Genomic DNA, 132,615 nt, shown 5'->3' with positions numbered 1-132,615 from the left:
AAGTAAACGCATAAGACTGTCCACTTGGTTTATATATCAGGTATTGTAGCGTAACAGCTTTTATCTGTAGTGCATCAAGTCACAACTTGCTCTACATCGCCATCTACTGCAGTGGAGTTTGCAGTCCGCTGCGTCGTTATCTGTGAAAAAAAACAACAACACAATACAGGTTGGTATTATACAGTTTTATATATGTCCGTATACTCGGTCGTAGATTTCTTAATATTAACTGCAACCTTATGTCGTTTTTGATAATGTTTAAAAAGTGAGGAACAAGACAACATGATACAGTCTATATGGATGGTACATACTGTAAAATGTTCAGAAACCGTACCACAAGGTGGCGGTGTGTCGTCTTAGGTATTAAACATAGACAGGTTGCGCCTCATACCAATACCACGTGGAAATACAAACAGACAGCTTGACTGATAGGCTACTACTGACAGTGGACATGGTGTGAAACTGCGGTCTAATTTTGTACATACGGAGTTTAATAAGAGATCGGAGACCTGAAGTCATCCTCAGCATCGGTGCTCTAAATCCCATATAGAAATCTGATATATGGCAATATATGCAAATCACAATTAAACATACAAGTTCATGTTTGAATTTCACAGATATGAAGGTAAATGTCTTGATACTTGTACATATATGCATAATCTATTAAAATATAGCACAAATGGCCGTTTTTATATGTCACAAATATTTTCCCAAGTACACATATATATGACACATGCCTATAAAATGCATGTTCATGTATGCGTATTTCACAGATATGAAAATATATGTCTGATACTTGTGCAACATATATTATAAAATATAGCAAAAAGTATGCTTTTATATATATATGAACAATTATTTTCCTAAATACACATATATATGACACATATATGCCTATAAAATGCATGTTCATATATGGATATTTTACAGATATGAAAATAAATAAATGTCTGATACCTACAGTATACATATATGCAACATCTATTTTTAAAATATTGCAAAAAAGGCCGTTTTTATGTAACAAATATTTTCCCAAATACACATATATGCCTATAAAATGCATGTTCATATATGGGTAAAGGATGTTTATCTTAGTGTTTATAAAACATATATACATATATTAAATATAGGTTTCAAATATATGAACTAAATATTTAAAGACTTTTAAATTATTAGGCTACAAAAAAAAAAAGAAAAGAAAAAACCTCAAATGTTGTTCTAAAGAATTTAAGAATCCCAAAACTGAAAAAAAAACTGCACCATGGTTTCCATGAATATAAAAAGCAGCACAACTGTTTTCAACACTGATAATGACAAGAAATGTTTTTAGAGCATCAAATCAGCATATTAGAATAATTTCATGTGGCATCATGTGACACTGAATACTGGAGAGAGACCTATTTAAAAAAAAAAAAAAAACTCAAACTTTTGAACAGTAGTGTATTTTATGGAATGACACAGTAGATGCATTTAGAGCACACAGAAAATATACAAATGTTTTATTTATTACATACAATATAACTCATACAACACATTACACACACAAGAACATACATTAATGAGTGTAAACCTGCCCTTGTTTTTGTTACCCAGGTGTGAATGAAAATGGCTCAGCGAGGAGGGACTCAATGTTTCACAGATCTGACATGATGTAATGTGTTGGGACAGAGACTGTGGTAGAAACAATTTAATCTGACTCTTCTCAGAGTGAACACAATCAATGGATCTTCATCAGTTATTCTGCTCTGTGCCTCAGCAGGTGAGTGTGTATTTCTAGTGAATGCTTGATCTTACTTGACTGATTGCATAAAATCTCTCTAAAGTGCTGCACATTTCTCTTCTGTTTCAGCTGTTGTCTTCGGAAATACTATCAGTCCAGATTGAAACAGATGTTGGTGCTGATGAAGGTTAAAAGGCTACACTGTCCTGCAGTTATTCCTCCTCTTGGGGTGCAGATAATCTCTTCTGGTACCGTCAGTATGGAAAAATCAAAAACCAGAATTTCTTGTAGGCCACATACATTACTGCAAAAAAGACTGAGGTATCTGGAGTAGATTCAAGATTTTCTGTTAAAGTAACAAAAAAGGAACAAATCCATGAGATTCTGGAGATCTCTTCTGCTGCTGTATCAGACTCCACTCTTTCTGTACTACTGTGTTCTGCAGCCCACAGTGACAGGAAACACATCAACACTGTACACAAACCTTTCCTTATTTAATCCAGTTAAAACAAACAATAGACAGAGAGTCAAAGATTAAATGAATCTGAAAACTGCAGTTGTAAATAATAAGCTGAACAATAACTGAATGAAAAGAAATAAAGTAAGAAAAAAAAATAAGCTGATGAATCCAGGTGTACTTATGTAAAATAGTAGATAAAAAGATGACATATTTAAAATAAATGTGCCATAAAAATAATCAAATAAAGCATCCTAATATTGTTAATTACTTTAATCCTATATAAAATAGACTGTTGTTTACATTTTTTTTCGTCAACTGCTTACACACATTTTCAAAACTTTTGCACACACAAAATGCCTCTTATCGCTGTCAAAATGAAGCACTGCATTCAAAATATCACAAACATATCTCAAAGCAAACATTTGTCTTACGTTGCCTTACATGATACATTTGTCTTAAATAATATACATTTTTGGATGTATACACACAGTTGTTCAAAACCTAAAGCTCTTCTTTCATGAGCTCCTATATACATTACTATACAAGACTGAAACTAATTGGCAGAGATATGTTGAAAAATTTCACGGTAAACACGAAAGCAAGATTGAATCCAAAAACTTTTTTCTTTTTACTGTAAGTATTTATGGTTGTGAATACATTATTACACAGTACAAAAGAAAATAAATACATCAACCATGTGTAGTCATGTAGTTGTGTATTTACATGCCTATTCTAATGCCATGATTGGTTTGTGTTAAGTTAAGCAATGAGTCTTTGTACATGTGAGGAATTAGTGTGAGGCACAGATGATTAGTGTGCCATTTTGAACTGGATGTGATTGAAAAAGGAAATCAAGACACTTCCTGTTAGATTTCTGTGTGTTACATAAGGAATTTTTTTGCAAAAAGTGTTTTATGAAAAGGCCGAGAATTAGTGTATGGTTTTGCATTTTTTTGTGTGTGGTTCTGGTGTTTGAGTGTCAGGTTTCAGAAATTGTGTGACAAGTAAAGATAAGCAGTTGAAATAAACTGTTTCAATCCGTTATCATTTGTAACAGATTGTGTAGGTATAAATGTGCCACAAGGTGGCAGTGTTCTCAGGCATTCTCTAAGTTAGGTTTCTGAATGTCTTTATAACTGAACAGCAGAGAGCATCAGTAACACACAGTCAGAGCACAGAGAGAAATAACACACAACTGATCTGATCATATTCACCATGAACAAATACATGCTGCTGCTTTTCATTATGGCATCAGGTGCGTCATTTATGATTACTTCAGATCATATAGCTACTATATTAGACATTTTATTGATTTTCTTTCAGAACACTTGTAATTTTTACCTTTAGCGATATACAGTATTTTAAGTAAGACAAAATGAGGTTATTATTGTGCTTAATGTTTGCAGATGTGACGGCTGTGGACAAAATTGAGCCAAATAAAGGGACGAGCCTCATCGGAAACAGAAGGAGAGTCTGTAACGCTGAGCTGCTCATATGAGTCAGACAGTGAATATATATATCTGTACTGGTACAGACAATATCCTAATGGAGAACCTAAATATTTATTATATGAAGGAGCACGATCAAACCGTGCTAAGGACAGCTCTGATCCTCGATTACAGTCAAGAACTTCTCGCATATTGACTGAACTCATTATTAGTAGTGTGACTTTGTCAGATTCAGCTCTCTACTACTGCGCCTTAAGAGTTGAAGCCCAGTGATACAAAATATGAAACAAGTCATACAAAAAACTACAAGCCCATTTTTTACTTTGAAGCTATTATTATGAAAACCAAATAAAACCTCAATGAGAGATAATAACTGCAAACACCTGCGTGAGGTTGAGGGAAGAAATCTTTTATGAATATGAACAAAAGGCAAAAAAGAAACGCTTTTTAATAAGGTCAAAATGCTTAAAAGGGTTTAGGGTTGCAACTGTGTGTGCTATCAGTAATGAGCACAGGCCACTAAGAAAAATGGTTCCTTCAAAAATAAAGGCTTCTCTTTTGTCTTGAAGTATCAAAAGAGGAGGGCCTTAGATCTGACGTTATGTCTGACAGAGACTGTGGTAGAAATGATTCATTCTGACTCTTCTCAGAGTGAACACTTGTACAATGGATCTTCATTCAGTTATTCTCTTCTGTGTATCAACCGGTATATGTATAATTATTTGGTTGATTATTATTATTTTTTTATAAAAAACAAAACAAAACAAAACAAAACAAAACAAAACAAAACAAAACACTATTGAGCTACAAATATACCTCTTTTTTAGTTGCTGTCTTTGAGGATATCATTAAAACCAAACAAAAACAGATGTTTTTGCTGATGAGGGTTTCAAAGTGTTACATTTCCTGTAGTTTTTCTGCATCTGGAGGTTCAGATTATCTCCACTCCCTGCAAACATGTCCTTGAGAGGCCCATGCTGGCTTTTTGCAGGCACAGTGGGCTAGGGCCAGCCCACACCAAACCTAAACAGGCCCAGTGTGGGCTTGCCCAGGCGAGGCCCACAGCTTTGGGCTCACCACAGGCTCTATGTGAGCAGGCCACACTAGTGAACTGTCCACATTTATCCCATGATGGCCCTGTGTGGACCAGCCCGTTCAGGCCCAGAGCAGCTTTTGTATCCTTTAGGCCCATGCTGGTTTTGTGTAGCCAGCCGTGTGTAATGCAACTAAGGAGTATACAAACAACATTGACTGGCCATTATTTAGCCACTCATTTAAACTGGAATGGCTCAAACTAAAAGAGACCTTTTCAGAACCTGTTGTTTCATATAGGCCAGGGATCCTCAAATCAGGCTCACAAGATCCACTTTCCTGGGCCCGTATTCACAAAACATCTTAAGGCTAAAATTAGCTCATAACTCGCCGATTTAGGAGAAAATCTTAAAAATAATGGGCGTGTAAACCTAAATTTAGGACTCTAAATTTTTGCTCTAAGAGTATTTTTCACAAAGCGTTTTAGCTCTAAAACTAGCTCCTAAAAATGAGCTCCTAAATCTGTGAATGGTTAGGAGTAGTGAAGAGGACTCTTAAGTCACTAAAAATTAAGCCACAAACCATCCTAAAATGGCTGTTGCCGGCAATCTGCCTCTGAATATAAACATTTTAAAAAACATTTGACGATAATGAGCTTTTAAAAAGGTATCACCTTTGGTTTTAGAGTTATCCCAACTCCAAATTTTCCTTTTTGATTATATCCTTGTTTTTTTTTATTAACCAGCTGGGCAAGAAGTAACAGTTGTGCTTGTGTCCAGTTTGGTTTTCCTTTACGTTTGCATGCTATCAGCCATGATTATTGTACTCTGTTAATTAAAAAGGCTGTTTATATTCATATTCACTAATTATGAGAAGCACACATGTAAGAGGCTGACAGTTAGGTGAACATATACTTATTATTATGTAAGGAATAATTGACGACAGAGGTCACCTGCTGAACACATTGTACTGTGTCCTGGTTAGGAAATGTGTCATTTCAAGGCCAGTGTAAAGAAGGTTTTTTTGTTGTTTGTTTTTTTTCTCTGTTTTAAAAGTGTACATTGCTGATGTTTTTTGCAGAGAGGTTACATGTATGTATGGCCTATGTTTGGAATGATGTTAAGAGTTTAAGACAGTGTATTTGTATGCATTTTAGAAGGACTCTTTATTGGTGAGGTTACCACATCATGGTCCAGTTTGAATATGGATTTAAAGTTCTTGTCGACGTGAGACCATAGTCTGACTATTCTATTTTTGACTGTTCCTGGTTAGGAAGAGTCTAGTGTTTGAAAGCCGTGGTGTGTTTTCATTACAAAAGGTTGGATTCATTTGCTATCAGCCAACTTCAGCTATGGACAGTGTTTTGAGATTGATGTACTACAAATAAGACTTTTGCACACATCAGCTTTCACATGACGAAATCCTACAAACTTACAGTGCTTTGTTTGCTTTCTTTTGCTTTTTGTTCTTTTGTGTATTTACATTTTTGGCTATATGTCTAACATCGAAACGGCACTGTTTTGTTTATGCAATATTTGCAGTTAACCATAAGAGGGCAGCAGGTATTCATTATTACCTGTAAGAATCCTCATTATTATACCAAAAGCAAAACTCTCCCATTCACTTCTTTATCTTCAAGTTGTATTCAACATTGACACAGTTGTGTCAAACAGGTTGAGGAATATATTTCTCGTTACACTATTCATTCTAGGTATGAACATAATAGAACTGCATTTTCAGTTGTTTACATCGTTTTACATTTAATATTTTTTAAACCTTTATACAATATTGATCATAGGATATGATTGATCAGCCAGGCAAACATGTGACTGAAGCTGAAGGAAGATCAGTAATATATAAAACAGATTCAGAACTATAAGTTTTATTTTGGTACTTTTGAACAATCATTTGAAATGTGGTGGGAGAAAAAAAAATTATCAAACACATTTAAATGATATACAATAAATAATACAGCATATGGAAGAAGGTGAACAGCAGCAGGAAGCTCAGAGAGTAGGAAGTTCCTGTGTGTGTTTCTGACTGATCTGCAGTGACTTACAGCTGAGAGCACTGAGAGACTCAACAGAGAACTGAACTGATCTAAATGAAAATGGACAGATGCTTTATGCTGATTCTCATTATGGGAACAGGTACATTGTTATATAATTACAGCGTTTTAAATAATTACAGTTTGTTTAAAATATTTACTTTTGTAAGAAATACGGTAAAATGGGTTTGCAAAAGCATTTTTATCAACATTGCTTTCACAGTTTAAAAATCAGTTTATTTGTGCTTATTATTCACAGGTTTGGTGGCTGGAGACAGCATTGAACCAGATAAAGGGACAGAAAAAACTTCTAAAGAAGGAGAAACTGTCAAACTGAGCTGCTCATGTAGTACAAGTACCGATTATGTTTATCTTTACTGGTACAGACAGTATGCTAATGGAGGACCACAGTATTTACTATACAAAAACGCACGCTCAGCGAGTGATGCAGACACCTCTGATCGTCGGTTTCAGTCGACTGCATCACGTACATCCACTGAACTGACTATTACTGATGTATTTCTGTCAGATTCAGCTCTCTATTATTGTGCTATAAGAGTAGCAGCCCAGTGATACAAAACATGAACCACGTCGTACAAAAACCTAAAGCACTTTTCAACTTGAACTTATCTAGTAAAACCACAATCACAACCACAATCTATACAGCCCCCAATGTAATAAAAAACATGGTAACACCTGCACTGAGGCCTGTTATTAACCTTCAAAGAAAAATTAAGATATCATGTTCCACATGGCTCCTTTTTTTTGCACAAAGTCTTAAAACACCCTAACTAATTATAATGTGGAATTAATATGCAAAACAGTACAAATACAGGCAGAAAATGAATTTTGAGTTTATTGGCACAAAATGTTTGTCCTTGTCCACCACAACAAAGGTAGAAATAAAACTCTGAGCCAAGTCAGAGAGAGGAGTCAAAAGAAAGCTCTTTATATCCCTACCTTAATTATGAATTTGATCTTATAGTTTAAGATGGTAGCGCATCCTGATATCCTCATTAGAGCTAAGTAGGCCAGAGCCTGGTCAGTACACTGGTGGGAGACCCTTAGCTGCTAACTAGTTTTGGTATCAATGTCAACTTTGCATTAAAAATTACATAACTGAGCGACTGGCACTTAACATGCATAAAAAAAAAAACATCATATTCATGACGTGTCATGTCATAATTATGAAGGTGTCATGTCAGTCTTATGCACACCCCTTCAAGTAAAGTGTAACCCTAGTTTTAGTCCATCCAGCAGGGGGTGCTAATTCCCTGGCTTGAATGGGTGCAAAAGTCCTAATATAATGACGTAGACTTAAGACTGTGAAAAGGAGCATCCTTCAGATGAGGCATTAAACTGGCCTCATGACATTCTGTTTTCATGAATACCCCTCTATTAGAGCAGCTTTATTAAGGCACAGAGTACAAATGCAGCTGTTGCATGCAGTAGGCAGTGAAGGAATGGAATCCTGGAGTTATTGTGACTTTCATAAAATATATATTTGTTTCTTCTTGAATAATTATTAATCAAAGTTACATTTATGCATGTTAGACAATAAGTTGAATATGGCTTTAGTCTGCCTTTTTACTCACTAAGAAGCTGCTGTCATTGTGAGTGTGAGTAGTTAACCATATTTGATAAGATTCAGGGCAAAGCCCGGCAACCTTGAAGTACAAGTGTTCTCTGCATATGTGTGTAAGTGTCTGTCTTTGCAGCTAGATGTGGAGAGAGCCCTAAGAGGAAAACTGTCATTTGCCATCACCCTGATGTCCAAATAATCAGATATACATCTCTGGAGAGACCTATTGCATCTGACCTCTGATCACTTGTCACCAAAATAATCACTAGAAGATATGCTTTGAGTTTTACGTCCATGTATGGAGATTTTCTAAGTTTATCTTTGTTCCGACCAACATCTTGCTGACCTATGCATTGACGCAATTAGCAACCCTCTGTAAGAGTAAAATGGTGTTTCTGACATGTAAGCAGAGCGGCCTACGAACTCCATCACGAGTACTGCAGCTGACTTCTGCGAATAAAACTGCAAACTATTTGCTTCAGTTAATTTTTCTTCAATTGATTGCATCTCTGACTCCTGGTCTTCATTCAACACCTGGTCCTTGGATTTTAACTGTAAATTCCCCTACAGCAGAGTCTGGTTCTTCACTAAAGCTAAGCAGGCCAGAGCTTGGTCAGTACATTACTGTAGTGTGAGACCCATTGTGAAAAGCTTGCTTGATGCTGCGAGTAGTTTTTTCCAGCCAGCATGGGGTGCTCATTCCTTGGCCTGAATGGGTGCAAAAGTCCTAATTTAATTACTTTATACTGTGAAAAGGAGTATCCTTCAGATGAGGAATTAAACTGGCCTCATGACATTCTGTTGTCATTAAGGAGCAGAAAACAAATGCAGCTGTTGCATGCAGTAGGCAGAGTCCTGTTCCTCACTAAAGCTAAGCAGGCCAGAGCCTGGTCAGTACCTTGGTGGGAGACCATTTGTGAAAAGCTTGCTGCTGTGCAACTAGTTGTAGTCCAGCCAGCAAGAGGTGCTCATTTCCTGGACCTGAATGGGTGCAAAAGTCCTAATATAATTACTTTAGCTTGTGAAAAGGAGCATCTTTCAGATTAGGCATTAAAGTGGCCTCATGACATTCTGTTTTCATGAATTCTCAATTACAATTTTTTTTTTTTTTTTTTTTTTTTTTTTTTTTTTTTTAAAGTGGTAGCACATTCTGATGGCTTTAAGGCTGTTGTTGAAAAACCACTGTGACTTCTAAGAATAAAAATTCACTGATCTGCTACTAAGCAAAACTTTAAGACAGATATAACTGGCATTATGCAGTAGCTATAGGGAGCCAGTAGAGGGAGAGCAGTATGATCTGCTGATATATGTGGTGCTGAAATCTCACTCTGTCAGGGACTCTGACCAGGATTCACAATAAACAGCATTCAATGGTAAACAGATATGTATGTGTGATGATTGATAGGATGATTGATGAATCTGAAAACTTTTTGATACATTTATATATATATATATATATATATATATATATATATATATATATATATGTATCAAAAAGTTTTCAGATTCATCAAAGGCAATGGGAAATGAGAGACAATATGAGATGCAAGGATTTTTTTTTTTTCAGGACTTACTGGGTAAGTTACATTAACCAGTGAAATTTTCTCTTTTAACCAGGTGTGAATAAAATGGCTCAGAGAGGAGGGACTCAGTGTTCTGACATAATAATGTGTTTGACAGAGACTGTGCTTGGGATGATTCAGTCTGACTCTTCTCAGAGTAAACACATATACAATGGATCTTCATTCAGTTATTCTGTTCTATGCCTCAGCAGGTGTGTATTTCTGTTGAATGATTGATTGTATTATTTGACTGATGAGATTAAATGTCTCTTAAATGCTGCCCATTTTATATTCTGTTTCAGCTGTTGTATTTTGAAATACTATCAGTCCAGATTGAACAGATGTTGGTGCTGATGAGGGTCAAAAAGCTACACTGTCCTGCAGTTATTCCTCCTCTGGGAGGACGGATGATCTCTTCTGGTACCGTCAGTATGGAAGACCAAAACCTGAATTTCTTGTAGCCACATACAGTACTGCAAAAGAGACTGGGGTATCTGCTGCAGATTCATAATTTTCCATTAAAGTAACAAAAAAAAAAAAAGAAAGAAAGAAAGAAAAAAAGAAATGTTCTTGTGATTCTGGATATCTCCTCTGCTGCTGTATAAGACTCCACTCTGTACTACTGTGTTCCCTTTCGAAAGCTTCAGTCGATGCTGCGCTGCTCAGCGCATTGGGAAACGTCTTGTTCGTGACCAGCTGTGAATAATGTGTGTAACACGTCGATAGAATTGACCCGGTGGTAATATAGCCTCGGTTGATGACGTCATCGGAGCGCGTCCGCAACACGGGGCTATAAATAGATAAGCCACAGGTGCATCAACAGGTCTTTTGTCTTCAGATCATTCTGTGCATGTGTGCGTCAGGAAGATTCTTTTTGTCTACTACAGATCTTCGTACGATGACCCAACGAAACAGTAAGTGTTGTGTTCCTCCATGCTCTCGTCCTATGTATGAGCTGGATACGCATGATTACTGTTTTGTTTGTTTGGGGGAAGAGCACGCGGTTCTGGCTTTAGAGACGGGCGAGTGCGAGCATTGTGAACTGTTCTCAGTGAAGATGCTTCGTGCTCGTCTGAACTATTTTCAGACCGCACCCACCTTTTCGTCGGAGGGCTCTCGTGCGGGTCTGCGTGACGAGCGAGCGACGGGCCCGTCCCTTTCGCTTGCAGTGTCACCAGATCCACGCATCCTCTCTCGTGATCTCGAAGCGCGCTCCGGTGCTTCTTCGATTCACGAGGAGGATGATATATCTCTTGAGTCTTCGGGCGATGAGCAGGCCTCTGAACGCTCCTCTCGCGAGAGGAAATCGGTCGAGGAGCTGCTCGAGGTGGTTACTCGCGCGGTGGACAGGCTGCAGCTTGACTGGCCACGCGACCAAGAGACCCCCAAACGTAGTAAGCTGGAGGATAGGTTTCTGTCGGGTGGTAGGAGAGAGAGACCGCAACATCAGTCTCTCCCCTTTTTCGAGGACCCTCCATGATGAACTGTCGAAGTCATGGAGCAAACCATATACCTCCCGCATCTTTGTGCCCTCGACGTTGACTTTTTCAACTATCGTGGATGCAAAATCGCGGGGATATTCGGAGATGCCTCGGGTTGAAGAGTCGCTTGCGAGCTATCTCTCACCTGAATCTGCATCCTCGGTGAAGAAACCTACTCTCCCCACTAAACCTTGTAGAATTACATCATCGCTAGTGGGTAAAGCTTATCAAGCTGCAGGTCAGGCTGGTGCTGCGCTGCACACTATGGCGGTGTTACAGGCATATACCAGGCTGACCTATTGAAGGACTTGAGTGTGGGCAGTACAATCGACGAGGAAGCATTCGCTGAGCTTCGTCGGGCCACAGATTTGTCTCTCCGGGCGACCAAGCAGACGGCTCGTGCCATTGGCCGGTCGATGTCAGCTTTAGTCAGCACGGAGAGGCATCTGTGGCTTAATTTGACGGGCATTAAAGAGAAGGAACGTTTGTTTCTTTTAGACTCCCCTATCTCTCCATCTGGCCTGTTTGGCGATTCAGTTAATTCGGTCGTCGACAGACAGGTTTAGGGAAGTAAAGAAACATGAAGAAGCGTTCGTTCAGTTTCTTCCTCGCCGCACTCAAGGGGAGGGGCCATCAGCCACCCAGCCTCGCCCCGGTCCTTCAAAAACCAGGGAGGTTAAAAAGCAGAGCGTGACAGACCGTGCTCCCCCCTCGTAGGGATTTGGGGACAGGTTCGCCGTGCTCAGCAACCTCCCAAGCCAGACCTCAGGACTTTTATTAATAGGAATAAGAAGTCCTGACGCCATGGCACCCGTGCTGGTGGGGGTAGTCCCTCACGGGGTGGGGCCGCGCTCGAGAGCTTTTCGCCCCGCCCCGTTACCCTCACAAAACCCCTACATCCCCGCCGCTTCTGGTGTCTCGGGGGGCGGGGGTTTCCAGCAAGATTTTAGATGTTCCAGTGCTTCCTGCCATCATTCTGGACACGGAACATCTAACATCCCCTCAAAAGGAAGTATTGAAATTGGTACCACTCTCAGAGAGTCTGGCAGCGTGGAAACTTCTGCCAGGCATTTCTGCATGGGTATTGAGCACAGTACGGGTAGGATACAGGATCCAATTTATTCGTCATCCTCCACGTTTCAACGGCGTGGTTTCCACTTCCGTGAAACCGGAGCTGATGCAGGTACTGTCTCAAGAGCTACAAACTCTTCTGGGCAAAGAGGCCATAGAACATGTTCCTCTTCCACAGAGAGAGTCGGGCTATTACAGCAGATACTTCTTAGTTCCCAAAAAGTGTGGGGGATTGCGTCCAATCTTGGATCTTCGAGGCTTAAACCGTACAATCAGAGCACTCAAGTTCAAGATGTTAACCGTCAAGACGGTCGTGTCGCAAATTCAGCATCGCGATTGGTTTATCACGATCGATCTGAAGGACGCATATTTTCATATAGAGATTTTGCCACAACACAGGAAATTCCTGAGGTTCGCTTTCGGGGGCGAAGCATACCAGTTTCGGGTTCTTCCTTTCGGCCTAGCCTTATCACCCCGCACGTACACAAAATGCATGGATGCAGCGCTGGCTCCATTACGACTCCAGGGCATCCGCATTTTGAATTATATCGACGATTGGCTGATACTAGCGCAATCGCGAGAGATGGCGCTACAACACAGGGACATCGTGTTAGCTCATCTAGTTTCTCTGGGGTTGAGACTCAACACCGAGAAGAGTGTTCTCTGTCCAACTCAGAGAACGACTTATCTCGGGATCGTTTGGGATTCGATCACGATGCGGGCACAAACTGTCTCCCGCTCGGATCGAGACCATTCAGCAGACCATGAGCAAGGTCAGGCTAGGCCAGGATCGCACTGTTCGTCAGTATCAAAAGATGCTAGGTTTCATGGCTTCAGCATCCACGGTGATTCCTTTGGGGCTGTTGCACATGAGACCGTTTCAGTTGTGGCTAAAAGCCAGAGGATTTCATCCGAGAGCCAATCCTCAAAGGCGAATAAAAGTGACGCGCCGCGGGCTTCGTACACTATCTCTGTGGATCAGACCCCGGTTCCTTGCCTTGGGTCCCACTCTAGGGGCACCGTGTCGTCGCAGACTGCTAACGACAGATGCCTCCCTGTTGGGCTGGGGAGCAGTTTTGGATGGCCACCCAGCTCAAGGGGAATGGGGGGGTCGTCAGCTCGATTGGCACATCAATTGCCTCGAGCTGATGGCCGTATTTCTGGCTCTGAAATATTTCCTCCATCATTTGAGAGACTGTCATGTTCTAGTACGGGTGGACAACACAGCAACAGTCTCATATATAAATCACCAGGGGGGTCTGCGCTCACGCAATCTGAACAAGATAGCGAGGCAGATTTTTCTTTGGGCCCAGGACAAGCTCCTGTCACTCAGGGCAGTTTACATTCCGGGGCGTTTGAATGTGGGAGCGGATTTACTGTCCAGACAGACACTTCCGACAGGGGAATGGAAACTCCACCCAGAGGTAGTGGAACAGATTTGGGAAAAATTTTACGAAGCAGAGGTGGACCTCTTCGCCTCCCTTCAGACAGCGCAATGTCCCCTCTACTTCTCTCTGAGTCACCCAGCCCCCCTGGGTCTGGATGCGATGGCACACACATGGCCCAGAATGCGCCTGTATGCATTTCCTCCAGTTTCTCTGCTCCCGGGAGTCCTAGCCAGAGTTCGCCAACAAGGGTCTTGCCTCTTGCTGATAGCGCCACGTTGGCCGAACAGGGTTTGGTTCTCGGAGATAATATCTCTTCTGTCTCAGGCAGGGGGTACGATATTCCATCCCAGGCCCGACCTGTGGAATCTTCATGTTTGGCCCCTGAAGGGTACCAGCTGAGGAACACAGGGCTGTCGCCGTGTGTTATTGATACCATCCTTAGTGCTAGGGCTTCCTCCACCAGACGGAGTTATGCCAGTAAATGGGGTGTCTTTGACAGGTGGTGTGTGGTACACAATGTAGATCCGGTCAACTGCCATATTGCTTCAGTTCTGGACTTCATGCAAGAGAAGTTGTCAACAGGCACATGCCCTGCTACTCTTAAGGTTTATGTGGCCGCTCTTTCGGCTTGCCACGCCTTGATTGACGGGGTGCCACTCGGGAGACACCCTCTGCTCTCTCGCTTTCTTCGTGGGGCCAGACGACTGAGGCCTACAGTAAAGACCAAGATGCCTTCTTGGGACTTAGCTATAGTTCTTGAGGGTCTGGTTGAAACCCCCTTTGAACCTTTAGAGTCAGTGTCTGATAGACTTCTAACTCTAAAAATGTTTTTCTCATGGCAATAACTTCTTTGAAGAGAATTGGGGATATGCAGGCTCTGTCTATCTCACCATCATGCTTAGACTTTGCCCCAGGGAGCGTGAAAGTGATCCTGCATCCTCATCCTGATTACCTGCCTAAGGTTCCGTTTTCGGCTGTACATCCGGTCATTCTAGAGGCCTTCTGTCCTCCGCCGTTCGCAACGCCGGGAGCAGGAGAAATCTTATAGACTGTGTCCAGTCCGTGCTCTTCAGACTTACGTCCACCGCACTAGCCAGTGGCGTAAGTCGGAGCAACTGTTCGTCTGTTATGGTGGTGGTAACAATGGAGCAGCTGCCACCAGGCAGACCATATCTCACTGGGTCAGGGATGCTATTGCTTTGGCTTATGAGGCGCGCGGTCAAGCTTCGCCTTTAGGTCTTAGAGCTCACTCCACAAGGGGGGTCGCCTCCTCTAGTGCTTTAGCAAGGGGTGCCCCCTTACAACGGGTTTGTGATGCGGCAGGTTGGTCCTCTCCGCACACATTCATAAGATTTTATAGTTTGGATGTCCATGCTACTCCGGGCTCTCATGTCCTTGAGTCAACATCACAAGCTAATGTCTGAGGCCTTCTTGTGGTTTGGTAGCACACCTGCACAACCTTAGGGGTCCAGACATTTTCAAGCACGGCGGCGTGGGTATTCTCGTTCCCAATGCGCTGAGCAGCGCAGCATCGACTGAAGCTTTCGAAAGGGAACGTTCCCGGTTACTTAGCTGTAACCTTGTTCCCTGAGAAAGCGGAACGAGATGCTGCGCTGCATTGCCGTACTGAAATATGTCCCAGGACTGCTCTTCAGACAAAATGTCCTGTTGATGCACCTGTGGCTTATCTATTTATAGCCCCGTGTTGCGGACGCGCTCCGATGACGTCATCAACCGAGGCTATATTACCACCGGGTCAATTCTATCGACGTGTTACACACATTATTCACAGCTGGTCACGAACAAGACGTTTCCCAATGCGCTGAGCAGCGCAGCATCTCGTTCCGCTTTCTCAGGGAACAAGGTTACAGCTAAGTAACCGGGAACGTTCTGCGGCCCACAGTCACAGGAAACACATCAACACTGTACACAAACCTTTCCTTATTTAATCCAGTAAGAACAAGCAATAGATAGAGAGTCAAAGATTAAAAGAGAATCTGTAAACAGATGTGCAGATGAAGTAATAAATTGAATAAGTGAATGAAAAGAAATTAACTGATAAAAAGCTGATGAATCCAAATGTACTTATGTTTAGGATCCTTATATTGTTAATTACTATTACTATTACTATTGTTTAAGTTTCAGCTATTATCATGTGTAACACATAATGTAGGTACAATGTGCCGCAGTGTTCTCAGACATTCATTTACTAGGACAGGGGTCGGCAACCTTTTCGTCATGACGTGCCATTTTTAATTTTTTTGGTCAAACACTGTGCCAACCCCCCCCCCCATTTTATTTTTATTTGAAATATACTCAATGATGATGGTTTATATAGTGTATAATATGATCAAAAATTTAAATTAGTTTTCACCTATTTGTTGGGGCCCCTGTCAGCCAGGGGCCCTTGGAATTGTCCTAACTTTACCCCCCTATACGGCGCCCATGACTATCAGTCCAGATTGAAAAAATAAATAAAAATCTGTCCAGATTAAAAAAAAAAATATATGTATATATTTGTCATTCAGATGACCAAGAACATCCTAATTTTGGAGGGTGACCACATGTCAATTAAGAAAAATATATATTTTTACAAGAGATACGTTAAAAAAAGTAGTGTAGAAGTATTTCCCCTGTGATCTACTGCTTTTATATTGTTGAATTTAAACAAAGGACCTTGGATTTTTGTATCGTTTTCACTGAGTGCCTATCTCTATGTCTGTGACAAATGGAAGCTGAATCTTAGTCAAGAAATTCTAAAAAATTATAACATGCTTTTGTTAAGAATATGAAATGTTGAAAATCTATAATAAAAATTCTAGTGGGAAAAAATGTAATTATATAACAGTTACATACAAATATATTATTCATGGCAACCTATGGATGAAAGTGAACAACAGCAGGAAGTTCAGAGAGGAGGAAGTTCCTGTGTGTGTTTCTGACTGATCTGCAGTGACTCACAGCTCAGAGCACTGAGAGACTCAACAGAGAACTGAACTGATCTGATTGAACATGGACAGATGCTTTATACTGATTCTCATTGTGGGAACAGGTATACATTATTTACTGAACAATTAATGAAAATCTGTAAATTATTTAGATTTTTTAAACATTATTTATTTATTCATTGGAGAGTTTTTTTTTTTTATCAAAAAATCTCTTTCACAGATCAAAAATCTAGTTATTTGTGCGTTTTGTTGACAGGTTTGGTGGCTGGAGACAACATTGAGCCAGATAAAGGGACAGAAAAAAACTTCTAAAGAAACAGAAACTGTCAAGCTGAGCTGCACATATAGTACAAGTAGTGAATATGTTGTGCTTTACTGGTACAGACAGTATCCCAACAGAGAACCACAGTTTTTATTACTCAAAGGTGCCCGATCACGTTCTGATGAACACACCTCTGATGATCGGTTTAATTCAGCTACAACACGCACATCCACTGAACTCACTATTACTGATGTACGTCTGTCAGATTCAGCTCTCTATTATTGCGCTCTAAGAGTAGAAGCACAGTGATACAAAACATAAAACATGTTTTACAAAAACCTGAAGCTCTTTTCACTTTGAAAATATCTAGTGAAAACCTCAATCAAATCCACAATCTATCCAGCCCTGAAAGTAATAAAATATGGTCACACCTGTATAAGACTGAATTGGGCCTTTGTTATAAGGCATACATGTCAATAAGAAACTTCAGAAAAGAAACATTAACAGTTTATCCAGATATCATGTATGTGAGTGTTTATTTTAAATAATTATTATATTGAATTCATGATTTAATGTAATTAAATGGTTTCAATATAATTTAGCAATAGTGTTTTCTTGATTTCAGGCTGTATGCAGCGGAATTCTCTTCCAACATGAACAACAGCATAACATTATTTATATTTATAGTAACACATCAAGGCAAATAAATTGTTTAAAATTATGGAACGCTATTGTCAGTCAAGCCCAAAATAACATTCAAAATGTGACTATAGTGGAAAAAAAACACTAAATGCTTTACTTAATTTCAAACAACAACCCTTTTTGACAAAATATTTCCAGTTAATGATGTTACATCCCCTCAAATGCAGGAACATATTACAATAGTTCCATTCTCTCATTCTCATCTTAAATAAGGATCACAGATCAATTTTATTTATATTTTTGGTAATCATACAGTTCATGTGATTGGATCTGATGTCAAATTCATTATAATGTGGCTCAGAGAGGAGGGACTCAGTGTTCATATGATCTTAGTTTCTGACAGAGACTGCTGTTGAAAGGATTCAGTCTGACTCTTCTTAGAGTGAACACTTGTACAATGTATCTTCATTCAGTCATTCTATTCTGTGCCTCAGCTGGTATGCTATTTGGTTAATTATTATAGAAATGTAGATTTTTATTGTTAAAAATTAGTTCTATGAAAAACATCTCGGTAAAATTACCAATATCCCTCTTCTTTTTCAGCTGCTGTCTTTGGGAATGTCATTAAACCAAAAAAAACAGAATTTATTGCTGAGGAAGGTTCAAGTGTTACATTATCCTGTAATTTTTCTGCATCTGGAGGTTCAGATAATCTCCACTGGTACCGTCAGTATGGAAGATCAAAACCTGAATTTCTTGTTCTCATCTATATCAATGCAAAACAAGCTGAGGTGTCTAAGATAGATCCAAGATTCTCTGCTAACATTCCAAAAAGTGAACATGTGGATCTGAAGATCTCCTCTGCTGCTGTATCAGACTCTGCTCTGTACTACTGTACTCTGGCGCCCACAGTGACAGGAAACACATCAGCTCTCTACAAAAACCTGTTACAATGAGAGACAAGAGAGAAATACAGCAAGAAATAAAGCAAATAAATGTTAAATTATCTCAAATTATTATCTTGTGTAATACAGTATATACTGTACATTCACATGTAGTTCCTGCTTGTTCCAAATTCTCATTACATTTTATATAAAAATGGCTAGACTATAATAAATAATAAATATTCTTCATATTTTCATCAGTCATAAATGAAAATGATAAATGCAAAGACATAAAGTATTTAAGCCATGCCTTTATAAATCTGCAGTGACTTACGGCTCAGAGCACTGAGAGACTCAACAGAGAATTGAACTGATCTGATTGAACATGGACAGATGCTTTATACTGATTCTCATTTTGGGAAGAGGTACATTATTTATGGTGTATTAAAAGTGTATTTACATGATGTGAAAACCACAACCTTTCAAGCCTCCAATGTAATAAAATATATGTTGTGACAATTGTGCGCTTGAAAACTTGAGATGCCACTTATGCAATATACTTGCAGTTAACCAGAAGAGGGCAGTAGGTGCTCAATATTACATTCAACAGTACATTGGATCATCATTAAAATGCCAAAAAAAAAACCAACAACAACAAAACAACAAAAAAAAAACAAAAAAACAAAAACTGTCATATTTACAGATTTATTAGTACTTCAACGTAGACACAGTCATGTCACACGGGTTGAGAAATATATTTCTCTTTACAATACAATATTCATTCTTGGTATGAATTCTCCTTTAATACAGCTGTATATTCATGTAAGTTGTTTATATGTTGTATTCTATTGTACATTAAATATTCTTAAATCTTTACAGAGTGCAGATCAGAGGACACAGTTGATCAGACAGATAAACATGTGACTGAAGTGTCATCAAATTCAGTTCCACTGACAATCCAGAATCTGCATGTGTTTGACTCTGCTGTGTACTTCTGTGCTCTGAGGCCCAAAGTGAGAAAACTCAAGTCAAACTACATACAAAAACACGTGAGCTGAATCTCAGTCAAGAAATTATAACTTGTGCTTCTGTTTAGAATATGAAATGTTGCCTTTTATTTTGAGTACTCATTTTATGCACAACACTAATATAAAAAGTGTAATAATCTAACAATTAAAAAGACAACATTGAGCCAGATAAATGGACAGAAAAAAAAACCTTTAAAGAAAAAGAAACGGTCAAATTGAGCTGTTCATATAGTACAAGTAGTGAATCTGTTTGGCTTTACTGGTACAGACAGTATCCCAACAGAGAACCACAGTATTTATTACTCAAACGTGCCTGATCACAAAGTTCTGATCAACACACCTCCGATCGTCGATTTCAGTTGACTACATCATGTACATTCACTGAACTCACCATTACTGATGTACGTCTGTCAGATTCAGCTCACTATTATTGTGCTCTAAGAGTAGGAGCCCAGTAATACAAAACATGAAACATACAAAAACCTGAAGTTCTTTTCACTTTGAACTGATCTAGTGAAAACCACAATCAAAACCACAATCTCTTCAGGTCTGAATTTAATAAAATATGTGGTCACATATGTGTAAGACGGAATTAGGCCTTTGTTATAGGCACAAATATAAATCGGAATCTTAATGAGAAAGGCAATAATAAACTAAAGTGAATGACAATAGTGATCATGCAATCATTATTATATTGATTGTATAATTAATTAAATTAAATTATTTCAATTAAATTTTTAAAACAGTGTTTTCTTGATTTAAGGCTGTGTGAAGTAGAATTGTCTTCCAAAATAGACAGTTGGATAACATATTATTTACATTGATAGACAGCTAGATTGTTTCAAAAAAATGGTACACTGTTGAGAGTAAAGCCCAAAATAACATAATGGAAGAAAAACTAACACAAAATATTCTAATTTAAAACTAAACCTTTTCAGTTAATAATCTTGCACCCCCTCAAATGTAGGACAATATCATTACAATAGTCCCATTATTATAAGGTCAAATTCTTAAATAAGGATGGCAGATCTAATTTGGTTTATTTGTTCTGTAATCATACAGTTGTAACATTAGTTCATGTGACTGGATCTGATGTCAAATTCATTATAATGTGGCTCAGAGAGGAGGGACTCAGTGTTCATATGATCTTAGAGTCTGACAGAGACTGCGGTTGAAAGCATTCAGTCTGACTCTTCTCAGAGTGAACACTTGTACAATGGATCCTCATTCAGTCATTCTATTCTCTGCCTTAGCTGGTATGTTAATTGGTTAATTATTATTATATAAATGTAGATTTTTATTGTTAAAAATTAGTTCTATGAAAAACATCTCACAAAAATTACCAATATCCCTCTTCTTTTTCAGCTGCTGTCTTTGGGAATGTCATTAAACCAAAAAAAAAACAGAATTTATTGCTGAGGAAGGTTCAAGTGTTACATTATCCTGTAATTTTTCTGCATCTGGAAGTAATTATTATCTCCACTGGTACCGTCAGTATGGAAGATCAAAACCTGAATTTCTTGTTCTCATCTATATCAATGCAAAACAAGCTGAGGTGTCTAAGATAGATCCAAGATTCTCTGTTAACATTCCAAAAAGTGAACATGTGGATCTGGAGATCTCCTCTGCTGCTGTATCAGACTCTGCTCTGTACTACTGTGCTCTGGCGCCCACAGTGACAGGAAACACATCAGCTCTCTACAAAAACCTGTTACAATGAGAGACAAGAGAGAAACACAGAGACAGAGATGAAGACAGAGAGAAAGAAGCTGTAACTGGCAACTACAGTATTATGAACCAATGAAAAAAAAACAAAAAATTCTTATGTACCAAAATCATAAGGTGGACATTTTCTTTTTATTATAATGCATGAATTTATGTGGTAATGTGGAAGGTTTACATTAAATTACATTTACATTGAATCCCAATGAAGCTGCTCTTTAATACCTGAAATTCAGAAAACTGCCAAATAATAAAAAATCTAAAATGATTCTCATGTGCAATAAATAGTTCAGGTTCATCTATGCCACAAGTTGGCAGTGTTCACACACTTTCACATGGAGATACTGCTATGTTTTATATAACACATCACACTACAACATTATGTTATACATTTATTTTGGGCAAATTCTAAATGACAAAATTTACATATTATTCAGGTTTTCATTACTTAATATTCCCAAGCTAAATATGAGGAATAAATATGAGGATATAATAAATATGAGGAAACTGGCAAAGCAAAAAATATTGGCATCAATATTATTATTATTATTTTTAATATTAATGCTTTTTTGTAGAAACACTACATGGCCTATGCACCATCATCACCACTGTAATGTTTTTGTGCACAGTGAGGAAGCTAAACTGTATTGTTTACATTTTTTTTTATTGCTTTGGCGCAATTTTCACAAGCAATTGGTAAATTTTCAAAACTTTTAGAATTTATATCACAACAGATCACCAAAAGTGCACTTTTTTCAAACATTTCATATATTCAGTTGTATTAGTACAATACACATGATCACAAAATATCATTTTCACTACACAAAAGAAGTGTTTTATCTATATAAATGTTTCATTCACAGAAACTGCCTTTCATAAAGCTATTACTATCAAACTTTCGATTTGCATCTCTTATCATTCAGTTGAATACATTTGTCTATCAATTAATTCAACTGATCTTAATGTTTAATCAATGAATCATTTATTATGTCCATAGATTTTCAACTTGTCTGCTTGTTGTCTGATAATTTACCAATATCCTGTATAGAAGAACAACATGTAATTGTCACAGTTTTATGTAATTTGTAAAAGTAAAATATTGACAGCATACTGTTGTCCTCTCAGAATTAACAGGAGACAACCTGGTGGTGGTCGTGCACGTGTTTTGACTGACCAGCAGGAGTTAGCTGTGGTGAAAATGGTCAGGGCAAGGAATGACATACGGCTGTCTGAAATCAAGCAGGCTACTGAGAACAGCAATGACACCTTTGCCAATGTGCCATCAATTTGCCTTCCAGTTATTGCCCGCCTTTTGAAGAAGCACCAGGTTTCTATGAAACAAATTTACTTGGTGCCTTTTGAGAGAAACTATGCCTGAGTGAAACAACTGGGTTTAGAATATGTTCAGGTATAACACTAGATTGGTGTACTGTATGACATGCAATTTAAAGTACTGACTAACAATGTCAACTATTATTTGTAAAAGAGCTAACCAAATTATTATTATTTTAGAGGGTGATGGAGCTGGATGCTGCTGTGAATCATCACAAGTATATTTATTTTTAAGTATAACACTGAACACCTGATAGCTTTTCTAAATGAGCTGGAGCAGGCCTGTCAGGGTGAAGATGTCATGTTATTGTGTGGGACAATGTCAGTTTCCACCATGCAGAGCTGGTTCGGGAATGGTTTCAGGCACATCCTCGGTTCATGACCCTCTACCTTCCCCCATACTCCCCTTTCCTCAACCCAATTGAGGAATTCTTGTCTACATGGAGGTGGAAGGTGTATGATCGCCATCCTCATGAGCATGTCACCCTTCTTCAAGCCATGGATGAAGCTTGTGGTGATATAACTGCAGAGCAATGTCAAGCCTGGGTTTGTCATGCCAGAAGGTTTTTCCCGCGGTGCCTGAACATTGAAGACATTCACTGTAATGTTGAAAAAAATTTATCAATAAATTGAATAAAAATAAATCACAGGTAGCTACCAAAATCTAAAGGTAGACAAATCATTTAACTAGTATATGAAAAAACTAAATACTGTACAAACAAAATAATTTTTTTTTAAAGTGAACGTATCTTCGTCAAAATAAAGATGAAGTATGTTAAAATCCTACAGGTCTGTCTTGGAATCATATTTGACAAAATCAATTTAGAACATGGTGTAATAAAAAATAAAGTAAAATGAACAATGTAACAAATGTTAAAAATATCTCGCATGATTCTCATGTACAATATATAGTGCATCTTTTGCTTGTTCCAAATAGTTATATCTAAACTTAGCTAGACTATAATTAGAAAGTCATTATTCTTCTAATTTCCATCAGTTAATATTTAATGTTCATGAGAAATAAGAGGAAATACAGTGAAAAAACCCAAGAACATCAAGTATTTAAGCCATGCCTTTATAAAGCAGGAAGTTCCTGTGTGTGTTTCTGACTGATCCGCAGTGACTTTCAGCTCAGAGCACTGAGAGACTCAACAGAGAACTGAACTGAACTGACTGAACATGGACAGATGCTTTATACTGATTCTCATTGTTGGAACAGGTACATCATTTACTGAGCAACTGATGAAACTGAACATTTTTAAAACATAAAACCCCAAATACTAAACGATTTAATTGACTGCCCCCCCCCCCCATAAAAAAGTAAATTGTATTTTTAATTATTTCTTTTTTTCTATTATGTGTTTATTATTATTTTGGTTGTGTGTGCTTATTGTTCACAGGTTTGGTGGCTGGAGACAACATTGAGCCAGATAAAGGGACAGAAAAAACTTCTAAAGAAACAGAAACTGTTATGCTGAGCTGCACATATAGTTCAAGTAGTGAATATGTTGGGCTTTACTGGTACAGACAGTATTCCAACAGAGAACCACAATTCTTATTATACAAAAATGCACGGTCAGCGAGTGGTGAACGCACATCTGATCGTCGGTTTCAATCGACTACATCACGCACATCCACTGAACTCACTATTGGTGGTGTACGTCTGTCAGATTCAGCTCTCTATTATTGTGCTCTAAGAGTAGGAGCCCAGTGATACAAAACATGAGACATGTCGTACAAAAACCTGAAGCTTTTTTCACTTTGAACCAGTCAAGTGAAAACCACAATCAAAACCCCAATCTATCCATCCCCAAATGTAATAAAATATGTGGTCACACCTGTGTAAGACAGAATTAGATATTTGTTGCAAGGCATCAATTGTAAATTAGAAATTTAAGAAAAGTAGCATAAATATGTCCAGATGTCATGTTCCACATGTAAACCACTTTTATATGGTCATGTAATCTCCATTCTCTGGCAGAAACAGAATCACTTTTTAATAATCTCTTAAATGTTAAACCATTTTAAATTCTTTAAAAATTAATAAATTAACTTTCCTTATATTGATTTTTATTACATTCCTGACATTCTGATTCAAATTCCAAATTCAGCTTCCAGTGAGTTGTGACCAATTGAATTAAAATTCATGAATGAGAGCCAGTTAAATTCTGAATTGCTCCCAAAGCTGCTTGCTTTAATTTTATTTAACACAGAAAGTTAACCATATACTGAATATCATGTTGGAAATGTAAAATTAAACAAACCAAAGTGCAAATGTACATTTCTTGAGCTTTTCAAACATAGTATTTATTTTATTAAGTGCAGTGGAAACTGAAAGGCAATTTAAAAAATATAAATAAAAATAAAAAAATAAAAAACTTTTACAGGGTGGACAGATTTACTAAACAAAACATATTTCAAAATCACACATAAAACACATTAATAGCTCAGAGAAAACAAGAGAAGACATTAATAAGCCCTTTTGTTTGGTACTCAGGTGTGAAAAGTAGCTATGACTTGGCTCAGAGAGAAGGGACTCTGTGTTCACAGATCTGACATGATCTAATGTGTCTGACAGAGACTTAGATGAAACAGTTCAGTCTGACTCTTCTCAGAGTGAACACTTGTACAGTGGATCTTCATTCAGTTATTCTGCTCTGTGCCTCAGTATATACATTCATTTTTATGTATCTCTTTTTAAAAAGTGTATTTTTTTTTTTTTTTTTAAGAAAAATCACTAAAGCACTAAATGTACATTTTCTTTTTCAGCTGCTGTCTTTGGAAATGTCATCACACCAAAAGGGACAGTTATGTGCTGAGGACAATTCAGATGTTACGTTATCTTGTAATTATGCCTCTGCAAATTATCCCTACATATGTCAAGTATAAACCAGGCGAGTTTGCAAGTTTACCTAGCATGATGGCTGGTTAGCTTTACTAGTGATTAGCAAGCAAATAATATAATACACATTCATTCATGAATATGAGTGCTATTTTTTAATGTTTAATCTTCAGTGATACTGAACTTGCTCAGCCAGCTGTCTGTCATCATCTTACCCCAAACACTGGAGTGTCCGTGCTCAACTTAACTAGCCATAAGGCAGAGGCGGCGTCTATGCAGGTGAACGAACAATGGTGTAATGATTCAGTTCGACTCCCAAGACAAGACGATGCTCACCCAACTGGCCAATAGGAACGTGGCCCCGCCCATGACACAATTCTCACAGTGAAAGCAAAATCCTGACACGAGAGCAAGAAATTGCATCGAGAGCAAAGAAAAGCGTTTCGAGAGACTTTTTTTTAGTCTCAGATATTATTTTTTTTGCTATTGGTGTGAAAACCTTTTCTCTCAAATATTCTTTTTTCTCTCATGAAATGCTTTTTTGCTATCAGTGTGATAACTTTTTCTCTCAAACTTTTTCTCCCCCAAAACCTTTAATTTCCCCCAATTAAAAAAAAAAAAAATCCAACCCCAATACTTTATGATAAACATATTTGTAGTTTAAAAACTATATTAAAATCAAAATGAATGTACTGTAGCAGTCAATCATACAATCATTATTATATTGATTGCAGCATTTAATGTAATTGAGTGATTTCAGTAAAATTTTGTAATAGTGTTTATTATTATTATTTTTTTAAGGCTGTGTGAAGTAGAACTGTCTTCCAACATAACAACTGGATAACATATTATTTATGCTAAGGCAGATAAATTGTTTCAAATGATGGTACGCTGTTGCGCAAGCCCAAAATAATAGAAATGGAAGAAATGCAGGAACATATTACAATAATCATATTCTCATGAGGTCATATTAAAGAAGGATGACAGATCGAGTTTGGTTAATTCATTAAATTATTTATTTATTGGTAACCATACACATTTAACGTTAGTTCGTTTGACTTGATCAGATGTCAAATTCATTATAATGTGGCTCAGAGAGGAGGGACTCAGTGTTCATATGATCTTAGTGTCTGACAGAGACTGCGGTTGAAAGCATTCAGCTTGACTCTTCTCAAAGTGAACACTTGTACAATGGATCTTGATTCAGTCATTCTGTTCTGTGCATCAGCTGGTATGTTATTTGGTTATTAAATATATATTTTGAGTTATTTTAAAAACATCTCACAAAAATTCACAATTTCTTTTTCAGTTGCTGTCTTTGGGAATGTCATTAAACCAAACAAAACAGATGTTTTTGCTGAGGACGGTTCAAGTGTTACATTATCCTGTAGTTTTACTGACTCTAGCACTACAGATTATCTCCACTGGTACCGTCAGTATGGAAGATCAAAACCTGAATTTATTGTACTCACCTATGACACTGCAAACGATGCTCAGGAGTCTGATGTAGATCCAAGATTCTCTGTAAACATTCCAAAAAGTGAACATGTGGATCTGAAGATCTCCTTTGCTGCTGTATCAGACTCTGCTCTGTACTACTGTGCTCTGGTGCCCACAGTGACAGGAAACACAAGAACACTGTACAAAAACCTGTTACAATAAGAAACAAGAGAGAAATACAAAGTTAGTGAAAGGTATACAAATATGTAATCAATATAATGCACAAATTTTCAAGACATAAAACAAAAAATTGAATTTATCAATTACATCAAGTCCCTATAGAGCCCTTATCAGTCACTCTAGAATATCCTGTCATTCTGAAAAAAATTATTTCAATTGCAATAAGTAGTACTTGCAGTGAACCAGAAGAGGGCAACAGTTGCTCAATATTACATTTGATAATACAGCAGCTTTTGTTGTTACATTATATTATAAGATAATCATTATTATATTGATTGCGTGATTTAATGTAATGATTTCAATATAATTTAGTAATACTGTTTTCTTGATTTAAGGCTGTGTGAAGTAGAATTGTCTTCCAGCATGAACAAATGGATAACATATTATTTACATTGATAGACAGATAGATTGTTTCAAAAAATGGTACACTGCTGAGAGTAAAGGCCAAATTAACATAATGGAAGAAAAACTAACACAAAATATTCTAATTTAAGACAAAAACTTTTCAGTTTATAATCTTGAACCTCTCAAATGTAGGTCAATATCATTACAATAGTCCCATTATTATAAGGTAAAATTCTTAAATAAGGATGGCAGATCTAATTTGGTTTATTTGTTTTGTAATCATACAGTAACATTAGTTCATGTGACTGGATCTGATGTCAAATTCATTATAATGTGGCTCAGAGAGGAGGGACTCAGTGTTCATATGATCTTAGAGTCTGACAGAGACTGCGGTTGAAAGCATTCAGCTTGACTCTTCTCAAAGTGAACACTTGTACAATGGATCTTCATTCATACATTCTATTCTGTGCCTCAGCTGGTATGTTATTTGGTTAATTATTATATACATTTTATTGTTAAAAATTAGTTCCATGAAAAACATCTCACAAAAATTACAAATATCCCTCTTCTTTTTCAGCTGCTGTCTTTGGGAATGTCATTAAACCAAACAAAACAGATGTTTTTGCTGAGGAAGGTTCAAGTGTTACATTATCCTGTAATTTTTCTGCATCTGGAGGGAATGATTATCTCCACTGGTACCGTCAGTATGGAAGATCAAAACCTGAATTTCTTGTTCTCACCTACAGCAAAGCAAAACAAGCTGAGGTGTCTAAGATAGATCCAAAGTTCTCTGTTAACATTCCAAAAAGTGAACATGTGGATCTGGAGATCTCCTCTGCTGCTGTATCAGACTCTGCTCTGTACTACTGTGCTCTGGCGCCCACAGTGACAGGAAACACATCAGCTCTCTACAAAAACCTGTTACAATGAGAGACAAGAAAGAAACACAGAGACAGAGATGAAGACAGAGAGAAAGAATCTGTAACTGGCAACTACAGTATTATGAACCAATGAAAATAAAAAAAAAATTCACAGGCTGTACCAAAATCATATGGTGGACATTTTCTTTTTATTATAATGCATGAATTTGTGTGGCAATGTGTAAGGTTTACATTAAATTACAGTTACATTGAATCCCAATGAAGCTGCTCTTTAATACCTGAAATTCAGAAAACTGCCAAATAATAAAAAATCTAAAATTATTCTCATGTGCAGTAAGTAGTGCAGGTTGATGTTTGCCACAAGTTGGCAGTGTTCACACACTTTCACATGGAGATACTTCACATCACACTACAACATTATGTTATACATTTATTTTGGGCAAATTCTAAATGACAAAATTTACATATTATTCAGGTTTTCATTACTTAATATTCCCAAGCTAAATGTGAGGAATAAATATGATGATATAATACATAGGAGGAAACTGGCAAAGCAAAAAATGTTGGCATCTAATTTTTAATTATTATTATTATTAGTAGTAGTAGTAATGCTTTTTTTGAATTTATTGCTTGTGAAAAACACGCAATTTTTTTTTGTAGAAACACTACATGGCCTATGCATCATCATCACCACTGTAATCTTTTTTGCACATTGAGGAAGCTAAACTGCATCAAAAGGGTTTACAGTTTTTTATTGCTTTGGCATATCTTTCACAAGCAATTGGTAAATTTTCAAAACTCTTAGTACTTATATCACAACAGATCATCAAAAGTGCACTTTTTTTCAAACATTTCAGCATATTTTCATTGTGTTAGTACAATACACATAATCATATTTTTTTCATTGTGTTAGTACAATACACATAATCACAAAATATAATTTTCACTACACAAAATAAGTGTTTTATCTATATAAATGTTTCATTCACAGAAACTGCATTTCATAAAGCTAATAGTATCAAACTTTTGATTTGCATCTCTTATCATTCAGTTGAATATATTTGTCTATCAATTAATTCAACTGATCTTAATGTTTAATCAATTAATCATTTATTATGTCCATAGATTTCAACTTGTTGAAAAGGTCTGCTTGTTGTCTAATAATTTGTAAGTTACAAATTGCTGAAAGATATGCCCGGGTATTTTAGCCTAACTTACAAAGGTCAACTGTCAGCTCAATCATCAGAACTTTTCACCAAGATAACCTATAAGTCTGCTATAGTAACTTCACTATACTTTTACAATATAGTACTCTTACAGTAATGGCATTACTGTATAGAAGAACAACATGTAATTGTCACAATTGTATGTAATTTGTAAAAGTAAAATATTGACAGCATACTGTTGTCCTCTCAGAATTAACAGGAGACAACCTGGTGGTGGTCGTGCACGTGTTTTGACTGACCAGCAGGAGTTAGCTGTGGTGGAAATGGTCAGGGCAAAGAATGACATACGGCTGTCTGAAATCAAGCAGGCTACTGAGAACAGCAATGACACCTTTGCCAATGTGCCGTCAATTAGCCTTCCAGATATTGCCCGCCTTTTGAAGAAGCACCAGTTTTCTATGAAACAAATTTACTTGGTGCCTTTTGAGAGAAACTATGCCTGAGTGAAACAACTGGGTTTAGAATATGTTCAGGTACAACACTAAATTGGTGTACTGTATGACATGCAATTTACAGTACTGACTAACAATGTCAACTATTATTTGTAAAAGAGTTAATAATTATTAATTTAGAGGGTGATGGAGCTGGATGCTGCTGTGAATCATCACAAGTATATTTTTGATGATGAGGCTGGTTTTCAATCTGGCCAAAACCAGATGCCATGGATGTAACCTTACTGGCCATCCAAGTGCCTGGACAACGTGGGGGAAATATCTCAATGTGTGCAGCTATATCTGAAGATGGTGTGGTAGGCTGTAGACCAGTTCGGATCATAGAACACTAAACACCTGATAGCTTTTCTAAATGAGCTTGAGCAGGCCTGTCAGGGTGAAGATGTCATCTATGTTATTGTGTGGGACAATGTCAGTTTCCACCATGCAGAGCTGGTCCGGGAATGGTTTCAGGCACATACCCTCTACCTTCCCCCATACTCCCCTTTCCTCAACCCAGCTGAGGAATTCTTCTCTACATGGAGGTGGAAGGTGTATGATCGCCATCCTCATGAGCATGTCACCCTTCTTCAAGCCATGGATGAAGCTTGTGGTGATATAACTGCAGAGCAATGTCAAGCCTGGATTTGTCATGCCAGAAGGTTTTTCCCGCAGTGCCTGAACACTGAAGACATTCACTGTAATGTTAATAAAAATGTATCAATAAATCAAATAAAAATAAATCACAGGTAGCTACCAAAATCTAAAGGTAGACATATCATTTAATTAGTATATGAAAAAACTAAATACTGTACAAACAAAATTAAAAATTTTAAAGTAAACAAATCTTCAGGCATTATAAAGATAAAGTATGTGAAAAACACAAAAACATTAAGAATTTAAGCCATGCCTTTATAAAGCAGGAAGTTCCTGTGTGTGTTTCTGACTGATCTGCAGTGACTTTCAGCTCAGAGCACTGAGAGACTCAACAGAGAGAACTGAACTGAACTGATTGAACATGGACAGATGCTTAATACTGATTCTCATTGTTGGAACAGGTACATCATTTACTGAGCAACTGATGAAACTGAACATTTTTAAAACATAAAACCCCAAATACTAAACGATTTAATTGACTGTTGAATTGTATTTTCAAAATTATTATTATTATTTTTTCTATTATGTGTTAATTATTATTTTGGTTGTGTGTGCTTATTGTTCACAGGTTTGGTGGCTGGAGACAACATTGAGCCAGATAAAGGGACAGAGAAAACTTCTAAAGAAACAGAAACTGTCAAGCTGAGCTGCTCATATAGTACAAGTAGTGAATATGTTGGGCTTAACTGGTACAGACAGTATCCCAACAGAGAACCACAATTCTTATTATACAAAAATGCACGGTCAGCGAGTGGTGAACGCACATCTGATCTCCGGTTTCAATCAACTACATCACGCACATCCACTGAACTCACTATTGCTGGTGTACGTCTGTCAGATTCAGCTCTCTATTATTGTGCTCTAGAAGCCCAGTGATACAAAACATGAGACATGTCATACAAAAACCTGAAGCTTTTTTCACTTTGAACCAGTAAAGTGAAAACCACAATCAAAACCCCAATCTATCCATCCCCAAATGTAATACAATATGTGGTCACACCTGTGTAAGACAGAATTAGATATTTGTTTGCGAAGCATAAATTGTAAATTAGAAACTTAATCCAGACATAAAATCCCAAATCTGAAACAAAAACAAAACTGCCATCTATTAATCTCCATTCTCTGGCAGAAACAGAATCACTTTTTAATAATCTCTTAAATGTTAAACCACTTTAAATTCTTTAAAAATTAATAAACTAACTTTCATTATATTGATTTTCATTACATTCCTGATATTCCGATTCAAATTCCAATTCAGCTTCCAGTGAGTTGTGACCAATTGAATTAAAATTCATGAATGGGAGCCAGTTTTTAAATTCTGAATTGCTCCCAAAGCTGCTTACTTTAATTTTATTTAACACAGAAAGATAACCATATACCAAATATCATGTTGGGAATGTAAAATTAAACAAACCAAAGTGCAAATGTTAATTTCTTGAGCTTTTCAAACATAGTATTTATTTTATTAAGTGCAGTGGAAACTGAAAGGCAATTAAAAAAATAAAAATAAAAATAAAAAAAATAAAAACTTTTACAGGGTGGACAGATTTACGAAACAAAACATATTTCAAAATCACACATAAAACACATTAATAGCTCAGAGAAAACAAGAGAAGACATTAATAAGCCCTTTCGTTTGGTACTCAGGTGTGAAAAGTAGCTATGACTTGGCTTAGAGAGAAGGGACTCTGTGTTCACAGATCTGACATGATCTAATGTGTCTGACAGAGACTTAGATGAAACAGTTCAGTCTGACTCTTCTCAGAGTGAACACTTGTACAGTGGATCTTCATTCAGTTATTCTGCTCTGTGCCTCAGTATATACAGTACATTCATTTTTATTTATCTCTTTTTAAAAAGGTTTTTAATTTTATATATTTATTTTTAAGAAAAATCACTGAAGCACTAAATGTACATTTTCTTTTTCAGCTGCTGCCTTTGGAAAAGTCATTACACAAAAAGGGACAGTTATGTGCTGAGGAGAATTCAGATGTTACGTTATCTTGTAATTATGCCTCTGCAAATTATCCCTACATATGTCAAGTACTTCTCACATTTTCACTGAACTCTTTATTAAGAGTGTGACTGTGTCAAATTCAGCTCTCAAACAAAATGGTAGAAGGATTGTAACTGTAAAAAATGTACTTTCACTTGCTTTATGACTAAGACATTTAACATCATGTGACTTTATTTCAGCTGTGTAACACTGGCAAGAAACCAAAAGAGGGCAATATCTCTCAGTGTCACACTAACAGAGTGGTTTCCTCCTCAGAGTCCTATATTATTATGAAAGCAAACCTGTCTTATATATTTTGACTTCATTATTTGAAACAGATCATGAGGTGGTCCAGGAATATATTTATATTTGCACTATTCATTCTTGGTATGTATTTTTACACATTTTAAGCTTTTAGATAACTCATTTGTAGCTACTGTTTGTTGACATGGATTTTTTGATACTCATCAAAAATCATAACTACATCAAATATTCAAATAGAATGCAGATCAGAAGACAAAGTTGATCAGCCAGAGAAATACGTGACTGCAGTTGAAGGAAAAGCAGTGACATTATATTGTATATATACAACAACCTCAACACAACCATACTGTACCTCTCCTGGTACATCCAGAGAGCAAATGACCTTAATATAGATACATACTGATGAGAGACAAATATGGAGGAGCAGATAATGATGCTTAATTTCAGGAGAGATTTCACTCTAAACTTTCATCAGATTCAGTTCCACTTACAATCCAGGATGTGCATGACTCTGACTCTGCTGTGTACTACTGTGCTCTGAGGCTCAGAGTGAGAAAACTCAAGTCAAACCACATACAAAAATACAGAGACATAAACATGTATGCGACTGTTTCTTTATGATAAACATATTTGTAGTTTAAAAACTATATTAAAATCAAAATGAATGTACTGTAGCAGTCAAACATACAATCATTATTATATTGATTGCAGGATTTAATGTAATTGAATGATTTCAGTATAATTTTGTAATAGTGTTTATTATTATTTTTTTTTTTAAGGCTGTGTGAAGTAGAACTGTCTTCCAACATAACAACTGGATAACATATTATTTATGCTAAGGCAGATAATTTGTTTCAAATGATGGTACGCTGTTGTGCAAGCCCAAAATAATAGAAACGGAAGAAATGCAGGAACACATTACAATAATCATATTCTCATAAGGTCATATTAAAGAAGGATGACAGATCGAGTTTGGTTAATTCATTCAATTATTTATTTATTGGTAACCATACAGTTGTAACGTTAGTTCATGTGATTGGATCTGATGTCAAATTCATTATAATGTGGCTCAGAGAGGAGGGACTCAGTGTTCATATGATCTTAGAGTCTGACAGAGACTGCGGTTGAAAGCATTCAGCTTGACTCTTCTCAGAGTGAACACTTGTACAATGGATCTTAATTCATACATTCTATTCTGTGCCTTAGCTGGTATGTTATTTGGTTAATTATTATAGAAATGTAGATTTTTATTGTTAAAAAAATTAGTTCTATGAAAAAACTTCACACAAAAATTACCATTATCCCTCTTCTTTTTCAGCTGCTGTCTTTGGGAATGTCATTAAACCAAACAAAACAGATGTTTTTGCTGAGGAAGGTTCAAGCGTTACATTATCCTGTAATTTTTCTGCATCTGGAGGGAATGATAATCTCCACTGGTACCGTCAGTATGGAAGATCAAAACCTGAATTTCTTGTTCTCACCTATATCAATGCAAAAGAAGCTGAGGTGTCTAAGATAGATCCAAGATTCTCTGTAAACATTCCAAAAAGTGAACATGTGGATCTGAAGATCTCCTCTGCTGCTGTATCAGACTCTGCTCTGTACTACTGTGCTCTGGTGCCCACAGTGACAGGAAACACATCAGCTCTCTACAAAAACCTGTTACACTGAGAGACAAAAGAGAAACACAGAGACAGAGATGAAGACAGAGAGAAAGAATCTGTAACTGGCAACTACAGTATTATGAACCAATAAAAAAAATAAAAAAAATCACAGGCTGTACCAAAACCATAAGGTGGACATTTTCTTTTTATTATAATGCATGAATTTGTGTGGCAATGTGGAAGGTTTACATTAAATTACAGTTACATTGAATCCCAAAGAAGCTGCTCTTTAATACCTGAAATTCAGAAAACTGCCAAATAATAAAAAATCTAAAATGATGCAGTAAGTAGTGCAGGCTCATGTGCAGTAAGTAGTGCAGGCTCATGTATGCCACAAGTTGGCAGTGTTCACACACTTTCACATGGAGATACTGCTATGTTTTATGCAACACATCACACTACAACATTATGTTATACATTTATTTTGGGCAAATTCTAAATGACAAAATTTACATATTATTCAGGTTTTCATTACTTAATATTCCCAAGCTAAATGTGAGGAATAAATATGATGATATAATACATACGAGGAAACTGGCAAAGCAAAAAAACATCATCTAATTTTTAATTATTATTATTATTATTATTAGCAGTAGTAGTAGTAGTAGTAATGCTTTTTTTGTAGAAACACTACATGGCCTATGCACCATCATCACCACTGTAATGTTTTGTGCACAGTGAGGAAGCTAAACTGCATCAAAAGGGTTTACAGTTTTTTATTGCTTTGGCACATTTTTCACAAGCAATTGGTAAACATAAATAAATATTAGTACAAAAAACAAAAAATATCATCAAAATTTCACTATACACAAACATTTATTTACATAACTAATTGTGTTAGTACAATACACATAATCACAAAATATTTTCACTACACAAAATAAGTGTTTCATCTATATAAATGTTTCATTCACAGAAACTGCCTTTCATAAAGCTATTACTATCAAACTTTCGATTTGCATCTCTTATCATTCAGTTGAATACATTTGTCTATCAATTAATTCCACTGATCTTAATGTTTAATCAATGAATCATTTATTATGTCCATAGATTTCAACTTGTCTGCTTGTTGTCTGATAATTTGTAAGTTACAAATAGCTGAAAGAGCTGCCCGATATTTTAGCCTAACTTACAAAGGTCAACTTTCAGCTCAATCATCAGAACTTTTCACCAAGATAACCGGTAAGTCTGCTATAGTAACTTCACTATACTTTTACATATTCCCCTTTCCTCAACCCAATTGAGGAATTCTTCTCTACATGGAGGTGGAAGGTTTATGATCGCCATCCCCATGAGCATGTCACCCTTCTTCAAGCCATGGATGAAGCTTGTGGTGATATAACTGCAGAGCAGTCTCAAGCCTGGATTTGTCATGCCAGAAGGTTTTTCCCGCGGTGCCTGAACAATGAAGACATTCACTGTAATGTTGATAAAAATGTATCAATAAATCAAATAAAAATAAATCACAGGTAGCTACCAAAATCTAAATGTAGTCAAATCATTTAACTAGTATATGAAAAAACTAAATACAAACAAAATTTAAATTTTTAAAGTAAACGAATCTTCAGGCAGTATAAAGATGAAGTATGTTAAAATCCTACAAGTCTGTCTTGGAATCATATTTGACAAATCAGTTTAGAACATGGTGTAATAAAAAATAAAAGTAAAATAAACAATGTAACAAATGTTAAAATATCTTGCATGATTCTCATATATAATATATAGTGCATCTTTTGCTTGTTCCAAATAGTTATATATAAACTTAGCTAGACTATAATTAGAAAGTCATTATTATTATTATAATTATTTCAGTGTTCATGAGAAATAAGAGGAAATACAGCGAAAAACACAAGAACATCAAGAATTTAAGCCATGCCTTTATAAAGCAGGAAGTTCCTGTGTGTGTTTCTGACTTATCTGCAGTGACTTTCAGCTCAGAGCACTGAGAGACTCAACAGAGAACGGAACTGAACTGATTGAACATGGACAGACGCTTTATACTGATTCTCATCGTGGGAACAGGTACATTATTTACTGAGCAACTGATGAAACTGAACATTTTTAAAACATAAAACCCCAAATACTAAACGATTTAATTGACTGCCCCCCCCCCCATAAAAAAGTATTTTTTTTTTTTTTTTTTTCTATTATGTGTGTATTATTATTTTGGTTGTGTGTGCTTATTGTTCACAGGTTTGGTGGCTGGAGACAGTATTGAACCAGATAAAGGGACAGAAAAAACTTCTAAAGAAACAGAAACTGTCAAGCTGAGCTGCACATATAGTTCAAGTAGTGAATATGTTGGGCTTTACTGGTACAGACAGTATCCCAACAGAGAACCACAATTCTTATTATACAAAAATGCACGGTCAGCGAGTGGTGAACGCACATCTGATCGTCGGTTTCAATCGACTACATCACACACATCCACTGAACTCACTATTGCTGATGTACGTCTGTCAGATTCAGCTCTCTATTACTGTGCTCTAAGAGTAGGAGCCCAGTGATACAAAACATGAGACATGTCGTACAAAAACCTGAAGCTTTTTTCACTTTGAACCAGTCAAGTGAAAACACAATCAAAACCCCAATCTATCCATCCCCAAATGTAATAAAATATGTGGTCACACCTGTGTAAGACAGAATTAGATATTTGTTGCAAGGCATCAATTGTGAATTAGAAACTTAAGAAAAGTAGCATAAATATGTCCAGATGTCATGTTCCACATGTAAACTACTTTTATATGGTCATGTAATCGTCATTCTCTGGCAGAAACAGAATCACTTTTTAATAATCTCTTAAATGTTAAACCATTTTAAATTCTTTAAAAATTAATAAATTAACTTTCCTTATATTGATTTTTATTACATTCCTGACATTCTGATTCAAATTCCAATTCAGCTTCCAGTGAGTTGTGACCAATTGAATGTGGACAGGGTGGACAGATTTACTTAACAAAACATATTTCAAAATCACACACAAAACACATTACAGTTTTTCTCAATCGTTTTGGTACATTTCTCCAAACTCAGGTAACAGCTCTCAAAACAGTTAACACAGTGATCAGTACACTTTGTAATTGTCCTAAACAGATAGTAAATTCTCCTTCATTTCATACAAATCACAAATCAAAACCATAATTTTCTCAAAACACTGTGCACAAAAATCCCAAATTTTATCACAGCAGTTCATACAGCCAACCAAATCTTTAATATATCAGGAAAAACATTTGTTACTTTTTCATTGTTCTTCACAAAGATCACAAGCATTTTTGTACCATTTTCAAAACACAACAAACAAAACTCTGTGAATTGTAAAATAGTCAGTTGCACACCTTGTGTCTTTAATTAACGCCAAATTGTTATCTGATGAGTTAGTAATCCACTCAACACAGAAAAAGCCAATTTCCTAATTGTTCACATAGCTGTCTTACGTAATTACAACAACTACAAAAGGGGAAGAGAAGAAGAACAAAGAAGACAAATGAGGAGATACAGTAAGACAAAAAAAAAAGAAGTATGAGCAGTGGAAACAGAAGAGGTTTAAGAGTGAGAGGTGGTGGCCAGGGTAGAAGGAGAAGAGGAAGAGGAAGAGGAGATAGAGAAAGAGAAAGAAGAGCTGAAGATGTAGGAGGAAGAGCTGAAGATGTAGGAGGAAGAGCGAGAAGAGCTGAGGGTGTAGGAAGAGGAGAAGAGATTGAAGAGATGGATAGATTGGAGGGCAATGGTATAGTGGAAAGAGAAAATATAAGAAGAGGTGGACAGGGAGGAAGAGGAGGCCAAGGTGTAAGAGGAGGGAGGAGAGGTAAAATGAGGGTAGGGTACACACGTGTTTCAAATGAAATCAGAGCCACACTTATTGACCATGTCATAAATCATGGTCTCTCACTGAGAGAAGCTGGCCAGAGAGTTCAGCCCAATATAAACAGATCCACAGTGGCTTCAATTATCCGTACATTTCAGAGGGAAAAACGGTAAGAAACTATATCATTCTACTTTTATAATGAGAGTTCATGTAGTCTTGTTTGACACAGGTCTAGATCTCTGCAGTAAATGTTCCTGCTTGTCCAAACCTTTTTCAGAAATGAAGTTAGAGAACATTTAGGTGGACGAACAAGACTTTTTTTCAGTTGAACAAGAGCATGTCATTGTTGACATGGTGGTCCAGAACAACACCCTCCGCCTCAAAGAAATTCAGCAAAGAATAACACAGGACAATCAACTGTTCCACAATATCCACCAATGCAGTCTCTCCACAACTGACCGTGTTCTAAGAAGAAATGCTATCCGAATGAAGCAAGTATACAAAGTGCCCTTTGAGAGGAACTTTGTGAGAGTGAAGGAGTTGCGATTCCAGTTTGTTCAAGTATGTGCAATCCAATTACTGCAATTTTACTGTCAACTCAAAGATATATTTTTCCTGAATTTTAAGTATGTGTCCATAAACTATTCCATGCCACTATATGTGAAAAGATTTAGGCATATCTATGTATACTGCTGCTTCAAAGTGTGAACTCAAACTTCAGCAACAATTTTACAGTAGTATTGACTGCAATCAGAGCCATTACTGTAAAACACAAATTTACTATATTTTACCTTGTGTTCTTTTTACTCTTGAGAATCTTGGAGTTAGATAGCAGTGCAACTCATTATTAGTACCTGTATATTGATGAAGCAGGCTTCAATCTTCAAAAAAAAAAGAAGAGGGAGAAATGTGATTGGCCATGCTACAGTCAATGTCCCTGGACAACGAGGAGGCAACATCACTCTCTGTGCAGCAATTTCTACAACTGGTGTTGTGGCACACAATGCTGTCTTGGGACCATACAACACAGCAAGGCTCCTACATTTTTTAAACCTCCTCAATGAAATCCTCTTTCCGCAGGGTGATCAGGAGCAAATTGTGTGGAATTTTGTAGATGTTTGGGACAATGTCCAATTCCACTGTTCAGTACTAGTACGAGAGTGTTTTGAGAATCACCCACATTTCAGGATGGTGTTCCTTGCACCATTTTCTCCTTTCCTGAATCCAGTTGAGGAATTCTTCTACTCTTGGAGATGGAAAGTACATGATCGCAACCCTTACAACCAAGTAAGTCTTCTTCAAGCGATGGAAGAGCCCTGTGGAGATATTGGGGCACAAGCATGTCAAGGACAGATACAGCATTCAAGGAGTTTTTTTCCCACGATGCATGACTCGTGAAAATATTTTCTGTGATGTTGATGAAATTCTCTGGCCAGATGTAATTGAGAGGCATGATCAATAAAATAATTGATTCAATGAATGCAGTACATTTATCACTTTATTTTTTTTATTTACCTATGTACTTATTTGCATTATATATATATATATATATATATATATATATATATATATTTGTGTGTGGGGTGAAAACTCATTGTTATACACCTGAACTCCTCATTAAAGAACTTAATGAAAAACATGTATTTTCATTTATTTCTTTGTGTATCTTCAGCTGAATTTGTTATAAAATCAACAAAATACACTTTTAGTTTTGATGTTAATATTGAATTTTAATAAATGCATTACTAGAATAAAATGCTGTGTTTCATTGTGCAGTGAATACTTAACGGTTTCGCCAGCATAAGAGTGTGTTTAGTTTGCTGTGTTAACTGTTTTGAGAGCTGTTACCTGAGTTTGGAGAAATGTACCAAATCGATTGAGAAAAACTGTAATAGCTCAGAATACAAGAGAAGACATTAATAAGCCCTTTCGTTTGGTACCCAGGTGTGAAATGTAGCTATGACTTGGCTCAGAGAGGAGGGACTCTGTGTTCACAGATCTGACATGATCTAATGTGTCTGACAGAGACTTAGATGAAACAGTTCAGTCTGACTCTTCTCAGAGTGAACACTTGTACAGTGGATCTTCATTCATTCATTATTCTGCTCTGTGCCTCAGTATATACATTCATTTTTATTTATCTCTTTTTAAAAAGGTTGTTTTTTTTTTTTTTTTTTTTTTTTTTTTTAAAAAAATCCTGAAGCACTAAATGTACATTTTCTTTTTTCAGCTGCTGTCTTTGGAAATGTCATGACACCAAAAAGGACAGTTATGTGCTGAGGAGAATTCAGATGTTACGTTATCTTGTAATTATGCGTCTGCAAATTATCTCTACATATGTCAAGTACTTCTCACATTTTCACTGAACTCTTTATTAAGAGTGTGACTGTGGCAAATTCAGCTCTCCATTACTGTGCTTTAAGAGTTGAAGCCCAGTGATACAAAACATGCAACAAGTCATACAAAAACTACAAGCCATTTTCACTTTAAAGCTTTTATTATTAGATACTGTAATAACTGCAAACACCTGTGTGAGGTTGAGGGAAGAAATGTTTTACAAAAGGAATAAAAAGGCAAACAAATGGTAGAAGGATTGTAACTGTAAAAAATGTACTTTCACTTGCTTTATGATTAAGACATTTAACATCATGTGACTTTATTTCAGCTGTGTAACACTGGCAAGAAACCAAAAGAGGGCAATATCTCTCAGTATCACACTAACAGAGTGGTTTCCTCCTCAGAGTCCTATATTATTATGAAAGCAAACCTGTCTTATATATTTTGACTTCATTGTTTGAAACAGATCATTAAGTGGTCCAGGAATATATTTCTATTTGCACTATTCATTCTTGGTATGTATTTCCACACATTTTAAGCAGTTAGATAACTCATTTGTAGCTATACTGTTTGTTGACATGGATTTTTTGATACTCATCAAAAACCATAACTACATCAAATATTCAAATAGAATGCAGATCAGAAGACAAAGTTGATCAGCCAGAGAAATACGTGACTGCAGTTGAAGGAAAATCAGTGACATTATATTGTACATATACAACAACCTCAACACAACCATACTGTACCTCTTCTGGTACATCCAGAGAGCAAATGACCTTCCTCTAGATACATACTGATGAGAGACAAATATGGAGGAGCAGATAATGATGCTCAGTTTCAGGAGAGATTTCACTCTAAACTATCGTCAGATTCAGTTCCACTTACAATCCAGGATGTGCGTGTGTCTGACTCTACTGTGTACTACTGTGCTCTGAGGCTCAGAGTGAGAAAACTCAAGTCAAACCACATACAAAAATACAGAGACATAAACATGTATGCAACTGTTTCTTTATGATAAACATATCTGTAGTTTAAAAACTATATTAAAATCAAAATGTATGTACTGTAGCAGTCAAACATACAATCATTATTATATTGATTGCATGATTTAATGTAATGAATGATTTCAGTATAATTTTGTAATAGTGTTTTTAATTATTATTTAAGGCTGTGTGAAGTAGAACTGTTTTCCAACATAACAACTGGATAACATAATATTTATGCTAAGGCAGATAAATTGTTTCAAATGATGGTGGTACGCTGTTGTGCATGCCCAAAATAATAAAAATGGAAGAAATGCAGGAACATATAACAATAATCATATTCTCATAAGGTCATATTAAAGAAGGATGACAGATCGAGTTTGGTTAATTCATTGAATTATTTATTAATTGGTAACCATGCACATTTAACGTTAGTTCATGTGACTTGATCAGATGTCAAATTCATTATAATGTGGCTCAGAGAGGAGGGACTCAGTGTTCATATGATCTTAGTGTCTGACAGAGACTGCGTTTGAAAGCATTCAGCTTGACTCTTCTCAGAGTGAACACTTGTACAATGGATCTTCATTCAGTCATTCTATTCTGTGCCTCAGCTGGTATGTTATTTGGTTAATTATTATAGAAATGTAGATTTTTATTGTTAAAAATAAGTTCTATGAAAAACATCTCACAAAAATGACCAATATCCCTCTTCTTTTTCAGCTGTTGTCTTAGGGAATGTCATTAAACCAAACAAAACATATGTTTTTGTTGAGGAAGGTTCAAGTGTTACATTATCCTGTAATTTTTCTGCATCCGGAGGTTCAGATTATCTCCACTGGTACCGTCAGTATGGAAGATCAAAACCTGAATTTCTTGTACTCACCCACAGCAAAGCAAAAGGAACTGAGGTGTCTAAGATAGATCCAAGATTCTCTGTTAACATTCCAAAAAGTGAACATGTGGATCTGAAGATCTCCTCTGCTGCTGTATCAGACTCTGCTCTGTACTACTGTGCTCTGGTGCCCACAGTGACAGGAAACACATCAGCTCTCTACAAAAACTTGTTACAGTAAGAGACAAGAGAGAAACACAGAGACAGAGATAAAGACAGAGAGAAAGAAGCTGTAAGTGTTTTATACTGTGTAGTGTACTATATAAAGTATTATGTATGTCAGAAAAATAATAGAACCAATGAAAATAAATCACAGGTAGCTACCAAAATCTAAAGGTAGACAAATCATTTAACTAGTATATAAAAAAAAAAAAAAAAAAAAAAAAAATGAATACAAACAAAAATTAACATTTTAAAGTGAAAAAATCTTCGGCAATATAAAGTATGTTAAAATCCTACAGGTCTGTTGTACAATCATATTTGACAAATCAATTTAAAACATGGTGTAATAAAAAATAAAATAAACAGTCAATGTAATAAATGTTAAAATATTTTGCATGATTCTCATGTGTAATACATAGTGCATCTTTTGCTTGTTCCAAATTAAAGTACATATTACAGTATAGTACAGTAAATTATAGTATAGTATATATATACATAGCTAGACTATAATTAGAAAGTATTTTTTCTTCTAATTTCCATCGGTTAATATTTCCATGTTCAAGAGAAATGAGAGGAAACTACAGTGAAAAATGCAAGAACATCAAGAATTTAAGCCATGCCTTTATGTTGCAGGAAGTTCCTGTGTGTGTTTCTGACTGATCTGCAGTGACTTTCAGCTCAGAGCACTGAGAGCCTCAACAGAGAACTGAACTGATCTGACTGAACATGGACAGATGCTTTATATTGGTTCTCATTGTGGGAACAGGTACATTATTTGCTGAACAGCTGATGAAACCGAACAGTTTTAAAAGATAAAACCCCAAAAGCTTTTTCCATAAAAGAAGTAAATTGTATTTGCAAAATTCTTTTGTTTATTTTTTTATTATGTGTTTATTATTATTTTGGTTGTATGTGCTTATTGTTCACAGGTTTGGTGGCTGGAGACAGTATTGGACCAGATAAAGGGACAGAGAAAACTTGTAAAGAAACAGAAACTGTCAAGCTGAGCTGCTCATATAGTACAAGTTATGAAAATGTTTGGCTTTACTGGTACAGACAGTATCCCAACACAGAACCACAATTCTTATTATACAAAGCTGCACGGTCAGCGAGTGGTGAACGCACATCTGATCGTCGGTTTCAATCGGCTACATCACGCACATCCACTGAACTCACTATTGCTGATGTACGTCTCTCAGATTCAGCTCTCTATTATTGTGCTCTAAGAGTAGCAGCCCAGTGATACAAAACATGAGACATGTCATACAAAAACCTGAAGCTTTTTTCACTTTGAAAATATCTAGTGAAAACCACAATCAAAACCACAATCTATATAGCCCCAAATGTAATAAAATATGTGGTCACTCCTGTGTAAGACAGAATTAGATATTTGTTGCAAGGCATCAATTGTAAATTAGAAACTTAAGAAAAGTAGCATTAATATGTCCAGACTACTTTTATATGGTCATGTAATCTCCATTCTCTGGCAGAAACAGAATCACTTTTATAATAATCTCTTAAATGTAAAACCACTTTGAATTCTTTTATAATTAATAAACTAACTTTCATTATATTGATTTTCATTACATTCCTGACATTCTGATTCAAATTCCAATTCAGCTTCCAGTGAGTTGTGACCAATTAAATTTAAATTCATGAATGGGAGCCAATTTTTTAAATTCTGAATTGTGCCCAAAGCTGCATGATTAAAATTTTTTTAACACAGAAAGTTAACCATATACTGAATATCATGTTGGGAATGTAAAATTAAACAAACCAAAGTGCAAATGTACATTTCTTGAACTCTTCAAACATAGTATTTATTTTATTAAGTGCAGTGGAAACTGAAAGACAATAAAAAACAAAAAACAAAAGAATATATATATATATATACACACACACACACTTTTCCAGGGTGAACAGATTTATTACACAAAACATATTTAAAAATAACAAATAAAACACATTAATATCACAGAGAAAACAAAAGACATTAATAAGCCCTTTCATTTGGTACCCAGGTGTGAAAAGTAGCTATGACATGGCTCAGAGAGAAGGGACTCTGTGTTCACAGATCTGACATGATCTAATGTGTCTGACAGAGACTTATATGAAACAATTCAGTCTGACTCTTCTCAGAGTGAACACTTGTACAGTGGATCTTCATTCTTTTGTACTTTTGTCCTGTGGTGTGCCACAAGGTTCTGTGCTGGGCCCTTTGTTGTTTAACTTGTATATGCTTCCCCTTGGACAGATTATTAATAGTTTTAAAATAATATCTTATCATTTATATGCAGATGACATTCAGTTATTTATGTCGTTTAGACCTGATAGTCTAGATAAACTGTCAGTTCTACAGGAGTGTTTAGTCTCCATTAATAAATGGATGGCAAACAATTTTTTTGCAACTTAATAAGGATAAAACTGAAATGATGATCTCTGCTCCTGACAATATTATACCTAGGATTAAGCAGGTTTGGGGGGTTTCAGCCACTTCAGATTGTAGGTGAAATAAGAAATCTAGGTGTCTTTCTGGATAGAGCCATATGTTTTTAACAGTCATATAAAGTCTGTAGTTCGCTCATGTTTTTTTTCCATCTTAGGAACATTGCTCAGATTAGATCGGTGGTCTAAAGAAAAGAGATGGAGATGCTTGTTCATGCCTTCATCTCGTCACGTTTGGACTATTACAATGTTCTGTATACTTGTTTGAATAAGTCTTCTATGGAGCGACTACAAGTTGTACAAAATGCAGCTGCAAGGCTGTTGACTGGTACCAGTAAGTGGTCTCATATAAGACCAGTTCTCAAGGACCTTCATTGGCTCTCAGTTGAATTCAGAGTGCAGTTTAAAATTTTAGTTATCACTTATAGAGCCTTGCATGGTCAGGCACCTCTCTATATTCAGGATCTTTTACATAAACATTCACCGGGTCGGCTCTTACGGTCTTCTGGTCTGGACCTTTTAATTGTCCCTAGAACACGTCTTAAGACTAAAGGTGATCGTGCTTTTTGTACTGTGGCACCGAGGCTTTGGAACTCACTTCCATTAGCACTGAGAACTATGGGTTCGGTCAATTCTTTTAAAAAACACCTGAAGACGCATCTTTTTGAACTCGCTTTTATATAACAGCAGTGGTTTATTTGTCTTTTCATGTTTGTGAAGAGTGTTTCTGTGTGTTGTGTTATGGTAGATTTATTGTATGCATGTTTGATCCTTTTTATTAACAGATTGTAAAGCACTTTGTGACTTCTTGTCTGTGAAAGGTGCTATATAAATAAATTTTACTTACTTACTTACTTACATTCATTCATTATTCTGCTCTGTGCCTCAGTATATACATTTGTTTATATTTATCTCTTTTTAATAAAGGTTTTTTTTTTAAAGGAAAATCACTAAAGCACTAAATGTACATTTTCTCTTTCAGCTGCTTTCTTTGGAAATGTCATCACACCAAAAGGGACAGTTATGTGCTGAGGACAATTCAGATGTTACGTTATCTTGTCATTATGCCTCTGCAAATTATCTCTACATATGTCAAGTAATTCTAGCACTTCTTCCAACATAAACCCCTGGATAAAATATGCTTTATGTTTAGGCAGATAAATTGTTTCAAATGATGGTACGCTGTTGTGTATAATTGTGCGTCAAACCCATAATAACATTCAAGATGTGACTGTAATGGAAGAAATGGAAGAAATGCAGGAACATATTACAATAATCCTATTCTCATAAGGTCATATTCCTAAATAAGGATGACAGATCAAGTTTGGTTAATTAGTTCATTTATTTATTTATTGGTAACCATACACTTTTAACATTAGTTCATGTGACTGGATCTGATGTCAAATTTATTATAATGTGGCTCAGAGAGGAGGGACTCATATGATCTTAGTTTCTGACAGAGACTGCGTTTGAAAGCATTCAACTCTTCTTAGAGTGAACACTTGTACAATGGATCTTCATTCAGTTATTCTGTTCTGTGCCTCAGCTGGTATGTTATTTGGTTATTAAATATATTTTTTGTTGTTGAAAATGAGTTATATTAAAAACATCTCAGAAAAATTCACAACTTCTTTTTCAGCTGCTGTCTTTGGGAATGTCATTAAACCAAACAAAACAGATGTTTTTGCTGAGGAGGGTTCAAGTGTTACATTGTCCTATCCACAATATTAATCTAATGAAAAAAATGATCAAAACATGAAACAAATATTCTAAAGTCTAAGATTCTAAAGTAAGTCAAAAGGCCAGGTTTTTTTCAGTATGCAAATTTGTGTGGCATTATGAAACGTGAATTGTAGTAAATCCAAACAATACAGTCCTTTAATTGACCACTCACTTTATAATATTCTACCATTCAGAAAATAAAATACTTTATTTGCATGAATGTGTATGAGATTGCAGAATTTCAGTTATGCCATACTTGCAGTGAACCAGAAGAGGGCAGTAGGTGTTCAATATTTCACTTGAGAATACAGCTTTTATATTTCTCCACAAGCTCCTCCTTGGATCGTCACCATAGTACCAGAAGCAAGACTCTTATATTTACTGATTTTTCTTCAACATAGACAGTCATGTCACACAGGTTGAGGAATATATTTCTCTTCACATTATTCATTCTTGGTATGAATTCTCATTTAATACAGCTGTATATTCATGTAAATTGATTATATGTTGTATTGTACATTAAATATTCTTAAATCTTTACAGATTGCAGATCAGAGGACAAAGTTGATCAGCCAGATGAACATATGACTGAAGCTGAAGGAAGATCAGTAACATTACAGTGTAAATATAAAACAGATTCAGCACAAGAAGATTTATTCTGGTATATCCAGAGAGCGAATGACTTTCCTAAATACATCCTGAGGAGAAGCAAATATGGAGGAGACAATGGCACCGAGTTCCAGGAGAGATTTCACTCTAAACTTTCATCAAATTCAGTTCCACTGACAATCCAGAATCTGCATGTGTCTGACTCTGCTGTGTACTTCTGTGCTCTGAGGCCCACAGTGAGAACACTCAAGTCAAACCACATACAAAAACACATAGGCATAAACATGCACATGACTGTTTCTTAACAATACACATTTCTGAAATGTACAAGCTATAATAAAATCATACTAAATATAATAGTCAAATGAACTACACTACTAATCATGAAATCAATATTATCTGTCAATTCTCCAAACTGCTTATCCTATAGGGTCACAGCAATGTAATATTATATTGAAATTAATTTTATTTAATTACACGAATTCAACTTCATTTTAAATTAACATTTTTTTATATTATAATTATTATTTGAGGGCTGTGCACAGTATAATTGTCTTTAAAACATGTGAACAACTGGATTATGTAACATGATGTAAACAAGTATGTGTTTCATCTGATTTTGTTTTAAAGAATTACCAAATTAGAATGATCTATAATTTAAGACTGATGGAGAGAAAAATGTGTTTCACATGATGCTACACTGTTGTGAGTCAGGCCCAAAATGACATTGAAAATGTTTCTGAATCTGATGGAGGAAAAACTTTAAAACAGTAAACCACTTCCCTCATTACTGTCAAATATCATTTTAATTAAAGCGGCCACACTCTGGCAAATAGTAATAATTTTTTACAATAACTATTACAATAACTTTTTTCAATCATATTCCTTAATAATGTTCACAGATTAATAATACAGTTGTAAAAATTGATCATGTGATTAGATCTTTCTTCTCTTCTCAGTGTCTGAATTGAGCTATAACATGAGGGAGGAGGGACTCAATCATTGAATCAATTCAGTCTGACTCTTCTCAGAGTGAACACTTGTACAATGGATCTTCATTCAGTTATTCTGCTCTGTGTCTCAGCTGGTATTTATTTACATAATAACATACATTCTCAAAACTGTTCACTAAAAAGTAACCAATTAATTTTTCCTTTTCAGCTGCTGTCTTTGGAAATGTCATCAAACCAGAACAGCTTGATGTTTTTTCTGAGGAGGGTTCAAGTGTTACATTATCCTGTAGTTATTCTGCTTCTGGACGTACAGATTATCTCCACTGGTACCGTCAGTATGGAAGATCAAAACCTGAATTTCTTGTACTCACCTACAGCAATGCAAAAGAAGCTCAGCAGTCTGATGTAGATCCAAGATTCTCTGTTAACATTTCGAAAAGTCAATATGTGGATCTGGAGATATCTTCTGCTGCTGTATCAGACTCTGCTCTGTACTACTGTGCTCTGGTGCCCACAGTGACAGGAAACACATCAGCTCTCTACAAAAACCTGTTACAGTAAGAGACAAGAGAGAAACACAGAGACAGAGATGAATGAAAATTGTGTGCAATGTGAAAGGTATTCATTACATTAAATTACAGTTACACTATGAAGCTGCTCTTTAATACCTGTAATTCAGAAAGCTGTTAAACAATAAAACATCTCAAATGATTCTCACGTGCAATAAATAGTGCAGGTTCATGTATGCCACAGGAGGGCAGTGCTCACATACTTTCACATGGAGTTACTGCTGTTTCAAATCCTATATAATAAGAGAAAACAACATTATGTTATATATTTTTATTATGAAAATTATACTGAAAAATTAAAGATAATTAAAGATACAAAGTAAAAAATAAAACGTAACTCTACAAAGAAAAATTACATATTATTCAGATTTTCATTACTTAATATTTCCATGCTTATAATAAGGTGAAAAACACAGGCATCAAATATTTTAAGTGACTATAGCCTTAAATTAATTAATTGAAATTATAAATACATTAAAATACCTTAATTAAAATTTGGTGTTAAAAGGTCAGTGTAAGGTGTTAAGTATATTTCCGATAATTGACTTTATACAGGCACTTATTGAGTTTTTGTTAATATTTATGCTTTTTGTAGAAACACTACGCACCATCATCATCACTGTAAAGTTTTGTGCACAGAGAGGAAACTAAACTGCATCGAAATAATTTAAATATCATGCTTCTCGTGGTGCTTCTGAGGTAAAAGCTTGTGCAAATCTTTTTATATACAACATTCTCTTATTGTCTAATAAAATAATAAAGTTATCTTACACAGTTAAATGACAGTCAATTGCAGAATTAAGTTCAGAGAGCAGGAAGTTCCTGTGTGTATTTCTTACTGATCTGCAGTGACTTACAGTTCAGAGCACTAAGAGACTCAACAGAGAACTGAACTGATCTGATTGAACATGGACAGATGCTTTATACTGATTCTCATTGTGGGAACAGGTACATTATTGTTTAAATAATGAAACTCTGTTCATAAATATTCATGATGATTTTAAATCTCAAACCACAAAGGCTATTTATATTACTTTAGTCATTTGTATATTTTAGGGGTGCACCGATCAAGATCGGCCGATGGTTAATGCGCATCTCCTCAGTAAAGCCGGTTCTGTAATCAGCGATAAATCCCATCAGGTGCGTGATTTCACATAGAGCAGCTGTTACTAAACGAGCCGTTGTTAACTGACAAGCTGCGCAAATAAACGCTGATAATGAACGTGGATTTGCGCAGCTTGTCAGTTAACAACTGCTCGTGTACATAGGTGTCATTTACACTGGGGACATGTCCCCACCACATTTTGAAATGGCTGATTTTGTCCCCACCAATTTTGAAAGCATTTGGTTAAAATGTTCTAAAAAATCAAGCGAACCAAGAAATGTTAAAGGTTTATTTGCACAAAATAAAACATGCAATGCAGTTTAGATTCCAAAAGAAACAATGTACATTGTCCAAAAAAAGTAACTTAAACAAAATAAACTATTACTGATTCTAAAATGACCCAAAAACATGCATGCGCCGATCGGTAACTTGAACTAATTCTTGACACAGTTTCTTCTTGTCCAAGTTATACATTGTCTCTCTGTGAACATGACAAACAGCCACACTGTTGAGTCGGGTTTGTGACATTGAAGAGCGCAGCCAGGTCTTCAGGCATCTCAAGGCACTGAAGCTTCTCTCTGCTTCAGCAGATGAGGCAGGAGCAACGAGCAACAAATGCAGAAGTCACTTCTGAGCAGGTTTTGTAGGTGTAATTGGCAGTGAACATGGCCAAAAAATGTTAACCCAAGACCTAATCCTTACAGTAGGCTACACTATCAACAGTGGCGCCCCTAGAAAATTTTAATAGGGGTGGCCAGATGAGGCCACAGTAAATCTTGGGGTGGCACACACACACAAAAAAAATTAAGGGTTTCAATACTGACAAAAAATTATATCTCTGCGATTTCTGGGATTTTATCGATAACGATAAATAGACAATATTTTGCTGAGTGTGTCATTGTGCTGATATCTTATTTCTAATTGTGCTGACAGCTGACTCCTGAATTTTTTATTTTTACCTTTACACCATTTTTTTTTTCTAAAAGTGTGCCCCATCTTTTATGTCAGATACTTGCATTTGGGATTTTACCAAGCAAATGCAATCAGTATCAACACAATTGATCTTTGCAATGCAGAGAAAACAGAAGCTGCATCTGAAGTGCCATTTAGATGTTTTTACACACTGTTTAATGCAGCTCTGTGGGACATGGAATAATTTAACCTGCAGTTACAAATGAATAAATAATGTTTTGATATTTTAAACATAAAACATTGAAAACGAATGTTTGAAATTATTAAAAAAATTAAAAGGTACCTTAAATGTGAAATTACAACTGCCAGTAGGTGGCAGCGAGTCACTGTTAATAAGTGAGTCATTGCAATTGAACCGAATCATTTAAACGGTTGATTCATTCAGGAACGAAAGATTGTCGTGTCGTGTTGCTAAGATACGCAAAACAGTGGCTGTGTTTGGAATGATTTTTGTTTTTAGAAATAGAGCAAAAAAAAGGGAATATGTTGTCTAAAACGTAAGTCTCTTGATATTAACTTATTGTTTAATTAACTGTTGTATAAAATCAATATCACATTTGTAGTTATGCTGACTTTTGGAGAAAAACGTCACTTTTTGTGTGATAGTAACTATATGAAATTATATAGATCTATAAATTGTCTGACCCATATATCTTGAAAAATGAGATAATTCTAAATTTCCAGTGAAAGAACGCACTGAAAATGCGTGTGCGAACTAGACTCTAGAGCAGGGGTACTCAAATATAAACTTGAAAGGTCCACTTACCAATTTTCCATTTAGTCCGAGGTCCGGAAAAGTGACCATCAAATTCCAAATACAGAACTCCAACAACAAAAAAAAAATTCCCCAAAACTTTTGAACTATACACAAAAAAATTACATGGTAGACCTTTTAGTGTGAAAGGTGACACCTTCTTTGTGCCACCAGTTGTTTAAACTTGGGCATAAAAGGTGTGAGGGCCAGGCGGAGGCACTGATGTAAGTGTTCATTGGTGAGTGTGCTGCGGTAAGCATTTTTCACCATGTTCATGGTTGAAAAGGCAGATTCACAGCAGTACGTTGAGGGAAACATGGTGAGAATCTGAAGGGCCATCTTCTGCAGCAGAGGAACACCTACTGCAGTAACCATCTTCGTCCAGAAGGTGACAGGGTCACAGTGAGATTCCTGCAGTGCTAGGTTTTCTTGGAGCTCAATTAGCTCTGTTTGCAGAGAAGCAGCATTGGCCCATGGGAAGACTTTCGTGGCTTCAGTTGAAAATTCTGCAACATTTTTGACAAGAAATGGATTTTCTATGCACAAGACTAGTTTTGCCAGAGGGAAATCTTCAAAGCGAGTTTGGAAATTTTTAATCAGCTTTTCCAGGAATTCAGCATAATTATGACGGTGATGTTTTCCTGCAGTCTGATCCAAAAGTCTTGGAAAGTGAAGCAGGTTCTGCTGTAAGTCACATTTGAAGACCTCCAGCTTCCTCTGGAAAGCACGGACCGCTGACATGAGGTCACACACTGTGCTGTTTTTGCCCTGGAGCTTTATATTAAGGTCATTGAGATGGGAAGTAATGTCAGTTAGAAAAGCAACAACTTCCATGTCTTCTTCATTCTTCATGAAATCCAAAAATGGTTTGGCTTTTGCACTCTTCTGATTCAATAGAAATGTCTCCAGCTCTTTCCGCAGTGCCCAAAACCGCTCGAGTACCTTGCCTTTACTAAGCCACCAGACATTGTTGTGAAGGAGCAAATCATCAAATGTTCCATTCACCTCTATTAAAAATGAGCGCAACAAACGATGTTGCAGAGCAGAGGATGCTCTCAGATAGTTGACAAGTTTCATGACTTTTGTCATTACTTCTGAGTACTTTTCTCCAAGGCTGGCACACAAAACCATCTGGTGAATTATGCAGTGGTATGCCATGAGGTCAGGGTGGTGAGTTCTCAAGCGTGACACTAATCCCCTCTCTCTCCCAATCATACATGGTGCACCATCAGTAGCAATGGAAACAACATGCTTCAGGTCTATCTCTCTGTCTCTAAGCATCTGTGTCACTGCTTCATAAATGTCATCCCCCCTTGTGTGTCCATGGAGGTTTGTGAGACCCAAAACATCTTCATGAAATTCTCCCTTTTCATCATCAAAAAATCTGACAAAGACCATGAGTTGTGCATTGTCTGTGTTGTCTGTGGATTCATCCACAGCCAATGAAATGAATTTGGCTTTTTTAATAGCAAAGCTAAGTTGTTCAAGCAAATCATCAGCAAGTATTTCAGTTCGTCTTGCAGCAGCAGTGGAATCAGAACAGGGTATTTGGCTTATTTTCTGGACTATTTCATCCTTTTGAGTCCCTTCAAACAGAGCAGTCACCACTTCACTCATACACTCCTTGACTATTTCAGCATCAGAGAAGGATTTCTTGTGTTTTCCTAGGACCCATGCTACTCTTAGTGAGGCTTCCGTGGCCTGCTCCTGTTGTGTGGCTGATCTAACTATTACACTGCTTGTAGCTTCATAGGATGATTTCAGCTGGTTTATTTTTATGGTCCTTACCTCTGTGTTCTGAGGGTAATTTTGTTCAAAATGTGCATGCTTGGTTTCATAATGTCGTTTTACGTTACCACTTTTGATGATTGCTACCGTCTCGGTGCAGATTAAACACATTGGTTTTCTGCTTCCCACGGGGAGCACGAATGCATATTTTTCTGTCCACTCACTCTTAAACTCGCGGTTTTCAGAATCAACTTTTCTTTTTTATCAGCGGCCAACTTTGAGCACGCCATTTTCACTTTCAGTCAGCAAAAAAAAGGCAGTTATCGATATTTGCACTGTGCTCGCAAATGGTTAGAATGCCTGTTCGCCTGCCCGGCCCGAATGTGATCGGTAGATAAATCTGGCTACCTTGAGTTAGCGATCCAGTGACGTAGTGGCGACGTTGCTATAGCGACGCTGTTACAGCTACTGTGATTGGACATAGATGAAGCAGCCAAACCGAGTAGACACCTCAACGATATATAGCGCGGAATCACAATTGCTCACCCTATTGAAAATTAATTTGGATTATGATTAAATTAGCACGTTGATATATCATTAGTCTTTGGCTTGATTATTTTATCAAACCGCTAATAATGTGTTATTAATTTAAAAAAAATGTATCTCTAGAGTCTAGACCTTCACGTAATGTATGCGCGCACCCCTGGCCACCCCTTGGGGGCGCCCCTGACTATCAACTACAGCTAAGCAACAGTCTACAACGTGTTTAGGAAAACTGTTATTGTTCATTAGATAATAGAGGTAATCAGCAGGCCTACTGTTAAATCATAATGTAACGTTGATTAGATGGACTGATTAACTAGCTAGCCAGCTAGAATAGCTAGTTTTGTAAACAGATTTCTTACTGCTGGATTTTACAGTAGGCCTCCATAATAAGATCATCACTTACAGTACAGCGCTGTTTGCTAAAGTAGTTTCTAATGTCTCCTCCGTTCTCTTGGACATTGTGAGTTTGGGATGATGTAAATTAGGCTACTGTAGTCGATCACACCGGTGTGATTAGAACGGTCAGTGCATGACGTGATCAACTGCTAAATTCAAATGTGCTTTCGCGCGTTGGCTGGCGCTGAGTATTTCGGGAGAAGTGGATTAATTCACGTGTTGTAAATCCAACAGACCCGATTCTCTGAACTGCGTCTGCGGCACAAATCGCGCATACAGCTCAACTAACGCGATCTTTATAAAGGTGTTTAAACAGCAAAACACTTCAACTTGCATATATTTGACAATCGGAATATCAGTAATTTTATGCCATATCTAAAAAATATGTGAATATTTTGAATAAAAAATGAAAAATGACATAAAAGCAGATCATCATTCATTCAGCTCTATTGTTGCTGCGGTGTGTCACGTGACAAGCAATGACGCGTCACCATGGAAACCATAAAGTGACACATTCTAAATAACGGTCGCCTTGAAAAACTCATGCTGGGGAGTCAGCCAGAATATTTTAAACTTACGTGCGAAAGGGTTAAATGTTTAGCTAGCTAAGTTACTACATTTTTCTACAATTGATTAACCTGTGCAGTGTTGCCGTATTGGGCGGGTTTCTTTTTTTTTTTGTCCCCACCACTTTTCAACACAAACTGACGCCCCTGCTCGTGTAGTAACAGCTGCTCTATGTGAAATCAGCACCTGATGGAATTTATCGCTGATTACAGAACCGGCTTTACTGACGAGATGCGCATTAACGATCGGCCGATCTTGATCGGTGCATCCCTAGTATATTTGTAAAACATGCCTAGAAATTTGTTTGCAGTTCATATACTTATTGTTGACAGGTTTGGTGACTGGAGACAACATTGAGCCAGATAAAGGGATGGAAAAAACCTCTAAAGAAAGAGAAACTGTCAAGCTGAGCTGCACATATAGTTCAAGTAGTGAATATGTTCGGCTTTACTGGTACAGACAGTATCCCAACAGAGAACCACAATTCTTATTATACAGAAATGCACGGTCAGCGAGTGGTGAACGCACATCTGATCGCCGGTTTCAATCGACTACATCACGTACATCCACTGAAGTCACTATTACTGATGTACGTCTGTCAGATTCAGCTCTCTATCATTGTGCTCTAAGAGTAGCAGCCCAGTGGTACAATACATGAGACATGTCATACAAAAACCTGAAGCTCTTTTCACTTTGAAAATATCTAGTGAAAACCACAATCAAAACCACAATCTATCCAGCCCTGAATGTAATAAAAAAAATGGTCACACCTGCATGAGTCTGAATCAGGTCTGTTAAAAATTCCAAGAGGCATGAAGTGAAATGTAGTTCTTTGTGGCTCCTTTTATAGCCTATAACTACATTCTCAAAACAATTTCCGAATGCTTGTGATAATGCATTCAAAACAGGGAGATCAGTTAAGTATGATTTGTTGAATGGTGCTGGCATTCTCACCCTTATTCAATATTAGCAATATTTGTAGTTCTTCAAATGAAGTGTCTTTCAGTATCACTCCTGTTGAGTTCGTGGCTCTTCTGACTCTCCAACAGCATCCAACCTATTTGATATTATCGCTCAGTCTTCTGGGTTTATTTTCATGGCTTTTGAGTTTCTTTTTACATCTCAAATCAAGTCCTTAAAAAAAGAAGGATACACAGAGACAAAGACTAAGAGAGCAACTGTAAACTGTAGTTGTGATTAATATTTATAATAGATTAAAATAGATTTAATAGGTAAATAATTTGATAAAAAGCTACTGAATTCAAGTTTACATGTGCAAAACTGTAAATAAGTAAACATTTAAATAAATATGAAATTCAAAAGTGTATTGTTAATTACATCAAATCCGTACAAAAGTAGCTTATAGTTTAAGTTCTAAAGCATTATCATGTGTAACACATAGTGTAGGTATAATGTGCCACAAGATGGCAGTGTTCTCAGACATTCAGTAAGACTTGCAGCAGTGAACAACAGAAGTGAACTTATGCAGGTATAATGTTGCTCAGAGAGGAGGGACTCAGTGTTCAAAGATCTGACATGATCTAATGTGTTTGACAGAGACCGTGGTTGAAAGGATTCAATCTGAGTCTTCTCAGAGTGAACACAATCAATGGATCTTCATTCAGTTATTCTGTTCTGTGCCTCAACAGGTGTGTATTAATTTGGTTAATTGTGATTAAAAAAAAATCTTTAAATTTCTAAAAAGTTACAAATGTAATTTTAAAAATGTTTACTTTTTCAGCTGCTGTCTTTGGAAATGTCATCAAACTGAACAAAACTGATGTTGTTTATGAGGAGGGTTCGAATGTTACATTGTCCTGTAGTCATTCACCTGCAGCTTCAGATGATCTCTACTGGTACCGTCAGTATGAAAGATCAAAACCTGAATTTCTTGTACACACCTACGGTGGTGCAAAAGAAGTTAAGGTGTCTGATATAGATCCAAGATTCTCTGTTAAAGTTGAAAAAAGGGAAAATATCCATGTGGATCTGAATATCTCCTCTGCTGCTGTATCAGACTCTGCTCTGTACTACTGTGCTCTGCAGCCCACAGTGACAGGAAACACATCAGCTCTCTACAAAAACCTGTTACGATAAGACACGAGAAAAAAGACAGCAAGAAATAAAGGGTATAAAAATGAAATTATCTCAAATAATTCTCATGTGTAATACAGTATATAGTACATACTGTACATTCATGTGGAATTCCTGCTTGTTCCAAATTTTTATCACATTTTATATAAAAATAGCTATACAGTTGTGGCCAAAATTTTGAGAATTTCATAAATATTAGTTTTCAAAAAGTTTGCTGCTAAACTGCTTTTAGATCTTTGTTTCAGTTGTTTCTGTGATGTACTGAAATATAATTACAAGCACTTCATACGTTTCAAAGGCTTTTATCGACAATTACATGACATTTATGCAAAGAGTCAGTATTTGCAGTGTTGGCCCTTCTTTTTCAGGACCTCTGCAATTCGACTGAGCATGCTCTCAATCAACTTCTGGGCCAAATCCTGACTGATAGCAACCCATTCTTTCATAATAACTTCTTGGAGTTTGTCAGAATTAGTGGGTTTTTGTTTGTCCACCCGCCTCTTGAGGATTGACCACAAGTTCTCAACGGGATTAAGATCTGGGGAGTTTCCAGGCCATGGACCCAAAATTTCAACATTCTGGTCCCCGAGCCACTTAGTTATCACTTTTGCATTATGGCACGGTGCTCCATCGTGCTGGAAAATGCATTGTTCTTCACCAAACTGTTGTTGGGTTGTTGGAAGAAGTTGCTTTTGGAGGGTGTTTTGGTACCATTCTTTATTCATGGCTGTGTTTTTGGGCAGAATTGTGAGTGAGCCCACTCCCTTGGATGAGAAGCAACCCCACACATGAATGGTGTCAGGATGCTTTACTGTTGGCATGACACAGGACTGATGGTAGCGCTCACCTTTTCTTCTCCGGACAAGCCTTTTTCCAGATGCCCCAAACTATCGGGAAAGGGGCTTCATCGGAGAATATGACTTTGCCCCAGTCCTCAGCAGTCCATTCACTATACTTTCTGCAGAAGATCAATCTGTTCCTGATGTTTTTTTGGAGAGAAGTGGCTTCTTTGCTGCCCTTCTTGACACCAGGCCCCATCTTCCAAAAGTCTTCGCCTCACTGTGCGTGCAGATGCGCTCACACCTGCCTGCTGCCATTCCTGAGCAAGCTCTGCACTGGTGGCACTCCGATCCCGCAGCTGAATCCTCTTTAGGAGACGATCCTGGCACTTGCTGGACTTTCTTGGACACCCTGAAGCCTTCTTTACAAGAATTGAACCTCTTTCCTTGAAGTTCTTGATGAACCTATAAATTGCTGATTTAGGTGCAATCTTAGTAGCCACAATATCCTTGCCTGTGAAGCCATTTTTATGCAACGCAATGATGGCTGCACGCGTTTCTTTGCAGGTCACCATGGTTAACAATGGAAGAACAATGATTTCAAGCATCACCCTCCTTTTAACATGTCAAGTCTGCCATTCTAACCCAATCAGCCTGACATAATGATCTCCAGCCTTGTGCTCGACAACATTCTCACCTGAGTTAACAAGATGATTACCGAAATGATCTCAGCAGGTCCCTTTAATGACAGCAATGAAGTGCAGTGGAAAGGTTTTTTTGGGATTAAGTTAATTTTCATGGCAAAGAAGGACTATGCAATTCATCTGATCACTCTTCATAACATTCTGTAGTATATGCAAATTGCTATTATAAAAACTTAAGCAGCAACTTTTCCAATTTCCAATATTTATGTAATTCTCAAAACTTTTGGCCACGACTGTATATTCAGATTTTCATCAGTCAAAAATGAAAAATGATAAATGCAAAGTATTTAAGCCATGCCTTTATAAAGCAGGAAGTTTCTGTGTGTTTGACTGATCTGGATGACTGCAGTTCAGAGCACTGAGAGCCTCAATAGATATTTATTTATTTATTTATTTATTTATTTATTTATTTTATTTATTTATTTATTTATTATGGTTATTATTACTATTAGGTGTATTTATTACAAAAATGTGCATGATCATATAGCTATGAACACGCCTCTGATCCATGGTTTCGGTTGACTACATCTACATCTACATCCACATTCACGCTTACTATTAAAAATGTAGCTCTTTCAGATTCAGCTTACTATTATTGTGCTCCATTAGAAGAAGCCCAGAGATATAAAACATGAGACATGTCATACAAAAACCTGAAGCTCTTTTAACTTTGAATATATCTAGTTAAAAACTATAATCAAAACCACAATCTATCCAGCCCTTAATGTAATAAAATATGTGGTCACACCAATTTGAGTCAGACCTGCTGCTAAAATAAATAAATAAATAAAATCCTGTAAGTATTGACAAAGTGTTTAAATATCACAGAGTGCTATTGCTATCATTTTAGCTTTTTTTCTCAGAGGAAAACACTTTTTAATCTAGTGAAAACAATGTAAAATTGCATAATCTATGATGTTCAACGATTCAGTTAAGATCCTACAGAGTGGAGATCAGAGGACACAGATGTGTCACAGTTCAGTCACATTTTTGTCTGGCAGAGGACACAGCCAGACAAACATGTGACTGAAACTAAAGAAAGATCAGTAAAATACATTGTAAATATGAAACAGATTCAGCACAAGATAATTTATTCTGGTACATCCACACTGAAAAGAAAAAAAAAAGAAAAAAAAAAGATTCATTAAATGAACTAATTGCTTTTAAGGTAGTTGTTTTCAATTTATTTTCGCTACATTTAAATAAACAAATTCAGTTGACAACCTTTCAACATTATTATTACTATTATTATTTTAAATGTAGCTAAAATAAAATGTTTGCAACCACTTACCTTAAAAAATATTTAGTATCATTTTAAGTGAATGACTTTTCTAAATACATCCTGAGGAGAAGCAAATATGGAGGAGACAAAGGCACTGAGTTCAATGAGAGATTTGACTCTGAAGTGTCATCAGATTCAGTTCCACTGACAATCCAGAATCTGCATGTGTCTGACTCTGCTGTGTATTACTGTGCTCTGAAGCCCACAGTGAGAAAACTCGTCAAACCACACAAAAACACAGAGACATAAACACACATGTGATGATTTCTTCTCAATAGGCATTTCTGAAATGTAAAAGGTATATTAAAGCCATACTGAAAGTAACAGTTAAATAAACTACAGTAATAATCATGCAATCAGTTTTAAATGATCCACCCATCTGTTCCTAATTCTGATTATATAACAAAATTGTCTTGACCCGTGTCTTTATCATTTCTGTCATACAATAACATTCTAGGGAACTGTGTGCTTTTAGCCTCACTGCAGCAGTTCGGGAAGTTCTATTTTAGCATGACAACAACTATGGGTGCAAAGAAAAGTTCATAAAGAATGACAGCATTTTTTAAAAAAAATATTTGTTTTCACTCTAAGTCAGATAGGGAGTTCTGAAATTATTTCAGCTTTTGACTTGATAAATCTATGATGTGGGTGGAAACTACTCATTTAAGTTCCTCCTGTATGTGTGTAATGTCTTCAAACAATCGCGTGCTGGACTGGTAAACTTCAGACTAATATTGCATGCTACACATACTGTAAACTATGTTATTCTGTCTGAGGAATTTACTTCTAATTGCTGCAGTTCTTGGTAAGTAACTTAACTGTTAAATGTAACAATTTTTTTATTATTCTTAGACAAGAACATATGAAAATGATTTCTTGATTTTCTTTACACAAGATTCTGTCAATCAGCCAACAAGAGTTCAAACAGCTTCTGAACATGAGATGGTTAAACTTCACTGCACTTACAGTACCAGTGACCAATACCTTATCTTTACTGGTAACAACATAAAACCAATGCATTCCCAGTTTACATGCTCCATAAACTCTTGACTGGATCAAGCAGCAGTGAAAAGAATTTGAGGAAAGATTTCACGCAGATCTCAACAATTCCTCAAGCTCAGTTTCTCTGGTCAATCCAGGACGTGTGACTCTGTTTACTTCTGTGCTCTGCAGCCCACTGTAACTGAAACACATACACATCCTGATAGGGACTAAGAGCTCTGAAACAACATGAGCATGTTTTTAACTAGAATAAACACACTCCAGCAGTGGGTGGAGCTTATTGTTGAGAGTGTGAGGCAGAGTGAAACAGCTACAGTACAGTTATAAAGATTATATTGTTGTCATCACTGTCTCTGTAAAGATATCATGTTTCTTTTCATCTTTATAATAATCCAATTTTGCATGGGTAGAGATATTCATTCAATCAATATGCTTATTATGAAAAAAAAAATCCATAAATAAAATCCATTTAGCTTTATAAAGTTTATAAATGTGTTTTATTGTTTGATTAATTAGGGTCCTTTTCTTTTTCACAGGAAACTCTTTTGGTGACACAATACAACCATGGTTTCTAGAAAAACATGATTCTGAGGGTGAAAATGTGACTCTGTCCTGTAACTACAGTCTCACTAGTGGCAGCACTGGTGTTAATATCCAGTGGTTTCGCCAGTATCCCGGAGCAAAACCAGAGTTTTTACTTCTTGTCACTGAATATTCTAACAAATCTGAGCCTGAACTACGTCTGTTTTCAGAAGCTAAAAAAGAAATCAAACGTGTGGATCTGGTGATCTCTTCTGCTGCTGTATCAGACTCTGCTCTGTACTACTGTGCCCTGCAGCCCACAGTGACAGGAAACTCAACAAACACTGTACAAAAACCTTCCCTTTTATCTAGTAAAATTAAAAAAACACACATACACACACACACATAGAGACAAAGACTAAGAGAGGAACTGTATGTAGAGTATGAATAGGTCTGATAAAATAATCTGATTTAAAAAAAAGTACTGAAGCCAAAACAGGTGCAAAACTGCAAATAAAAATATTGAATCAACTTTACATTTTCTAATAATGCTAATATTCTTAATAACATCAAATCCATACAAAAGCCTATATGTTTCATGGATTATCATGTGGCACAAGATGGCAGTGTTCTCAGACATTCAATAGAAACTGCAGCAATGAACAGCAGAATTTAATTTACAGAACAGAAGTTATATAGATATAATGTTGCTCAGAGAGGAGGGACTCTGTGTTCACAAATCTGACGTGATGTAATCGTGTTTGACAGAGACTGTGAAACTAATTCAGTCTGACTCTTCTCAGAGTGAACATTTTTGTACAATGGATCTTCATTCAGTTATTCTGTTCTGTGCCTCAACTGGTGAGTATTTGTTTAATTGTGCGGTCTTTGGAAATGTCATCAAACCAAACAAAACCAATGTTGTTTATGAGCAGGGTTCAAGTGTTACATTATTCTGTAGTCTTTACCCTGGAGCTACAGATAATCTCCACTGGTACCGTCAGTATGAAAAATCAAAACATGAATTTCTTGTACTCACCTACAGTAGTGCAAAAGAATCTCAGCGGTCTGATGTTGATCCAAGATTCTCTGTTAACATTCCAAAAAGTGAACATGTGGATCTGAAGATCTCTTCTGCTGATGTATCAGACTCTGCTCTGTACTGCTGTGCTCTGGTGCCCACAGGAAACACATCAGCTCTCTACAAAAACCTGTTACACTGAGAGACAAGAGAGAAACACAGAGACAAACATGACACAAAGATAAAGAAGCAGTAACTGTAACCATTACTACATTATGTGTGTCAGAAAAATAATAGAATGGAAAAATCACAGGTATACCAAAATCAAAAGGTCGACCATTTAATCAGTCTATTGGAAAAACAAAATATAATCAAAATGAAACATTCTAAAGAGAGCCATTATTTGGCAATATACAGATGAAGTAAGTCCTAGCTGACAAATAAATTTAAAATATCTTCTTAAAAAAAATCAAATGTAACAAATGTTAAAATATCTCAAATGATTCTTATGCGTAATATACAGCGCACAATAACATGGTGCTCTGGCTTGTTCTAAAATCTGATTATAAAAAAAGCCAGACTATAAATAATAAATATTGTTCATATTTTCATCAGTCCATATTTCCATGTTTGTTATAAATTAAAAGAAATTAGACAGAGTGAAAAATGCAAAGACATCGAGAATTTAAGCCAAAAAACTCCCCACAAAAAAACATGAAGCTCTTTTTACTTTGAACCAGTCTAGTGAAAACCACAATCAAAACCAATATCTATTATCCCAGAAAGTAATAAAACATGTTGCCACACCTGTCATAGGTTAAATTAGGCCTGTTATAAAACTTCAAAGAAATATTAAAACTTAATTTACATAGTTTACATAATCAACACCACTATATTTTTTAACATTGAACTTCTCTTAAAACTGACAAACTAACATTGTCCTTCTCAAATATAATCCAAACTTCTCACCAAATGCAAAAGCACATGTGTTTGCTACATTCATATGTGGCCATCCTTTGTAATTAAATAGTGTTGATATTCCAGTAATTTCTGCGAGGACCAATCAAAGGCATAGAATGACATTCTAGAGAGTTTGGGGAGGGTTCATTCTATTCCAGCATCACAAAACTCCTGTAATTTCAGATGCTGGCCACTGTGTGGCATAATCTATGATGTTTGTGGCAACTGTTTATTTAACATCCTGCTGTGTGTAACTTCTGAAACAATTGTGATTGAAAAACCTATTAGACTAATATTGCCTTCTGTACATAAACTATGTTAATTTAAATAAGGAATTTACTTTTAATGCCTGAATTCCTTGGTAAATAACTGTTAAATGTAACAAATTTCTATTAGGCCTATAGTTAAAGTTGAGTTTATTTTATAATTTTATCTGCAACTGAAAATCCATGACAACATACAGAAAGAGAAGAACACTGCAACAATTTAATAGTAATATTGATGCTGAAGTCATCTGAGATCATTTTCAAAACCATTCATAATTGAGACGCATGATAGTGCCAGTTGCTCTTGTTTCAAACAAAAGAGTCCGCTCTGGTTACAGTTACTGTGATGAGCGGACCAAAAGGACTATCCAGCATTGCTATGGAAATATTAGGAAATATAAGATTGACACATTTGACCAATCAATCAAATAATTCAGAGCAGTCTAATAAGAAACTGTACAGTGTGTTACAGTGAATAAAGTAATATAAGCTCATCAAATGCATAGAAACATACTGTATGTTGTAAGATTAATAATCATTGTACATATAAACACAATTAAGTCATATTGTTTAATATATATATAGTTGTGCTGTTTAATATTTATGCAGGATTTTTTTCCAGGATTCTTTGATGAAATAAACCCTTTCTGAAAAAAAGAATAAATTCATATATATATATATATATATATATATATATATATATATATATATATATATATATATATATATATATATATATATATATATATATATATATAATATTACAGTCTTCACTGTAGCACAGGCTCCTCCCAGCAGTCAGAAAGTGATTTGAATTCATTGCTGCTTAAACAAATGCAGAAAGAGGAAGAGGATCACAACATCTCTTTATATTTTCTAAGAGTTGGCGATTTCAATTGCATATAATGGCACTGTGGAAAAGTGCCATTGTGCCCATAGTTTTATATATCTGTGGTGAGTAGAACAATTAAATAATGGTTCTTTTTAAATATATTTAAAATTAATCTTCATTATGTGTGAATGTGCATTTTTTTTGCTGCCAATGAGAACATTTCTTATTCATAATGTTTTTATTCAATTTCAGGTTGTAATTCTCAATCTCAAGACAAAGTTGATCAGCATACAAGGATTCAGTTTGCTTTTGAAGGTGATACTGTAACGATCAACTGTACATATCAGACTACTTATGGAAGCCCGACTCTCTTCTGGTACCAGCAGAAAGTCAATGGAATCCCCAAGCATATGCTATATAAAGTCTCTAAGTCTGGAAACAGTGAGGAAGAATTCAAGGAGAGATTTCATGCAAATCTCAGCACAACTGCAGTTCCTCTCACAATTCAGGATGTGCATGTGTCTGACTCTGCTGTGTACTACTGTGCTCTGAGGCCCACAGTGACTGAAACACACTCAACACTCATACAAAAACAATACATTAGCATAAATTACATGATTATGCAATTTATTTGTTTTCATTTATTCTCTATAAAACCCCTTTTATACATAAATATATTGTAGTTGTATACTTGTAGAGGGAACCAGAAGAGGGCAGTAAGTGCTCAATATTACATTTGACAGTACAGCAACTTTCATTGGTATCCATAAGGTCCTCCTTGGATCATTATAATACCAAAAGGAAAACTCAAGTCAAACCACATACAAAAACTTTTGAGCTGCACCTGTTTAGATTATGAATGTTGCACACACACACACGCACACACACACACACACACACACACACACACACACACACATATAAATATATATAGTATACGGCACAATATGGTTGAAAGTGAAAATCAGCAGGATGTTCCTGTGTGTTTCTGACTGATCTGCAGTGACTTACATCTCAGAGCACTGAGAGACTCAACAGAGAATTGAACTGATCTGATTGAACATGGACAGATGCTTTATACTGATTCTCATTGTGGGAGCAGGTACATTATTTATTGAATAGTCTAATTAATGAACATCTGTGCAAAAATATGTCCATGGTTTTGAAGTCTTAAACTCCAAATCCTTTAATGGTTTGATTTGACTGATTGTTTTTTTCCTCAAAAAGTAAAGTGTGTTTGTGAGATATGAGATATATAAAGATCATATAGGTTTGGTGGCTGGGGACAACATTGATCTGGATAAAGGGATGGAAAAATTCTCTAAAGAAAAATAAACTGACAAGCTGATCTGCTCATATATACGAGTAGAGAATATGTGTGGCTTTACATGGTATAGACAGCATCCCAACAGAAAACCACAATTCCCATCATACAAAAAATGCATGGTGATTGGGTGAAACATGTCGTACAAAAACTTTAAAGGGGTCATCGAATGCGAAATGCACTTTTACATATTGTTTGAACATAAATGATAAAAATCCACCCAGTGTTTTTTTTTTATTATTTCCTTAAATCATTACCCCTTTCTCAAATCAAGCCGTTCTCAGATTCCTGACAGTGTGACGTCACACTGGCCAAGGTCGCTCCCACGATTGTCAGTGTCAGTCTTTGATTTTATCATAGCTCCGCCCTGAGTAAGCTGTCATCAGTCCAACATTGTTTCAATGTCAGAACGGCTGTAGACAAGAATGTCTCCTAAGCAACTGAGGTGTTCTGTTGTTGGATGTAATAATGAACATAGCAGTCTTCATTTACTCCCGGCATCTAAGCCGCTAAAGATTAATAAAATAAATTAAAAAATTAAAAAATACTGAGTCAACATAAATTAAAATGGGAAAAATTATACAAGAAAATAAATAGATAAACACTTAAACTTACAGAGTGGTTGTTAACAATGGATAAATATGTGATATGTACAGTATTAGAAATATTGTTGATAGTTTTTGTAAAATTCAGTGAAATGTGCCATTGTGCTTATCACAAGGAAGCCAGAAATCATATCTTTGAGGGACATGAAAAAGTCTTGCATAGTAGGAAAATTCTCAGAATAACTTTTATGTTCCACAAAAAAAAAAAAAAAAAAATCATACAGGACTGGAATGACATGAAGATAAGTAAATGATTACTTAGTCATTACTTGGTTATGAAGCTCTTGATTTTAGTTAACTGTCCCTTTAACTAAAATACAAATACATCCCTTTAAGTTAAATAAAATACAAGGCTATAAGCATCAAAATACACTTAAGATATTACTTTTTATTACTTATTATATAACTGGATTATAAATAAACATGTTCATCTTTAATTTTTATTACTGTAATTTACAGCTCTGCTGACGATGTATTATTTAGAGCACTAGTCTAACAGTGACGTACTTATCAATGGTAACCAAACTGTTGAGTAACATTTTGAAGCTCTTATGAAAACCAAATCAAAACCTCAATGTGAGATGATTACTGCAAACATCTGTGTTACAAAAATATACTACAGGTGGGCAACACTTAATTCATGTTACTTTTGCAAAAAACAAACAAAAAAAACAAACAAACATAAAGCTACCCCATATTATATATGAAGGTATTTAATTTGCTTTTTTTTTTTTTTTTCTGTGACAGACTGTCTGACATTAAAATATGACTAAAGTTGTAGCTTGTCACTTGTGTAACAAAGTCTACTATGCACTCACTTAGAATTGTTACTATTTAGAATTCATCTGTATCTTAACAATAATGGACAGGAAATTTGTTTCACATAATAGCCAGGCCCTTAGAAAAACTATTCCTACAAAATAAAGCTTCTCTTTTGTCTTGAAATATCAAAAGAGGAGGGACTAGATCTGACATGATGTAGTTATGACTGACAGAGACTGTGGTAGAAAAGATTCATTCTGTCTCTTCTCGGAGTGAACATTTGTACAATGGATCTTCATTCACTTATTCTGTTCTGTCTCTCAACCGGTATGTATATTTATTTGGCTGATTATTTGGTTGATTATTAAAAGAAGAAAATAACATAACAAATGTACCTCTTCCTTTTCAGCTGCTGTCTTTGGAAATGTCATCAAACCAAACAAAATTAATGTTTTTGCTGAGGAGGGATCAAGTGTTACATTATCCTGTAGTTTTACTGACTCTAGCTCTACAGAATATCTCCACTGGTACCGTCAGTATGGAAAATCAAAACCTGAATTTCTTGTACTCACGTATGACACTAAAAAAGATGCTCAGTGGTCTGATGTAGATCCAAGATTCTCTGCTAACATTTCGAAAAGTCAATATGTGGATCTGGAGATCTCTTCTGCTGCTGTATCAGACTCTGCTCTGTACTACTGTGCTCTGGTGCCCACAGTGACAGGAAACACATCAGCCCTCTACAAAAACCTGTTACACTGAGAGACAAGAGAGAAACAGAATTTTCTAAAAACAGCCACATTTCTAAAAACAGCCACATTTTATTATAGTATGTGAATTTGTGTGGCAATTTTAAAGACACTTTACATTAAATCCCTACAAAACAATCTTTTATTTCACCAGTTACTTATAAGTTATCCTTCTGAATATTCTAAAATTCAGAAAAGAATGATTATTTACATTGATATACTACGGTTTCAGTTTACGCAATACTTGCAGCTAACCAGAAGAGGGCAGTATGTAATAATACGTTCAACAATATAGCAGCTTTTATAGGTCTCCATAAGCTCCTCCTTGGATCATCTTTACCATTTCAAAAGCAAATCTCTCATATTTACTGATTTATCTAGATTTCAACATATATAGAGTCATGTTACACAGTCTGAGGAATATATTTCTCTTTGTATTGTTTGCTTTTGGTATGGATTCTTTTTTAATAAAGCTCAACATTCATGTAAGTTAATTTTGTATTGGAATGTACATTAAATATTCTTAAACATTTACAGAGTGCAGATCAGATGACACAGTTGATCAGCCAGACAAACATGTGATTGAAATTGAAGGACAGTCATTGAGATTACAGTGTAAATATAAAACAGATTCAACACAAGAAAATGTATTGTGGTACATCCAGAGAGCGAACAACTTTCCTAAATACATCCTGAGGAGAAACAGATATGGAGGAGAAGATGACGCTCAATTCCAGGAGAGATTTCACACTGAAGTGTCATCAAATTCAGTTCCACTGACAATCAAAGATGTGCGTGGGTTCTGACTCTGCTGTGTACTACTGTGCTCTGAGGCCCACAGTGAGAAAACTCAAGTCAAACCACATAAAAAAACACAGGAGCTGAAACTTAGTCAAGACTTTAATGTGCTTCTCCTGGTTCAATTCAACTTTATTGTCAATTCTGCTATATGTACATGGATATACAGAGGACTGAAATTCTGTTTCTTTCAAATCCATGGTGTAAGACACCAACATGACACAGGCAAGTTTTAAGAATAAATAAGATACAATGCGTAGAATAAAGACATCACGGCACATGAGAGTTCAAATATATTTACAATGTAGTGCAAACATGGTTTTTCTATGGCATCGCTGCAAAGAACCTTTTGAAGCACCTTTATTTTTATGAGTGTGGGGAGTTACAATTCAGTGCATCAGAGAGAATTTCCTAACAACTTGGTGGAAGAAGCTGTTCTTTAGATGGCAGAAGCCTAAAGAAGGCATGTGAGGGGAGTGTGGCGTTACCCACTATGCTGAGTGCTTTTCGGGTTAGTCGGAGATTGTAGGTTTCGAGAAGGGAAGGGAGTGTGCCACCAATGATCTTTCCTCCTGCATTCACTATATGTTGCAGGGATTATTGGTTGTGGATGTGCAGTTACCAAACCACAGTCTGATGCAGCTGGTCAGGATGCTTTCAATGGTGCCACAGGGTGAAGAGCAGGGGGCTGAGAACACATCCTTGGGGGGCCCCTGTATTCAATTTGATAGTGCTGGATGTGTTGTTGCTGACACAAACTGCCTGTGGTCTTGCAGTGAGTAAGTCCAGCAATCAGTTGCACAGGGAGGTGTTGGGTGTTGAGGCCAAGCAGGTCGAGTTTCTGTATTAACTGCTATGGATGGTGGTATAAATGCTGAAGTAAAATCTACTGTATGAACAGCATTCTCACATAAGAGTGGGAGAGGGCGAGTAGAGAGCAATGGAGACTGCATCACCAATAGACCGTTTGGCCTAATATGCAAACTGGAAGGGGAAGGGATGTGAATATTACTTTTAATTACTCATTTTATACACAAAATTATATATATACATCTATCTATCTATCTATCTATCTATCTATATATATATATATATATATATATATATATATATGATAACACGTTATAATAACTTTTGTTACATATTATACATATACACATAGCTAGAAATATTTTATAGCTACTAATGAACTTACTAAACATTACCTAATGATTAACAAACGATTATTTAATGCAAATTGAAATGCATAAAAATGTCAGTAAACTTTCAGTGCGATCTTCATTTGTTGGTCTTTGTTGTGTCAACCTCTAATTACACATCTTTACAAATAATCTATTAATTATGTGTTCATGTTTTTGCAGTAGCCAATCTAAAGTGGAACAACTGTGTTTTACTGCTGTTTACTGCACTCTCTATATATTTTGTCTCTATTTTTACAAAATAAACACTACAGCAGTGGGTGATGCTTATTCACACTGAGAGTAAGAGAGTAAAAACAGTTATTCAGATACTATTGTTGTCATCACTGTCTCTCTGAAGACATCATGTTTCTCTTTACCAGGATAATAATACAACTTTGCATGGGAAAGAGATGCATTCAATCAATATGTTTATTATAATACAAAAAAAATATGTTACTATAAAATTATATTATAATGATTAAAAAATGTAATCTTTTATATCTTTTATAAGGCTTTTATATATCTATTATTTTATTGCTTGGTTGCTTTTATTGCATTTAAAAGAAAATCCATAAACTGTAGCAATTAGTAAGATGAATGATACTCTAAGTCAAAATAAATAAATAAATAAATATTAATAAGCCCAAATTTGCATATGTATAACTGAAATGAATCAATGTGAAATCAATGTGACATTAAAAATGTAATGAAACATGGTAATATTGTTAATTACATTAAAACCAAACGAAAGTAGTTAATAGTTAATAGTTTCAATCTATTATCATGTGTAACACAATGTGCAGGTATAATGTGCCACAAGGTTGCAATGTTCTCAGGGCATTTAATAGGAAATGCAATAACAGAATTTGAAAAATTTATGCTAGCCTACATTTTTAATATCATGTGAAAAGTGACCAAAAGGCGGGCAGATTTTTGGTGTAATTGTTTTTTCATATATCACCATTAAACATACTATAAAAATGAAGGTTCAGAGCTTTCACTGGTTTCACACTCACAGAGATCAGGAAGTTCCTGAATGTCTTTATAACTGAACAGCAGAACGCATCAGTAACACACAGTCAGAGCACAGAGAGAAATAACACACAACTGATCTGATCATATTCACCATGAACAAATACATGCTGCTGCTTTTCATTATGGCATCAGGTGTGGCATTTATTATTACTTCAGATAATTTAGCTGCTATTAGCTATTTTATTTATTTTCTTTCAAAACACTTGTAATTTATATCTTTAGTGATATACAGTGTTTAAAATAAAACAAAATGAGTTAATATTGTGCTTAATGTTTGCAGATGTGACAGCTGTGGACAAAATTGAGCCAAATAAAGGGACGAGCCTCATCGGAACAGAAGGAGAGTCTGTAACGCTGAGCTGCTCATATGAGTCAGACAGTGAATATATATATCTGTACTGGTACAGACAATATCCTAATGGAGAACCTCAATATTTATTATATGAAGGAGCACGATCAAACAGTGCTAAGCACAGCTCTGATCCTCGATTCCAGTCAAGAACTTCTCGCATATTGACTGAACTCATTATTAGTAGTGTGACTGTGTCAGATTCAGCTCTCTACTACTGCGCTTTAAGAGTTGAAGCCCAGTGATACAAAATATGAAACAAGTCATACAAAAACTACAAGCCATTTTTTACTTTGAAGCTATTATCATGAAAACCAAATAAAACATCAATGAGAGATAATAACTGCAAACACCTGCGTGAGGTTGAGAGAAGGAAATGTTTTATAAAAAGAATAAAAGGACAAAAAAAGGTAAAAATGCTTAAAAGGATTTAGGGTTGCAGCTGTGTGTTACGGAAATGTACTACAGTTATGCAACACTTCATTCATGTTACATTTGCAAATAAACGTAAATCTTCCCCATGTTATATAAGAATATGTGTTTCATGTAATCAACATGTGTTATATTTGCTGTGTTAAAAGTTATTAATTCCCAAAGAGTTGAATTAACAATCTACAGTGTTAAACAGTACTCATGTTCAGTGTTGTTATATGGTGTAATTTCACTTTTACACTAAAAGTGCGGAATAAAAACCCACAGAATTGTCTGGACTCCGCCCTTCAATGACTGCTGCATCACAAAGCGACAATGCCATTTTTTTTCTTTGAGCGACCGAAACGGTAAGTTGGATTGCTTTTCTCTTGATAAAAGTACACGGGAAAAACATTTTGTTGATAATTTTATTCAAAATATGATTGGTGGTGAACACATTTACAAATTACTAACTGCGAGTGTTTTTGTAAGGTTTAGTGTTAAGTTCGTGTTCGTGAGGTGCAGAGATGTAAGTTATAGAAGAGTGTGAAAGTTTCTCATGCTGGTTTGATTTCCTGAAAAAAGGTGATTACCTGTAAAATAACTTTTTGGAATGTGTTTACAATTTATGTAATATATGTTTTTGGCTTCTTTCATTTTGTTTTGTTGATACATCCTCTCGCCTCCATCCATTCCTGCCAAGGCCTGGTTTTACTACGAGTCTGGCACTGAAGCTATTTGGGCGGTTTTCTACTCAAATGAGAGAATTCATCAAATGGTAAACTTATTTTTTGAAAGCACTGAGTGTGGCATTTCTCTGTTTCCATGCTTTGAAAAGGTAACTTAAATAGTGGGACTGTTAAACATTATGCACTAACAATTTGGTTTCTGTGACGCATAACACCATGTTGAAGTGTCCATCTCGCCCAATGCAAATGTGCAGTCTTTCTGCAGGCAGAGCTGGCATAAAGCGGAACATTTACCAGTCATTTGATTGATGTTATCTAATGCCAAACTCTGAAATTAGAGTGCATTTAAAAACTTCCATTCGCCATAGGCTTAAGTGTGAACTGCGTAATCTGTACGTTGCTTGTTCTCAGCACTGAATATCATGTCTGTCATGCAGTCCCGGCGCCATGGACGGGCACTGGGGGGCCTGGCCTGCCCTGGACGAGCCTGTGGTTAACCTTCACCTATTCACCAGCTCCATGTCCCACCAACCAACAGTCCTTGCTTGTTTGCACAATTATTATTTATTTTTTTATCAATAGACTACTGTTATCAAAAGTTGTTTTGTATATATATATAACTCCTGAATAAAAATGTGTTTGGTCTGATTTAAAAAAATATATATTTTAAACGTATTTGTTTGGTTTGTCGATAGTGAGCGTGGAAATGTTTGGTTGTTTGCTAAGCATAGCACCCCTGCTTAATGTTAGTTGTAATTTAAAAAAAATGCTGAGCGATCTCGTGTGGCGGTGCTATGGATATACGGCGTTTCTTTAATCAAAATCCACCAAAATTGGCAGGAGAGTGCAGCAGCGATTTAACTTAAGGCGAAAGCCCTGGGTGTCGCAGTTTGCAAGACGATTCAACTACTGACAGTGCAGAGGCCAGCCGTTCCAGTTGCCAAGGCCTCAAGCAAGAATCGTCACAGGTGGCAGCACCAGGGGATCTCGGAGTTGAGAAACCCAACCAAGTAATCTTAAAACACTTTCCTGCACGTGTTTTCTCAAGCAAAAAAAAAAGATCATTCAACAGCTCCTGGTACAGAAGCAGAGACTGGCTGGAAGACTCTATTCATGCAGATGCTGCATTCTGCTACCCATGCAGAATGTTTTGAGCGCCCTCCTCTGGCACAGACACCACATTTACGATTATTGGATTTAGCGACTGGAAGCATGCAGTTGAAACTGGGAAAGGACTTAATAAACATTCAGCGTCAAAAGAACACCAGACCTGTGAAGCTACGTGGAGGGACAAGGAGAGACGGATTCAGACCGGTAAAGAAAACACAACTTTAATCGATGCAGAACATTTGGAACGCAACAGATACTACTTGTCATCAGTAATTGATGTCGTCAAGTTCCTTGGAGTGAACCAGCTACCTTTTAGAGGTGACCATGATGTTTTTGATTGTATGGCTGAAGATGGATGCAGATTATTTTTGTATTTATTTGAATATACTTTGAGGAAAGATGCTGTGTTGGCCAAGATAGCGCAGACTATCCCACACAATGCTAGGTATACTAGCCATGACATTAAAAACAGTTTGATAGAGATTATGAGTACTTTGGTCACAGAGCACATAGTGAAAGAGGTTAGCAAGTCATTTTATACAATAAAAGTGGATGGAACTCGAGACCCGACAGGAAGAGAGAATATTTTGATAGTTGTGCGTTTTGTGAATGAACTGAATGAGCCAACTGAACGTCTTCTGACAATTGCCACCGCTGACCAGGGAGACGCAGAAACAATGACTGACACGATCATTGAAGAATTAACAAAAGCAGGACTGAGTTCTGGGAAAATCATCAGTCAGGTGTATGACAGCACCTCCCTGATGTCAGGTAAACATGAAGGGGTGCAAAAACATCTTCAACAAAAATTGCACCAAGACATACCCTATGTCCACTGTTTCAACCACCAATTACATTTGGTGGTCACCCATGCTTTGGCAGCAGAGCAGGCCTTGGTGGACTTTTTTGCTATGTGTAACATGCTCTACAAATTCTGCAGAAAGCCTACTGTTGCCATTCTCTACAAAGGAGAGACATTGATGCGCCTCCTAGACCAACGCTGGACTGGTCATTTTGGCACAGTCTCCGTTATTCTGAGATCATTTGATGACCTATCCACACTGCTCTGAGAAATCAACAGGAGCCCAGTCTATGGAGCAGATGTGCGAGTTGAAGCAGCAGGTTTACAACGGGCCATGTCTGAACCCAGCTTTAGGTTTATTGCCGAGATGGTGCACAAAATCTTATCATATCTCGACCCCCCTAATCTGATGCTACAGGCAGAAGACATGGATCTGTTAACAGATGTGCAACTTGTAAATTCAGCATGTACGTGTATTGAAAATCTCCGTTACGAGACGGAATTTGTGACACTCTTGAAGCATTGCAAGGATGCAACAATAGAGCCTGTGCCAAATAAGAGACGACACACACTAAACACATCCTTCGCTATGTATGCAGTTGAGGAAAGAATTATATATGAAGATCTCAGCAACGAAACAGAGCTACGCAGGATGTATTTCATTTGTATCGATGCAGTTTGTGGGGAAATGAAGAAACGCTTTGGGGAACGCAGTTGTGTGCTGATGAATACGCTCAGATCTCTGGACCCAGAGGATTCTACTTTCTTGGATGTGTCCAAAGTGAAACCTTTACTGGACCTTACTAATACACCCATTGTGGAATCTGAATACACAGTGGCTCACCAATTCCTAAGCATGCAAATGAATGATTCATTTCCAGCCAACGGGGGTAAATGGACAATGAAAAAAGTTCTACAACACTTCCAGAAACCTCTTGAAGCAATGCCAAGCATGATGACGGCACTCAAACATGCTTTGACCTTTGGTGCAAGTACAGCACTCTGTGAGAACTCTTTTTTATTTGACTATTTTATAAAGTTCATGCCTTTTAAAAAAACAAAATGTAACAAAGATATAGGCTGTAACAATGAATACATAAATAAAATCTGTCAGGGCTTGACATTGTGACAATTGTGTTGTGTACAAATGATTATGAAGCAATATTCTCATCAGAGTTCAATCATCTTTGACATTTAAATATGCATATTTGTGATATTTTTACCTTTATAAAGGGAATTTTCCCCTTTTTATATATATGCTTCATCTTTCATTTTAAATTCTTAATTTTGATCAATAAATTAAATTAGAATAAGACACTATAGGACAGTTACCAATCAAATTGAATAGTTTAGAGAATCAGAATCAGAAAGAGCTTTATTGCCAAGTATGCTTACGCATACAAGGAATTTGTTTTAGTGACATAAGCCTCCAGTACACAGAGACGACAACAACACACAGAAAGAAAAATAAAAATGCAAATAAATAAATTGTATGAACAGTTGTGCTATAGATGATAATGGAATAGAATAGAGTACGATGCAGAGATGTACTTGGATGGAGGGGTAACAAATAAATATAAGGATATTGCAAATTTTTATTGCATAAGTGGGGAACATTTAACTGTTAATGAGGTAGATTGCCTGGGAGAAGAAACTGTTCTTGTGCCTGACTGTCCTGGTATTTGCGGCTCTGAAGCGCCGGCCAGATGGCAAAAGTTCAAAAAGGGGGTAACTTGGATGTGAGGGATCCAGAGTGATTTTCTGAGCCCTTTTCCTCACTCTGGATGTATACAGTTCTTGAAAGGTGGGCAGGGGAGCACCAATAATCCTTTCAGCAGTCCGAACTGTTCTCTGTAGTCTTCTGATGTCTGATTTTGTAGCTGAACCAAACCAGACAGTTATTGAAGTACACAGGACAGACTCTATGACAGCTGAGTAGAACTGTTTCAGCAGCTCCTGTGGCAGGTTAAACTTCCTCAGCTGGCGAAGGAACTACAACCTTTGTTGGGCCTTTTTAACAATGGAGTCAATGTCATTGTCCCACTTCAGGTCCTGAGAGATGGTGGTTCCCAGGAATCTGAATGACTCCACTGCAGCCACAGTGCTGTCTATGATGGTGAGTGGGGGGAGTGCAGGGGGGTTTCTCCTGAAGTCCACTATCATCTCCACTGTTTTAAGAGTGTTCAGCTCCAGGTTGTTAAGACTGCACCAGACAGCCAGCTGCTCAACATCTTGTCTGTAAGCAGATTTGTCACCGTCCTGAATGAGGCCAATGAATGTAGTGTCATCTGCAAACTTCAGGAGCTTGACAGAGGGGTCTTTAGAGGTGCAGTCGTTGGTGTACAGGAAGAAGAGCAGTGGGGAGAGAACACATCCCTGAGGGGTACCAGTGATGGTGTAGCAGCTTTTTGACATGAATTTGTCCAGTCTGACTAGCTGTTGCCTGTCTGTCAGAAAGCTGGTGATCCACTGACAGATAGAGCTAGGAACAGAGAGCTGGAGAGTCTGGAGGGGCTGTTGGGATGATGGTGTTGAAAGCCAAACTAAAGTCCACAACAGGATCCTCACATAAGTCCCTGTTTTGTCCAGATGTTGCAGGATGAAGTGCAATCCCATGTTGATTGCATCATCCACTGACCTGTTTGCTTGGTAAGCAAACTGCAGGGGGTCCAGTAAGGGTCCAGTGATGTCCTTCAGATAAGCTAGAACCAGTTTTTCAAACGACTTCATGACGACAGACATAAGAGCCACAGGTATGTGGCCAGCAGGAAGTGTGGAGAGGGGGATTGCAGGAGGTGTTAACGGTTGTGTACAGAGATGGTCAGAATGGGTGTGGGGTCTTTCAAATCTACAATAAAACTCATTCAGGTCGTTAGCAAGTCGTTGATTTGCCTCAGTGCAGGGGGATGGTGTCTTGTAGTTAGTGATGGCTCTCAGTCCTTTCCACACTGAAGTTGAGTCGTTGGAAGTAAACTGGTTTTCCAACTTTTTAGCGTAGGTCCTTTTAGCCACTCTAATCTCTTTGTTCAGTGTGTTCCTGACCTGATTGTACAAGACTCAGTCCCCATTTCTGTAGGCATCCTCTTTGGCCTGACAAAGATGTCTGAGTTTTGCTGTAAACCATGGCTTATCATTGTTGAATGTTAAATAAGTCCTGGTAGGAATATATATATTCTCACAAAAACTAATATAGGATGTCACAGTCTGTGAGTTCGTCCAGATCGGTGGTAGCAGCTCCAATCAGTGAGGTCGAAACAAGCTTGTAAATCCTGCTCTGTTTAGTTGGTCCATCTCTTTACAGTCTTTACTACAGGTTTAGCAGATTTAAGTTTTTGCATGTAGGTTGGTATAAGATGAACCAGGCAGTGATCAGACAGCCCCAGAGCTGCTCGTGGAAAAGAGTGATGCGCATTCTTTATTGTGGTGTAACAGTGATCCAATATATTACTGTCTCTGGTGGGACATGTAACATGCTGTCTGTATCTTGGCAGTTCACAGGAGAGTTTGGCTTTATAAAAGTCCCCAAGAATGATTAAAACAGAGTCTGGGTGTTGTTGTTCTGTCTCCGTGATCTGATCAGCGAGTTTCTGTAAAGCCAGGCTTACGTGCGCTTGTGGAGGGATGTAAACACTCACCAGAATGAACGAGTGAAACTCCCACGGCGAATAGAACGGCTTGCAATTAATGAAGAGTGTTTCGAGATCTGAACAACACATCTTCTTTAACACTGTTACATCTGTACACCACTGTTCATTGATGTAAAAGCATGTCCCGCCGCCGCGCAATTTCCCTGTTGATTCTGCGTCGCGATCTGCTCTAAACAGCTGAAAGTCCGGCAGATGCAGCACGCTGTCTGGGATGGCGTCATTCAGCCAGGTTTCCGTGAAACACAGAGCAGCAGAGTGTGAGAAACCCTTATTTGTCCGGGAGAGCAGAAGCATTTTGTCCGTTTTTTTGGGTAGAGAGCGGAGATTTGCCAGATGGATGCTAGGCAATGGTGTTCGAAATCCGCGCTTCCTGAGTCTAACGAGCGCACCTGCTCACTTCCCCCGTCTGCGCTTCTTGAAGCGTTTGATCAGCGCCGCTGCTCCACCGACAACAACGTTCAGTAAAACGTCCGAATAATTGAAATCCGGTAAAAGATTTTGTGGTGTGTTCTGCCCAATGTTCAGCAGTTCATCCCTGGTGAAACTGATTGTGTTTGACAAACAAAACACAGGAAAAATGAACAAAAACCGTACAAACACTGGAGAGCCAAGCACTGAAGCAGCCGTCTGCGGCGCCATCGAGAGCAATGACGCCGTAGATGTCGCAATGGCGCATTACACTAAATAAATAACATTAAATAATGTTATGAGATTGTTTTAAATTTTTTGAATATAATAAGTAATGTTGGAAAGAATGACACTTTTAAACAAACTAAACCACCAGTAGGTGGCTGCAGGTGATAAGCGGTCTTATTAAGTAAGTCATTGAGTCATTCATTCATACGATTCGTTCAAACGGCTGATTCATCAAGAATGAGGCAGTTGTTTATGAATGGGTCATTGAATCTTTGAGTCAACCGATTCGTTCAAAACGCTGAATCATCCAGTAATGAAGACACGGTTGAGTGTTGCAGTGAGACTGACACATTATGGTTCTGCTGTGATCTTTGAACTATTTTCGCTGCTGAAACAACAAAAACAGTCAATATTGCGTCTAAAATGTCAGTGACTTAATATTAATTACTTGTTTAGTGAACTGTCATATGAAATCAGTGTCACATTTTCAATCATGATGTGATGTTGCTTAACTGTATCATGTTATTAAAAACTCCACATTTTTACCGCAATATGTTAACTGAGTTTAACTCACACTGTTAACTCACTTTGTGTTTGCTGCGCTCATTTGTTATGATTTCTCCTCGAGAGACAGCTCAGCCTTGTTAGCGTAATTACATTATGCACTTTAGGTCGCCATTGAGACTAAAGGATGCAGAATCATTATTGCATTTTGGTGATTGTTATTGGTGTTTTAATCAGGCTAGGCTACTTGTCCGGTTGGGCAAGTAAAATTCTCTTTCACTTGGCCTTTTAAAAAAATCCACTTGTCCCTGATAAGCGGACAAGCGTTGATGTCGAGCCCTGCAACGTGTGTTTAGACTGCTTCAGTAGGCTAGGTCTAATCTTTACGACTCCTCTGTTGTATTGCGTCAATGGAGAGGTACGTCAGTTCTTCCTCGTTTTTGTCCATTTAATTCATAATTAATGATATTATGCATTACAGTGAGGTTGATCTCATTTGTGCCCCCCTGAAAAAATGAAATGCCTGTCCGTGAATTTGGGTCTGCTGCCGGGTCTGCTGTCATGTCGTCATATCTGCGTCAAGACACAAATGTGCTACTATCAAGTTTTTCTTATGACAATTACGTTCATGCAAGCATCGTGAAAGTGACTTGAAGGTACGTTAATATGGGGCGCCGTTTGTAAAGCGGCTCATGCTGAAAATAACGGCAACATTTTGTCACATTTAGCTTCAAACAATGTTTAAAAAACTGGTATGAATTTTTGACGGTCACTTTTTAGCACATTTACAACAATATTTGTCAACTTAGAGATATTTTAAATAGTTAAATCTAAATATTAAATGTTACACCTAAATGTTAAATGTTAAATCTAAATGTTAATTCTAAATCTAAATGTCAATGTTAAAACTAAATGTTAAATCTAAATGTTAAATCTAAATATAAATGTAAAATCTAAATGTTAAATCTAAATATAAATGTTAAATCTAAATGTTAAATCTAAATCTAAATCTAAATATAAATGTTAAATCTAAATATAAATATAAATGTTAAATCTAATTGTTAAATCTAAATATAAATCTAAATGTTGAATCTAAATGTTTTGGGTGAAACTAAATATTTAACTAATATGCAAATTCAAAATGCCGATACAGGTCCTTGAGAGTACTTGAATTTATTTTGTGCAAAAAGTTTTCTGGAAAAATTTCCATATTATTCCCTCCGGTCCACTAATGTGTTATTTCGCCAACACTTCGTGGCCTATGCGTACTAACAGTGACCATTAACATAAGTTAGGTGCATTTACGTTACGTTAAGTGTTTCCCACGTGAGGTACTTTGTGTTGTACTTTGCCATGATGTTAGAGTGACCATATTTCCTCTTTTTCCCAGACATGTCCTCTTTTTGGACCTAAAAAAATGCCTCCAGCCGGGATTTTTGAATCGCCCAAGATGTCAGGGATTCGGCTTTTACTTTCTACAGTCACCAATGATTGTGTGCGTTTTCGTATTAGAGCGCTGCTAGGGACTGTTTTCTTAATCCCGCTCCCACTGAATTTCTGACCATTATTGCCCATTCCCGTGATTTTTTTGTGTCCAGTCCTGCCCGCTCCAGCAAACTTTCTAATATTGCATAATTTCCGCACATCAGGGAGCATCTATCAATATGCAGAGTATTTAAATCTCTTTTGAATGAGCGCTCACTGTTCACTTTCACTTCTGTTTACGCGATCATGCACGCTCTGTGTAAAGTAAGATCAGATATTTGTTAATAAGCTCAGGATCTGCTGAGCAGCATATCCTCCAACTTGATCTATCAGCCATCTTTCTCTCCTTAATCCGTGATCAGTCAAGTCTGACTCCTGCAGCTTGTGTTGAATGCAGGGTTGCCAAGTCTGCATTTTTTTTCCTATGGCTACTTTTAAACTGTTAATGGGTTAATTTTCCCCCGTGGGTTAAAGGTTTGAAATGCTGCTTAAATTACATTTGACTGAAATGCTTGTATTGAAACATTTTGCATTCTGCCTATGATAAAACTGTGCTTGATGTTAAGTTTTGTGAAGGAGGGCCTCTGGTAGGAAGCTTTTTAGCTGTGTTAATGATCAATATGCATAACAGTAGCTGTAAAATATTTATTTTAGTTATGAAATGACATTTTCAGTTTTGATATTTGGGATATGGTCATTGCACTACTTTGGGCACTACTTTAACCACCAACCAACCACACCCCAGCCTCCCGCACCCACTGTCCTCTTTTTGGAAAACTAAAATATGGTCACCCTACATGACATTCATGTGCACACAAAACTACCAAGATGGTACCTCAATGTTTCACAGACACACCGTGAAATTAATGTTGAATTGCTTTGCTTGTTAAGACAATGTAAACCCATGACGTAAGAAAAACCTAAAAGCTTATTCATATATCTTTAAACTTCTGGTTACATGAACCTAAGCTCTTTACAATAAAATCCATGCAAAAGTTAATATCATTTTAGAATACAGTATAGGATGTACTGAATATTCTTCAGTTTTATGCAAAACAGAACTACAACAAATAGAATATCAGATCTCTGTCATGGCCAAAAATAAATGCAAAAATGCTTTCTTTTCAAGAAGCCAAGTTCCTGGCTTCTCCCAAAACTTTCAAGGACCCAACTGACCACGGAATCAGCTGTAAAGGAGGATGAAACCGATATCTAAGGTTAGACTATATTTCAGAACAACAATATCTATATTCATGCTTTACCTATATTCTGTGTTCATGCATTTTTTTGCTGAATTTGTCATATGTTATTTAGAATGGGACAGCGATATTGCATCAATTGGTCTCCTACTTCATTTGATTACACCAAGGTTTCAGAGTATGGGTTACCATACTTGGCAAAATGTCACGACTTTCACTAGATCTTTCTTCTCTTCTCAGTGTCTGAATTGAGCTACATGAGGGAGGAGGGACTCAGTGTACATATCGTGTTTGACAGAGACTGTGGTTGAATCAATTCATTCTGACTCTTCTCAGAGTGAACACTTGTACAATGGATCTTCATTCAGTTATTCTGCTCTGTGTCTCAGCTGGTATTTATTTACATAATAACATACATTCTCAAAACTGTTCACTAAAAAGTAACCAATTTATTTTTCCTTTTCAGCTGCTGTCTTTGGAAATGTCATCAAACCAGAACAGCTTGATGTTTTTGCTGAGGAGGGTTCAAGTGTTACATTATCCTGTACTTTTTCTGACTTTGGAGTTACAAACTATCTCCACTGGTACCGTCAGAATGGAAGATCAAAACCTGAATTTCTTGTACTCACCCACAGTAAAGCAAAAGAAGCTGAGGTGTCTAAGATAGATCCAAGATTCTCTGTTAACATTACAAAAAAGGACCATGTGGATCTGGAGATCTCTTCTGCTGCTGTTTCAGACTCTGCTCTGTACTACTGTGCTCTGGTGCCCACAGTGACAGGAAACACATCAGCTCTCTACAGATACCTGTTACACTGAGAGACAAGAGAGAAACACAGAGACAGAATGAAGACAGAGAGAAAGAAGCTGTATGGCAATTATGAACCAATGAAAGAAAAAAAAAAAAACACACAGGTAGTACCAAAATCAGAAGGTACACACAGGTCCCTATAATCCCTATGAAGCTTCTCATTAACACCTGTAATTCAGTCAACTGTCAAACTATAAAACATTTCATATATTCCTCATTTAGAGTGACCAGACGTCCGGAAAAATTCGGGACAGCCCCGAAATCTAGTAAAGGACAGTGATGCACGCGTAAAGGAGTGATTGATTGTTCGCGGCACTGTGTAAAAAAAAAAAATACTTCACTACACAATTATTTCGTTATTTTCGTTTAAGCTTATTAGCGTCAGGCTATACAGAAAGGTCTGATTTACGCACTGTTACTTACACCAGTCATTGCTTTTTTTTTTCTTTTCACAATGACATTTGAGTTCATGATGTTAATTTAATAAAAATATGTTTGCATAATAAATGAAAATGACAGACTGTTGATCTTTGAATAAAAATATGTTTGGTTCAGGTTTGAAATTCATTATCTTTTATTCTAGGATTTAACTGATTGTAATTAGCCCCCATCCAACCCCCCCGCCCCCCCCGTCCCGAATTTCAGCCAATCTCATATGGTCACCCTATCCACATTTGCAATAAATAGTGCAGATTGATGTGTGCCACAGGATGGCAGTGTTTACACACTTTCACATGGAGAAATAGCTATGTTCCTATCCTATATAAGAGAAACAGTCATACTACAAAAGGTACTTTGTGTTGTACATTGCCATGATGTTAAAAAAATGCCTCCAGCCGGGATTTTTGAATCGCCCAAGATGTCAGGGATTCGGCTTTTACTTTCTACAGTCGCCAATGATTGTGTGCGTTTTTGTATTAGAGCGCTGCTAGGGACTGTTTTCTTAATCCCGCTCTCACTGAATTTCTGACCATTATTGCCCGTTCCCATGATTTTTTTGTGTCCAGTCCTGCCCGCTCCAGCAAACATTCTAATAATGCATAATTTCCGCACATCAGGGAGCATCTATCAATATGCAGAGTATTTAAATCTCTTTTGAATGAGCGCTCGCTGTTCACTTTCACTTCTGTTTACGCGATCATGCACGCTCTGTGTAAAGTAAGATCAGATATTTGTCAATAAGCCCAGGATCTGTTGAGCAGCATATCCTCCAGCTTGATCTATCAGCCATCTTTCTCTCCTTAATCCATGATCAGTCAAGTCTGACTCCTGCAGCTTGTGTTGAATGCAGGGTTGCCCAGTCTGCATTTTTTTTCTTCCTATGGCTACTTTTAAACTGTTAATGGGTTGATTTTCCCCCGTGGGTTAAAGGTTTGAAATGTTGCTTAAATTACATTTGACTGAAATGCTTGTATTGAAACATTTTGCATTCAGCCTATGATAAAACTGTGCATGATGTTAAGTTTTGTGAAGGAGGGCCACTTGTAGGAAGGTTTTTAGCTGTGTTTATGATCAATATGCATTACAGTAGCTGTAAAATATTTATTTTAGTTATGGAAATGACATTTTCAGTTTTGATATTTGGGATATGGTCATTGCACTACTTTGGGCACTACTTTAACCACCAACCAACCACACCCCAGCCTCCCGCACCCACTGCCCTCTTTTTGGAAAACTAAAATATGGTTACCCTACATGAGATTCATTCGCACACAAAACTACTACGATGGTACCTCAACGTTTCACAGACACACTGTGAAATTAATGTTGAATTGCTTTGCTTGTTAAGACAATGTAAACCCATGAGGTAAGAAAAACCTAAGCTTATTCATATATCTTAAAACTTCTGGTTAAATGAGCCTAAGCTCTTTACAAAAAGTCCATGCAAAAGTTAATATCATTTTAGAATACAGTATAGGATGTACCGAATATTCTTCAGTTTTATGCAAAACAGAAATACAACAAATAGAATATCAGATCTCTGTCATGGCCAAAAATAAATGCAAAAATGCTTTCTTTTCAAGAAGCCAAGTTCCTGGCTTCTTCCAAGACCTTCAAGGACCCAATTGACCTCGGAATCAGCTGTTAAGGAGGATGAAACCGATATCTAAGGTTAGACTATATTTCAGAATAACAATATCTATATTCATGCTTTATCTATATTATGTGTTCATGCATTTTTTTTTTTTGCTGAATTTGTCATATGTTATTTAGAATGGGACAGCGATATTGCATCAGTTGGTCTCCTACTTCATTTGATTCCACCATCATTACAAGGCTGCAGGGACCTGGAAAAATGTCATCCAGTCAAGCTGAAAAACATCTTCAAAAAGGTACATTTGGACATTTATGTCACTACCTATTGTCTGCCTCAAAATATTGCCAGATGGGTTGTACATGAAAGACTAATATAAATAAAATCAGTTGGAGAGCTGACCTTGAGTGTTATTTTTGTCTTTGATCTGCAGGCACCAACAAGAAGAACAGCTTTATTGCATAGAAGAAACCACACAGCCATACATGCTCACTGATTGAACAACAAGGAACATCATTCATGGATGCTACACAACTGTCAAATCTACCTGACATATTTTTTCATGTCTAGGTAAATTTGATGATTTTGTGTTTTATTAACTATTTTATGTTTCTGTGCAACACTTAATGAATGTAACTGACTAATTAACCTCTACACATCTGATATATGCTTTAGAGTTGCCACTTTGCCCATTTGTTAAATAAACGTTAAAATTTAAACGTTAAAATCTGTCTGAAGACTCTTGATTTCATGTCTTGTACATTAACACCACACAATAGCATTTTTTTTTTAATTTGCACTGAAAAGAATACTTTATTAATAACACTTAAAGGATTAAAACAACACCAGGGGTGTTAAATACCCCATAGTGTAAAATTTAAACAACAATAGCAAGTGTAACACTTTATCCCTGGAGTGTAATTTTTCTACACTATAATGTGCTATATTAACACTTAAAATTCAACACTATGAACGGTGTATTTTTAACACTAGACAGATTGGGACCATATATGATCTTTAGTAGTGTTAAAATCGACACTTTAAGTGTTGAATATGACTAATGTTAATTTAAACTTGTGTAACAAAATCTACTATGCACCCACTCAGCAGTAATGAGCAAGGCCCCAAGAAAAACTATTCCAACAAAATAAAGCTTTTCTTTTGTCTTGAAGTGTCAAAAGAGGAGGGACTTAGATCTGACATGATGTAGTTATGTCTGACAGAAACTGTGGTAGAAACGATTCAGTCTGACTCTTCTCAGAGTGAACACTTGTACAATGGATCTTCACTCAGTTATTCTGCTGTGTGTGTCAGCTGGTATGTTTATTTATTTAGCTCATTATTTAGTTGATTATTAAAAGAAGAAAAAAAATACAAATGTACCTTTTCTTTTTCAGTTTCTGTCTTTGGAAATGTCATCAAACCAAACAAAACCAATGTTTTTGCTGAGGAAGGTTCAAGTGTTACATTATCCTGTAGTTTTACTGACTCTAGCACTACAGATTATCTCCACTGGTACCGTCAGTATGGAAGATCGAAACCTGAATTTATTGTACTCACATATGACACTAAAAAAGAGGTTCAGCGTTCTGTTGTAGATCCAAGATTTACTGTTAATGTGACAAAAAAGGAACATGTGGATCTGAAGATCTCCTCTGCTGCTGTATCAGACTCTGCTCTGTACTACTGTGCTCTGGCGCCCACAGTGGCAGGAAACACAAGTACACCGTACAAAAAACCTGTTACAATGAGAGCCAAGAGAGAGAGAATTTAAATAATATAATGTCAAAAATTATCAAAGCAAAAAATAAAGCAACATTCTAAATGAGCCAAATTCTTTTTAATCTGTGAAAAAGCAAAACAGGGCAGTTGTGGACTAATGGTTAGAGAGTTGGACTTGTAACCTGAAGATTGTGGGTTTGAGTCTTGGTACTGGCTTGTATGTGACTGAGGTGCCCTTGATCAAGGGACCTAACCTCCAGTTCCTCCCTGGGTGCAGCAGCAAAGCTCACTGTTATTGTGCTCTAAGAGTATTATTAGCCCAGTGATACAAAACATGAAGCATGTCATACAAACACCCAAAGCTCTTTTCCACTTTGATTTTTTTTAGTGAAAACCACATAAAAGCACTATCTGTCTATTCCTGTTGAGGCCTGTCATAAAACTTCGAAGACACTTATCTGGTTAGTTTTATACACATAGTCTTAAAGCACCTTAATTAACAAGCATTTTAATTAAAATTTTAATTAGTATTCTTTTTTTCCCCCCAGAAAATGAAAATTAATTTTAATATATATATATATTACAAATACATGAATAAAATGATTTTTGAGTTCATGAGAACAATAAAGTACTTGTGCCTTTGTCCACCACAACAAAATTCTAAATAAACTATGATGAACAATGTGCTTAATATGGGAGGAGTCAAAGGAACCTCTTCAAACAAACTGTGTAGTGTAGATCAAGTGCACTTGCTCACTAGAGTATATACAGCCACTCTGTCTCAGACTAGATCAGGGGTGAGAACAAGATCTGTATTTATATTAGACTTCATTTTTAAAGCAAAAAAGATGACAGACTGGATAAAACAAACTATCATTGTTTTCATATATGTCTGGGGTAAGTGACATTTTTTGTGAGTAATTCTTTTTAATACCCTTAAATACTCTTTTTAAAAGTTATTTTGAATGTTTATGATATTGCTTTGCTGATGTTGTTCATGATTTGAATCTACAGGAATTGAATCACAGGACAGTGTTGATCAGAAAGCAAGAGTTCAGATTGTTTATGAAGATGGAACTGTAATAATCAACTGCACATATCAAACACAGCTCACCCCGACTCTCTTTTGGTACCAGCAAAAAGTAAACAGAGTTCCTAAATATATGCTTAAAAGAATTGGTAATACTGGAGATGACGATGGAGGATCCAGGATGTGCATGTGTCTGACTCTGCTGTGTACTACTGTGCTCTGAGGCCCACAGTGAGAAAACTCAAGTCAAACCACATACAAAAACACACAACTTAATCACAGATGTGTTTGTTTCTTTACAGTAAACATTTTAGAAATTTAAATTTTTTTACAACTGTACCAAACAAATTAACCACAATTAATCTTGGATCCTTATTTAGGAATATGATTGTCCATTGACAGCGCTCTCTTCCACCCTCAATACCCATGGCTGAAGTGCCCAGTTGCTCCCCGGGTGCTGGATATAGCTGCCCACTGCTCCGGGTGTGTGTTCACAGTGTGTTCACTTCTCACTGCTGTGTGTGTGCACTTGGATGGGTTAAATGCAGAGCACCAATTCCGAGTATGGGTTACCATATTTGACAAATGTCACGACTTTCACTTTCACTAGATCTTTCTTCTCTTCTCAGTGTCTGAATTGAGCTATAATATGAAGGAGGAGGGACTCAGTGTTCATATCGTGTCTGACAGAGACTGTGGTTGAATCAATTCATTCTGACTCTTCTCAGAGTGAACACTTGTACAATGGATCTTCATTCAGTTATTCTGCTCTGTGTCTCAGCTGGTATTTATTTACATAATTATTTATTTAACAAATTTTCTCCAAACTGTTCACTAAAAAGTAACCGATTAACTTTCCTTTTCAGCTGCTGTCTTTGGAAATGTCATCAAACCAGAACAGCTTGATGTTTTTGCTGAGGAGGGTTCAAGTGTTACATTATCCTGTACTTTTTCTGACTCTGGAGTTACAAACTATCTCCACTGGTACCGTCAGAATGGAAGATCAAAACCTGAATTTCTTGTACTCACCCACAGTAAAGCAAAAGAAGCTGAGGTGTCTAAGATAGATCCAAGATTCTCTGTTAACATTACAAAAAAGGACCTTGTGGATCTGGAGATATCTTCTGCTGCTCTATCAGACTCTGCTCTGTACTACTGTGCTCTGCAGCCCACAGTGACAGGAAACACATCAGCTCTCTACAAAAACCTGTTACACTGAGAGACAAGAGAGAAACACAGAGACAGAATGAAGACAGAGAAAGAAGCTGTATGGCAATTATGAACCAAAAAAACAAAAACAAAAAAAAACACAGGGAGTACCAAAATCAGAAGTTACACACAGATCCCTATAATCCCTAGGAAGTTCCTCTTTAACACCTGTAATTCAGTCAACTGTCAAACTATAAAACATTTCATATATTCCACATTTGCAATAAATAGTGCAGATTGATGTATGCCACAGGATGGCAGTGTTCACACACTTTCACATGGAGATATTGCTATGTTCCTATCCTATATAAGAGAAATAGTCATACTACAAAATTATGTTAAACAATTGTATTGTATACAAATTATATTGAAAATATACTTACATAACAGAAAATATATAAATCAAGAAATCCCATATTCTTATAATAAAGTAAAATAATAAAGTTAAAAAAAAAAAAACATTCAGGCATTTAATATTTGTGCCTGTACAACCTTAATAAATTCAGAAATGGTATGTATATTGGTGTAATGCATACAGTATATTTCACTTGCTTCATCATACTGGCACTTACTGGGGTGATTTTTTTTTTTTTTTTTTTTTTGGAATTATAATGTTCTTTTTGAAGAAATACTCCATTGCATACACTCTGTGCTCCATCATCACTATTATCATGGTTTGTGCGTGAGGAAGCTGAAGTCCATCAAAAATGGTTTAATTAACATGCTTCTGATGTTGTTTTTGATGTAGGCTATATCCCCATGTAAAACTTTTTTATATACAATGTTCTCTAAATCGCTTATACAATAGCGTAGTTATCTTACACAGTTAAATGACAGTCATAAACAGCAGAGGAAGTTAAGACAGCAGGAAGTTCCTGTGTGTGTTTCTGACTGATCCGCAGTGACTTACAGCTCAGAACACTGAGAGACTCAACAGAGAACTGAACTGATCTGATTGAACATGGACAGATGCTTTATACTGATTCTCATTGTGTCAACAGTTACATTATTTACTGAGCAACTGACAAAAATATTTATGTACATAAAAATGTATGATCTTTTAAAATCTCAAAACCAAAAGTCTATACTGATAATATTTTGGTCATTTCTATTCTGTAAAACATGTTGTGACATGTATTTCCAATATTATTTTGATAACTTTGCTTTCACAAATCAAAAATGTTCTTACTGTTTACAGGTTTGGTGGCTGGAGACAACATTGAGCCAGATAAAGGGACAGAAAAAAACTTTAAAGAAGGAGAAATGGTCAAGCTGAGCTGCTCATATAGTACAAGTAGTGACTTTGTTGTGCTTTACTGGTACAGACAGTATCCCAACAGAGAACCACAGTATTTATTACGCAAAGGTGCTCGATCACGTTCTGAAGAACACACCTCTGATGGTCGATTTAATTCAAAAACATCCACTGAGCTGACTATTACTGATGTACGTCTGTCAGATTCAATTCAATTCAATTCAAATTTATTTGTATAGCGCTTTTTACGATACAAATCATTGCAAAGCAACTTTACAGAAAATTAAGTTTCTACAATATTTAGTAGTAGCTTATCAGTGGTGACTGTCAGTTTATGTGTATACGGCAGAAATGTTTAGAAAAATCAATAAAAGACGTAAACAAACAGACGATTAACACTATTAACAGCAATTATGCAATCAAACTTAGAGCAAAATGTGGTAGTTCTGTATGTTGTCTCTGGGTTAGCATCATCTGAGGTCCTCTGAGGGGTTGGCATCATCTCTTCTCAGGTGTTCTGGATCCAGACTGGAGCTTGTGTAAATCCTAGTTACCACGGGATGTAAATCCTGTGGCAAAAACAGAGAAACAAATAGAGACATAATTAGCGTAGCTGCTGTTCCAGCCAAGTAAAATTAATTAGTTTAACCCAAGCTAAAGAATAATAATGCACATTTTGATCAGATAAAACTGCAGTCCAAAATTATGAGATGCATTATTTGAATGCTTGGCCAAAGAGGTGTATTTTTAATCAAGATTTAAACAGAGGAAGTGTGTTTGAACCCCGAACATTATCAGGAAGGCTATTCCAGAGTTTGGGAGCCAAATGCGAAAAAGCTCTACCTCCTTTAGTGGACTTTGCTATCCTAGGTACTATCAAAAGTTCAACGTTTTGTGACCTTAGGGAGCGTGATGGATTGTAGCGTGGTAGAAGACTAGTTAGGTACGCAGGAGCTAAGCCATTAAGGGCCTTATAAGTAAGTAATAATATTTTGTAACTGATACAGAAATTAATAGGTAGCCAGTGCAGAGACTGTAAAATTGGGGTAATATGATCATATTTTCTTGACCTGGTAAGGACTCTAGCCGCTGCATTTTGGACTACCTGTAGCTTGTTTATTGAGGATGCAGGACAACCACATAGCAGTGCATTACAATAGTCCAGTCTAGAGGTCATGAATGCATGAACTAGCTTTTCTGCATCAGGAACAGGTAACATGTTTCGTAGCTTGGCAATGTTTCTAAGATGGAAGAATGCTGTTTTTGTAACATGGGAAATATGATTTTCAAAAGACAAGTTACTGTCTAATATAACACCCAGATTTCTGACTGTAGAGGAAGTAACAGTACATCCGTCTAATTGCAAACTGTAATCTACGAGATTCTGTGTAATGTTTTCTGGTCCAATAAGTATTATCTCTGTCTTATCTGAATTTAATAGGAGAAAATTATTGGTCATCCAATCTTTTACATTTTTAACACACTCTCTGTTAGCTTAGATAATTTTGAAGTTTCACCTGGTCTTGTTGAGATATATAGTTGAGTATCATCAGCATAACAGTGGAAACTAATCCCGTATTTTCTAATGATATTACCAAGGGGCAAGATGTATATTGAAAATAGCCGAGGACCTAGGACAGATCCTTGTGGCACTCCATATTTTACTGGTGATAAATGAGATGACTCCCCCATTTAGATAAACAAAGTGGTAGCGATCGGACAGGTAGGATCTAAACCATCTTAAAGCCTGCCCTTGGATACCTGTATAGTTTTGTAATCTATCTATGAGTATGTCGTGATCTATTGTGTCGAACGCAGCACTAAGATCAAGTAAAAACTAGCAATGAGATGCAGCCTTGGTCTGATGCAAGAAGCAAGTCATTTGTAATTTTAACAAGTGCAGTTTCTGTGCTATGATGGGGCCTGAAACCTGACTGAAATTCTTCATAGAGATAATTGTTTTTGCAGGTAGGAGCACAATTGAGCAGACACAACCTTTTTCTAAAATTTTAGACATAAATGGAAGATTTGAAATGGGTCTGTAATTTGCCAGTTCACTAGGATCTAGTTGTGGTTTCTTAATAAGAGGATTAATAACCGCCAGCTTGAATGGTTTTGGGACGTGACCTAAAGATAACGACGAGTTAATAATATTGAGAAGCGGTTTTTCTGCTACAGGTAACAACTCTTTCAGTAATTTAGTGGGTACAGGATCAAATAAACATGTTGTTGGTTTAGATGCAGTGATAAGTTTATTTAGCTCTTCCTGTCCTATAGTTGTAAAGCACTGCAGTTTATCTTTGGGTGCGATGGATAAAACTAAAGTAGAATCTGTAGAATCTACATTTGTTATTGTATTTATTCTATTTTATCAGTGAAGAAATTCATAAAGTCATTACTATTTAACTGTGAGGGAATATTTAGATCGGGTGGCGTCTGGTTATTTGATAATCTAGCCACTGTGCTAAATAAAAACCTTGGATTGTTTTGGTTGTTTTCTATGAGTTTGTGGATATGCTCGGCCCTGGCAGTTTTTTAGAGCCTGTCTATAGCTGGACATACTGTTTTTCCACGCAATTCTAAAAACTTCCAAGTTAGTTTTTCTCCATTTGCGCATAAGACTACGAGTTTCTTTCTTGAGAGCGTGGGTATTACTGTTGTACCATGGCACAGTACGTTTTTCTCTAACCTTTTTCAATTTGATGGGGGCAACAGCTTTTAATGTATTAGAGAAGATAGTGCCCATGTTGCCAGTCATTTTGTCTAGTTCATGTGTATTTATGTGTACACAGAGCAGTTGAGATAAATCAGGCAGGTTACTTTGCGAATCTGTCTTTGGTGGCTGGAACAATAGTTCTGCCCGGACCATAACGCAAAGCTATATAGTTATTATCATCAATACGCAAAAAGCACGATACAAGGAAATGGTCAGTAACATCATCACTTTGAGGTACGATATCTATGTCAGTAAGATCGATTCCATGTGATATAATTAAATCTAGCGTATGATTAAAACGATGAGTGGTGCCCTGTGACATTTTGCTTTACTCCAAAACAGTTTAATAAGTTAGTAAATGCAAGTCCTAATGCATCATTTGTATTATCAATATGAATGTTAAAATCTCCGAAAATTAGCACTTTATCAGCGGTAACCAGTAGGTCTGAGAGGAAATCTCCAAATTCTTTTAGGAATTCTGTATATGGCCCTGGTGGTCTATACACAGTAGCCAGAGAAAGAGATACAATAGATTTCTTTTGCATATCTGACAGTGTAACATTAAGCATAAGTATTTCAAATGATTTAAACCTGTATCCTGTTTTCTGGGTAACACTAAGAATATCACTATATATTGTTGCAAGACCTCCCCCACGACCAGTCTGACGGGGCTCATGTTTATAACAGTAGTTTGGTGGAGTAGACTCATTTAGACCAATATAATCATTTGGTTTTAGCCAGGTTTCAGTCAAGCAGAGTACATCAAAACTATTATCTGTGATCATTTCATTTACAATAACTGCTTTGGGTGTGAGTGATCTAATGTTTATGAGCCCAAACTTTAAAAATTGTTTTTTGTTCATTTATTATACGTTTTTCTGGTTTAATCACAATAATATTTTTTCTAGATCCTACATTAAATTTATATTTTGACCTCACTATTCGGGGAACAGACACAGTCTTAATAGATTGGACAACGCAAGTACTTCTTACATTTAAGCGGGTAGAACAAAAGCCATCATAGCAGTTATTTGAGAATTGGCTTACTAGTCATATGGAGCGTAGAGTCCTGGAGATGTTGTCCGACAGGAGTTCACCTCCGACTCTGCTGGGGTGCAGGCCATCAGCGCGAAAAAAGCCTAGGACACTCCCAGAAAAGATTCCAATTATTAACAAAGAGCAGTTTCTGTTCTTTACACCATGACAATAACCATTCATTTAGAGCAAAAAGTCTACTGAACCTTTCGTGTCCTCGTCGATACGTGGACAGTGGTCCTGACACGATGATCGTCTCCGCGGGCGTCGTGCTACGAACCGTCTCGATCAGGCTCCTGAAGTCCCTCTTCAGTGTCTCCGTCTGCCGCTGTGTGGTGTCGTTAATCCCGGCGTGAAGCACGACCGCTCTGGGGCTCTCGTCGGCCTTCAGGATCACGGGTATCTGCGCAGAAACATCGAGAACACGAGCATTGGGAAACAGTGAGTGTGCACTTTACCTTCGGCTAACGTAGCACGGACGTGTCGGACGATGGAGTCTCCGACGATCACAGCGTCGCGTTCCATCTCGTGGAGGGGAGAGAAGCGGTTCCATGTGGAGATCTCGAAGACCGGAAGGGGAGAAGTCATCGCCCGGGGCCTGGCTCACGTCCTCCGCTGCGGCTGCACCCAGGGTCCGTGGTGTCCCGGCGCCGGAGTGAAGGACATCTGGGCAGATCGCGTCCTGGGTGCACCGGGCCTGTGCAGAGAAACACACGGGGTGGAGGTGGTGGGACTGTTAGTAGCACACTGCATACTTACCCTGGACTTGTGAGCATCAGCCCGGGAGGTTTCCAGCGTGGCTCTCCGCTCTCTCAACTGGACAATAATTCAACTTTGCATGGGTAAGATATATTATTTTAAGCAATATGCTTATTATAAAAATCCCTTAAAATCCATTTAGTGTTACATATGCAGTATATATATTTTTTTTCCACAGGAAATTCTTTTGGTGACACAATACAACCATGGTCTCCAGAAAAACATGATTCTGAGGGTGAAAATATGACTCTGTCTTGTAACTACAGTATCACTAGCGGCACTAGTGTTACTATTCAGTGGTTTCGTCAGTATCCCGGAGCAAAACCTGAGTTTTTACTTTTTAATCACTGAATATTCTAGCAAATCTGAGCCCAAACTACGACTATTTTCAGAAGCTAAAAAAGAAATCAAACGTGTGGATCTGGTGATCTTCTCTGCTGCTGTATCAGACTCTGCTCTGTACTACTGTGCCCTGCAGCCCACAGTGACAGGAAACTCAATAACAATGTACAAAAACCTGATATACAGAACACAAAATAGCTTTAGCATCAAGAACAAAACTGTAACAAAATACTAGTAATTTTAATACTTAAGTCATACTTAAGTCATCTGAGGTCTTTTTGAAGACCATCGGGATACAAGTGCCAGTTGAGTTTGGAATAAAAGAACATGAGTCAGCATTGTGAGAGACATTAAAGTAAACCAAGCGTTAAAACACCACTGCTATCAATGATGAAAATGGATATTAGGAAATATCACACTGCCACTGAATGCCGCAACTGACTGATCAAGTGCAAAGAGCAGTCAAGTCTTTATTCACTGTATGTTTTGGTGAATAAATAATATAGGCTAATGAAATGCATGTATGCATAGCGTATGTATATCCTAAGATAACTGATTGTACATGTAATAATTAAGTGATATACTGTAGTTTAATATATACAAATTACTCTTCTTCACAGAGGCTCCTCCCAGCAGTCAGACCATGTGATATGAATTTACAGCTGCTTTAACAGATGCAGAAAGAGGAAGAGGATCACAACATCTCTGCATATTTTCTTTTGTATATAATGGCACTCTGGAAATGTACTATTGTGATCATATCATATATCTATATATCTGGGGTAAGTAGTACTATTAAATAACAATTCTTTTCAAATATATTTTTAAATGAAATTTCCTTATGTGTGTAATGTGCATATTTAGTCTTTTTTTTCTTTCAGGCTGTAATTCGCAATCTCAAGACAAAGTTGATCAGCATACAAGGATTCAATCTGCTTTTGAAGGTGACACTGTAATGATCGACTGTACATATCAGACTGCTTATTCAGGCCCGACTCTCTTCTGGTACCAGCAGAAAGGCAATGGGAATCCAAAGCACATGTTAAATAAATTATCTAAATCTGGAAACAGTGAGGAAGAATTCAAGGAGATATTTCATGCAAATCTCAGCACAACTTCAGTTCCTTTAACAATCAAGAACCTGTGTGTGTCTGACTCTGCTGTGTACTACTGTGCTCTGCAGCCCACAGTGACTGAAACACACTCAACATTCATACAAAAACTCAAACAATGCAACATCATTATGCACTTCAATTTAATTTATTTTTAAATGTATATTTTAGTCTTATTAGTTGTATTTTTTAATAATTGTTCAGTCTAATATTTTATTTTTATGACCTATATATACTTTATTTTAGGTTTCTTTCACTTAAAAGTTTACATTTGATTTACATGATCTAATTTCATATTTAGTTACCTTTAAATGTGCATTAATTTTCCCTTACTCTTGGTTTCAGTTGATTTCATATTACTCATGCCACTATAATTATAACATCATTACAAAACTGATTATTGCAATTTAAAACCGTTTTGTGAATGTGTAATGTGCTGAAAGGTGTGAAAGATCAGAAGAGGGCGATATACACTCAACATTAACATTTAATGAACCGGTCATCCTTCAAGGAGATAATGAGTCAGAGTTACTGACATGTTAATCATTTCTTTTAAGTAAATTAATTTGCTTTTATAACTCTAACTTGAGCGAGAACTCTATTGTGTTGGTGAAACCCAGGATTTCATGAACCATAAACTTGATAAATAAACCATAAACATTATACTTTAAAACAGCAGTAGGCCAACATAAATATCCATTATAGTGAAAAAGATCATCTTAATGATGAGATGAGATTAATTTCTTACTTTTTGGTTATTATAGTTTATATTTTTACTATGTTTACTGTGTTTATCAATCAAAAGTTTAATTTTAATGCTGTGTTTTGATCCTCTTATGCAACCCATTCTCATTCCCAAGGCATCAAAAAAAAAAGCATGGTCAAATGCCTCTAGAGTCACTATGAAGACACCAAAGGTGCCCCTCGGCGTCACTATATCGACGAACATCTCGGTTACGTATGTAACCACAGTTCCCTGAATAGGGAACGAGATGCTGTGGTGACGTCACTGTATGGGAACACCCCTTGGTGTGACGAATGTTTGAAGCCCTGTACCATCCCGCCAATTTCATTGGCCAAATAGCGCTTGGCACCGCCCTACGCATGCGTATGCATAGTACACCTGCGCACTATTTCGCTCAGATTTCATGATCTAAGGAAACGCTATCAAGGTACGGAATGGCCCGGACCGCAGCATCTCGTTCCCTATTCAGGGAACCGTGGTTACATACGTACCGATATGTTCCCTTTCATAGGTCACTTCGATGCTGCGGTGACGTCACTGTATGGGAACCCTATACCATCATGCCTGACATACATGAGAGAGCTGGGATCCGAGGAAAGCATCTGCTCAAACAGAGAGAACCCGGGAGCCAGGAGCCGTCCTCACATCCAGGCTGTAAAACTTGATAAAAGTGCTCGGTGAGGACCATCCTGCCACAGCACAAATATCGTCCATTGAAGATCCACTGAGGAAGGCTTGCGATGAGGCCACTGCCCTCGTGGAATGAGCTTGAATTCCTAAGGGCGAAGCGAGCCCGCGCGCCTCATAGGCTTAGGATATAGCCTCCACCAGCCAATGGGACATGCGTTGCTTTGTGACAGCACGGCCTTTATTTTTATGTCCAAAACAGATGAACAGTTGGTCAGACTCGCGCCATGGGGCTGTGCGATCAACATAGATCCTCAGCGCTCTCACAGGACAAAGGTTTAGATCTCCTAGCCCTGTATCTGTAGGGGAGAAAGCCTCCAAGACCACCTACTGGAAGCGAAAAGGATTCGAGGCGACCTTAGGGACATAATCAGGTCTCAGTTGAAGCAAAACTTGCAAAAACAAAAAAAAAGCAAATCCTGGTGCAAAATCCATGCAAGAAGGTGAAACAGAAAGAGCTTGTAAATCCCCAACTCTCTTGAGGGAGGATAAAGCCAAAAGACAGACTGTCTTTAAAGTCAGGATTTTTTCAGACATAGTTTCCAAGGGCTCAAATGGATGTCCTGATAAACCTCGCAATACAATAGATAGATCCCACGATGGAACTCATCAGTTCCACAAACCACGGCTGAGTGGGCAACCACGGAGCCACCAACAACAGTTGTTCCACTCTGTCCAACCATATTCTGGATAGCACCGCTGGAATTAGCTGAATCAGAGGAAAAGCATAAAAACTGGTCCTGGGACATTCATGTGCTAGAGCGTCCAGTCCCAGAGGTGATGGGGGGGACAGGGAAAACCATAGTGGGCAATGCCTAGTCGTGCTCGACGCGAACAAGTCCACTTCCGCTTCTCCAAATGCTCACCATATAAGGCTCACTGTTTGGGGATGCAACCTCCATTCCCCCTCCTCTAGGCTCTGTCTTGAGAGCAAATCCGCTCCGAAGTTCAAGTGTCCGGGGACATGAACCACTCGGATCGACAGAAATCTGTTCTGAGACCAAAGAATGATGTTCCTCGCCAGCCTGCACAGGGGGCGAGAGTGTTATCCTCCTTGGTGATTCAAATACGATACAACCGCTATGTTGTCCGACCTGATTAACAAATGACTGCCAAACAACAGTTTTGAAAAATATTGGAGAGCCAGAAAGACTGCCAGCAACTCCAATCTGTTTATATGCCAGCCGCGTTGTGCCTCCGTCCAAGTCCCGTGAGCTGGGCGTCCTTGACAAACAGCACCCCAACCTGTCAATGACGCGTCAAAAAAAAAAATCCATTCTGAAGGAATTTGGCCGACATCCAATTTTTTATCGTCATAACACACTTCCGTGTCACCGAAATCGTTCGATGTGGAAAACAACGGGGTGAAATCCTTTGGCTTATCGCCCAGCATTGAAATGAATGCATGTGAAGTAAGCCCAGACGGATTATGGGGGACGCTGCCATTAGACCCTAAAGTCTGAGGCACAAACTCACCGTCACTGAGCGGCCTGCTCTGAAGTGGCGAAGGCATGACACAAAAGACTGAATGCGTGCGAGAGTCCAGGTCTATTCCCAAAAAGGTTATCCGCTGAGAGGGGATCAAAACACTCTTTTGGAAATTTGTGTGAAGCCCAGGCTGCTAAGATGATTCAGCACAAGATCTCGATGAGAGTGTGCTTGGGTCTGTGATTGTTCTAACACCAGTCAATCTTCCAGGTAATTCAACACACGAACACCCTGGAGCCGCAACGGGGCCAGAACTGTGTCCATGCATTTCGTGAAAGTCCGTGGAGCCAGGGCTAAGCCGAAGGGAAGAACACGGAATTGATACGCTTTGCCCTCTAAAGCAAATCTGAGGAACTTCCTGTGTCTCTTGTTGATCTGAATATGAATATGCTTTTTCGAAACTGAATGGTGTATCCGTGACGAATTGTGCGTAACACCCATTGCAGAATGCCAGGCAAGCGTTCCCATGTGGCCCGGAAAAGCGTTAATGGCCTCAAAACCTCCGCCTGCGGCTGTAATGTCTCCACATGCGTTAAAATGCCTGAGCACAGGAAGTGCATGTGTCAAAGTCGCTGCGTTTCGTTTTATATAATCCTGAAGTGTGTTCAAGGCAGGATTTATTCCAACAGGATGAACATCGGGCCCTGCCGCTAGCGACAACGTGGCAGCTGCGTAGGCCGTCATAACGGGCCATCTTTGCCAGACCCTTGGGCCGTCCCTCGAACCCTGATGGCTGAATAGTGCAGAGTGTCTGAGGGGGCGCTCGAAGTGGTAGCTCGATCCAATGCGGCTCAAGGCGCCTTTTGCAGTGATACAGACAATGTTAGATCTTAGGGACTGCAGTGAGAGGGTTGGATGCGCATCAGCGGTCCAACAGCACTCTCTAATGGAGGGCACAGTCCCTGATTTACAGCAGGAGTATCAGGAACTGCTGTTAGGGGCCAAGAGGTCTTGGCTGTCGAACTCAGGTCTAGCCTTTTTCGTTGTCGCTGGTGAGCCGGTGGATAATCTCTAGGACCCCAATCCCTACGAGGGGGTACCATACCATGCTGCTTCGCTGCCCTAAATTTCTCCACCACTGAGGTGACCACCTCTCCAAACAGACCATCCTTGGAAATCGGGGCATCCATAAGATTCTTTGATATCGGTGAGATTAAGCCAAAGGTGGTGCTCAACCGTTAACATCCCCGCCATAGAACAGCCCACTGCTCGGGCAGTATGTTTGATAGCACGTAGCGCCAAATCCGTTGCCCGTTGCAGCTCTTTCACAGCCTCCGGTGTGATACCTTCTCCCTCATCAAGCTCTTTCAAGAGCTCCGCTTGGTAAGCTTAACCCTCTGAAGTCGATTAACGCGTATACGCATTTTGGGGTATTTTCTCCTGATAACCCCGAAAAGAACTTAAATTACACTTTCAGTTTTGATCGTACAGATAAGAAGAGCAATACATCAATCGAATCTGTAAAGGGTCTACTTTTTTTGTATACAGACATAATAACAACAAAACTTTGTGCACTTATAAAATAAAGATAACAAACAAGGAGTGCTGTCTGCAGCCTTTGTCTGCGCTGATCTTTGTCTGCGCTGATCTGAAGGAAGGAGGGGGCGAGACTTCCAATCCGTGGCCGAATTTGGCGCAAGATGTTCAGCAAGTGTCTCTTCCACTGGCGGCATCGCAGTATAGCCACGGTCCGCCATGTAAGAAATGGTGGCGAAATCCGCAGCCGCAGCGTTTGTAATTTGCGCTGAGTAAGGCTCTTTCCAGGACCTTGAAACCTCTTGGTGGAGGTCCGGGAAAAAGGGCAACAGCCTACGGGGCTGTGCAGGTCTACGACTGGTTAGAAAACTGTCGTCCAGCTTGGATGAAGATTGGGCCTCGGCCGTCTCCACTTCCCAATCTAGCCCTAGTTTATCCACAGCGCGAGTAACCACATCCAACAGCTCAATGTAGGAAGGGGAAGCACGTTTCTCCTGTCTGCTCAGAGGGAGAGAACTGCATGTGTCAGCCATAAAGTCCCCTGACTCCAAAGCCGCGGTGGACAAAACTTTGTCGTCGTGCAACCCACAACCGAAGGAAACAGCATTGCAGGCAAAATGGTGAAAACTCCAGTGCAGCACTGTCCTCGTAATCCATGTCGCCCCAAGCCATCGCCTCGTGCGGTGCCTCGGCAACCGCAAGAGAGTCACGGCGGGGGTTGGACGCGGAGGCGACCTTAGAAAAGACTTCTACTCTCGAGCGCTACACTTTTAGCCGTAGGCTATCACAGTGAGGACAAGAAGAAAGGCCACTAAGTGCTGTCTGCGCATGATGTAGGCCAAAACACACTACGCACCTTTCATGGTTCCTCTAGAATCTTTCTCCAAAGTTCATGACTTCTCTTTTACAAATGTGTTTTGTGCAGTGTAAGACCTTGCTTCAAACCAATCAACTATCAATCCACAATTTATAACACAACATTTAAAAAACAATGAAATAATGTAAATCGGTGTTTATATCAACTAAACCACTTTTATAATACTTGTATGCTTTTATTTAAGAAAAACAGGTGGTGTGGTGTTTTAAAACTTAAGATCAAAAATGTTCCAGTCATACTTTGCTAACATGCTATAATTGTAATAGTTGTATCCAAAAAAAAAAAAAAAAACCCCATTAGAAAGAATAATCACGGCTGACATGAACAGTCCTGTGAGAGATCATCATAAAGTGTTGTATAATACAGCATTGCTTCAATACAGACATACCAGTGGACTTGCACAGCTTTCTGTCTTTGTTTGGGCGCAAGATGGCCGTCTTCATTCCTCATCGAATTTCCTTGGTCTTCATTCTCTTCTGTAAAACAAGAAAATCTCTACTTACTCTGTGTGCAATTAATATTGCTCCTTAAACATATAATTAAATTCATTTAAAATAAGAGCATTTCAGACCAGAGCATTTGATGAGTAAATGTTGATAATTTTTTTTTTTTTTTTTTTTATGTACCTGGGAAGGGCTGATCATGGCAAGATTCGCTGAGACTCAGTAATAGCTTTTATAGTTTTTAGGAAGGTTTGTGAGGGTTGGCTCTTAAAAGAGCTGTTGAGCTCGATATTGTAGACCTGAAAAAGAAGGACAGCATTATTTGCAAGCAATCCTGTAAGACAGAAAGGAAGGAAATATTATTACATTACATGCAACTTATACATTACTGTGTTTTTTTTTTAAGACCACAAAAGCAGCCTCTGTAAAGATGCTTTATAATTAAATGTTAAATGCATCTATTATTAAAAGCAAGTCATTAATAGCATTTTTAAGACTTTAACCCTGTTCAAATACCCACACTTGTGGTCTTGGCCAGTGGAGAGCACTACCACACTATCTCCAATACAGCTCCGGAGCGCTATTCAACGCTTAGTGTATCCCATCATGCATCATGTTTTGGAATAAATCGTGAGACTTTTTGCCGAGATCTCACGAGAGGTAACGGAAGCCTTTCCAATGTATGTGAAATATTAATAATAATAATTAGATATTAAGAATAATTTAGTAGTAAAACAAAGTGTTGCATGTTTTATTGGTGCACAGAAAAGTATATTTATTTTGTACATCATTTGCAACTGCTTTTTATCACTTAATTAGAAGCACCACAAATTAAACTGTCATCTGTTATAGGAACTACTGAACAGACAGAAGTTTATTATAAAATGCAAAGTTGAAACTAAAAATAAATCTCTGTAAACACTTGCATTTTTACAACACTATAAGTGTGTCCATCAGGTAATGAAAAGTTCGACACACACTTGTGGTCTTCATGTTCACTTGTACACTTGGGACAAATACAGGAAATACATCAAATAAGTAATCAAGTGGTCAAGTGCAAAGACTGCAAGTGTGGGTATTTGGACAGTGCAAAAGTTTAAGAAACAACAAATGCTGTGCAAATTATAACAGCAGGAATGTTTGATAAAAGAGTAAAACTAACACAGACCTACCGCTGCAAATGTGTGCAAAATAAATAAATAAAATGTTTTTTTGTTGTTGTCTTTCTTTTTTTTTTTTTTTTTTTTTTTTTTTTTTTTTTTTTTTACATTTTTTGGATTTTACATTAAAAGGTATTACAAGCATAAATGTGATGACAGTGATATCTGTCATATAAAAGCACATCAAAACTACCATTACAGTGGTACAACCATAGTTAGTTTGGTGATTATTGTGCTACAGTATTACTATACCATAGTAAAACTACAGTTACTGTGGTAAAAACATGGTAAATGTCCTGTTTACTTGGTTTTAACTTCAAATTTCATTTGTTACTATTGTAAGTGTTTTTGTCACCATGATTTTACTACAAATACAACTTACATCTTTGAACCTGATATGAATATAAAACTGATCCAAGGTCTATAGCACGTCACGTGACCGATAGCGTTTAATCACCCTAGTTAGCAGGTGTGTTCATTTAGTTATACGCAATGACACTCAAAGACAGCATCGGATAACCGATATAATACAGCGATTAAACATACGGCGCTAATCTGATTAATAAAGAAGACAGAATACATTTTATAACAGACATTAAATCAGCGTATTTACGACTACTCACCGAACCTGTGGCACATGTTAACTGATGGCAAATATCGCTATGTGTGCTGAATGAGACTTCTTGAACATGATTTCATAGCGATAAACATCTCATCCCCTTCGCGTCTGAGTACTGAAGCCAGAAGTTTCCCACTGAAATCAATGTAGGTCCTAGGTCGTCGATATAGTGACGCCGAGGGGCACCTTTGGCGTCTTCATAGTGACAAAATATTCTAATAAAAAAAATAAAACTAATAACAACAAACAAATAATAATGGGTTGTGTATGTGTGTAATGTCTGCAAACAATCGTGTGCTGGTAATCAATGGGTAAACCAATGGGTTCCCAGTTTACATGCTCCATAAACTCTCGACTGGATCAATCAGCAGTGAAAAAGAATTTGAGGATGATTTCATGCAGATCTCAACAAATCCTGTCACTCTGTTTACGACTGTAACTGAAACACATACACATCCTGATAGGGACTAAGAGCTCTGAAACAACATGAGCATGTTTTTAACTAGAATAAACAGACTCCAGCAGTGGGTGGAGCTTATTGTTGAGAGTGTGAGGCAGAGTGAAACAGCTACAGTACAGTTATAAAGATTATATTGCTGTCATCACTGTCTCTGTAAAGTTATCATGTTTCTTTTCACCTTTATAATAATCCATTTTTGCATGGGTAAGAGATATTCATTCAATCAATATGCTTATTATGGAAAAATCCATAAAATCCATTTAGCTTTATACAGTTTATAAATGTGTTTTATTGTTTGATTAATTAGGGTCCTTTTCTTTTTCACAGGAAACTCTTTTGGTGACACAATACAACCATGGTTTCTAGAAAAACATGATTCTGAGGGTGAAAATGTGACTCTGTCCTGTAACTACAGTATCACTAGCGGGACCACTAGTGTTAATATCCAGTGGTATCGCCAGTATCCCGGAACAAAACCAGAGTTTTTACTTCTTGTCACTGAATATTCTAGCAAATCTGAGCCTGAATTACGTCTATATTCAGAAGCTAAAAAAGAAATCAAACGTGTGGATCTGGTGATCTTCTCTGCTGCTGTATCAGACTCTGCTCTGTACTACTGTGCTCTGAGGACCACAGTGACAGGAAACTCAATAAACACTGTACAAAAACCTTCCCTTTTATCTAGTAAAATTAAAACACACACATACACACACACAGAGAGACAAAGACTAAGAAAGGAACTGTATGTAGAGTATTAATAGGTCTGATAAAATAATCTGATTTAAAAAAAAAACACAAAAAAAAAACAAGTACTGAATCCAAATCAACAGGTGCAAAACTGCAAATAAAAATATTAAATCAACTTTACATTTAAAGCTAATATTCTTAATTACATCAAGTCCATACAAAAGTATAGCCTATATGTTTCATGGATTATCATGTGTAACACATTGTGGCACAAGATGGCAGTGTTCTTAGACATTCAATAGAAACTGCAGCAGTGAACAACAGAATTTAATTTACAGAACAGAAGTTATGTAGGCATAATGTTGCTCAGAGAGGAGGGACTCTGTGTTCACAGATCTGACGTGATGTAATCTTGTTTGACAGAGACTGTGAAACTATTCAGTCTGAACACTTGTACAATGGATCTTCATTCAGTTATTCTGCTCTGTGCCTCAACTGGTGAGCATTAATTTGGTTAATTATAAATTTTTTATATCTCACTAAAAATTTACAAATGTACTCTTACAAATGTTTTCTTTTTCAGCTGCTGTCTTTGGAAATGTCATCAAACCAAACAACATTCATTCACCTGCAGCTACAGATTATATCCACTGGTTCCGTCAGTATGAAAGATCAAAACTGAATTTCTTGTACTCACGTTCGGTAGTGCAATAGAACCTCAGCAATCTGATGTTGATCCAAGATTCTCTGTTAAAGTTGAACAAAGGAAAAAAAAAACATGTGGATCTGAAGATCTCCTCTGCTGTTGTATCAGACTCTGCTCTGTACTACTGTGCTCTGGTGCCCACAGTGACAGGAAACACATCATCTCTCTATAAAAATATGTTACAATGAGAGACAAGAGAGAAATACAGAGACAGAGATGAAGACAAAGAGAAAGAAGCTGTGACTGACAATTACAATATTTTGTGTGTCAGAAAAATAATAGAATGGGAAAATCAGGTATCTACCAAAATCAAAAGGTGGACCATTTAATCAGTCTATTGGAAAAAGAAAATATAATCAAAATGTAACATTCTAAAGTGAGCCAATATTTGGCAATATAGATGTAGTAAGTCCTAGTTGACAAATAAATTTAGAATATCTTCTTTAAAAAAAAATCAAGTGTAACAAATGTTAAAATATCTCAAATGATTCTCATGTGTAATATTCAGCACATACAATCACACGGTGCTCTTGCTTGTTCCAAAATCTGATTATAAAAATAGCTAGACTATAAATAATAAATATTGTTCATATTTTCATCAGTCAATATTTCCATGTTTGTTGTAAATTAAAAGAAATTAGACAGAGTGAAAAATGCAAAGACATCGAGAATTTAAGCCAAAAAAACCCTGAAGCTTTAGTGAAAAGCCAGATTTAGTGAAAACCACAATCAAAAGCAATATCTATTATCCCAGAACCTAATAAAACATGTGGTCACACCTGTCAGAGGTTAAATTAGGCCTCTTATAAAACTTCAAAGAAACATTAAAACATTCAGGATTTCAGTACACTAATGCATGTCTTAGGAATAGTTCACCGAAAAATGTACATTTTGTCATCATTTACTCACCCTCATATCGTTCCAAACCTGTATGAGTTTCTTTCTTATGTTGAACATTAAAGAAAAAGATTTTGAAGAATGCTGGTAACCAAACTGTTGATGGTCCCCATTGACTTCCACAGTATTTCTTTCTCTATGGATGTAAGGGACCAACAACAGTTTGGTTCTTCAAAATTATTCAAAATATCTTCTTTTATGTTCAACATAAGAAAGAAACTCATACAGGTTTGGAAAGACATGTGGGTGAGTACATGATGACAAAATCTTCATTTTTGGGTGAACTATTCCTTTATTTTCTACCTTAACTACATTTCAATTTCATTATTATTATTATTATTATTATTATTATTATTATTATTATTATTATTATTTATTTTTTTTACAAGAAAATATGTAGGTCAATATTTAAACTCATACATAAAATATTCTGCTTTTGTAAGTCTAAAATAATTTAATAAAATAGTATAATTTAAAAAACAGCACAGACTGCAACCAAACCTCATCAGGACTATAAAGAAAACAAAAGACAGTTATATGCATGTTGAAATTCAGTATGACTAAGGATAATATTATATATCACAACTTTATTTACATAGTTTACATAATCAACACCACTATATTCTTGAACACTGAACTTCATTTAACACTGACAAACTAACATTGTCCTTCTCAAATATTATCCAAACTTCTCACCAAATGCAAAAGCACATGTGTTTGCTACATTCATATGTGGCCATCCCTTGTAATTAAATAGTGTTGATATTCCAGTAATTTCTGCGAGGACAAAGCAAATGCATAGAATGACATTCTAGAGAGTTTGGGGAGGGTTCATTCTATTCCAGCATCACAAAACCCCTGTAATTTCAGATGCTGGCCACTGTGCGGCATAATCTATGATGTTTGTGGCAACTGTTTATTTAACATCCTGATTTATCTGGACTTCAACATATATACAGTCATGTTACACATTCTGAGGAATATATTTCTCTTCGCACTATTTGTTCTTGGTATGAATTCTTTTTTAATACAGCTCCAATTTCATGTAAATTAGATTTTGCATTGGAATTAACATTAAATATTCTTAAACATTTACAGAGTGCAAATCAGAGGACACAGTTGATCAGCCAGACAAACATGTGATTGAAGCTGAAGGACAGTCAGTGAAATTACAGTGTAAATATAAAACAGATTCAGCACAAGAAAATGTATTCTGGTACATCCAGAGAGCAAACAATTTTCCTAAATACATCCTGGGGAGAAACAGATATGGAAGAGAAGATAATGACACTCAGTTCCAGGAGAGATTTTACTCTAAAGTGTCATCAAATTCAGTTCCACTGACAATCAAAGATGTGTGTCTGACTCTGCTGTGCACTTCTGTGCTCTGAGGCCCACAGTGAGAAAACTCAAGTCAAACCACAAACAAAAACACGTGACCTGAATCTTAGTGAAGACAGTTTAACATGTGCTTCTCCTGTTCAAAACCAAAGTCAACTTTATAGTCAATTCTGCTATATGTACAGGACATACAGTGGACTGAAATTCTGTTTCTCTCAAATCCACAGTGTAAGACACCAACAATAAATGATGTTTTATTAACAAGGTTCGGGAGGAGCGCGTCAGATACTTAGCAGGGTTAGCAGGGTGAAGAGCAGGGGGCTGAGAACACATCCTTAGAGGGCCCCTGTATTCAATTTGATGGTGCTGGATGTGTTGTTGCCGACACAAACTGCCTGTGGTTTTGCAGTGAGAAAGTCCAGCAACCCGTTGCACAGGGAGGTGTTGAGTACACAGGGAGGTCGAGTTACTGTATTAAGTGCTATGGATGGTGGTGTTAAATGCTTAAGCGAAATTGTGGAATTACAAATTTATAAAATGTTAAATCTAGGTTCCAGTGTAATAGTATATAAACTGAAAAAGTTATGTACATTGTGTTTTACATTTTGAGGTAAAAAAGGATCAAATCAGGAAGCCCAGGTGTCTGAGATAATGACCTTTTGTCATTATCCTCTTACTTGCCATTTGGCTTTTTAAGACTGATTGGATTAGCACCTATGCATTTGAATGACACTGTTATGCTGATGAGATCAAGGCTGGGAAAATGCCAGTGTCTGGCTGATTCATGTACTGCATTTGCATGCTTGTTTAGATTGTCTCCACCTCTGTGTATTCCTCCCCCTAGAAATGTATATAAACTACAAATGTATCAATGACTAGTTAGACTTTTGATGACTGCAGCGCCACGCAGCACGTTCTCAATAAAGAGTCCTGCTGAAGATTACCCAAGAGTCTCCTGGCCTTCCCTTCTGAGTTTCCAACAGTTTTGGTGCCGTGACCTGTATAGAGCTTCTTGCCTCACATCATTCCAGACTGAATCCCAGATCCTTTTTCAGCTCAACAATGATTTGGTGAGTGTTACTCTATCCAAAGAACCACTACAGACCAGTAAATGTGGTTATCCTCTGCACCGTCAGAGAAGTGTTAACAAACAGCTGCAGGGTTTGGTTAACAGAATATTTATCCTCTGCTTTGCCAGGTAAGAAGGTTTATCCTCTGTTTAGTCAGAGAAGGTTAACAGTAATTACAGTGTGTTAGCAAGTTGGTTATCCTCTGCATTGGCAGGGAAGGTTAAATACATTATGACGTGTATTAACTAGCTTATCCTCTGCTTTGTCAGAGAGGTAATTAGTGTATCCTCTGCTTTGCCAGGGAAAGTTACCAGGTTTTTATTTGTTAACAAGTGTATCCTCTGCTTGCCAGGGAAGTGTTAGAAGTGTCCTGTTGTGTCAGAAAGACTTTACAAAATGTTGAGAAGGAATGCTAAGCTGATTCCAGCAGCTAAGACAGGTGGACTAGCTACTCCTTCATGGACAGACAGTGAGTTCAAATCATTGTTAGGAGAGCACATGGACTCAATAGTGACAGAGTCAGTCAGATTGGATTTGATAAAGAAATTTGGTATTGATCCAGAAAAAGTATGGTCAATTGAAGAGTGTAAAAAGGTACCAGGATCATGTATTCGCAAGAACAATGTGAAAGGCATTATCTGCTGCCACCGAGAATTTGGTTTAGCGCTAGCTAGACAACAGTCTCGGCATTACTCAGAGTTAGAGGAACAGAACAAAAAACTCCATTCTAGAGGATCCTCTTTGACTAATAAATTGAAACGCAACAAAGCTGCAGCAAAAACTGATGTGGAAGAAGTTAGTCAGCCTGATAATAATTATCCTGAATTACAAGCTTTCTTTGAAACAGATGTAGCCATCCAATCAGTAACTGAAGTGCCTATAGATTCAGTGAAGGTATGTGGCGCTAGGAGAAGATCTCAGAGAATTGAGGGAATTGAAAGTGTTCCTCCCAACTCTTCTGTTGTCCAAGTACAAACTGTTGCCAAAGTGCTAAGACCTAAAGATATAGAGAGACTATCCCAGAGCTTACCCTCAGCACGCACACATTTTACTGAATTTAGAAGAGCATTGATCAGCAAAATGCGTCTCTATGATATGTCTCTATCTGAGGTCACCCAGATAATATCCCAACTTTTGACAGAGTACGAATTCAGTGATTTTGAAAGTGCTGTAAATAATTCTGAGTTTCAATGTGCAAGTAAAGATGAATTGAGAGAGGGAGTTCTGAGAGAGTTAAAGAACACTGTTGGACCAAAAGTGGATTGGTCAAAGGTCACTAGTTGTGTACAGAAGGAAGCTGAAACTGTAAGTGAGTACACTGAAAGGTTTTGTCAGTCAGCTGCAGCATACAGTGGAATAGCTGACACTCCAGAGAAGGTACTGGATCATAAAGGACCACTAGTTTGAGCATGGTTTGATGGCCTTTTATCAGAGTACAGATCTGCTTTGCCTTTCTTAGATCTTACATGGTCCACTGGAAGCTTGCAAAACAACTTGGACAGGTTAGCTACTTGGGAAAGAGACCCTGATGTTAAAGCCAGAGTAAAGATTGCAGCAGCATCCTTTCAGAACAACACAGAGAACCAACAGAAACGTAAAAGTCCTAAAAGAGAGGGCAGTTGTCATTACTGTGGTAAACCTGGACACAGGATGAAAGAGTGTAGTAAAAGCAAGAAGAAATTAACAGCTTTACTCAGCTCCTACTCGGTCTACTTACCACTCTGAAGCAGCCCCTCCCCACTTCACCTAACTGTCGGGCTGTGAGTGCTTAACTTCTCCAGTAATGTACAACAAAGATGAAAGATTCTTTGTAAATAAAACTTCAGGAAGGTGACTGTCTCTTCCTCCCATTGAGAGAACACTAGTTAAGTACACTCACAGCCTTCAAAGCTATACTACAGCACACTCCAGTCACTCACCTATCCTTTTTGGGTTATTAGATTAGACCAGAATAAAAAAAAAAATAATACCAAAATCAAGATTACAACCAAAAAACAAAATAAATACAAATAGCATCTAACCAGAAGTGCAAGAATATAGTGTTTTATATACATAAAAGTGCAGAATAAGTGAAGCTATGATTTACAGAATGTACAGTGGGGTTGCTATATACAGTATTGAGCAGAGTATGCATAGAATATAAATAGGAATGAAGTGTAGGATTGTATGTACATTATGAACAGAGCAATGTAGGATTATATATACACATTATGAACAGCAGCAAAGTGAGAACAGTGGTAATAAATACAGTTGGATGAGTGTGCAAAAGTATTGTTTAAATGAATTCTATGTAAAATAACAGTAGTGCAATTATATTTTTATAGAATAGTTTACTGTGCTTTGTACAGTAACAACTTAGTTTACAGTGCGATAACTAGAACAGTGTGCAGTATGTGCAAAATATGAGTAGTGCAAATACATGTATGTAAAGTACTTTGACCAGTGCAGTAATAAAGTAGGTGCCTGTTAGATTGGTGGTGTGGTGTTCAGAAGGGTCACGGCCTCGGGGAAGAAGCTCTTCCTGAGCCTGCTAGTCCGAGAGCGTAGGCTCCTGTAACGTCTGCCGGATGGAAGGAGAGTGAAAAGTCCATGGTTAGGGTGAGAGGCATCCTTGATGATTTTTCTTGCCCTGCCCAGACAGCGCTTGTGATAGATGTTCTCAATGGAAGTTAACTGGGTGCCGGTGATCCGTTGAGCAGTTTTCACCACTCGCTGGAGTGCTTTGCGGTCAGATGAGGAGCAATTGCTGTACCATACTGAGATGCAGTTTGTGAGTATGCTCTCAATGGTACAGCGGTAGAATTCCACAAGAATCCTGGAACTCAGGTGAACTTTCTTAAGGCTCCGTAAGAAGTAAAGGCGCTGCTGTGCCTTTTTGACCAGGGTGGAGGTGTTATAGGACCAGGTGAGGTCATCAGAGATGTGGATGCCAAGGAACTTGAAACCCGACACACGCTCCACTACAGCTCCGTTGATGTAGATGGGTGTGTGTGCATGACTCCTAGTCCGCCTGAAGTCCACAATGATCTCCTTTGTCTTCTGGGTGTTTAGTTCTAGATTGTTGGTGGCACACCACACAGCTAGGTGCTGCACCTCATCCCTGTAGGCTGACTCATCGACCTTGATCAGACCTACCACCGTGGTGTCATCTGCAAATTTGATTATGGTGTTGGAGCCATAAACAGGAACGCAGTCATGGGTGAATAGGGAGTACAGGAGAGGGCTCAGTACGCAGCCCTGTGGCACGCCGGTGTTCAGGGTGATGATGAAGGAGGAAAGGTTATCTAATTTAACAGATTGAGGTCTGTTAGTCAAAAAGTCAAGAATCCAGTTGCAGATGGATGTGCTGATTCCAAGCTGGCTGAGCTTGGAGATCAGTTTGGGAGGGATTACAGTATTAAATGCAGAACTGAAATCAATGAACAGCATTCTCACATGTTTGTTTTGACTGTCCAGGTGGGTGAGGGCAGAGTGAAGTGCCGTTGAGATGGCGTCCTCTGTTGATCTACTGCAGCGATAGGCAAATTGAAATGGGTCTAGTGTAGCAGGGAGACAGGATTTTAAATGGGATGCAATCAGCTTTTCAAAGCACTTGGCAATGATGGGGGTGAGTGCAACAGGACCGAAGTCGTTAGGGACCGAGGCAGTGGAGTGTTTCGGTACTGGTACGATGGTGGAGGTTTTGAAGATAGTGGGGACAGTTGTTTGGGCCAGGAACAGATTGAAAATGTCCGTGAAGACCTCAGCCAGTTGCTCTGCACAGGCTTTAAGCACACGACCAGGTATTCCGTCAGGGCCAGCTGCCTTCCGTGCATTCACCTTACGCAGAGTGGAGTAAACAGCTGAGGTGGAGAGTGTGAGAGGCAGTTCACTGGATTGATGCTCAGCTTTGAGTGAGATCTCCTTATTATTTTTATCAAAACGAGCATAAAAGTGATTGAGCTCATCAGGGAGGGAGCTGGAGGGGGGCACAGTGTTAGGCAGTTTGTAATCTGTGATGGATTGTATGGCTTGCCACATACGCCGGGGGTCTGAAGAATTGAAGTGTTCTTCAATCCTCTGTTTATGTGCGAGTTTGGCCTGGCAGATACCCTTCCTCAGGTTGGCTCTGGCTGAGCTGTAAGCCTCGCGGTCTCCAGACCTGAAGGCTGCATCTCTTGCTTTGAGCAGGAGACGAACCTCTCTGTTCATACAGGGCTTCTGATTTGGGAAAATTTTTATTTTTTTTTGTGTGTGTGTGGTCACTCTGCCCACACATCTGTTGATGTGCTCCAAGACAGAGTTGGTGTAAATGTCAATGTTAATCTGAGAGTCTGTGGTGGCCTGGGCAGCAAACTCACTCCAGTCTGTGTGCTGGAATTGATGCTGAAGAGTGAAGTCAGCACCTTCCAGCCAGATTTTAACAGTCCTTATTGTAGGTTTCACACATTTGATGATTGGGGTATACTTGGGGAGCAGGAACAAAGAGAGGTGGTCAGACTGACCCAGGTGGGGGAGGGGTGTGACTTTGTAGGCATCAGTCACATTAGTATAAACGTGGTCCAATGTTTTATGTCCCTTTGTAGTGCAGGAGACATTTTGGTAAAATTTAGGGAGAACAGATCTTAAAGTGCAATGATTGAAGTCCCCAGCAACAATAAAGGCTCCATCCGGGTGCAGGGTTTGTAACTTGCTAATAGCAGCACAAAGTTCTTTCATAGCCACGTTAGTATTAGCATCCGGAGGTACATAAACTGCAGCAGCAATAATGCAAGTAAACTCACGTGGTAGATAGAATGGCCTGCACTTGATAATCAGGAACTCCAGATCAGCAGAGCAGTAGGTATCAACAATGACAGAGTCTGTGCACCATGATTTGTTTACATAAATGCCTACTTCACCACCCTTGTTTTTACCAGAGGTTGATGCTACTCTGTCAGCCCTGAAGAAAGAGCGTCCATCCATATGCACCACGCTGTTTGGGACATCGTTGCAGAGCCATGTTTCAGTGAAAAACATAACATTACAGTCCATAAGCCATTTCTGTGTGAGGGTCCAGATCTTTAGTTCGTCCATCTTGTTCATCAGAGACCGTACATTGGCAAGGAAGATGCTGGGCAGAGCTGGTCGATGTGGATTTAGCCTTAGCTTAGCACGCAGCCCTCAACGCATTCCCCGTCTTTATTTACGGTCTCGACGCCGACGCCGAGCACTTCCGGTCGGTGCGAGTGATCCGCTTGTCCGCGGTGATCTCAGTAGCTCCGGCGGGAGTTCGCTGAAGTCGAAAGGATGGTCTAAAACTACATTGGAACACCGTTTGTTGATGTCCAAAAGTGACTGTTTACTATAGCTGTAGTTCGCATAACTGAATCGCGCGAACACGAATGAAATAACCAGGTAAATTAACACTATTATCCGAAATCTGGTAAGACGCTGAGCCTCGCGATGTGTTCACGCCGCCATCTTGTCTATTATTTCCCATCTTGGGGAAATAGCCATCTTGGGGAAATAGCCATCATGATGCCGCCATCTTGTCTATTATGATGTTTGTTATGACTGATGTTCCATTAGAGGATGGAGATGTCGCACAGTAAAGTTCGCACAACAACTACAGGGACAGGCTATGACACACACAGACCAGAGGGGAGCCCAGGGAAGAACCAAAATGCAACAGGCCTCGGGGGCCAACCCTGTAGTGAAGACCTCCTCATAGGTTTCCCCTATCAGTAGTTTTATCCCCACTTCACTGGTCTATAGGTGTCAAATTAATTAAAACTAGACTGAGAAAAACACTATACGATCACCAGACTTAAAACCACTATATGATCAACAGAAGTCTAAAAATGTCTATGCATGAATACTGCTGGTCTGCTGTTTCTTTGTTTTCTTGTGTTGCAGGTATGTGTGCATGCCATGTCATCTTCATAAGAGGCACCCTGGTGTAAAGCATCACCTCAGACATCCATCAACAAGCTTCATGAGGACAAAGAGTCATCTGGGTGAATCTACATGGGAAATGGACTACAGAAAACAGACTTCAAAGCTATTCAGGCGCCATGGACTTCAGGACTTCCACTCTTATGCTACATGGTTTTCTGTGTCATGTAGTTTGTATGGCATGTTACCATCCATGTCATATGTGTGCATGCCATGTCATCTTCATAAGAGGCACCCTGGTGTAAAGCATCACCTCAGACATCCATCAACAAGCTTCATGAGGACAAAGAGTCATCTGGGTGAATCTACATGGGAAATGGACTACAGAAAACAGACTTCAAAGCTATTCAGGCGCCATGGACTTCAGGACTTCCACTCTTATGCTACATGGTTTTCTGTGTCATGTAGTTTGTATGGCATGTTACCATCCATGTCATATGTGTGCATGCCATGTCATCTTCATAAGAGGCACCCTGGTGTAAAGCATCACCTCAGACATCCATCAACAAGCTTCATGAGGACAAAGAGTCATCTGGGTGAATCTACATGGGAAATGGACTACAGAAAACAGACTTCAAAGCTATTCAGGCGCCATGGACTTCAGGACTTCCACTCTCATGCTACATGGTTTTCTGTGTCATGTAGTTTGTATGGCATGTTACCATCCATGTCATATGTGTCAACAGTTATGGTTCTAAAAATAACTATTACACTTAAGTAAATCTAGGACAAGACACAGAATAAGTTATATGTGCCTGTAACCTTTTCAAGTTACATGACTGCAAGATGGGGCTTATGTTAACAAACATAGGTCATAGAATGGACTTATGAAGGTTTAAATTTGTATTATGTGAGAGTTATTAGAACTCTCAAAGGGGGAACTGTGGAATTACACATTTATAAAATGTTAAATCTAGGTTCCAATGTAATAGTATATAAACTGAAAAAGTTATGTACATTGTGTTTTACATTTTGAAGTAAAAAAAAAAAGATCAAATCAGGAAGCCCAGGTGTCTGAGATAATGACCTTTTGTCATTATCCTCTTCCTTGCCATTTGGCTTTTTAAGACTGATTGGATTAGCACCTATGCATTTGAATGACACTGTTATGCTGATGAGATCAAGGCTGGGAAAATGCCAGTGTCTGGCTGATACATGTACTGCATTTGCATGCTTTGTTTAGATTGTCTCCAACTCCACATGTATCCCTCCCCCTAGAAATGTATATAAACTACAAATGTATCAATGACTAGTTAGACTTTTGATGACTGCAGCGCCACACAGCACGAGTCCTGCTGAAGATTACCCAAGAGTCTCCTGGTATTCCCTCCTGAGTTTCCAACAAAATCTATGAACAGCATTCTCACATAAGAGTCCTTTGTTTCCAAGTGGGAGAGGGCAAATGGAGAGCAATGGAGACTGCATCACCAATAGACCGGTTGGCCTTTATGCAAACTGGAAGGGGTATGAATGTGAATGTTGCTTTTGAATACTCATTTCATAGACAAAATTCTATATAAGTCACCTTTACAGATTGTGTAAAGATAGTGTCAAATACAATACAGATTGTGTCGAAGCAGCTTTACAGTGTTAAACAGGAAAATAGTATGTTGATAATGCAACAATAAATAGTCAGTTTACAGTTTTACAACAAAGCCAGCCATAGGCGACAGTGGCAAGGAACAAAAATACTATCAACAGTAATGGAGAAATTTTTTTTTTGGGACAAACCAGGCTCAGTCAGGGGACCATTTCACCACTGGCCAGATGAAACCAGCATGCTGTGATTTAATTTTAGTTCTATGTATATACAGTATACAACACCATGGAGGAAAGTGAACAGCAGCAGGAAGTTCAGAGAGGAGGAAGTTCCTGTGTGTGTTTCTGACTGATCTGCAGTAATTTACAGCTCAGAGCACTGAGAGACTCAACAGAGAACTGAACTGATCTGACTGAACATGGACAGATTCTTTATACTGATTCTCATTGTGTCAACAGGTACATTATTTACTGAACAATTAATGAAAATTTGTACATTAATATTAACTTTGTTTTAAAGTATCAAACTCCAAATCCTTTAATGGTTTAATTTAATTAACTGATTGTTTCCACAAAAACTAAAGTGTGTTTGCAATATATTTTCTACTTCGATTTCACAAATCAAAATCATATTGTTCACAGGTTTGGTGGCTGGAGACAATATTGAGCCAGATAAAGAGATGGAAAAAAACTCTAAAGAAACAGAAAATGTCATGCTGAGCTGCTCATACAGTACAAATAGTGCTAATGTTGTGCTTTACTGGTATAGACAGTATCCCAACAGAGAACCACAGTATTTATTAGGCAAAGGTGCAAGGTCAGCGAGTGGTGAACACACCTCTGATAATCGGTTTCAGTCGACTGCATCACAAACATCCACTGAACTCACTATTACTGATGTACGTCTGTCAGATTCAGCTCTCTATTATTGTGCTCTAAGAGTAGCAGCCCAGTGATAGAAAACATGAGACATGTCATACAAAAACCTGAAGCTCTTTTCACTTTGAACTGATCTAGTGAAAACCACAATCAAAACCCCAATCTAACCAGCCCTGAATGTAATAAAATATGTGGTAACACCTGGGTGAAGTGAAATTAGGCCTGTTATAAAACTTCAAAGAGACATATGTACATTCTGGATATCACTTTACAACTTCAGTGTGTGAATACTTACAATAATAGCTACTAGAAAATCATATGCAGATCAGTGTTACAACTTAATTTACCAGGTCAACAGCACTATTCTTGTCTATTCTTGAACACTGAGCTACACTGAACACTGACAAACTTTGTCCAGCTAAATCCTGCTAAAAATATAATCCAAATGTCTCTTCAGCAAATGCAAAGCCACATGCATTTGTGACATTAACAATATGTGGCCATGATTTATAATTAAATGATGTTGACATATTATTAATTTCTTTGATAAAAGCCAATAAATATTTAAATTTAAATGGTTATAATCTTACCTGTATATCTTATCCTTAAGTCCATGACAACATAGAGAATATTGGTAACAAGAAAGAAACTAACAACATAAAGGTCATTTTAATACTGAAGTCATCTGAGGTCTTTTTTTAAGGCCATTGAGATGCAAGATGGTGCCAGTTGTGTTTGGGACAAGAGAGTGTGAGTCTGCATTTTAATATGAGAGACATGAATGTAGCACCATTAGTGCGCATTGTAAAAAGTCTAAATAAAACTGTATGTTTCAGTGAATAATGTAATATAGGCTAATCAAACACATGCAAGCATACTGTACAGTATGTACATTCTAAGAGTAATCATTGTAAATTTTGACATAACACAGTATTACAGTCTTCACTGACACTGACTGTAGCACAGGCTCCTCCCAGCAGTCAGACAAAGTGATCTGAATTTATTGCTGCTTTAACAGATGCAGAAAGAGGAAGGGAATCATCACATGCATCACACTCTGCATATTTTTTCCAAGTCTGCAATTTCAATTGTATATGATGGCACTGTGGAAAAGTACCATTGTGATCATAGTTTTATATATATGGGGTGAGTAGCAAAATCAATGATTCTTTTCAAATGTATTGAAAATTAATTTGGCTTATGTGTGTAATGTGTATATTTAGTCATACTGTTTTCATTCAATTTCAGGATGTAATTCTCAAGACAAAGTTAATTAGCATACAAAGATTCAATCTGCTTTTGAAGGTGATACTGTAACGATTAACTGTACATATCAGACTGCTTATCCAACCCCAACTCTCTTCTGGTACCAGCAGAAAGACAATGGAAATCCCAAGCACATGCTAAATAAATTTTCTAAATCTGGAAACAGTGAGGAAGAATTCAAGGGGAGATTTCATGCGAATCTAAACAAAACTTCAGTTCCACTCACAATCCAGGAAGTGCAATTTAATTAGTTTTTTTTTTTCTGTATAAAATCACTTTTACCCATAAATATATTATATTTTAGTAGGTTTCTTTCACAGTTTACATTCAGTCATCTAATTTTCCAGTGTAATTTGCATATTGTGAGTAGATCACTCAGTGAATTTTCAACACCCATCTGTGCTTTTATGGGATTGCAGTTTCACGCTAATTTGTTACAGATTTGCTAAATCTGTTTAGTAAATCTGGCTCAAAATATTCTTCATATTTGCATCATAATTTCATGCTTATGAAAACTTTTTAAAGATCAATGCTATAAGGAATGATGAGTCATTTAAAAGACAAATTTGGCTCATTAACAGCGGAACAAAACTTTTAATAGTGTGGATGTTTCATTACATTAAAAGATATTTTATTACATTAACAGATCTGAGTAGTATACTGTAACGACGAGGCTGAGGCAGTATGAGAATCCATTTGCAGGAGTTTATTAAGGGAAGATCTTACAATCAGAGTCGTGAAACCAGGCGAAGTGTCAGTACCGTAATGGCAGTCCGATCTTTCAACATGCACAGGGGTAATCCGATAGGCAGAGACAAGTAGGCAGGCAAACACAAACATCAGTCCAATCATGCAGTAAATCCAATGGGGCAATCCAAGAGACGTGAACGAGGAAACAGGCAGAATCGTAAACAAACAGGCAGTCAGAATAATCACAAGGAAAACGCTCGGTAAGGCAGGTAAACTGGCAATACTTTGCAGTGAAGTAACATGCTGACTCATGTTAAATAGTCCCAAACAGGAAATGACTGTAGAAGCAGAGGGAGCAGTAAACAGTCAATACTCATGTGAGAGCTCCCTCTGCTGCCGTGGTGTTACAGAATCCCCCTCCCTATGAGTGCCTCCTGGCACTCGGCGCGGACGTCCCGGTCCCGGTGGTCGTGGCGCTGGTCGATCGGGTCTGGCTTGATTGAAGTCCTCCGTGAGAGACGGATCCAGAATGTCACTGGCGGCTACCCATGACCTCTCCTCAGGTCCATAGCCCTCCCAGTCCACCAAATATTGGAGCTGACCCCCTCTCCTTCTAGAGTCCAGTAATTCCTTGACCTTGACCAGTAATTCCATTGATGGCGCTCCATCAATGTCCAGTGGCGGTGGTGGCTCTTGAGCCTCATGATTGGGGTCAGCATTCGGGTGGACCGGTTTAAGCAGCGACACATGGAAGGAGGGAGAGATACGGTAGTTAGCAGGAAGCTCTAATTGGTAAGTGACCTCATTTATTCTTCGTAGAATTTTGAATGGACCAACATACCTTGGGCTGAGCTTCCTGCTTGGTAGCCGCAACTTGAGGTTCCGTGTAGAGAGCCAGACCCGTTGTCCTGATTGGTAGGGAGGGTGTGGCTGACGTCGCTTGTTAGCCTGGAGTCCCTGTACTCTTACAGCTCGTTGAAGGCGGACATGAGCACTGTCCCACACCCTCTCACTACGACGAATCCAGTCATCCACAGCGAGGACTGATGATGGTTCGCCAGACCACGGGAACATAGGGGGTTGATATCCAAGGACGCACTGGAAAGGGGTCAGACCTGTTGATGAATGAGTCAATGAGTTTTGTGCATACTCTGCCCATGGGAGGAATTCTGACCATCAGTGTTGTTCTCTGCTCCAATAGGATCGTAAATATCTGCCTAGTTCTTGATTTAACCTCTCCACCTGACCATTAGCTTGTGGATGATAACCTGATGTCAGTCTCACATTAATATCCAGTTGTTTGCAGAATGCTCTCCAGACCTGGGATGTGAACTGGGTGCCTCTGTCACTGACAATATCCTCCGGGATTCCATAATTCCTGAAAACATGGTGGAACATAGCTTGTGCATTTTCCATGGCTGTGGGGAGTCCTTTCAAGGGGACCAACCGGCATGACTTGGAGAACCGGTCTATAATAACTAGGATTGCCGTGAAACCATTGGACAACGGTAAGTCTGTAACAAAGTCTATTGAGAGGTAAGACTAGGGGCGTTGTGGGATGGGCAGAGGTTGCAGGAGTCCAGATGGTAATTCCTTGGGGGTCTTGGATTGAGCACAGACTTGACAGGCTTTGACATAGTTAGTGACGTCCTTGGACATTGAAGGCCACCAGAACGAGTTGCGTAACAGGTGTAGCGTGCGGGAGATACCTGGGTGGCCAGAGCTGACTGAGGTGTGTACCCACTGAATTACCCTGGTTCGCAGACTTTGTGGAACGTAATGGGTGTTAGGGGGGCAGTTGGTAGGAGCCGGTTCTTGGATCTGTTCCCGTTGGATCTCCTCCATAATATCCCAGGCAATTGGGGCAATGATTACCAACGGAGGAAGAATGCATTCTGGGGTATGGTTGTCGATAAGAAGATCATACTGCCTGGAAAGAGCATCTGCCTTACTGTTTTTACTCCCTGGGCGATAAGTTATGGTGAATTGGAAGCGTGTGAAAAAGAGGGACCAGCGAGCTTGGCGGGGGTTGAGTCGTTTTGCACCTTTAATATATTCAAGGTTCTTGTGATCAGTAATCACCTGGAACGGGGGGACTGCTCCCTCAAGCCAGTGTCTCCATTGCATATAGCGGCTTTCATAGACAGGAGTTCCTTGTTCCCCACATCATAGTTTTGTTCAGCTGCCGTTAACTTTCTTGAAAAGAATGCACAAGTATACAATTTACTAGGTTGACCATGGCGTTGAGAGAGTATGTCTCCAATTCCTGAGTCAGAGGCATCTACTTCAACGATGAAGGGCAAGTTGGGGTCAGGGTGTTTGAGGATTGGAGCTGTGGTAAATTTACCTTTCAATGTGTTAAAGGCCTGAGTTGCTTCCTCACTCCACTTGAGTTTAGCAGGTTTTCCCTTGTGGAGCGATGTCAAGGGTGCTGCAACCATGCTGTAGTTTCGAATAAATCGTCTATAAAAGTTGGCAAAACCCAGGAATCTTTGAAGTTCCTTGACGGTGGATGGTTGGGGCCATTCAGTTACTGCCTTGACCTTGGCTTCGTCCATCCTGACACCCTGATGACTAACGTGATAACCCAGGAAAGATGTCTGCTTGACGTGAAACTCACATTTCTCTGCCTTGACGTAAAGTTGATTCTTCAGGAGCCGAGTGAGTACGGTCTTGACATGGTTAACGTGTTCTGCTTCAGACCTGAAGTAGATGAGAATGTCATCAATGTAGGCAATCACATACTGAATCAGTAAGTCACGGAAGATCTCATTTATGAAGGACTGGAAAACTGCTGGTGCGTTGGCAAGTCCATACGGCATGACCTGATACTCGTAGTGCCCCCTAGTGGTGAGGAAGGCAGTCTTCCATTCGTCGCCCTCCTTGATCCGAATCAAATTGTATGCACTTCATAGATCGAGTTTGGTGTATATCCTTGCTTCACGGAGCTGTTCCAGAGCTGAAGGAACCAATGGCAGGGGGTACCGTCCTTTTTCTCCACAAAGAAGAATCCTGCTGCCGCTGGAGAAGTAGAAGGGCGGATGAATCCTGAACTCAGAGCTTCTTCAATGTAATCCTCCATGGCTTGGAATTCAGTTCGAGACAACGGGTAAACTCGACTCTTGGGTGGCATGGCATTGGGGAGTAAATCAATACTACAGTCCCAGGGACGGTGAGGGGGTAGTTGTGTGGCCTTAGTTTTACTAAAGACCTCTGCTAGGTCATCATAACAGGGGGGAATAGTGAAAGCCTTGGCACTGATGGGACTTTCCACACTGGTAGTATAGCATGGTTGGGGAACTGACGAGAAAGTGACTTTTACAAAAGGCAGACAACTTGGTCAACTCACCCTGATGCCAAGATATGACTGGGTCGTGAACGGACAGCCATGGAAATCCTAGGATGACTTCATGCTTAGGTGAGTTAACGACATAGAGGGATATGGACTCTTGGTGAAATAATCCCACTTGCAGTGTAAGAGTCTTGGTTTGATGAGTTATTCCAGTTCCGATTGCAGTGTCGTTGATGGCCTTAATCTTAATGGGTGGGTTACATGGTTGGACGGGTAAGTTGTACTTCGTGACGATATCCTCATGGATGAGATTTAATGCAGCTCCAGAGTCGATCACTGCCATTAACGATATGGACAGTTCTTCAGTTTTCAAGATAAGAGGAAGTTTGAACGCTTGATTACTAGGCAATGACAAGTGTTCCATATTTACCATAATGGGGTTCTGGGCTTTGTATGGGCATCTCTGGCAGCGATGGCCTGGTTCACCGCAGTAGAGACAGAGATGGAGTTGGAGTCGCCTTGCTCGTTCGATCTCGGAGAGCTTGGTAAGGTTTACTTCCATGGGTTCTCCAAGGAACTTGATGGTATTGTAGGTATGGCTTGAGTCATCGTTGGGGTAACAGGCGGTATCTCACTCACATTCCTTCCACGAGGAGTTTGTCTCATTAAATTATCCATCTTGATTGCGAGCGTGACAAAATTGGTAAACGATACATTTTCTCCCTTACTAACCAATTCTGCCTGAAGGTCAGTATTGAGGCTCCTCTGGAACACAGCTTTCAGAGAAACATCATTCCAACCACTCTGGGCCGCGAGGGTGTGAAACAAGATGGCGTACTCTGCAGCTGTCCTGTTTCCTTGCGACATTTGCAGAAGTTGAGTTGATATATCCTTGCCCCCTGCGGGACATTCAAACACTTCTTGAAGTTGTTGCAGGAAATAGTCAAAGGATCGTCTGAATCGCATGTCAGTATCCCAAACAGCTGCAGCCCAGTCAATCGCCTTTCCAGACAACAAGGACATCATGACGGCACATTTCTTTACGTCAGAGTTAAACTTGTCTTCCTGGTTGTCGAAATAAATCTTCACTTGTCGAACAAAGCCCCTACATCGATCAGCAGAACCATCAAATTTATCGGGTAGTGCAAAACTCACCACTCTAGGCATGGTTGATGGAAGTGACTGGATGTAGCTCGTCAAGTGCTCGTTGACTGCTTGAAGTTTACCCAACTGATCTTGGTATCCCTTTAATTAAGGGAAGATCTTACAATCAGAGTCGTGAAACCAGGCAAAGTGTCAGTACCGTAATGGCAGTCCGATCTTTCAACATGCACAGGGGTAATCCGATAGGCAGAGACGAGTAGGCAGGCAAACAGGTCAAACACAAACATCAGTCCAATCATGCAGTAAATCCAATGGGGCAATCCAAGAGACGTGAACGAGGAAACAGGCAGAATCGTAAACAAACAGGCAGTCAGAATAATCACAAGGAAACCGCTCGGTAAAGCAGGTAAACTGGCAATACTTCGCATTGAAGTAACATGCTGACTCATGTTAAATAGTCCCAAACAGGAAATGACTGTAGAAGCAGAGGGAGCGGTAAACAGTCAATACTCAGGTGAGAGCTCCCTCTGCTGGCGTGGCGTTACATATACTTGCTGTCTCACCTGAAAAACGTGTTAAAAAAGAAAATGTCCTGCTTAATCCAAACTTCTCCTCAGCAAACCCAAAGCCACATATGTTTGCTACATTTATGATATGTGGCCATACCCTTGTAATTAAATGCTGTTGATATATCAGTAAATTCTGGGATAAAATAATATATATATATATATATATATATATATAATGAATCTCTCTCTCTCTTTTAATCTAATGAAAACTATGTAATTTCAGATATTGGCCACAGTATGGTAGCATAATCTATGATGTTGATATTTATTTAAGGTCCTGCAAACAACTGTGCATTAAAACATTCCCTGCTTTAGGTAAACAACATTAATATGTGAAAGAATTTACTTTTAATGACTGCAGTTATTGGTAAAACTTAATTATTAAATGTAACTTAATTGGAACATATTTATAGTATACACAAGATTATGTTAAGATTCCCAGTTTATATGCTTCATACATGTGGATCATGTGGATCTGAAGATCTCCTCTGCTGCTGTATCAGACTCTGCTCTGCTCTTCATACATGTGGAACATGTGGATCTGAAGATCTCCTCTGCTGCTGTATCAGACTCTGCTCTGTAGTACTGTGCTTTGGCGCCCACAGTGACAGATCTCTACAAAAACCTGTTACAATGAGATGCAAGCAAGAGAGAATTTAAATTATCTAATGTAAAAAGGATCAAAACATAAAATAAAGCAACATTCTAAAATGGTCTAATAGTTAGAGAGTTAGACTTGTAACCTGAAGGTTGTCTTGGTACTGGCTTGTATGTGACTGAGGTGCCCTTGATCAAGGCACCTAACCTCCAATTGCTCCCTGGGTGCAGCAGCAAAGCTCACTGTTATTGTGCTCTAAGAGTATTATTAGCCCAGTGATGCAAAACATGAAGCATGTCATACAAACACCCGAAGCTCTTTTCCACTTTGATTTTTTTCTAGTGAAAACCACTTCAAAACGACTATCTATCAATTCCTGTTGAGGCCTGTCATATTCACTTCACAAGACACTTATGTGGTTAGTTTTATACACATAGTCTTAATGCACCTTAATTAACTAACATTTTAATTTACATTTTAATTAGCATTATTTTTTTCCCAGAAAATGAAAATTCATTTTTATATATATATATATAAAAAAAAAATTACAAATACATAAATAAAATGAATTTTGAGTTCATGAGCACAATAAAGTACTTGTGCCTTTGTCCACCATAACATTTTTTAAAATAAACTATGATTAGCAATGTGCTGAATATGGTTTGCATTTTCATGTATTATTTTGGTCATTAACCTGGATTTCATATGTTTCTGAATGTGCCAGAGGGAGGAGTCAAAGGAACCTCTTCAAACAAACTGTGTAAGTGCACTTGAACACTAGACTATATACAGTCACTGTCACAGACTAGATCGGGGTGAGCATAAGATCTGGATTTATATTAGACTCCATTTTTAAAGCAAGAAAGATGACAGAATGGATAAAACAAACTATCATTGTTTTCATATATGTCTGGGGTAAGTTACATTTTTTTGTGAGTAATTCTTTTTAATACTCTTAAATACTCTTTGTAATAATACAAAGTTAATTTGATGTTGTTCATGATTTGAATCTACAGGAATAGAATCACAGGACAGTGTTGAGCAGAAAACAAGACTGTTTATGAAGATAGAACTGTAATAATCAACTGCACATATCAAACACAGCTCATCCCGACTCTCTTTTTGTACCAGCAAAAAGTAAACAGAGTTCCTAATTATATGCTTCAAAGAATTGGTAAGACCGGAGATAAAGATGGAGAGTTTAAAGACAGATTTAATGCACATATCAACACATCTTCAAAATCAGTTCCTCTGACAATCCAGGATGTGCGTGTGTCTGACTCTGCTGTGTACTACTGTGCTCTGAGGCCCACAGTGAGAAAACTCAAGTCAAACCACATACAAAAACACAGATGTGTTTGATTCTTTACAGTAAACATTTCAGAAATTTAAAAATCTATAATAAAGTTATACTGAAGCTAACACAGTCACTTAACCATAATACTCCTTGTGCAATATTATCCATCCATTCTCCTATCTGCTTATCCTCTGTAGGATGGCAGCCATTTAATGTTATTTTAATATTAATTTATTTTGATATTCATTTTATTTAATTGCATGAGTTCAACTTTGAATTATGTAAATGTGTTTTCTTGATTTTACGGATGTTCACAGCATAACTGTATTGCTAACATGTGAGCCACTGGATTATGACGCACGATGGAAACATACAGTAACTGTGTGTTGCATTTGATTAAAGAATTACCAAAAATAGAATTTATCTGTAATTTAACACTGATGGACACATAAATGTGTTTCACATGATGCTACACTGACATTTCAAATGACATTCAAAATGACTCTGATGGAGAAAAAACTCTAAAACAGTATATACTAAAACATCTGGTTATTCTGTATTTCTTTGGTGTGGTTTATTTTGCTATTCAGTTACTTGTCTTTCACTTCAGAATTTTTATGTTATTTATTTATTTATTTTTATTATTGTACAGCACATTGTTTCAATGGACTGTTGTTTTAATGGTGTTTTATAAATAAACTAAACCAAACTGAAAATTTTATTCTTATAAGGACAATCATATTCCTAAATAAGGATCCAAGATTAATTTTGGTTAATTTGTTTGGTACAGTTGTAAAAATTGATCATGTGATTAGATTTTCTTCTCTTCTCAGTGTCTGAATTGAGGGAGGAGGGACTCAGTGTTCATATCGTGTCTGACAGAGACTGTGGTTGAATCAATTCAGTCTGACTCTTCTCAGAGTGAACACTTGTACAATGGATCTTCATTCAGTTATTCTGCTCTGTGTCTCAGCTGGTATTTATTTACATAATTATTTATTTAACAATTTTTCTCAAAACTTTTCACTAAAAAGTAACCAGTAAACTTTTCCTTTTCAGCTGCTGTCTTTGGAAATGTCATCTAACCAGAACAGCTTGATGTTTTTGCTGAGGAAGGTTCAAGTGTTACATTATCCTGTACTTTTTCTGACTCTAGAGTTACAAACTATCTCCACTGGTACCGTCAGTATGGAAGTTCAAAACCTGAATTTCTTGTACTTATCCACAGCAAATCAAAAGAAGCTGAGGTGTCTAAGATAGATCCAAGATTCTCTGTTAACATTCCAAAAAGTGAACATGTGGATCTGAAGATCTCCTCTGCTGCTGTATCAGACTCTGCTCTGTACTACTGTGCTCTGAGGCCCACAGTGACAGAAAACACATCAGCTTTCTACAAGAACCTGTTACAATGAGAAACACAGAGACAGAAATGAAGACAGAGAGAAAGAAGCTGTATGGCAATTATGAACCAATGAAAGAAAAAAAAAAGAAAAAAAAACACAGGTAGTACCAAAATCAAAAGGTACACACAGGTCCCTATAATCCCTATGAAGCTCCTCTTTAACGCCTGTAATTCAGTCAACTGTCAAACTACAGTATAAAACATTTCATATATTCCACATTTGCAATAAATAGTGCAGGTTGATGTATGCCACAGGATGGCAGTGTTCACACACTTTCACATGGAGATATTGCTATGTTCTTATCCTATATAAGAGAAATAGTCATAGTACAAAATGATGTTAAACATTTATATTATATACAAATTATGTTGAAAATATACTTATATAACAGAAAATATATAAATCAAGAAATCCCATATTCTTCAGGTAACTTAACATTACCATGCTAATAATAAAGTAAAAAAAAAAAAAAACATTCAGGCATCAAATATTTGGGATGTTTTTTTTTTTGTTTTTTTTTGGAATAATAATGTTCTTTTTGAAGAAATACTCCATTGCATACACTCTGTGCTCCATCATCACCATTATCATGGTTTTTGCGTGAGGAAGCTGAAGTCCATCAAAAATGGTTTAATTAACATGCTTCTGATGTTGTTTTTGATGTAGGCTATATGCCCATGTAAAACTTTTTATATACAATGTTCTCTAAATCACTTATACAATAGCGTAGTTATCTAACACAGTTAAATGACAGTCATAAACAGCAGAGGAAGTTAAGACAGCAGGAAGTTCCTGTGTGTGTTTCTGACTGATCTGCAGTAACTTACAGCTCGAGCACTGAGAGACTCAACAGAGAACTGAACTGATCTGATTGAACATGGACAGATGCTTTATACTGATTCTCATTGTGTCAACAGTTACATTATTTACTGAGCAACTGACAAAAATGTTTATGCACATAAAAATGTATGATCTTTTAAAATCTCAAACCCAAAAGGCTATATTGATAATATTTTGGTCATCTCTATTCTGTAAAACATGTTGTGACATGTATTTCCAATATTATTTTGATAACTTTGCTTTCACAAATCAAAAATGTTCTTACTGTTTACAGGTTTGGTGGCTGGAGACAACATTGAGCCGGATAAAGGGACAGAAAAAAACTTTAAAGAAGGATAAATGGTCAAGCTGAGCTGCTCATATAGTACAAGTAGTGACTATGTTTGGCTTTACTGGTACAGACAGTATCCCAACAGAGAACCACAGTACTTATTACTCAAAGGTGCTCGATTACGTTCTGAAGAATACACCTCTGATGGTCGATTTAAATCAAAAACATCAAAAACATCCACTGAACTGACTATTACTGATGTACGTCTGTCAGATTCAGCTCTCTATTATTGTGCTCTAAGAGTAGTAGCCCAGTGATACAAAACACAAAACTTGTCGTACAAAAACCTGAAGCTCTTTTCAATTTGAAACTATCTACTGAAAACCACAATCAAAACCATGATATATCCAGCCCTGAATGTAATAAAATATGTGGTCATACCTGTGTGAGTCTGAATTAGACAAAAAAAAAAAACTTCCAAAAAGCACTAACAATGCAGTATTACATTGTTTGCGGTTCCTTTTATACCCAAACACATTCTAAAATATAATTTCTTTATTGCTTGTCATGCAGTAAAACAGGGAGCCAGTAGAGAGTAGATTTGTTGAAAGGGTGTTGAGATTTCTGTATTTTTCAATATTAGAACTCCTTCTACTTCTTCTAATGACTGTCTCTCAGCACTACTCCTGCTGAGTTCATGGCTCTGTTGCCTCTCCAACAGTATCCAGCCTATACTGATATATTATCGTTCAGTCTGTTGGGTTTATTTTCATGGCTTTGGCAGACATCAGAGCTTCTTCTCCCACTGACACACAGACTATTGTCATGCTCAAATCTAGTCCCCAACGAACCAAAACCATATGCATTATACACTATTAATTTACCAAATGCTTTTACTGAAAGGGTCTTTGTAATTTCTGTAATAAAACAACATTCTGTGTGCTTTTTAGTCTTGCTGCAAGAAAGAATGATACATTAAAAACGTTTTTTTTTTATAGTATAGAAAAAAAACTTGTTGCATTAAAATTATTTCAGCTTTTGTCTTTGAGAAGGGCCCTTTATAATTGAATGAAAACAATGTAATTTCAGAAGTTGGCCACTGTGTGGCATAATCTATGATGCTGATTTACGAAGTCCCTGCTATATGAGTATATCCTCTGCAAACACTGTTAGCCTTCAGACTAATATTGCCTGCTGCACATAAACTATGTTAATCTAGCTAAGGAATTTACTTTTACTGGGAGTAGTTCTTGGTAAGTAACAATTCAATTAAAATCTAACATAGTGCATGATCATTACATAAGAATATACAGTATATCTGTGTTTTTTTTCTTGACAGAGTGCAATACACAGCATTCTGTCAATCAGCCAACAAGAGTTCAAACAGCTTCTGAACATGAGATGGTTAAACTTCACTGCACTTACAGTACCAGTGACCAATACCCTTATCTTTACTGGTAACAACATACAGTAAAACCAATGGATTGTCAGTTTACATGCTCCATAAACTCTCGAACTGGATCAAACAGCAGTGAAAAAGAATTTGAGGAAAGATTTCACGCCGGACCTCGACAAATCCTCAAGCTCAGTTTCTCTGTCAATCCAGGATGTGTGTGTGTCTGACTCTACTGTTTACTACTGTGCTCTGCAGCCCACTGTACCTGAAACACATACACATCCATTATTAAAGAGGCCTAATTTGGCAATAGAGGATCCAAATAATTTTAGACCGATCTCAAATTTACCTTTTTAGCCAAGGTTTTAGAAAAAGTGGTATTTAAGCAGCTACAAGCACATATCACTGTAAATTCAATTAGTGAGCCATTTCAGTCGGGCTTTAAGTCCTGCCACATCACTGAGACAGTGTTGGTCAAAGTGTTAAATGACATTTTTGTTTCACTGGATAATGGCGATAATGTTATTTTAATTCTGCTTGACCTTAGTGCAGCATTTGATATGGTGGACCATGAGATTTCAATCAACCGCTTAGAACACTGGGTTGGCCTTAAAGGTAATGTTCTCAAATTGTTTAAATCTTATCTCACGGACAGATTTTTTTCTGTTAATACTGGGGGCTGTAATTGTTCAAGATTACATCTTCCTTGTGGAGTCCCACAAGGTTCAATTCTTGCTCCAATTCTTTTCTCCCTTTATATGCTACTGTTGGGGACTATTTTTCGCAAATATAAAGTGTCATTCCATTGTTACGCTGATGATACGCAGATTTATTTGCCCACGAGTGAGTTAAATTCAAATTCACTTGACACTTTATTAGCATGCTTACAGGATGTTAAGGATTGGATGGCTGCAAATTTTTTTAAAGCTTAATGAAAATAAAACCAATGTTATTGTGTTTGGCCCAAGAAAGCATGAGGTGCTGCAGTGCTTGAATGCAACTTCTTTGACTGGTTTTGTTAAATCTAATGTAAAATTTTTGGGATTTGTTCTGGATAGTGATTTAAAGTTGGACAGACAAAGTAACACTGTGGTGAGATCTTGTTTTTTAATCTACATCTGTTAGCTAAGACTAAACCATTTCTATCTAGTTCAGATTTGAGAGAGCAATTACGTCCATTGTCTTTTCTCGAATGGATTATTGTAATTCCCTTTATTATGGAGTTAATGTTCGAGCACTTATGCATTTACAGAAACTCCAAAATGCTGCTGCAAAAATGATCAAGTCGGCAAAGAAATATGAATCGGTGACTCCGTTATTAATTTCATTAAAGTGGCTGCCAGTACGACTTAGAATTATTTATAAAATCCTTGTACTTGTCTTTAAGGCCTTGCACTATCTAGCTCCTGTGTATTTGTCCAGTTTGGTGGCAATCTACACCCATTCTAGATCCTTGAGATCAGAAAATCAACTTCTGCTTTGCACTACCAGGACAAAATATAAACATAGAGGTAATAGAGCTTTTTCTCAAGCAGGCCCCCATATTGTGGAATGACCTCCCTCAATCTATTCGATCTGCCAAATCCTTACCCAGGTTCAAAGCTGTGTTAAAACAACATCTTTTGAATTCAAATGAAGAGCATCTTTAAATGGGTTAATGTTAATGTATGTTTATGTGAGGTGGATATGTCTATCTCTGTCATTTTCTTGTGTTTTTTTTTTTTTTTTTAGCTTGTGACTGTAAAGCACTTTGGGCAGTGTGAGTTGCATTAAACTGTGCTATATAAATAAATAAACAACAAACAACAAACAACATCCTGATAGGAACTAGAGCTCTGAAACATACCGTTTTAACATGAGCATATTTTTCACTGCTATTAACAGTGGGTGGAGTTTACAACAGACAGTTGTTCAAATACTATTTTTACAATCACTGTCTCTCTGAAGACATCATGTTTCTCTTTAACTGGATAATAATTCAACTTTGCATGGGTAAGATATATTATTTTAAGCAATATGCTTATTATAAAAATCCCTTAAAATCCATTTAGGGTTACATATGCAGTGTATAAAACTTTTTTTTTTTTTTTCACAGGAAGTTCTCTTGGTGACACAATGCAACCATGGTTTCTAGAAAAACATGATTCTGAGGGTGAAAATATGACTCTGTCCTGTAACTACAGTCTCACTAGCGGCACTAGTGTTACTATACAGTGGTTTCGTCAGTATATCGGAGCAAATCCTGAGTTTTTACTTTTTGTCACTGAATATTCTAGCAAATCTGAGCCCAAACTAAAAAAGAAATCAAACGTGTGGATCTGGTAATCTTCTCTGCTGCTGTATCAGACTCTGCTCTGTACTACTGTGCCCTGCAGCCCACAGTGACAGGAAACTCAGTAACAATGTACAAAAACCTGATATACAGAACACAAAATAGCTTTAGCATCAAGAACAAAACTGTAACAAAATACTAGTAATATTAATACTGAAGTCATCTGAGGTCTTTTTGAAGACCATCGGGATACAAGTGCCAGTTGAGTTTGGAATAAAAGAACATGAGTCAGCACTGTGAGAGACCAAGCATTAAAACACCACTGCTATCAATGATGGAAATGAATATTAGGAAATATCACACGGCCACCGAATGCTGCAACTGAGTGATCAAGTGCAGAGAGCAGTCAAGTCTTTATGTTTTGGTGAAAAAATAATATAGGCTAATCAAATGCATGTATGCAAAGTGTATGTTTATCCTAAGATAACTGATTGTACATGTAATAATTAAGTGATATACTGAAGTTAAATATATACACAACACTACAGTCTTCTTCACAGAGGCTCCTCCCAGTATTCAGACCATGTGATATGAATTTACAGCTGCTTTAACAGATGCAGAAAGAGGAAGAGGATCACAACATCTCTGCATATTTTTTTTGTATATAATGGCACTCTGGAAAAGTACTATTGTGATCATAGTTTTATATA

General features: G+C 37.5%; 3 long non-coding RNA genes and 4 gene segments (V, D, J or C); 5 read left to right on the top strand and 2 right to left on the bottom strand.

Annotated features, from left to right (window-relative positions):
• The first annotated feature begins 27,859 nt into the window (after positions 1-27,859).
• Positions 27,860-28,499, top strand: LOC109110374. The segment is given in 2 exon segments: positions 27,860-27,954; positions 28,054-28,499. Coding segments are annotated over 2 exon segments (393 nt in total).
• Positions 28,500-48,582: 20,083 nt separating this feature from the next.
• Positions 48,583-49,226, top strand: LOC109078892. The segment is given in 2 exon segments: positions 48,583-48,640; positions 48,715-49,226. Coding segments are annotated over 2 exon segments (393 nt in total).
• LOC122136238 lies at positions 48,917-68,776 on the bottom strand. The gene is made up of 5 exons (XR_006154035.1): positions 67,869-68,776; positions 62,566-62,745; positions 56,098-56,277; positions 49,225-49,308; positions 48,917-49,055 (listed from the first exon to the last, which is right to left on the bottom strand). It is a non-coding gene; the product is annotated as an uncharacterized LOC122136238 (long non-coding RNA).
• On the top strand, positions 56,659-57,300 carry LOC122136237. The segment is given in 2 exon segments: positions 56,659-56,792; positions 56,885-57,300. Coding segments are annotated over 2 exon segments (396 nt in total).
• A 13,413-nt stretch (positions 68,777-82,189) lies between the features above and the next one.
• Positions 82,190-82,776, top strand: LOC109093226. The segment is given in 2 exon segments: positions 82,190-82,283; positions 82,358-82,776. Coding segments are annotated over 2 exon segments (393 nt in total).
• A 1,753-nt stretch (positions 82,777-84,529) lies between these two features.
• LOC109093227 lies at positions 84,530-85,464 on the top strand. The gene is made up of 3 exons (XR_006154095.1): positions 84,530-84,814; positions 84,917-85,035; positions 85,171-85,464. It is a non-coding gene; the product is annotated as an uncharacterized LOC109093227 (long non-coding RNA).
• A 16,080-nt stretch (positions 85,465-101,544) lies between these two features.
• Positions 101,545-105,380, bottom strand: LOC122136371. Of its 2 annotated transcripts, none has more exons than XR_006154094.1 (3): positions 105,257-105,380; positions 101,817-101,932; positions 101,545-101,666 (listed from the first exon to the last, which is right to left on the bottom strand). It is a non-coding gene; the product is annotated as an uncharacterized LOC122136371 (long non-coding RNA). The 2 variants fall into 2 exon arrangements; XR_006154093.1 differs by lacking the exon at positions 105,257-105,380 and adding an exon at positions 103,417-103,592.
• Positions 105,381-132,615: the final 27,235 nt, after the last annotated feature.

Source organism: Cyprinus carpio, chromosome B2, assembly GCF_018340385.1.
Source record: "Cyprinus carpio isolate SPL01 chromosome B2, ASM1834038v1, whole genome shotgun sequence".
Classification (NCBI taxonomy): domain Eukaryota; kingdom Metazoa; phylum Chordata; class Actinopteri; order Cypriniformes; family Cyprinidae; genus Cyprinus; species Cyprinus carpio.
This window is presented reverse-complemented; position numbering and strand designations above follow the sequence as displayed.